General features: G+C 34.5%; 1 protein-coding gene across 2 annotated transcripts; it reads left to right on the forward strand.

Moving 5' to 3' along the window:
• Positions 1–38,430: 38,430 nt before the first annotated feature.
• Positions 38,431–107,537, forward strand: ZFR (zinc finger RNA binding protein). Of its 2 annotated transcripts, XM_051969551.1 has the most exons (20): positions 38,462–38,910; positions 39,238–39,337; positions 55,871–56,153; positions 57,197–57,341; positions 58,671–58,889; positions 67,037–67,284; positions 70,581–70,772; positions 71,656–71,944; positions 72,651–72,838; positions 74,160–74,279; positions 74,860–75,005; positions 78,740–78,902; positions 81,015–81,220; positions 88,139–88,289; positions 90,789–90,930; positions 96,058–96,155; positions 97,008–97,103; positions 102,940–103,051; positions 103,177–103,274; positions 105,963–107,537. In XM_051969551.1, exons 1-20 carry the CDS (start codon positions 38,874–38,876, stop codon positions 106,140–106,142), a joined length of 3,213 nt encoding a protein of 1,070 aa, XP_051825511.1. In that variant the 5' UTR covers positions 38,462–38,873; the 3' UTR covers positions 106,143–107,537. The 2 variants fall into 2 exon arrangements, with proteins under 2 accessions (XP_051825512.1, XP_051825511.1); XM_051969552.1 differs by lacking the exons at positions 96,058–96,155; positions 102,940–103,051; positions 103,177–103,274; positions 105,963–107,537 and having other exon boundaries at positions 38,431–38,910; positions 97,008–97,102.
• The last annotated feature ends 14,359 nt before the right edge of the window (positions 107,538–121,896 follow it).

Genomic DNA, 121,896 nt, shown 5'->3' on the forward strand with positions numbered 1-121,896 from the left:
CTCTCTCCCCAGCCCAACTGCTACCATGATCCCTTCTAAGGTTATTTTCCTTCTATTCTGTATTTATTTTGTGTATTCGGATTTATATGTGTTATTTCTTTCATTAAAATAATTTATAATTAATTTATAGACAACTAGGTAACACAATAGTTAGAAAGGCAAGCCAGGAGTCAAAAAGACTCAATTTCCTAAGTTCAAATCTGGTCTTAATACTTCTTAGCTATGTGACCCTGTAAGAGTCAGTTGGCCCTATTTTCTTCAGTTTCCTTATCTGTAAAATGAGCTGAAGAAGGAAATGACAAATTACTCCATTATCTTAGCTATGAAAACCTCAAAAGACATAATGAAGAGTTGGACATAATTAAAACAATTGGACATCAAACAATTAATTTATAATTTTGTATTTTCAGGTGACTGTAATCTCTATATCCAATAGCTATGATAGAGCCTCACAAAATATTGTGAGAAGTTGAAAAAATTAATTGATTTCAATGACCTTATTTTGTAATTGTTTCCATTCTACATCTTCCCAACACTTTGTATAATTGCCTAAGTCATGTTGCTTGGTCTTTGAATTAAATTGTCTTTCTCCCTGAGTTAAGTTTAAAAATTCAGTTTCCTTATAAACATGATTAAAAGAATCTTGTTATCTCTATACCACTAGCTATCCCTTTACAATGAAAAAAAAAATGTTTTTATATGCCAATAGTCTTTCTTGCAAGTGGACTAAATCAATCAAAATTGCTGCTAGCCCCACATTACTGATTTCTAGCCAATCATATTCTCCCCCATGCCTGTGATTCTTCTGGCTTTATAACCAATTATAATTGTCTCTTTTATGATGTTGCCTTCTTTTTTAAATGCTTCTTTTTTGTCTATAAAAATGATTTCCTTGCCATCATTCATGGTTTTAGCTGGCTGAGGATGCTGAGACCCTGTTTATTGACAAATTCATATTTTGTTAATAAACTGATTATGCTCAGGACTTGTACTTCAGTTTACCTTAATTTCAATTGCAACAACTGTGAATTGTGGGATTGTTCAAAACCGGACTGAATGAATGGCCTGAGATACTTTACATAAGACTTAATTCAGGATGCCTCTGAACTATGTTATAACTTTTTAGTGTAATGCATTCAGAGAGTTTTTTCATAATTATGGAATATGGACAATTTGCCAAAGACTGACAGGTTTGATTTGCTGAGGATAGCAAATATTTGGCTGTAATAAGAGAGTAATGTGGCTAATGCATCCATGTCACTGAGCCTAGCCCCCACCACCACTACATTTAGAGACACACATGATTACCATGGAAAAACTTTGGGATGATATAGCTCCATTTTAATCCCCATAAGGTAAATTAGTTCTGTTTCAATTGATCTTCCTGCCTCAAGACTCTCCTCTCTTACCTATTTTCCATAAAATTACCAAACTTATTCTCTTAAAGTACAAATCTATTTACTTAATTTCCTTTTTAATAAACTCCAGAAGTTCTCTATTGCTTTTAGAACAAAATATAAATGTTTATGTTTAGTATTTATAACTCTTCACAATCTGGCTCCAACCTACCTTTCCAGCTTTATTGCATATTACTCTTCTACATACAATCCAGTCAAATTTGCCTTCTTGCTGTTCTTCACATAGGGCCCTCCATTTCCTGGAGACTTTGCATAGATTATCTGTCTCCCATGCATGGAGCACTTTTCTTCCTCACATATCTCTCAGAATTCCTAGGTTCCTTTGGGCTCAGCTGAAGTGCCTCCTTCTACATGCTGATTTCCACCCTCCCAATCACCCCCCATCTACTAGTGCCTTCCCCCCACATATCAGTTTGTGTCTCTTGTATCTGAATATATATTTGTCGTCTGTTTTCCCTGGTTAGACCAAGAGATCCTTGAAGGCAAAAACTATTTTTCCTTTTGTCTTTGTATTACCAGGATCTAGCACATAATATAAATCTTCTTTCTAGATAAAATACCACACACACTAACTGCCTGACATAGGAACCAAGTGAAAGCACCACTATTGATCCAGCTCTTAAATAACAGTTAAATTGATTTTTTTAGATAAAAATAAAAATATAGAGATTCTAATATTTTCTAGTATATTGATATTGTAGATCACTACTTTATATCATTACCAGACTAATCTTCCCTATGTAAAAATATATGATCATCTCCATTTTCTGATCCCAAAATTTCCATGGTCCAATATTGCTTTCCCAGTAAGGTTCAACATTTTGGCTGACATTCTAGGACTTCCACAATCTTGTGCCAGCCTATCTAGCCAACCTAAAATTATATTACTTCCTTCTATTTACTTTATTCTTAAGCCAAAATAATCTATTTTCATTTCCCTAAGTTTGGCCCACATTTTCATGCCCCTCTATTTTTTTCTCATGCTGGTTGCCTCTTTTTCTTGGTCATTTAAATTCCTTACCCTATTTAAAAATTTTAAATGATCTTATTTTAAAATGGAAGCCAAATTCCATTTCTTTTATGAAATCTTCCCTTACTTTTCCTACTCCTTATCCCTTCCCGGTAAAGACCTTTTTTCCTCAGATCTCACAATATCACATATTTTTATTGATCCATCAACAAGCATTTACTAAACATGGAAGATATGCTAAATACTGTGTTAAACCCTGAGGATACAAAGACAAAAATTAAAAAATTCCCTACTCTCAATTGTTCCTTTAGGTGGAACAATATGTACACATACAAGCATGAATAAACTAAATATGATGTAATGCTACTAGCAGCTTGGACAATCAGGAAAGGTCTCGGGTAGGATGCCTTAGCTGAGCTTTGAAGAAGACTAGGAGGAGGCAGCTAGGTGGCAGCTAGGTGGCGCAGTGGATAGAGCACCAGCCCTGAAATCAGGAGGACCCGAGTTCAAATATGACCTCAGACACATAACATTTCCTAGCTGTGTGACTCTGGGCAAGTCACTTAATACCAATTGCCTCAGAAAAAAAAAAAAAAAAAAAACAACAACAACAACAACTAGGAACAGAGATGGAAGAGGGTATGTCAGATATGTGTGTCAATCCCATAGAATATATATGAGATACAATGAAATTGTTTTCAACCAGATTGTGAATATACTTATCTTTTGTTACTGTGTATTATTACTGCCTCCATATGTGTTAAATATCTCTACTAAACTATAAGCTCCATTAAAGACAGAAAGCCAATCTTTGCTAACTTCTTTATGAATCATGGACTATAGTAGATGCCTAATATTTGTTGTGTTGAATGGAATAATAAATTTAAACTCTGAAGGGAAAATCAATATTTTTCTTAATAAGTTCAGATAGGCATTGTCATTCCCCTGACTTTGTCACAAAATACAGTCTTGCCTAATACCCCTCTCCCTACTTTAACACTATTATTTCAAGCCTTGTGGGAGTGAGATATAAAGCAGTCAGAGCTCAGTGATATGATGATGATCACTCACTGGACCTTTGATGTTAACTATGCTTTCACCTAAATACTTTTTTGTTCATCTTTCTCAATTTCTAAAATAATTTGAAATAAATTATTTCAAAATGTTCAAGTATTCTTTCTTTTTTTTCTATTAGGATATCATCAGACGTGTTCTTAAATTATTGTTGCTTTTTTTTTAACTTTGATTTTATATATATATATATATATATATACCATATGCATGGTAAGGTGGTAAGAGGAGAGAGACAATTTTTTCTTGCCCTCTCTTTATCAGACTATAAGCTCCTGTAATATAGGAAGTCAATCTTCACTAACGTTTGCATCTAGCACAATATCAAATGTTAATGACCAATAAAAAGCCTTAAAAACAGGTAGCATTAGCAGGAAGAATAGGAAAAAGGATAGACAATCTAGAGATAGAGGATTGTCAGTTCTTAAATGATCAAAAAAATTTTAAATACTGCATTTCAAGCTAACTGTATTTCAAAATACATCTCAGCAATATTTCTGACTAGATGATCAATATAGATCATGTAGCTCTAACTGAAAACATCATAGTTTTTCCTAGTTGGGAGCAGGAGAAATTAATTCTCATGGAAGGAATGGAGAAATGGAAAGAAGCAGAGGTTTCCCCATTTAGGAGCAATTTTCGCTTAATAATCTATATTCAGGAACTTTGCGGGGTCTCTAGCCTGACCCCATGCGCCCCCTGGTGGTCTCATGACCTGAAACAACAATTTACTGTGAGAAAAAAAAAAAAAAAATTGTGCATGTGCTTGTACCAATCCATCTATCTTCTCTCCCCAGTAGCTTTTAAAATCACACTAGATTTATATAAAGACAGGCAGAAATCCTTTTGCAACATTTCTGCTATTTAGAAGAAAGGTCACAGAATTCTGACTATGATCACCATGAGTCACATATCAAGGGTTTGGATTTGTGCTCTGACACCTATGAGACATTGAACAAATCATATAACCTTTATGCATTTCACTTTCCCCATCTGTGAAATGGGAGAGGGAAATTCATATGATCTCTGTTTTCCAGTATTTTCCAGTAAATTTATCAGAGCCTCAGGTCACCAAAAACATTCAAAGTCTTTCCAGGGACTCAGAAACCAGAACCAGAATACTGACTACTCTTGCAAAGTATTTTCCTAGTGCTTCTTCTCTCACCACCTTGGAATAAAGATGCAAAGCTGGGAATGAATGTTAGGTCATGTAGCCCAACAAACCCAAGGACAGGACATTTGCTCATCAATTCTCTAGATAATTTCTCTTGAATTTGCCCAATATTGGGGAGTAGAGGCTGACACTCCATACCCACAGGCACACTGACTCACACATCACAAGGCTTTGAAAGGTTCAAGACCCGAGGACTTGGGTCTTCCCCATTGTTAAGGCTGGCAAACTCCTATCTCTGTTCCCCATAACAATATGATTCAGAAACACTATTTCATCTAAAGATGAAAATTCTCTTTTCCCTACTATGTCTCTCTATTCTCGCAGGCCTTTCTATCTTAATCCTACCCCTCCATAGTTCTGCTCCTCCTCTGCCCTCCTTGATTCTGCTCATGGCAATGCCTGATTTTTTTATTGTTGTTTTGAAAGTGTTTTTTTGCTTATTTAAACATAAAAAAATAATAATAATATTATGGGCAGCTATGTAGTGCAGTGGATAGAGCAGCAGCTCTGAAGTCAAGAGTACCTGAGTTCAAATCTGGTCTCAGACACTGAATACTTCCTAGCTGTGTGACCCTGGATAGGTCACTTAACCCCAATTGCCTCAGAAGAAAAAAAAAGAGCACTATCATATACAATATGATATATATATATATATATGTATATATATATATATATAATAAATTTTACACATTATTTTCGAAACTGCCTACTTGTCTATATTTCCTCCTTGATCAAACCTACTTCTCAATTAAAAAGTGAGAAAAAGAAAGAGAAATAAAAACCTTTGTAATGGCTCAACATAGTCAAGCAAAACAGATCTATCCAGTAGTTCTATACAAAGTTGTATATGTTTGTATTATATTTTGTGTAAGATTTGGATTTCATGCTTCATTACAGGGTGATAAATTGTTGGTCAATGCATTCATCAAAGTGATTAAATCTTTCAGAGTTTTGGCTGGTTTGTTTTGGTTTGTTTTCTACATTGTTGTCATCCTTTTATCAATTATTCTTCTGTTCTGTTCACTTTACTCTGCATCAGTTCATACTACCCAGGATTCTCTGAAATAATCTCTTTGTCATTTCTTTTGGTTCAATAATCTTCCATTACTTTTTTTTTGTCATAATTTGTTCTATGAAGCAGTCCAAAGCACCTTCTTAGATTCTCAGTTTTTTTGTTTGTTTGTTTTTGTTTTTTACTTTTTTCCCTCCATTGTCCCTCTCATTTTAGGATTAAGATGTTTTGCTTGTGTTAATTCTCTGCTTTGCCTTATCCTCCCTCTTAACATTTCCCTTCCAGATCTCTACTGGTTTCCCTGTGAAGTTTGATATTTCCACACTGAACTCGGAGTTCTTTTAATCCTTCTATGTTGTTTCAAATAAAAATAAGGTTTATCTGATGCCCATTCCATCCATCCTTTCCTTCTTGTTTACATATAATCTTTCTCTTATACTCCAATTATGAAGAACAGTAAGTTCCACCTCTATTGTCTTTCTTCCCTTCCTTGTACTTGTCTTCATTTAAAACACTCAGAAAAGAAGTAATCTATTGCAAGATCTTTTTTTTTTAACCTCAATATTTTTTGAAGACATTAAGTTTCTAAAGGGACACATTTCTTTTTGCTCCAATAGAATGTTGGCATGACATCATCAAATTGTTCTTTTCAATTGCTGAAATAAATTATGTACCTTTTCAAGTTTCTCTGTCTTTGCATTTTAAAATTCTTGCTTGGTTCTGCTCTTTCCATCAGAAGTTCTGGAAGGTCTTCCATTGTATCAAAAATCTATTTTTCCCCCTTTAGGATGATCTCCAACTTTTCAGAGTAAGTCATTTTGGGTTGTAATCCTGTATCTTCCACCTTTCAGAATATTGTATTCCAAGATCTCTTTCAGTTAGTAGAAGTTAGAAATGACACCTCTTAAATTATCTTAACTGTAATTTCTTGATATTTACCTGCTTCTTTCTAGAAGCTTATTTTATTGTTCCTTTAATGAGAGAGCTCTGGATTTTGTTTGTAATATTTCTAGAGCTTTTCCTTTGGGGGTTCCTTTCAAAACCTTTCTATCTTTACCATCTGGTTCTAAAAGTTATGGATAGTTTTCCTTTATGATTTGTTAAATGATAGCCTCCAGGATTTTTTTTATTGTGGTTTTCAGATAGTCAAATGAATCTTAAATTATTTCTCTTTGACTAAGTCAGTTGCTTTTAATGTTAGATATCTTACATTTTCATATTTTTTTCCATTTTTAAATTTTAGTTTAATATTACTTAATGTCTCATGGAATTAGTGATTTCTGTTTGGTCTATTCTTGTTTTCAGGGAGTCCTTTTCTTGGATAAGGTTATTTTATAAGTCATTTATTCTCCTTCCAAATCTTTCTTCCAGAATTCTAATTTCATTTAAATTTTTTTTATTTTTAATTTATGTAGTGTGCTTTCTAGAGCCCCAAGTTGAGATGCCAAAATGTACCATCCAGACTAGCTTTCTGGAGGTAGTCTGAGGAGGAGTGATGAGGCAGGGACCCATGTGGATGATCAAATATGGATTCCGTTTATTTCAAGTTCTCTCAGAATTAAATACCTTAGTTCAATTACATCACCACAGCACACTACTGAATGTGCTAACTATAAGCACCTTGCTATTATTATGTAAATGCATCTTTACTGCAGTTATCTCTGCTTCAACTACAATACAATTCCTCATGTACCCCTGACTTCTCAGGATGGCTGAAACGCCCCCAAGGGGAGATGAAAGTCAAGCCAGATATTGTCAGCAGGTTCCCTCTGGACTGAAGGGCCTTATACCTCACCCAGAATTCCCCCACTGTCTGTGGCCCTCTACAAATTTATGGAATAAAACAAGCATTGCTCTAACATACTATGATTTAAAAAGATGATTGCACTTGAAACTGCAAACTATTATGCATAATTTGCTTTTTCTTTTAAATATATGATAAATTTATCATGTAAATATTTTTCCTCTTTTCCTCCCTAGAGATGATTACCATTAGATACAATTCTGTGTGTGTATGTGTGTGCATGTAAAATCATTTTATACAGACTTCTATTTATCAGTTCTTTCTCTGCATGCAGCAAGTACCTTCCTTCATATGTCCTTTGTAGCTAATTTGGGTAGTTATAATAGTCAAAATGACTTATTCAATCAAAGTTGTTCTTAGAACAATCATGCTGTTACTGTATACAATATTCTCCTGGTTCTGAATTTTTTTTAATTTCATTTTTTTTAAATCTCATTTCTTTTGGGTATGCTTGTAATCCTTGTGATTTACTGTTTTTGAACTTAAGAGTTACAATTTTTTTTTCTGGTTAGCATTTTCTTTAATTCTATTGATTCATCAGTTTTAGTTCCTAAAATGGGCCTTTGTACCAGGGCCAACCTCTTTTCTTGTTGCAATTGTGAGTGGGGTTATCAGCCATGCTTGGTCTCAATCTAAATCCTTTGGCTTATTAGTTAGGGCAACTTCCACTTTCCAAGAATAAAGTATTCTGGAATTTTTAGCTTCAGCACATTAGATCTACAGGACCTTCTCTATGGTCTCCCAGCATGAATCTGCTCTAGAAATATTACAATATTCTAAGAGAGAATATCAGGGACCTTAAAGCTCCTGGGCTTGCATTGTCCTGGTCTGAGTGCTCTCATAGTTATATTGGTAAGTATCTCATAGATGCCACTCAGTGGAAGATTCTAACTTCCTCTCTCCCTTGCTTTATTCTTGATAATTTCTTGAAAGATGATCTGGCCTCTTTTTTTTATCATGGTTTTCAGGTAGACCAATAATTTTTAGATTATTTCTCTTAGTTCTATTTTCTAGATCAGTTGGTTTTCTAATGAGATATTTCATATTGTTTTCTATTTTTTTGATTTTATTATTTTTTGATTTCTCATAAAGCCATTAGCTTCCATTTGCTCAAGTCTAACTTTTAAGGAATTATTTTCTTCAGTAAGCTTTTGTACCTCCTTTCCCATTTGGCCAATTTTGCTTTTGAAAGCATGCTTTTCCTCATTAGCGCTTTGATTTCCTTTTACATCATTCTCATTTCTCTTTCCAATTTCTTCTCTATCTCTCTTCCTTGATTTTCAAAATCCCTTTTGAGTTTTTCCATGGCCTGAGACCAATTCTTATTTTTCTTGGAGGTTTTGAATGAAGGAGCTTTGACTTTGTCTTTTTCTGTGTGTGTGTTTTGATCTTCCTTGTCACTGTGGTAACTTTCTGTAGTCAGAATCCTTCTTTATTGTTTGCTCATTTCCCTAGCCTATTACTTGGCTTTAACTCTTTGTTAAAGTAGGGCTTTGTTTCTAGATCAAAGACATCAAATTCAAACTTCAGGGGTTTGTGTAGCTCTTTTTTAGAGATCCTTTTGGGGACCTGATGACTAGCAGTTTTTCTGGCTTGGAACTGTGAAGTCTGTCCTTTCTCCACTGTGGCTGTAAGATCTAGTATGCTAAAGTAACAAAGTCCCTTCACTGAGGTCCCAGAAGCTGCCACTGCCACCCCTCACCCCTGGTTTGCTGGCTTCCCAAAGCTCCCTCACCCTAATTGAGACAAACCTTTCCTTCTGACCTTCCAAGTCATCTTTGGTGTCTCTGGGATGGGAGGTCTGGAAACCAACATACTGCCACTGATTCAGAGGCCCAAGGCCTGGTCCTGCTTTGTTGGCCTAGCAGGACTAAGACTGCGCTCTGGACTCTCACCTGGGTACCACAAACCTTTTCTGCTGACCTTCTAAGTTGTCTTTGGTTAGAAAATTGTTCTATTCCATCTTTTTATGGGTTCTGAAGCTCCAAAATTTGTTTAGAGTCATTATTTAAAAGAATTTGAAGGGATAGCTCAGAGTCCCTGTCTTTACTCCACCATCTTGGTTCTGCCCTCATTACCCCATCCTAACTTTTTTATTATTAACAAATTTCCCTTCATTCTGGCCTGAAGTGGCTGGTTTACTATAATAATAGATAAGATAGACAGATTCATGCTGGTAGAACACGGAAAAGATAGAGTTGATGAAACCAGAAATAGAAGTAAGATTGAGGACACAGGCTGACTTGGGACCTTTCTACTTATTGTCATAATACTCCATGAATCAGAGTAATGGGGATTGAAGGTGCAGAATATCTTGCTATCATAGAAAGTGGATATTAAATGATAATCATCTTCTGGTCATTTAACGAAAAACTATTGTAGAATATCCCTCTATAGTTTAGGTAGAGGATAGGTCTCTGTGGAGTGATGTTTAATCATGTTTCATTAGCACAGTGAATTTGGATTTTCTAGAAAGTTGAGGAATCAGTACGAAGGTAGATAGTATGGTCCTTATATGTCCATATCTGGCAAATATTTCTGAGTTTGAAACACTAGCAAAGTATTGGCAAGTAGGGGTTTAATATCTAAATACCCTGACAACCCATACCTTCCTGGCAAAAGCTTCCACTAAGATAGAATAAGCACTGAAAACTCCACTTTGGGGACAAATACAGAAAAGTTCAATTCTTGAAGAACAGAAGGATCATCTGAGGGAGAAATTCAGTTTGTGAGTCTATGGATTTATAACCTTATCATTTCTGTAAAATCTCATGAGTCTTAATACTTCATCTCATCATGATTCTCTGCCTCATTGAATAGAAGGTGGGACTATAAACTTCAAATCTACAACTAAGAAGAAAGCTCAGCTCAAATTTCTCATTTCTTAACTGGCTACATTATTTGGGGGACAGCTAGATGGCAGAGTGACCAGAGTTCTGGCCTTGGAGTGAGGAAGATTTATCTGCCTGAGTGCAAATCTAGCCTCAGACACTAACTGTGTAACTTTGGGCAAATCACTTAACTCTGTTTGCCTCAATTTCCTCATCTGTAAAATGAGCCAGAGAAGGAAATGGCAAACCATTTCAGGATCTTTGCCAATGAAAGCCCAAATAGGGTCACAGAGAGTCAGACACACCTGAAAATGACTGAAAAACATATCACTTGGGAACTTTTGTGATTGACTTCTCTACCACACCTCCCTACTTGGGTATTTTATTATATTTTCTCATCCTAGCTTCTTCCTTTTGTGATTTTTTTCCCTGTTAAACTATAATTTCTTCCCTATTAGACATAATAGATATCTAATAAATGTTGATAGATATTTCTACACGCCTTAGCATGGGGCATAGCATGCTTAGCATAGTTCCCAGAATATAATAGGTTTTTAATAAATGTTTATTGACTATATGGGATGTGTCCAAGTAGCAACATAATCCACCACCATGACATCTGATGATTTCCAGAGCCATCTTGGAAAATTATTCTCAGAATTTAGGGAATTGAGCAAGACATATGCACTAATGTAGAACAAAGAGAGAACAGTTTATACAGTAGCATAAAGGGAAAGAACAATTAAAAACATTAGAGCTTCAATCAATGTAGTAGCCAATTGTGACTCCAGAGGACTATCAGGGAATTATGCCTCTTTTCTCCTCAGAGAAATGATGGAGAAATAGGTGAGGAATAATACATTTGTTGTCAGACATGGAGAATATGGTTATTCTACTTAGTTGTACTTTTTTGTCACAAGAGAGAGTTATACTATGCTCAAAAAGTTATCAAACTGTGCATACCCTTTGATCCAGCTGTGTTACTACTGGTCTCATAAAAAGATCTCTTTAAGATCTCTTCTTAAAAGAGATCTTAAAGAAGAGAAAGGGACCCACGTGTGCAAAAAATGTTTGTGGCAGCTATTTTTGTAGTGGCTAGAAACTGGAAACTGAGTGGATGACCATCAATTGGAGAATGGCTGAGTAAATTATAGTACATGAATGTTATGGAATATTATTGTTCTGTAAGAAATGACCAACAGAATGATTTCAGAGAAGCCTGGAGAGACTTACATGAATTGATGCTGAGTGAAATGAGCAGAACCAGGAGATCATCGTACATGGTAACATCAAGACTATACAAAGATCAATTCTAATGGACGTGGCTCTCTTCAACAATGAGATAATTCAAACCAGTTCTACTTGTTCAATAATGAAGAGCATCACCTACACCCAGAGAGAGAACTATGGGAAATGAGTATGAACCACAACATAGCATTTCCACTCTTTCTATTATTGTTTGCTTTCATTTTTGTTTTCCTTCTCAGGTTTTTTTTTTTTAACCTTCTTTCTAGATCCGATTTTTCTTGTGCAGCAAGATAATATAATATATATGTTTTATATATATATATATATATATATATAGAGAGAGAGAGAGAGAGAGAGAGAGAGAAAGAGAGAGAGAGAGAGAGAGAGTATTTAACATATGCTTTAACATATTTAACATGTATGGGACTACCTGCCATCTAGAGGAGGGGTTGGGGGGAAAGAGAGAAAAAGTTGGAACAGAAGGTTTTTCTAGGGTCAGTATTGAAAAATTACCCATGCATATGTTTTGTAAATAAAAAGTTATAATAAAAAAAAATATTAATAGTATAAAAAAGAGAGAATTACATTGGTTTGAGGGAATAGGAAGAATTATTAGGAAGTGATTGTGATTAAAAAAAAGAGAGAGAGAAAATTTCTCTCAGAGATGAGATAGTTAAAATGTAAATTATCTTCTACCTCGAATTCATTATGGCCTTTTCCTATAGCCAGTTATACTGACAAACAGTAACCCAGTATTATGCTTATAATCCACCTCTATACTTCCATTTACTGGCTGCTAATAAATAATTGCCATCATCATCATCAGTAGATCTAAAGAGATTTGCCAAGATTCAGAGAACTTAACTAGCTCATATTAAAAAAAAAAAAAAAAAAAAAAAAGGAAAAACAACAAAGAACATTCAGGTTAAAAAAAGCGGTAAATGTGCAGCATGTGCTCTGAAGCTACTTACTCCAATTCCTCCTTTGCACTAGAAAGTTAGATCCCTAGTATGTGACTGTCTAAGTCAACTCAGAACATTAAGGATAAGCCTGGGAGTTTGAACTTCTGCAGCCTATAGCTTCAAATCTCCATCAATGCACTTCCCACCTGTCACTCCCAAGATTATTTGTTATCAGTCAGATTTAATTGACTTTTAGTAGTGGGTGTTTACTAAAGTGAAACAGTATGATTGTAATAGGATGTAACTTGTTTTGCTGAGTTTCTTATAAAATCTTGAATCTGCCCTTTCTCATCATAAATGTTCAATTTATCCTATCCGTATTTGTAACTTTAAGACAGACATTGCTACTAGCCATTGCTGTTACAAAGACACTGCTATGATGCCAATGAAAAAAATCTAAATCCTTTGGTGTTCCAACGGTTATAAAATCCTCAGAAGCTCAGCTGGAAGTCCAAGCTATTAGATGTTTCAATCTTCAATTCTAACTGGCATGTTATTTTATCAAACACCTACATAGTATGACCAGACTTCAATCCAAACACACTTTCTATGTATTATCACTCTAGTTCATCCACTGGTCTTTAAAAACACCTAAAAAAATCAAGTATTTTTTCAGGATTTGTCTAAAATCTATGATTGATTTGAAAAATATTGTCATCTGGTTAAGATATAAGAGCATAGAATCTTGTCATTTACCCTGAGTGGGATGGGTTATTATCTATATTGAGCCCCATTCTTGCAAATGCAGAGTAGAGTGGAATTACAAAAGAAAAATTTCAGTAAATGGGAATTGATACGATTCCTAGCAGCTAAGTGGGCGTTGACAGAACCTGAATTATTGTATACAACAATCTGGAAGCTAAATTGCTCTCTGAGGCAAACAGAGAGGAGCACTGATAGGATTATTTTAATTTAAGCAAGCCTTTTGTTCTTTTGTTTCCTGCCCTTACCATGCATTGACAAAATCACTATGCTGAGTTATAATGTTAATCCCCATAAATTAAGGTATCATAATTATGGTATTTTACTTTTCCAAATACATGTAAAGATAGTTTTCAACATTCATTTTGATAAGATTTTGTGTTTAATTTTTTTTTCTCCCTCCCTTACCTCCACCCTCCCCAAGACTGATGATAGTAAGCAAATCTGATGATAGGTTAAACTCATTCCTTTCAATCTGATTTTTAATTCCACCCCTTGATGGAACCTTTACTTACCAAGGTTATGCAAAACTTTTAAATTACCAAATACAATGGTCCTTTCTAAATCTCCATCCTATTTAAAACTCTTTTTCTTTTGACACTATGCCCCATCCTCTCCTCTTGGATACTTTCTCTTCTCTTCTCTCTTTGCTCTTTTGCCTGTGTGGCATCTCTTTTGAAGCATCCTCTTGAAAGACCCTTATCTACCTTCTACTCGTTAAGCATGCGTATACATACCCTAACCAACTGTCCTGGACTGCCTTCTCTCACTTTGCCCCATGACCAGAATGCACTCCCTCCTTACCTCTCTAATAATCCCCAACTTCCTATAGGTTTCAGTTTAAGTGTCAAATCACTTTCTACACCATTGTGCTCCCCTTCCTGAAATTACCTTGTGCTCATGTTATTCCTCCGCAAAATATGAGCTTTTTGAGGCATTCTTTGATTTTTGTTTTACTTTGTTACTAATACTTATTATAATGCCTTACACATAGCAGGAAATCAATATGTATTTGAATAGCATAATATAATAATGAAAATTTACCACAATGATACTGAGTTCTAAAGGGGAAAAAAAAAGTTAAATTTTATTCAGTTTCTTATCTATTAAGACAGAGAAGTATAAAATACCTTTGTAAAAAAGTCCTTCGAAAAACTCTGGCAAGCAATTAGAAAACATTTATTAAGCATCTTTTATTTGCTAAAAAAAAAAAAAAAAAATCTAAGCACTGGAAATACAAAGACAAAAACAAAAACAAAATAGTTCCTGCCCTTAAAGAGTTTCCATTTCATTGGGAGAAATATATACATTAATTGCCTTTAATGTCCCTAATAAGATAAGGTCCCAGGGATATCTCAGGAGATTGGGGGTATCTTTTCTTTAATACAATAAGTTTGAGCCCATTGTATCCCAAAGAGATCTTAAAGGAGGGAAAGGGACCTATATGTGCAAAAATGTTTGTGGCAGCCCTTTTCGTAGTGGCTAGAAACTGGAAACTGAGTGGATGCCCATCAATTGGAGAATGGTTGAGTAAATTGTGGTATCTGAATGTCATCAAATATTATTGTTCTGTAAGAAATGACCAGCACAATGATTTCAGAGAGTCCTGGAGAGACTTACACGCACTGATGCTGAGAGAAATGAGCAGAACCAGGAGATCTTTATACACAGCAACATCAGTATTATTTGATGATCAATTCTGATGGACTTGGCTCTTTTCAACAATGAGATGATGCAGGCCAGTTCCAGTGATCGATCATGTGATGAAGAGAGCCATCTATACCCAGAGAGAGGACTGTGGGAACTGAGTATGGATCACAACATAGCATTTGCATTCTTTTAAATGTTGTTGTTTACTTGCATTTTGTTTTCTTTCTCATTTTTTTCTTTTTTGATCTGATTTTTCTTGTATAGCATGATAATTGTGGAAATATGTATAGAAGAATTGTATGTTTAACATATATTGGATTACTTGCCATCTGTGGGAGGGGGGAGGAAAAGGAAAGGGAAAAAATTTGAAACACAAGGTTTTTCAGGGGTGAAAATTATCTCTGCATGTGTTTTTAAAAAACTTTAACAATAAATAAGATAAAAATAAAAACAAAAGTTTAAAAAAAATTAGCCCAATCCATTGTATTCCCTACATTGTGAGTCACCAATAATTAATTGGGTCTTCTGTTCCATTTAACCACTTTATATGAATTGACTTTAAAGAGATTCTTCAAAGCTATAGCAAAAACAAAAGTGCAAACATTCCCCACCCATCCCCCATATGGGGAGAGAGGGGAGGAAGGATGTCACCCTTTTCCTTGTAGCACCCCAGTCTTTGAAACATAGGCTCAGACTTACCAGTTTTTACATAGCATTCGTCTCACCAAGTTCATATCCAAAGGCAACCTTATTGCTAGAGGAGCCCTTATTTCAATTATTTCTGAATACAGTCCCCAAAATCCTCATTCTTCTGGGCATTGATGCTAAATTGTCTCATCAAGTTACAGAACCAAAAGATAGGGCTTCTTCTAACCAAATTGTTAACAGACTGAATAGAATGGCTATATATGCTCCAAAATCTCTCCAAGGAACTCCATTACTGGTCATCCCAACTTTCCCAGAGGCAGTCTCCCCAGACTCTTCTACATGGAAAATAGAAAGTGCTCCGGGCAAATGTTAATGGACAAAATATATATAATAAGCAAATACAAAGTAATGTTAAGTCAGATGGGGGATTTGGGAGACAAGAGAAAAAAGCTAGAGGGATAGTGAAAAATCTTTTATTGGACGCAGTATCTACCCTGAGCTTTGAAGGGAAGTAGGAATTCTGAGAGGAAGGATTGATGCACATATTGTGCAAAGATATGGAGACAGAAGGAGGAATGTATTGTGTCAGGAAGAGAAAGAAGATCAGAGTGATAGGATTGTAGAGCAGATAAAGTAGAGAGATACAGAGTCACTAGAATAATACATAGAGGTAGTTGTAACCAAGTTGTAAGGATTTTAAAGGCTGAACAAAAGAGTTTGTATTGCATCCTAAAAGCAATAGAAACCCACTGGAACTTCTTGAGTAAGGGAGTAAGTCAAACCTGTGCTTTAGGAATATCATTTTATAAATTCTTTGATATATAGATCTAAGAAGGGAGAGACTTGAGGTAAAGGGGGGTTAATGTGATAGTTAACACATCAGGTAACCAGAACTAGAATAATGGCTGTATAAGTGAAGAGGAGATGAATTAGAGAGACGTTGTAGAAATAGAATTGAAAGAAGTTGACAACTAATTAGATATGAGGGTTGAGGAAAAGTGTGGGATTAAAAATAATGCTATATTGATGACAGGAAAAGATAATGATGAATACTGGAAGAGATGTGGGAAAACTGGGATACTAATGCTTTGTTAGTGGAGTCATGAAATGATCCAACCATTCTGAAGAACAATTTGGAATTATGCCCAAAAGGCTATAAAACTGTGCATATTCTTTGGTCCAGCAGTCTCACTACTGGGTCTGTTTCCCAAAGAAATCTTAAAAAGGGGTAAGGACTCATATGTGCAAAAATATTTCTAGCATCCTTTTTTTAGTGGCAAGGGAACTGGAAATTGAGTGGATGCCCATCACTTGGGGAATGGCTGAATGAGTCATGGTAATAGAATATTATTGTTCTGTAAGAAATGATGAGCAGGCCGATTTCAGAAAAGCCTGGAATGACCTACATGATCTGATGCTGAGTGAAGTTAACAGAACCAGGAGAACATTGTATATACACTAACAGCAAAATTATGTGATGATCAATTGTGATAGGCTGGCTTTTCTCAACAATGCAGTAATTCAAGGCATTTCCAACTGACTTGGAATGGAAAATGCCAAATATATCCAGAGAAAGAGAGAGTTATGGGTAGAATGTGGATCATAACACAGTATTTTCACCTTTTTGTTGTTTTTTTTTCTTTCTCATTTTTTCCCATTTTGGTCTGATTTTTCTTGGACAAGATGACAAATACAGAAATGTGTTTTAAAGAATTGCACATATTTAACCTATGTGCTTGCTATCTTGGGGAGAAGGGAGGTAAGAGAGGAAGGGAGAAAAATTTAGAACATAGAGTCTTACAAAAATGAATGTTGAAAACTATCTTTACATATATTTGGAAAAATAAAATACCTTTGGAAAAAATAATGCCATGTTCGCAAATGTAACCATTTTAGGAATAATGGGCAATGCAATCGTTGAACCATAGGGTAGGACCCAGGCTTTGGGGAAATATTTTAAACACTTTGTGGAGGATGAATTAGAAAGAAGAGAAAATAGAAGCAGGGAGAACACATCCCAGCTTCCCCTAAAGGCTCCTCCAATTTTCCTCCAGTCTCCTGGACAGAGCTTTAAGTTTAGGCAACAGAGAGCCTTCTACTGGAAGGATGTTAAGTGTCTTCCCTAAGTGCCCTTGGCATTTTGAAGAGCCAGATCTGAAGTATCTTGATGTTTCCCTTGCTCACAGCTCTCATTCTCCAAGAATGCATGACTTTTAGAGTCATTTCCTTTCATTAAAAAAAGAAGCACAGAATATTCTCCATAATTGGCTTCACATTGTCGCTGCAAACTGGAGAAATAACTATGCAGTGCAATGAAGAACCTGACTAATCTTTGTCTTTATTTAAAAAAAAAAAAAAAAAACTTCCAGAAAGCCTAGGTACATTGAATGGTATCTAATTGGTACAGATGACTAATGAAATTCACTACTCATAGTACAGTACAGAAGGGCAATACAGAAATAGATAATATTGAGATTGGAGTTTTATAAGATGAAGTCCTTGGCAGATTTAACTTGTCTCTTCTCTTTGGCAAATAAGAACGAAAATGTGTCTTTAGGCTCTTTTATCTCCCTTCCCTCTCCCCCCCCCCCAAAAAAAGTAGGGAGCTACTACACCTAGCTGGGAAGTGGGGAAAGGAGGTGGAGCTGGGGGGGTGGGGGAGGGAGAGAGAATGGAACCAAGTCATTCTCAGTTAGGAAGCCTGGGGGCAAGTCAAGGTTTGGACTTGGTTATTTGGTCCTTGAAAAGATAAATAAGAGGTGTTGTCCCTAAGTGGATATAAACCTGATGTGCCTTTCAAAGGTTTTTATCCTTTCAGGAATCCTGGGACTAAGACAGTAATGAGCTGCAATAAGACCCGATCTGCCAAAAATATAAAAACAGCCTAGATTCTTCTAGCTTCTCTAATCTGAACCCAGTGCCCCTTTATAGGAGAATGAGTGAAAAATGGAGAAGCTCTTTAGAGAAATTATATTATAATCTCCCAGCCTCTTATTCTCTTTCTTCTATAATCCATCTTCAACACAGCTCCCAAAATTGTCTTCTCTAAGTCCAAGTGTGACATGTTATTCCTCTCTTCAAAAACTCCAATGGTTTCCATTGTCTCTTGAATAAAAGCAAAACTCTTCTGTTAAACCTTTATAGGAGTCCGTGATCAAGCCCCAAACGATTTTTCCAGATTGATTTCACATTATTCCCTATTATGCTTGCTACATTCCAACAACAACACATTTCTACACCTTGGACAGTGTCTGGCGCATGATAGATACTTTTTGAATTGAATTATTGTTTCAGTTGGGGTGGGGTACCTTCTTAAACTGCATCATTATTGATTTGTGATCAAGACTTTGATTAAAGTTGAATGGAAAGAAAAAAAGTGAGAAAATATTTCAGTATCTTAAAAACCTTTGAGGGAGCTTTGTAATGTGAGAAAGCAGATATTTCATAGAACTGCCAGTCTTAATCTAGGTGCTCTGAACAATGTCTTTGGATGGTCTGACCCATGATATTAGACTGACACTTCTATCATTTTTATGATTTAATTGAATACATGTTAATTAAACATATCCTTTGTAATGTTCCAAGCACCATAGTGAATATGGGAAAGACAAAGTAGGAAGCTCCTTCCCAGCTAACTACAAACACACTCAAATTTTTCTCATCCCTTAAAAACCTACTTTGGACCCTAAGTCCTTAAGCTACCATCCAGGCTCTTTCCTAATTTTTTTTTTTTTAAACAGGGAACCTCCTAAAAAAAGCTACCTATGCTTATTGCTTTACTTCTTTTCATATTTTTTAAATACTTTATCTGGTTTCCAACCTCCTTACTCAATTGAAATTGCCTTCTCCAAAATCATCAAAGATCTTTAAATGATCTCAATCCTCATCCTTCTGAAATTGTTGACCACTCTCCTACTGGATATTTTCTGGTTCTTCATTCAATATCACATCTTAAAAGAGTAGGTATGTAGGGGCAGCTAGGTGGTGCAGTGGATAGAGCACCAATGCTGAAGTCAGGAGAACCTGACACAACACTTCCTAGCTGTGTGACCCTGGGCAAGTCACTTAAATCCAATTGCTTCAGGGAAAAAACCAAACAATGAGGTATATTTCATATTTTCCTCCTAGGACCTCTTCTCTTCTCTTTTCTTCTTATCTTCTCTTTCTCTTCACTTCTCTTCTTTTCTCTCTGACACTCTCTCTAAGTGAAATCATCAACCTCCATGGGTTCAACTATCATCTCTATGCAAATGAATACCAGATCTATATATATACAGCCTGATTCTTTCTTGAGTTCTAGATATTCTTGAGCTCCTATCTCACATTACCATCTGCCTCTTGGACATTTAACCAAATGTGCTCTCTAAATATTTAAATTGAGCTTTCAAACTCAATAGTCCCAAACTAATCTCATCTTTTTCCTGAACCTTTCCTTCTGAATTTTGTTTCTCTCAAGAGCACCACCCAATCTTTAATATATGGAATCAGTTCTTCAGTTCTCTTCTCTGGCTTACTCCACATATAGCTACACCTTTAACAAATCTCATACCTCTCTCCATAACATTTTTCTCATCTGTACTTGTCTTCCAATTCATACCACCACCATTTTACTTCAAGTTTCCATCACTTCACTTCTGAACAATTACAATATCTTCCCAATTGGTCTTCTTGCCCCAGATCTCTCCTTTCTCAAGTTTGTGAGCTACCAAAACCATCTAAAGTTATTTTCATAAAATGTAGCTCTGATTTTGTCACTTCTTAACTTATTAAACTCAAGAGGCTACCTCTTGAGGCCTCTAGGATAAAATACAAACTCTTCCAGGTATCATTTAAAGCCCTTCACTATCTAGCTCTCACCTATCTTTCCAATCTCTACAAGTCTAGTCAAACTGGCCTTCCTACAGTTCTTCATTTCCTGTCTCTGTCTTTCCTCTGAATGTCACCTATGCCTAAAATATAATCACTTCTCACTACCCTCTACATAAAACCTTTTCTGATCTCTGCAACAACTAGTGCCATCCCTCTCAATATTGTCTTGTATTTTTTTGTTTATATTCTGTACATATTCATATATCTATTGTTTCCTTGAGGCAAGAACTATTTCTTATTTGATATATATATATATATATATATATATATATATATATATTTGTGTAACACACCACTACCCTAAGCCTGGAGTAGTTTTTCTGAATTATAGCCATGTGACTGACAGCAGCTTCATGATGCATACATGACTTCTGATTAGCTGAGAGACACCTGAGCTTGCAACAATAGGAATATACATAAATGGGAAAGGAATTTTACATAGAAAGAAATTGCTGGGATAAGTGGGGAGACAGAGAGAGGACAAAAGGAAGTAAGGAAAAGAGAAAGAGAAAGGTAGGAGGAAGAAAGAAGGAGAGAAAGAGAGAGAGAGAGAGAGAGAAAGGGAGGGAGGAACTGGAAGAAGGAGAGGGAGAGGGCAACAATGGAGAGAGGAAAGGAGGGAGGGGGAGAAAGAGCTTGAGTTGTAAATATGTGGGAAGGCTAGAAACTAAGAGCAGACTTCTAGTGAAGTAGCTCTCTGCCTTTGGAAGCTGATATATTATCTTGATGCAGAAGAATTTAGCTACCCTTTTTTATTCTTATACCTTCTTTAATCTATATAACTTAATCACTTTCTGTTACTGCTTACTTTTGATGTAATATAGCATTTGAGGTCTGATTTTTTTTTTTTGGGGGGGGGGCTTCTGTTCTAACAATAAATCAGCAAATCCTAAATCTTCTGGTTTTGGAATCTGCCTCAGGAAACTCCCATACCCAATCTGTCTGATTCTGAATAGACCACTCCTCAGTTCATGCTGACTGTCAGATAATCTGTTGATCAGTGATAATCAAATTCCAGAGACCACTCCTCTGAGCCATAGAATTAGCATATCAGTGATAGAAAGCAGGATAAAGGGGTCTCCTCTTAGAACTTTGCTAGTTTCTTTTGGAATTCAGCCCACTTATAATTGTATTACAATTACAATAAACTTTGCCCCTTGACTAGAAATGGGTTCAAGACTACAAACTTTTGGAGTCCCTTTCCCAACCTCAACACTTTGACAAGGAGATATATGCTAGCTCTTTGAGACTATTGTGTATGTACCAATGTTTGGAGGAAGAATTAACTTGATGGGAACAAGGAGATCTAACTGTGAAATGACTTTCATGCTAAATCTCTTATATCTCTAGGCTAGATGTGGTGTTTTTCTTCTTTATTATAATAGTTTTCTCTGAGAGAGAGCAGGTTTCTTGGGGAGGTTTTCTGGAGGCAGCCTTAGTTTCAGTTAAGAATAATAATCACCCAAATGCAGCCAGGTGCTAAAAGTTCAAATCTTTCATTGTGTCCTTCAATATAGCCCAGTTAGTTTTCTTAGAGGCCTCTCTCTCTGCTTGGTTCTAAGAGCTCTTGCAGCTTGTCCTTTGCCTCTGCTTTCTTGCCTCCAAGAGAGGGCTTCTGGCTGAACACACTTGTCGCTCCCCTCTCAATCTAATTCAGCTGAACTCTCCGAGAGAGCCTCTGTCTGCTCCTTATATATGATCTCCTCTGAGAGAATGGGATTATGGGTTTCTCTCAGCATGCTCTCTGGCCCTAAGAGCTTCAAGGGAGGTGTGAATTCGGATATCTCATACTAAACCCTGAAATCTCCCAAACGTGTGAACTCCAACGAGTATTTAAATACGTTAGTGAGCTAGAGGATTTGCTAAATACCATGCTAAATTAGCACTTTGTAAGGATTCCAACAGCTAGAGATGTTTGATACAATGCAGATAAGACGCAATTCTAACAAGATCCCCTTTTGGAGACAGGAAATTGCCTCCTAGTCTAGGTTACAGGCAGTACTAGCACATGCTCTTCCTACTCTCCATAAAAGCAGCAATAGTGGCCTGCCTTAGAGAAAAGATAGGATGGATCTATCTATTTATCCCTGCCACAAGCAGACCAGCCATAAATATATTGGGTTATTGTTATTAGTCATTTCAGTCATGTCTGACTCTTCATCACCCCATTTGGGATTTTCTTGGCAAATAAATTAGAGTGATTGGTCATTTCCTTTTCCAGCTCATTTCACAGATGAGGAAACTGAGTCAAAAAGAGTTAAATGACTTCCCCAAGGTCCCATAGCTAAGTATATAATGCTGGATTTTAATTAAGGAAGATATCTTCCTCACTCCAAGCCAGGCACTCTATCTACTATACCACCTAGCTGCTCATATATATTGGATAACTATCACTTATACACATATATTTTATTTGCAAACCCAACAGCTAACAAAAAACTTACACTTAATATTCAATGGATACCCATCCATAATGAAATTGCTAATAAAAGATAATTCTTATATGTCAATCCATCAAAGGCCTTTGGTTTCTTTGGTGTGGGAAATAAACAAAAATCCATCCATAACAAAAGAACCCAACTTTCCTGATGTTCTTTCTATTGTCAGCCATAATACCTCCCGAAGATTTACAGATAAGAAATAATTTAATATAAATAAAAGAATTTGTACTGAGTTCCTACTAGAAATTTCAATTCTTATGGCTTAAAATTTCACTCAATTTTGACTTCTCTCCTGAGATACTGAATCATTATTTTCAACTATCTACTGGATCTCCTCCTTAGATTAACCATGTTTAAAACCAAATTCATCTTTTCTTCTACAAAATCTATTTTTTCAGCCTTCCTTATCTTTCCATGATAACACCCATCTCCCAATCACAAATGCTTATAGCCTTATGGGTTGTTTTTTGTTTTTTTTTTTAATGTTATGTTTGACTATTCCCTCTCCTTTGTCCCACAACAGGCACTAAATATTATTGATTCTACATCAGTGACTAGTGTTGCCTTTAATTCTATCCTTAATTACCCTCATCATTTCTAAACTAAATATTTCAATGGTCTCCTGGCAACAAATTAATTATTTAGTGCTTACTAGTGCCAGTCACTGGGTTAAGTACTTTGTGATTTTTATTATCTCATTTGAGTTTCACAATATTATTAGGTATCACTATTTTACAGGTAAGGAAATTAAGGCAAAACGAGGTTAAGTGAGTTGCCCAAGGCCACATAACTAGTCTCTGAGGCTAGATTCAAATTCAGGTGTTTCTCACCCCAGACTCACTCTATTTACTGTCTCACCTAGTTGCAATTGTATAAATGAATAAAGCATTTACTATGTGTAAAATACACACACACACACACACACACACACACACACACACACCAGTTGTTGGCAATGGAGCTGGCCATAAGATTTGCTTCCCTGGACGATCGTTGCAGAAGCTGGCCATAGGAATACGGATAGTGGTTTGGTGGATGTTGCCACTCCAAAGATTCCTGGGCAAAAAAAAAAAAGTTTGTTATCCAATTTTGTCCATACCAATCCTATAAGAATTTTCAGTTCATTCTATTTCTTCTTTGTTTTTTTTTTTAATAATAATAGCTTTTTATTTTTCAAAATACATGCAAAAATAGTTTTCAAAATTCACCCTTGCAGACTTTGTGTTCCAAACTTTTCTCCCTCCTTCTCCCCCTACCCTACATATCAAGTAATCCAAAATAGGTTAAATATGCGCAATTCTTCTAAACATATTTCCACATTTATCACACTTCACAAGAAAAATTAGATCAAAAAGGGAAAAAATGAAAAAGAAAAAAACAAGCAAGCAAATAACAAGAAAGGAAGGAAGGAAGGAAGGAAGGAAGGAAGGAAGGAAGGAAGGAAGGAAGAAGGAAGGAAGAAGGAAGGAAGAAAGAAAGAAAGAAAGAAAGAAAGAAAGAAAGAAAGAAAGAAAGAAAGAAAGAAAGAAAGAAAGAAAGAAAGAAAGAAAGAAAGAAAGAAAAAAAGAAAGAAAGAAAGAAAGAAAGAAAATACTAAGTTGTAATCTACATTCAGTCCCCATAGTTCTCTCCCTGGATGCAGATGGCTCTCTCCATCACAAGTCTATTGGAATTGCCCTGTAATTCATTCTATTTTTAAGTTTCATTCATGCCTTCTACTTTTATATCACATTCTTTTCCAAATATACTCCCCTACCATCCCCCACCTAGTGAGCCTTCTCTTGTAACAAGATTAAAAATAAAAGTAAAAACAGTTTAGCAAAATCAACCAACACATTGACAATATATGGCAGCATATGCAGCATTCTATCCTTAGAGTCTGTCACTTCAACAAAAGAAGAGAGAGGTGTATTTTTTCATGTTCTCAGAAAGTAAGGTTGTTCCTTATATTTACACAACACATAGCTTTTTACATTTTTTCTGATTTTACATGATATAGTCATCTTGTATTTTGTTTTCTTGGTGTGTTACTTATTTCATCACGTCTTTCCACAAATCTTTAAGTTCCTCATCCTTCTTTTTTTTTCTTATGGTACACCAATATTCTATTACATTCCTATAAAACAATTTTAAGTATGAGCATGAAAGCATTTACTTTCTTCCCAGTTTTCTGCTACCATGAAAAGCATTGCTATGAACATTTTTGTGTATATAGGACTTTTCTTTCTTTGACTTACCAGGAGTATAGAAACCCTTAGTGGTGAGGATATTTGGGTCAAAGAGTATAAACATTTTAATCATTTTCACTCCTTATAAATCCAAGGAGGCAGGATAGTACACCAGAAAAAACAGAGACTCTGAATTCAAATCCCTCTCCTGACACTTATTATCTGTATAATCTTAGGGAAATCATTTAGTTTCTCTTGGTCTCAGTTTTCTCATCTAAGAAATTAAGGAGGGGCAGTTAGTTGGTGTAATGGATAGAGCACCAACCCTAAAGTTAGAAGGGCCTGGATTCAAATCTGAACTCAGACACTTAACACTTCCTAGCTGTATGACCTTGGGTAAGTCACTTAACCCCAATTGCATCAGCAAACAAAAAACAAAAAACAAAAAAAAAGAAATTAAGGGGCTGATCTAGATAACTTCAGATTTCCCTTCTCATTTTAAATCTATGATCTTATGCTATCAACATCAACAATAACAGTACTAAACTGGAACCTGAATGGAAAACTCTATGCCATGAGACCACATTGCTGATGAAAGCACTTTATTCTATTGAATTTAATAAGTGCTAATTAAGTGACTAGTACAGTTGAGACACTGTGTCAAACTTTAGAACCAGATACTAAAATTAATAGTTTTTGTTCTCAAGGAGTTTATATTAGAGTGGCTGGGGGAAGAGCTTGTGCATACAAATAAATGCAAAATTCATGCTAATTGTTCTGGAGGAGGGGGAAGGTAAGGAACACTGTTAAGAGAAATAGATGACAAAATAGTTCTGACCTATGAAATCCTTTTGGAGTCTAGACCCATGGTCATATAGCTACTGATTTGCAATTCCACTCCAATTTTTTTTTTGTTTGGTTTGATTTGATTTTTTTTATTTTTATACTAATAGCTTTTTATTTTCAAAATACATGTAAAGATAGTTTTCAAATATTCACCCTTGCAAAACCTTGTGTTCCAAATGTTTCTTCCTCCCTTCCTGACCCCCCTTCCCAGACAGAAAGTAATCCAATATCTGTTCAAAATGTGCAATTCTTCTATACATATTTCCACATTTATCATGCTGCAAAAGAATAATCAAATCAAAAAGGGAAAAAAATGAAAAAGAAAAAAAAAGCAAGCAAACAACAACAAAAAAGGTGAAAATCCTATGGTGTGATCTATACTCAGTACTCACAGTCCTCTTTCTGGGTGCAGATGGCTCTCTCCTTCACAAGACCATTGAAACTGGCTGAACCACCTCATTGTTGAGAAGAGCCAAGTCCATCACATCCAACACTATTTTGGTCTTTTGTCATCTCCATCATTTTTCTGGGGAGGAACGTCAGAGTTATTTTGATCTTCTTTTCTCTTATTAGTGATTTGGAGTGATCACAATTTGGCTATTAATTGTTGCACTTCTTTTGAAAACTGATTGTTCATATCTTTTTACCCCTAATTCATGCTTCATTTACAGATGTACCTATTATTCCACTACACGGAAAATCCAATAGTTCCCAATTGTCTAACAAAACCCAAACCCCTTAGCTTACATTGACTATCATCTTTATCCCACTCCCAATTTCATAGTTAGGGTACTCTTCTTCTCCCACTTTTATCTATTAAAATTTTAGCCAGATTTCAAGAAACATTATTCCAGTTCTAGTTTCACTTTCTTCCTTCACAGTATTAGGAGTGTGCCAATAAATGGTAAATAGCCAGTTCTCCAAAAAAATAAAAATAAAAATGTACAGACAATACATTTTAAGCTTAATCTACATTACTAACATCTTCATCACTTTCTTAAGTCAATTAACAAAACTATTTCAAGATGATTTGTAGCATTTACCAAGTTCTAAAGTATAAATGCTTACACTGAAAATTTAACAGTTAGTTCTTGAGTGCCAGTTTTGGGTGAGTACAGCACACATCTATAAATTATTGGACTTATTGACTAGTTCATGTCCTACATCTTTGTACCTTTCCCTTTTGTCCATACCTTGCCAGCTCCTTGAAGCCCCACCACTATTTATCTCTTTTACTTCTACTGATTTGCTGTTAAATGTTGGAGGAAATCACTGGGATTGCTAAATCAGTAGTCTGCAAAATGGGGGCTATGGCTTGACTCCAGAGATTATTCAATTAATCAATTGGCAAGAAGGGGATGTGTTATCCCCCTCTTACTCTACTATAGCCAATTGTGAGCTTATCGGTAGCGCAACTCCCTGATGTTTTATTCTCAATGGCTTTCCCTTGGTTCTTTGGGCTGGTTGTAACCAACCTGACCCAAGTACTCATAACTGCTATACAAGTAAAACTATTTACCCCCGACCAACTCCCACACTCTATCCATAATTGTACCTCTACACTTTGAGTAGAGACTAGTAGGAAAGAGTTCCCCATACACATGTTTTTCATTTTGCAGGAGAAAAGGGTGAACAACACAGGATGAGCAGACTCAGGTAAATTTCAATAATAATATCTTTTTTCCCCACATCCACCCTAATCCCTAGTCTAATTTCACTATTTCCATCAAAGTCATTACCATCCATCCTGGCTCTCAAGTTCTTCTCAGACTGTTTCTTGTCCTTGAATTCATTACTCATATAAAACTTTTCTTTTCCAAGTTACTAATGATTTCTCAATGGCCAAATCTGATGGCTATTTCTCAATCCTGTTCTTTTTTGTCTTTGCAACTTTTAAAACTGTTGAACAACCGAAAGGAAACTCTTATACACTCTCTCCTCTCTGGGTAGTCATAATCCCTTTTCTCTCTGTCTCCCTCTGTTTCCCTCTCCCTCTCTCTGTCACTCTCTGTCTCTGTCTGTCTATCTCTATACACACACATGCATATACATATACATATAATCACTCTCTCTTTTTCTCTCTCTCTTTGTCATATAGATTTGACTGGTCCTTTTAAATCTTCTTTGTTAGGTCTGTATCATGACCAATATCTGTAACTTATATCTGTGTGGATATACTCCAAGCCTCTGTCTGAGCCCTTTCTCTCTTTATGCTCTCTATCTTGGTGGCTTTAGCTCTCATGGCTTTAATTATCATTATCATTCCACACCTTCCACATCAGCAACTGACTATTGGACATTTTGAACTAGATGTTACACAGACATTTCAAACTTAACATGTCCAAAAGAGAATTCATTATTTCTCCTCCAAACTCTTCTTCTGATTTCCCTTACTTATTTTGAGCGCAATAACATTCTTCCAATCATCCAAGTTTGCAACCTTGGCATTTTCCTTGACTTTTCACTTTACTCTCAATCCACATAAGCCAATCAGTTACCCAATTTTGTCATTTCTATCTCCACAGCATCTCTTGAATTCATTCACTTTTCTCTATTCACAAAATCACCACCTAGTTCAGGTCCTCATCACTTCTCACCTGGACAATTACAAAAGCCTCCCAATTGTTCTCCCTTACTCAAATACTGTCTCCAATCAATTCTCCACATAGCTGCTAAATTGATATTCCTAAAATACAAGCCATTCCCTCCCCCTCCTCAGGAAAATCCAGTGTCTCCCTGTAGACTCCAAGAACAAAGATTATTTTTAAATTGTTATTGTGTTTTATATCATTCATAATAAATACATGTATATGTACATATTAGAATATGTATATAGTATATAAGAATAAAGACTAAACCAATGATTTCATTAGTATAAGTAACTTCCCAATGAGGAAACACTCTCTACCGTAGCAGTTTCCTACTTTCTCTGCAACATGTAGTCCTGGAGAATTGCCCAGAGATCTTGAAGGTTCGGTGACTTGCTCTGGGCCACATAGGGAGTGAGAATATATAAAAATAGACAAAGAGGGGTTCTGGTTGTGAAGAGTTTTAAAAGATAGAGGATTTTTACATTTGAAAATGTAGTTCTTTGAGTCATTCAGTTGTATCTGACTTTACATGATCTTGGAGACATTGTCCTTGGGGTTTTCATGGTAAAGGTACTAGAATGGTTTGCCATTTCCTTTTCGTTGTGTCCCTGATTGAGTCCTTAGTAGCTCTGTGGGCCATTGGGAGGAGCAGTAACAGGAGAAGGGCTGAATTACCATCCAAACTACTTCCTGAGGCAAGCAGGGAAGAGCACTGACAGGATTATCTCTCCTTAAGAACCTTGTGTTCTTAAGGGGGACATTTGTTCCTTGCTGAATTCCTTGCACTGACAAAATTATCATGATTCCACAGTTAGTGTATTCAATCAGAAGGCCAAGTGGTCATATCTATCCTCAAGGTATTTTTTCCCTTATAAAAGAATCTACTTGTACTCCACTTCTTTGTAGATTCATTAGAAAGTACCCCTTTGTTACAAGTAATTCATTAAGAATTTGCCAGGCTTATATGGAATCTTCCTTCTCCTTTGTTAATTGTCATACTAGCTGTGTGACTATAGGTAAGTCAGTTGACCTCCATTTGCCTCAATTTCCTCAACTGTCAAATGGGGATATTCATAGTCCCTGCCTCCCAAGGTTATTGGATCAAATGAGATAATATTTTAAAATAACTTAGCACAATGTCTAGTATATAATAACCACTTTGTAAATACTAGCTATTATATTGTATAGTATTACATTGCATTGTGTTGTGTTGTGTTTGTTATGTAATGATATGGTATTGTATCATTTTGTATTAGATTGTATGATATATCATATCATAAGTTATTACTCACCCTCTCCTCCCTTGCTCCAACTTCTGGGAAAGCTATGGGCCTTCTCCTTTTGAAGACCAGCTTACTACTGATCCTTGATCTTTTCTCCCTTAGGAGGTTACCCTTTCTTTGCCTATTATTCCAAAAAAAGTTTATTTAATATTGGAATAGATGTTTGGTAGAATTCACTTATAAATTCAACTAGTCCTGATTTAATCAAACAAATAATTATACCCACACACTAGCACTCTATTACATACATTGCTAACCCAACTCAGGCGTGCATAAAAAGGAAAGATTAAAAGGAATAAAAGGAACTCAGCAAACAAAAACCTCGCCTGGTTTACCAAAAACTTCTAGCATTAACTAGTTTGGGGATTTTTTTTCACCTTAAAAAGCTCATTTATGGCCTATTCTTTTTTTTTTTTTTTTCCTAAAATAGGTTTATTTAGATATTCCATTTCTTTTGTTAATCTAGGCAGTTTATATTTTTGTAAATATTCTTCCATTTCACTTAAATTAAATTTATTGGCATATAACTGGGCAAAATAACTCCTAATAATTGTTTTGGTTTCATCCTTATTAGTGGTAATTCATCTTTTTCATTTTTGATTTAGTTTTTTTCTCTTTTTTTAAATTAACCAATGGTTAATCTATTTTAGTAGTTTTCACATAAAACCAACCTCTAGTTTTATTTATTAATTCAATGGTTTTCTTACATATAATTTTATTAATTTCACCTTTACTTGTTAGAATTCTCAATTCGATGCGTAATTGGGGATTTTAAAAATTTGTTCTTTTTCTTGTTTTTTAAATTGCATACCCAATTCATTTATCTACTCTTTCTTTGTCTCTCTTTTTTTAGATTGATGTAAACATTAAGATGTATAAAAGTTCCTTTGATTGCTGCTTTTGCTGCATCCCATAAGTTTTGGTATGCTGTCTCATTATCATTCTTTTAAATAAATAATTTATTTTTTTTATGAATTGTTCCTTAACTCACTTACTCTTTAGATTATTTAAGGAGCAGTTGGGTGGCACAATAGTCGGGAGGATCTGAGTTCAAATATGAGCTCAGATACTTGACACTTATTAGCTGTGAGACCCTGGGCAATTCATTAAACCCCAATTGCCTTGCCAAAAAAAAAAAAAAAGATTATTTAGTCTCTAATTAATTTAGTCTCTAATTAAGCTGAATTTATATGGTCCCTTATTAAATATAATTTTTTAATTATGATCTGAAAAGGATGAATTTAATATTTCTGTTTTTCTACATTTAAATATAAAGTTTTCATACCCTAATGTATGGTCAATTTTTGTAAAGGTACCTCTAATAAAAAGGTATATTCCTTTCTATTCCCATTTAATTCTGTCTGATATCATGGTATTTTGGCCTGTCTTATGTGCTTATATTCTCATTTATATTTGTTTATATGCATGTCTATTAGATTATAAAATCCTTCAGAACTCTCTCTCTCTTTTTCTCTGTCTTTGTATGTGTGAGCAAGAGAGTGATATGTGTATGTGTGTCTGTGTATATGATAATAACACATCTCAAACTCTCAAAGCTGTAAGAAATTTCAGGAGTTATCTAGTCCAATCTAAACAAGAATTCTTAAAATTCCTGACAAGCAGTCATTCAAGTTCCCCTTGAAGATTGGCCATGTAGGGGAACCCACAACTTCCTGAGGCAGATTATTCCAATTTGGGATAGTTTTAATTGTAAAAATTTTCCCCCTTATGTTGAACTGAAATTTAGCTCTTTGTTCTTTCTACTCTTTGCTCTTAATTTTCTAATCTTTGTTCTTAACTTCTACCTTCTGAGATCAAATACTGTAGAGCAAGCCTAATTTCTCTTCCACATGAAAGCCCTCAAATACTTAAAGGTGGTTATCATGAATTTTCTTCACTATCCAAGTCTCTTCAATCAATTTTTGCATGGTATAAGCTTAAAACTTCTTATCATCCTGGCCACCATCCTTTGGACATGTGTCACCGTATCAATAGTCTTTCTAAAATATGACACCCAGAAGTAAATATCATTTTCTAGATATGGTCTAACAAAGACAAATTCAGCAGGACTATCAGCCTCCTCCTTCCAGACACTTTGAATCTATTAATGCATCTTGATTTCATTGGCTTTTTTGGCTACCATTTTTCTCACATGAGTCATTGTTATTAATATGTTACAACTACTTACACCTAGCAGATATTTTTCCACTTTCCATCAAGGAGCATTCTCCTAATTATTCTAAGAACATGATGTCCCATGATTTGTAATCATATAGAATTACTATAAAAATATTGGCATTAAAAATATGAGTTTTTGTGGAGAGAAGCAATTTAGCATCATTGAAAGGATTTCATAATTCCCCACATTCTGTGCTGCCCTCTCTCATAAGCCCAATATATATTATTTATTTGTACTACATATCCTATGTATTGATAGATTAACTCAATGGGGTATTTATCACAATTTGAATAATGTGCATTTTTCAGTCACTTGTAATAATTCTATATACATTAGAACAATTCTTTTAAAAACAAGTCTTATTGTTGGCTTTTATTTTTATTCTGCAGTTATGTATATTCCACCACACACATACATTTAAAACAGAAAAACAACTATGATAGTAACTGTGGTAATGTATAGAACGTTCCACAGCCGTAGGCCTCCACTGCTTTTTCAAAAGGAAGGCCTGGAAAAAAAGCACCATTCCTGGAATTAGGAGGACTTGAGTTCAAAGCTAGCTTTAGACATTCACTAGCTATGTGATCTTGGAGAAGTCACTTAATCCTGATTATCTCAAAAAATATATTTTTTTTCAAAATGATAAAGATTTTTCTCATCTTCTGTTCTCTCCAGGCTTTTTTGTTTGTTTGTTTTGTTTTAAAGGAACCTTGGATCTGATTGAGGGGACCTTGTAGTATGTACAATCACTACAATCAGAAAAATGCTATTCATGGACAGAGGAATCTAAAGAATTTACTACCTTTAGGAATGCCTCTAAATTTAGTCATTTAAGATATCCTATTCAGTTTAGTTCATTTTTGATCAACTTATTTATGTTTTTAATATTCTCTAAAACATCAGTGAATTCTTGTGACTAGCATTGATTTTTCCAAGGATGGTCCATGATTTGCACCAAAAGAAAATGTAATCAAGTTATGTGTCTTTTTTGATATTAATAATTACTGAACAGGATACATCTATCGAGGAATTTTACATGCTTTTAACTTAGATCATTGAAAGGCAGGACAGTATTCATTGCTAGAAGAACTCTAAAATAAGTTATAAGGAGAAACTTGGACTTAATTCTCAGTTCTAACACTTAGTAGTTTTATGATTTGTCTAATATCACTTACCTTTTTTGTTTCCCCTTATGGCATATGGCGACAATTGCTTTGCCAAATCAAGTGATGGTTGTTGTAATCATCCAACAAGGCAGAAAAATCTTGTATTCTCTCAACTTCTCAGTGTGAAGATGTGTTCTGCTGTAGGAAATCATTTGCAAAATCTGCTCATTTTCTTCTCATATTTTCCTCAAGAGTATATGCCTAAGCCATTCCGATGCAGATTTATAGATTACAGTGCAAGCAGTTAGTAGTTGATAATGTTTCCTTTTTGGTAATATTTCCATTGCCAATCTTTTCCTTTTTTTTTTTTTTTAAAGCAATTCTCTCCTTTTTGAGATATCATGAAAATTATTCTCTAAATGTCTAAAAAGGGTTTTTTCTATATATATATATATTTGATTAGATCCAGTTATTCCCTCCAATTTAATCTTAAGCACTATTTCTTCTACTTTATACAGCTTCTCAAATTTTGAAGTGGTGAGGTTGAAATACAGTGTAGAAGATGAAAACAGATCAAGGCAGAGCCCTTGGCAGGTCTGCTCCCTTTAGTGTCTCTTTGTTGTACTCCTGCCACTTTCATTAATAAATGTTTTCAGAACAACTTGATTTAGATAGTTTTGATTTCTCTTCCTCTGACTTGGGCATTGAAGCTATACTGCTCTTAGTTTTATATAGTTTACCTTCTCTGAGATTGGTCCTAGTTCGGTGAGTTGAAAGACTTTATTGAATGAATCCACTATGAAATTATGTGTTATATAAATTCAACTTTGTCCTCATTTCCAAGTGTGACCCCTCTTATTCTTCCTTGCTTAGCTCTGTATGCTGATCTTCAGAGTCCATCCTAAACTTCTCTCCTTATGGCACCAATACCAAGCTTCCATACTCCTCTTAAAAGGGGAATGTGACTCATCCTTTGTTGAAAATATTGAGGCTGGCTGTCGTGAGTTCTCTCTTCTTCCCATTTAATTAACTCAATTTGTCCATGTATCCCTTCTCCCATTTTCTTCTTTTTTGCTCCATTTTCAAAGGAGGAAACTTTTTCTCCTTGAGAACATTAACCATTCTACTTTTGATCTTGATCGCATCCCTTCTCAAAGGTTGTAGAAGGGGAAAGACTCCCATCTTCCAGAGGACTGTCATGTCTCCTGTTCTCTTCTTTTTCTATTAACTCTTTATCTTTCCATCTATTTCTCTCTGACTCTGTCTCTTGCTCTTCAATCTCTATGTGTATGTCAATCTCTCTTTCTTTTCCTATGTCCTCCTTTGCTCTCATAAAGTCAACTGTCATCTCATATTTATCTCCAGATCTATATAACCAGCCCTATTTTCTTTTTCTTTCTTTCTTTCTTTCTTTCTTTCTTTCTTTCTTTCTTTCTTTCTTTCTTTCTTTCTTTCTTTCTTTCTTTCTTTCTTATTATTATAGCTTTTTATTTATGGGTTATATGCACGGGTAATTTTACAGCATTGACAACTGCCAAACCTTTTGTTCCAATTTTTTCCCTCCTTCCCCCCCATCCCCTCCCCCAGATGGCAGGTTGACCAATACATGTTAAATATGTTAAAGTATAAATTAAATACAATATAATTATACATGTCCAAACAGTTATTTTGCTGTACAAAAAGAGTCGGACTTTGAAATGGTGTAGTATTAGCCTGTGAAGGAAGTAAAAAATGCAGGCGGACAAAAATAGAGGGAGTGGGAATTCTATGTAATGGTTCCTAGTCATCTCCCAGAGTTCTTTCCTGGGTGTAGCTGGTTCAGTTTATTCCTGCTCCATTGGAACTGATTTGCTTCATCTCATTGTTGAAGATGGCCAGGTCCATCAGAATTGATCATCATTTAGTATTGTTGTTGAAGTATATAATGATCTCCTGGTTCTGCTCATTTCACTCAGCATCAGTTCATGTATCTTTAGGACTTTATGAAATCATCCCATTGGTCATTTCTTACAGAACAATAATATTCCATAACATTCATATACCACAATTTATTCAGCCATTCTCCAATTGATGGGCATCTATTCAGTTTCCAGTTTGCTAGCCCTATTTTCAAGGGAAACTTGGACTCCCATTACCAAATGTCTATTAGCAATCTCCAACCAGATGTCCCAGAAACATCTAAAATTTAAAATGTTCAAGATAAACTCATTTTCTTTCCCCCAAATATACCCCTCTTCCTCATTTCCCTTCCAGTCACTCAGGTTTATTATCCCGGGCCATTCCCTTGTCTCCCTCCCCCTTCATATTTAATCAGTTACCAAGTCTCCTAGCAACTGCCTCCATAATATATCTCACTTTCTGCTCCATCTTTCCACTAACAAAGTCATGATTTTCATCACTTCCCACCTAAACAATTGAAAGAACCTCTTAGTCTCCCTTCTTCTAATTTCTCTTCTCTTCAATCCATTTTTCAAAGAGTTGCTAAGTCAGTACCCTTAAAACATTGATCTGATCACATTACTTGCCTGTTCAAGAAGCTCTAGTGGCTACCCTCATGCTTCTAGGGTAAAGGGCAAATTGCCTGTTTGTCTTTAAAAATCTTTACAATATAGTTCTTTCCTACAATTCTGTATCATGCACTTTGGTTCCAACCAAAACGTCCCATTTTCTGTTCCCCAACATTCCATCTTCTATGTCTAATTCCATTCCTGGGTACACACTCTTCCCCCTTCCTCCAGAGCCTGATCTCTGCCTCATATAATTCATAACTTCTTTCAAAATTCAATCTGTCCCTTAGCCTAATCTCCCACTCCCCTGCTTTTCTTTTCTTTTTTTTCAGTCCCATCTTTTTTTTTTTTTTTAAATAACTTTTTTATTGACAGAATCCATGCCAGGGTAATTTTTTACAGCATTATCCCTTGCACTCGTTTCTGTTCCAATTTTTCCCCTCCTTCCCTCCACCCCCTCCCCCAGATGGCAAGCAGTCCTTTACATGTTAAATAGGTTACAGCATATTCCCCTGCTTTTCTAATGTCCCTGCTTGGAATTAATCTGTATCTACTTTGTAGAGATTCTACACAGAACATTGTAGACTTTGTGTATTTAATGTTCTTGTACATGTTTTTAAGTTCCTGCTCCAAGTCCCTGCAGGGGTCTGACATGTGAGAGTACAAAATAAATACTTGTTGAATAAATTAATGAGTGAAATGATACTTTTCCTCCATGATGTCTTTCCAATGAGCCTGTTACCTCTTCTCCAAATGATTGGAGGCTGGCTTCTTTGAACTTCTGATTAAACTTCCCATCTAGGCATTCCCCAAAATAAGGAAATCCTAGGTCCTGCCTCTTTTCTAATATGAAGACTTTTCTAAGAGATGGTGATAATCAGAGTCTATGGTTTTGCTTTTATAGTATTTAACATGGCAGAAACTTTCTAGAATACAGAGCATGCCCCTCCCTGGCTTCTACTTCCCTATATGTGTTCTTTCTTTCTGTATTAGAATATAAACTTCTTGAGGGCAGGGACTGGTTTGCCATTGCATTTGTGCTTAGTTCAGTTTTCAGTACATAGTAAATGCTTAATAAGTGATTTTTATTAATTCATCCATTTCTTATTTTTCAGAGTCAACAGCTTAATTAAATAAATCAAGTTGAAGCTGTTCTAATTGTTACCCGAGGACACATTTCTGCCACAAGGAGACAGAGTAGGACTTCCGAACTTAGTATAGTTATCATAGGTTAACTAGAATATTTGATTAATTACAATCTCCTTCTCAGTACATTCTTATGCTATGCTGCATAACAGAACTTATTGTAATGAACAATCTTCATTCCACCCTTTAAATCTCTTTTCAATGATCTTTTAGCTTGTGTTTCACAATTCCACCTATCTGAGTAAACTCCAAATCGAATATGAACTCTTCTAATACAGATTGATTTTTTTTTAAGTATCATTTGGGATGGTCTAAAAAAAAAAAAGCATGGTTGCTTAATAGTAGATATTAATGTGATTTCTTAAAATGAACTTTCAATCAAAGACAAGCAAGGGCACTTCCTATGGAAAATTCATACTTGTATTTTGTAGTGAATCTCCTAGCATTTATCACATCCTAGAGAAGGGACCTAAATGGACAAGCCCCTCCCATATTTTTGCTTTCCTGGTTCACTTGCAAGTTCAGTGAGAGGTGAGTCACATTCACTTTCTAATCCAGTTTTTAACCTCCTAAAACCCACCGGAAGCCAAACATAAAATTGGTGCTACAAGCCTCTATATTAGACAGGTGATTAACAACTGTACAACTGTTTTTTTCCTCCCCTTGCAACTATTTGCAATATCAAACCCCAGTTAGTCTGTGCCTTGAAAACAGATAGCTCATCAAAATTCCGGGCTCATCGAAATTTTCTTAAAAAAAAAAAAAAAAGTACAATTGTAATATCCTGTTGTGGGAGTTATTCTATTTACAGGAACAAAAGAACAACATGCTTTCACTGGAACACCGATAACCTTTGCTTTGGGCAACATTAGTAATCTGGAATACAATGCTATTCATTCTCTAAGAGCACAAAAAAGGAATTAACTTTCTACATTTTATCTTTCTGAAAATGGAAGAAATATCTTTGGAGCACATATTGAGTGGGATGTTATGGACTCTCAGATTTCTACTTTTGAGGGTCATGAGAAGTGGTTTAAAAAAAAAGCAACTGGGACAGTCTTCCTGAACTTGGCATGGGTAGTGAAGATCTTGTGCTATTTTGTTTACAAATAAAGCCCTTAATATCATGGGTAGAGTCTGCTTCACACAACCAACTCAATAGGAAGTTAGGACGAGAGGAAAGGAGGTTAAAGGAGAAGAGCTGGAAGAGGTAAGGAGGGAGATGAATAAATATGAAAGGTTACTAAAAACAGGTATTCAGGAAAGGAGACCACCAGGGGGGGAAGAAGAGAAGTAAACAAGTTAAGGCAGTGGAAATGTTAAAATGGTTAAGAGCAGAGCAAGGGATATGTACGAAGTTTGTGTGATTTCTGGGGGCCGCATGGCTGGGTGGGTGTAGGGGTGGATGGCTGTGGGCGTGATGGTTTGGGAGGGGGGGCGGAAGGCTAAGACGGAACAACGTTTCAGTTATTTTTGGAAGGGTTTTAGTTTCATACCACTTCTCCCACTCTTCTCTTCCTTCAGTCTCTAAAGGGGTTAGAAAAACGTCCAATTCCTAATTCCCCAGTTAAAGAACCGCTGAGACTGAAGCGACAAGGAAGATGCAGAGAGGAAGAGCGAAAAAAAGAGAGGAGTGAAAGAAGATAAGACGAAAGTGAAAATAAGCGAGGATACTTCAAGAGTAGGAAAAGGGGAGGGGGGTAGGGGAGGGGGCGGAAGGAGGGGGAGAAGGGAGCGTAAGCAGAGAAGGGAGAGTAAGGGGAGGAGGAGTAAGGGGTGAAGGAGGAGTAAGGGGAAGGACGAAAGCGGAGGGGGAGTAAAGGGAGGAGAGTAAAGGAGGAAGGAAGAGGAGGAGGAAGAAGAGGAGGAAGGAGGAAAAAGGAGGAGTAAGAGGAGGAGGGTAGAGAAGGGAGAAAAGCCGCAAGGGAAAGAGGAGGAGAAAGGAGGAGAGAAAAAGAGGAATAAGGGGAGGAGGGTAAAGAAGAGAAGCAGGAGGAAGAAGAGAAGGGAGGAAGAGAGAAAAAGAGGAGGAGGGATTGTCAAGAGGAGGAAGAGGAGGAAGAGGAGGAGGAAAACGAAGAGGCAGGGAGAGGAGGTGGAGTGGACTACATCTCCCAGGGTGCCCACGGCCGGTAGCGCCTGCGCAGTGAGAGCAGCGGCGGGTCTGTTCTCCGCCGAGGAGGAGCCGGGTAGAGGAGGGGAGGCAGCGGGTGAGAGTTCAGAGTTCAGCAGCAGCAGCCCGAGCCCATGATTCCCATATGCCCTGTAGTTTCCTTCACCTATGGTGAGTATAATTTACCCCCACCGTGAGCCCCTATCGTCCCTAGCCCTTCTGACGGGGATGGCGAGGTGAGGGGGGGTGGGGAGGCGGGGAGGGGAGGAGGCCTCGGGGTGTGTGTGAGGCGGGAGGAGGGAGGAGGCGGCGGCTGCGGCGGCGGCGGCAGCCTGGGCCCCGCGGGCGAGGGCGGCTTCTCACCCAGCGTGTCTCTCTCTCTCTCTCTCTCTCCCCTCTCCTCTCCGCTCCATCCTCCCTACCCTGTCCGGTGTGTGCGCCCCTTCGTGTCTCCCTCCTCCCGCCATGGGACCCGACTCTCCGCGGCGCCCGCCGCAGTGCCCAGCCGGCTGGGGGAAGATGCCAAAATGGCGACCGGCAACTACTTTGGATTCACCCACAGCGGGGCGGCGGCGGCGGCGGCTGCTGCCCAGTATAGGTAACGGCCCCCTAGTCGTGCTGCGCCCTTGTCCGAGCCTACCCCTCCCGACCCCCATGCCCCGAGCGGCCGAGCCCGAGGAGGAGGGGGAGGAGGAGGAGGGAGAGCGACCGCTGGACCAGGCCTCCATCCGCCGCCCCCACCCCCTCGCCCTCTCAGGGCTCGGGTAGACCCCGGGGTGAAAGAGGCCCCGGGGGAGGCGGAGGACTGAGCCGCGGCTGCAGGCCCACAAACTAAGATGGCCTCCCGCGGCCTGGGCCGGAGTGCGGAGCCGACGAGCGACGGGCGGCCCGGCACCCGGGGAGGAAGCGCCCGCAGACCCCTCCTGTCGCTAGTCTCCTCCTCCGCCTCCTCTCCCAGCTTCCTCCCCTCTCTCCTCCTCTTCCTCTGCATCCTCTCCTCTGCTCCTCCTCTTCTCCTCTCCCTCCTCCTCCTCCTCTTCCCTTTCTCCCCTCCTCCCCCTCTTCTCTTTACCCCTTCCTCTCCATGCCCTCTACTCTTCACCACTTCCTCCCCATTCCTGTTTCTCCATCCCTTCCTCTCTATCCCTTCTTTTCTTCCTCTCTATTCTCTCTTCTCATCATTTCGTCTTCTCCAGCCCTTCTCCTCTTCCTCTCTAGCCCTTCCCTTCACCCTTTCTCTATCTCTTCTCCTCATCATCTCTTCCTTTTTATCCATTCTCTCTCTATTCTCTCTTCTCCTCTTCACCTCTTCTTTTCCATCCCTTCTCTTCACTCCTTCCTCTCTATTCCTTCTCTTCATCCCCTCTTTTTCTCTCACCCCTTCCTTTTCACCCCTTCCTTTCTCTTCGCTTCCTCTCACTCCACCTTCCCTCTCATCCCTCTCTTCTATCTCCTTAATTCCATCTCCTTCACTTTTACTCTTCTCCATCCCCTCCTCACCTCTTTTCTTCACTAGTTCTCTACTCCTTTTCCTTCCTTCCTCCAGTCCTTCTTTTTCCTACTTGCTCTTCCTCCTCTCTCCTTTTCTCCTTTTTCACCTCTTTTCCCATCTCTTCCATTTCCTCCTCTCCCTTTCCTCATTCTTTCTCTTCATTTCTTCTCTATTCCTGATTCTTCTTTCCCCCTACTACCTTCTCTCCATCCCTTCCTCTGTTTTTTCTCTTTTAACCCCTTTATCTTTTCTCCATCCCCTCTTCTTCAAGTGGAGAGAGGACTTTGGGCTAAGGCACCTTGGGAAGTGAGCCAGATCACCTACCAGCCCTTTAAGGAATGGGAAAAGAATAAGACTTTTGAATTTCCCTTAGAACAGTACCTACCTCTCTGCTTTCATCCTCTCCCCATCTTCCCCTTGCCTTGCCATCCTGTTGTGGTGTTGGAGAAGTCAGGGTGGGGGTGAGAATCTGTTGTTTTTCCCTGGTGAATTTTTTTCCCCTTCTTTGGAAACTACTTTGGTGGTCAACTTAATTCTCAGGAATAAAAGATAGTAAGACTGTTAAGTTCTACAACTTGAGACATTTAGGCTTCAATTTATCTGAGACCAAAGAAGTTATCCTAAAAAGTACATAGACCGGAAGTATCAGATCCCACTGAATGCATAAGGTACCTGTATTACAGGAAGTGTGTTTCCAGATAAAATAAGAATCTTCTTTAGTGTTACTGTCTTACCATCTTATTAAACACATGTATAGTGCAAGCATTATAGTACTGAGTCATCGATATATCTGTCATTGTCTATTATTTTAGGAAGATCATTTTAAGGTTTCAGCACCTACAAATAAGGGAATTTTGGTGTGTGCCTCAGGGAGAAAATAGATGCATAGATCTTAATGTAAAGTCACTGAAGGATAGAGATTCAAACTATGGTATCATTGGTATTGGGAACTCTCCTAGGAAAACAAATATTGGTTTCTAAATTTTGTCCTATTCTTTGCATATTTTTTATCTTATCAAAGACCAGCAAAAACCTAAGATTTTCTTCTTTGCCTTTGAAGGAATCTTTTTTAAACTTGTTTTTAAAACATTTTTGAAATCCCATTTGACCACTAAATACAGGAAAAAAAGGCAGTTTTTTCTTTAATTTTTTTTCTATATAAACTCAAAAATAGCCGTTTAAAATATAAACAATTAGACAGCATGGTCTAATTGTTGTAGAGTTGGCCAGGAAGTCAACGATACCTGAGCTTCTAGTGTGACACCTATTACCTGCATAATCCTGAGCAAGTCTCTAAGATTGGCAGTTGCTAGTGTTTATTTGCTTTGATAGAGGAAAGGCCTCGCCAAGAGAGCACTACCAAGATTCAGTTTTTAACACACCTAATAAAATGTAAATACTTGTCAAACATTCTAAATGTCCATAACATTGTGTTAACCTCTTTACCTAATCAGTATCTGAGTAGTGGAAGGAAATTAAAAAAGAAAAAAGAAAAAACTCAAACATGTTACACGATAGCAAATTTTTTTCTTATGTGTCATCTGTTTAAAAACTAGAAAAACTCCATTTGATATAATTGTTGAGAACTGTGATGTTGCTTAGATGGAAATTTTTGAGAGGTATTTGGAACTTCCCTGTTCTTACCTACAAAAGAGGTTTCAGATCAAAATCTGTGGCAGTAAATCAAACTGCCAAGTACTTAGTGTTCTAAAAGAAAAAGAGTATGGCTTTTTTACTGCTTTTATAAAGGAAAAGGCCATTTTTCTGGTGCCTTATCTCATTAGATGCTAATTCTATTGGAATTCTAGTTGTTAATTGATACATTTGATTGGATGAGAGAGCAACTTTTAAAAAAAAGTTTTTCTAAAAAGTTTTGAAGTGGAAATTTGTAGTGTGGGAAGAAAATTCACTTAGGATGTACTTAGCTATTATTTATTTTTGAATATGTTTGCTAGCTTGGAATTCCTAAGATGTTAGGCTAATTCTGTGGAGGACCTTCTATGGAATATGTTTTTATAACCTTGAATAATTAAAAATATGTGACTAAAATTTACCGACCATTTCACATATTAAGTTTATGAGTATCTCACAAAAACAGTACCTTAAATTGTACTTAATATTTGTTCACATTATCAAAATTAGTTAAGACAGCTTGTCTTTTTAATCCTACAATCTGGGAAGCTACAAGATGCAAAGGAAAGTGTGCTAAATTTAGTCAATTTCAAGTTAGTCAATCTCAATTCTGCCACTTATGTGTGTGATCTTGGTCATTTTATTTCTCAAGACTTCAGTTTACTTAATCTGTAAAATAATGGGGATTGAATTAGAGGATCTTTACAGGCCCTTTTTAATTATAAATACACTGATAATGCATAAAAGGAAAATTTCTTGTACTTCACAAGTATTTCTAAATTACACAGTAAATAAAATGCATCTTTATGTAATAATTTCTGGGACAATACCTTAGAAACAAGACAGGAGAATTAATTTGGCTAAGGAAAGAATTATACAAATCACAGTTAATACATTTAGCAATTAAGTCTTCCCTGACATTTATGCCATACTTTCATTAATAGTGATTATGAGACTAAGAAAATAGATGTTCGTACATTCACCCCTTGTCCAACAAGATCAGATCACAGAGGAAAAACTAAACTATTCATATATTCCTTAAGAGTTACATTGCACATTTACATATTTTATGTAGAAACATGGGACATCTATGTATGCTATTATCTTGAAGGATTTTGAATTTAGCAAAATAAAAATATGGAGTTTTAAAATTTTTAGTGCTATTTTAAACTTCTACAGCTTTTGGAACCTCCAGTATAGGTATAACTATACATATACATACATACATACATATATATATACATATGTATGTGTGTATATATATATATGAAGCTTAACCCGCTACTAAGTAATGTTAAATTTTTAAAACTTTGTTCTCATTTTTTCATTCAAAATGTTTACAAATTTTCCTCAATTTCAGGCAAATTGGAGGAGCCTACTCTTACACTTCAGTTTTTTTTTGGCTTAATCTCAGAAGATCTATTGATCAGACATTTACGTTTTTGGATTTAACAATGGGCATAAAAATGCAATCATAAGACAGTAGTTGGTCTAGAGAATTTTCTTTTGGGGGTGAGGGGAACACAATGTAGTCACAGAAAAGTAAAATACAGGGTATATGCAAAATATGTATTTAGTAACAATGGTTGAGGGGAAGGTGATCATTAACAACTAGAAGAATCAAGAAAGGTGTCTTGAAATCAAGAAAGGATATGGCATTTGAACTAGGCCTTGACAAGACCAAGGAGTTGGTTCTAAGGGTGGAGAGTAAGGATGGGGAAAGCATTCCTGGCCTGAGGGACAAAGTTTTCAGGCTTAGAGGTAGAAGATGTAATGTCATACTTGGAAGCAGCAAGTAAAAAAGGAAGCTTGTCTGGCACTTAAGAGTGTGAGGAAGAGAATTATAGGTAAGTAGCCTCCAAAGTTAGGCCAGAACCCGAGTATTAAGAACCTTATCTGCCATACAAAGTGATTGTTATCCTAAACAGTATGGGGAGTCACTGAATAGAGAATTGACTTGGTCATACTTGTGCTTTATAATTAACAGCATGTAATTCTATGGAGAGTAAAGATGTTGGAGGTAGGGGGACCAGTTAAGCTATTGAATAGTTCTGAGGAGAGGCCTAGACTTTTGGTGTTAGTAAAAAAAAAAGTGTGACTATGAGAAATGTTTAGAAAGTAGAATTACCAAGAGTTGGTTACTGATTGGGAGGGGGGTGAATTTGGGTGACATATATTTTCAACATATACTCAAAGGAGTAAAGATTTTGTTTTGAACATATTAATTTTGAGGTGCTTGTGGGATATAAGTGGAAATTTTTAGTATGCAGCTGGACATTATTGGAGAGAGAAAATTTTATTCTATTTGTCACATCTATTTTTAACATTAAAAACAATCCTTGATGTACATAAACACACATATATATGCTTATTCGTGTCCTCTATTTTTGTAATAATTAAACCGATTTGTTAAGCTATGTCACATCCTCACATAATAGAAAAAAATTGTTGCATGTTTTTGCTGATGACATAGTTGCCATCATCAGTCCTATGAAAGAATCATGGAGGACAGGAATAAAAACCAAAGGACTGAAACAGAAAAAAGGGTATAGTCAGAATCTGCAAACTCTACACCAATGAACTTGATTGTGATTCTTGGGAAAATTCTACAATAGATTATTAAAGAAATAGTTGGTAAAAAAAAAACTATAAATGAAGTGTTGATTGCAGAAAATCAGCATGGCTTTATCAAGAACAGGTTATGCTAGACTAACTTTGTTTAATGTTTTAACAGAGTTACTAAATTAGTAGGTGTGAAAATGCTGTGGATATAGGATGTTTTTTTTAGGTTTAAGCAAAGCAAATGTTAAAGTATTCTTATTCTCATGGAAAAAGATGAATCAATGACATAAAATTAGTTTTAGAATTGATTGAATGAACTCAAAAGTAGTCACTATGTTCTATATTAACTTGACAGAAGATTTTCAGTCGAGTGTTTCAGGGACTGTTTTCTGCTCTTTAATATTTTTATTCATAACTTTTTTTTTTTTTTTTTTTTTTTTTTTTTTGCTGAGGCAATTGGGGTAAAGTGATTTGCCCAGGATCACACAGCTAGGAAGTGTTAAGTGTCTACAATTAGATTTGAATTCAAGTCCTCCTGACTTCAGGGCTGGTGTTCTAACCACTGCACAACCTAGCTGCCCTATTCATGACTTAATAAAGGTCTAGATGGCATGCTTATCAAGTTTGTAAGAGACATAGTTCTGAAGAGACATAAGAACACAACAATCAAAATTCAAAAAGATTTTGACAGTCCAGAGGAGCTCTTAACTTCTTTTTGAGTCATATGGACCCGTTCCTAAAGTCTGGTGAAACCTATGGACTCCTTTTCAAAGAAATATTTTAAAATGCATATTAACTACAAAGGAAACCAATTACATTGAAATTCAGTTATCAGTATATTTTAAAAAGCAAAACAAATTCATGTACTTGAGGAAAAAACCCTTGGGCTAGAGCTTTGAGCTAAATCTTATAAGCTGAAATTCAGTAGAATAAGTAAACATCCCAAGTTTAGGTTTGGTAGAAGCCATAGTTAGGTAGTATTTTTAGTGAAAAGGGTCCTACAATTTTTAGTATATCACAGATCCAGTATAAATCAGCTGTTCATGATGGCAGCTTCCAAAGTCAAACCTTGGAGTAGCATTTATAGACTCATACTTTATAGGAATACAAAAGTAATAATATATCCTTTAAGGGAGACCATGATCAGACCATTTTTTTTTCTCAATAGTATTTTATTTTTCTAAATACATGCAAAGATAATTTCCAACATTTGTTTTTGTTGGGCTTTGTTTCAAATTTTTCTCCCTTCCTTAATTTCCCCTTCCCCTAGGTAGCAAGCAGTCTGATATAGGTTAAATATATGCAATCCTTTTAAACCTATTTTCATATTTGTCATGTGGTGGAAGAAAAATCAGACCACAAGGGGAAAAGCCAAAAGAAAGAAAGAGCAGACCAAAAAAAAGGTGAAAATGATATTCTTCGATTCACATTCATTTCCCTAGTTCTCTTTCTGGATGCAGATGACATTTTTCATCCCAAGTAAGATCTCTTCTAAAACATCATATTCAGATCTGAGGACCACAGTTTTAAAAGAACATTGAGAAGCTGAAGAACATCTAGAGGAGTTACAACCAAGACAATTAAATACCTTGAGTACACATCAAGAAAGTGAGCGAGTAGACTGGAGTTGAAAAAGAGAAGACTTCAGGGAAGATAGTATAACTTTCTTCCCAGTAATCAAAGGACTCTGAAAGAGGAATTGAAGCTGGGGTTTTATTGGCTGCAGGAGCAGGAGTGATAGGCAAAAGCTGAAGGCTAATTTGGGCTTGTTAGGAAAAACTTGGCAACCAGAAAATTGAATTGTTCACCTTTGGATTGTAGAGAGAGGTTGTTCCTCCTCATTGAAATTTTTTGGACAGAAGCTGGTTGGCCACATTTATTGAAGCTTCTGTTCAGGTGGAAGTTGAACAAATGACTTATGAGGTCCCATTCAACACTAAAACGCTGTGACTTTCAGTTTATTTTTTCCCCTTTCTAACATTAAAAAACAACTTTTGAGTAGAAATTCCTTTACATTCACATTTGTTATTTTTAAGCCTTTAAAAAATATATAGTGAGGACTAACTGACAAAAATACGAAGAAAACTTGGATGGCAATCTGCTAGAAATTAAATGTAAATCAGTACTTCACATTATACACCAATGCATGTGTGATCAAAATATAAGAGGTCATGGGGAAGAAGATTTCGTTACATTTGATAAAAAAGGAGCACGTAAGAGAAGACAGACAATTTATATAAAATTTAAAAACAAATTTAAAATTTACAAACAAATCTAATTAGTAAAAATGAGAAGGGAGACATATGGGGGGGATCTTTGCAAAAGTATGATAAAAGATATTATATCTAAGATATACAAGGAACTAATTCAAATTTATAAGAATGAATCATTTCACATTAGATACATGATCAAAGAATAAGTAATTTTCAAAGGGAAGAAATTAGATCACTGATAATTATGAAATGCAAATTAAAGCAACTTTGACCTTCTACTTCATGCCTTTTAGATAGACATTCTTTTTTTTTTTTTTTTTTTTTTGCTGAGGCAATTGGGATAAAGTGACTTGCCCAAGATCACATAGCTAGGAAGTGTTAAATGTGTGAGGACAGTTGAATTCAGGTCCTCCTGACTTAAAAGGTAATGCTTTATTCCTGCACCACTTAGCTGCCTGCTAGATTGACATTCAAAAGAGAATAATAATTGTTGAATATATACTTTGGAATATAGAGTAAATAGTGACATAGCTATAAGCATATAACTATAATATATTTTAATTTTCTGGACAGTTCCAGAATGCTTTTCAGAATGACTAAACCAAGTCATAGCATCAATCAATAGTGCATGCAAATATTTATAGCACCTCTTTTCTTTTTTAAATTTTATTTTATTAAAGCTTTTTATTTACAAAACATATGCATGGGTAATTTTTTTAACATTGACCCTTGCAAAGCCTTTTGTTCCAAACTTTCCTCTCCTACTCCCCCTCCCCTTTTTCCCCTGTACTAGCTAGCAGGTAATCCAATACATGTTAAATATGTTAAAATGTATGTTAAATCCAATATATGTATACATATTTATACAGTTATCTTGCTTATAGCACCTCTTTCAAAGCCAAAAATTGGAAAGGAGTTTCCTTTTGGAGAATGTCTGAACAAATTGTGATATACCAATGTAAAATACCATTATTTTGCCATATGAAATTATAAAATGGACAGTTTCAGAGGAAAAAGGGAAGATTTACGAAATGATAAATAGGATTATAATCACATTGAGGAAAAACAACTTTGAAAAACTTTACAATTCATGAACAGTGATAAACTACCCATTGAAAAGAATCAAGATAAAACAATAGCTCACTTGTGTTATGAACTTAACATGCAGAAAGAAAAATATGATTTTAGAATTGGCGAGGCTACTGTGGACATGCACTTTACAGGATTATATAGCTATACATTAAGCCCTTTTTTTTCCTTCCAGTTTTTTAAGAAGGCAATCCTCAATTGAGTTGGGGAAGAAAAGTGAAGAGGATAGAGTAACAAAAATAATTCTTAATTGGAAAAAATAAGCAATTTTTTAAAAATCAAAGAAAGAGAATATATAGAGAAATAAATAGCTTTGAATAGTGGATAGAAAGCTATCCTTGAAAATGGGAAGACCTGCATTCAGATTCCCTCTTTGATATATTGGTTTTTTAAGTGTGGACTAGCAACTTAACTTCTTTCTCAGTTGTCTAAGTCAAGAGTTGTCAGACATGTAGCAAATGTAACTGGGAACACAGCCAAATGGGAGTGTGATTTGAACCAGATTAAAATGTTAATTAGAAAAATATTTAATAAATATTAATAGAATAGAATATAATGTTAATATGTAGTTTTCTATACAGGTCCATAGGATTCCTCATGTATCTGAAGGGAACCCATAATTACTATTTGAGATTGACATGAATAGTTTAGGCAAATCCCTGACACTTAAATTGCCTTAAAGATGCATACTTCATCTGGTTCATAAGAGAGAATTTGCTTAATTCTGATAATCCTTGTGCCATGGAAATAATAGATGTAGTCATTATTCCCATGAAAACATACATCTTTCTAATTGTACAAATATGTTTACATATATTGGATTTAATATATGTTTTATATGTAATCACACATATTTGATTACTTGCCATCTAGGGCAGTGGGTCGGAGGAAGGAGGGGAAAATTTGAACACAAAGATATGTAAGGATCAATGTTGAAAAATCATCTTTTTGTAAGTTTTGAAAATAAATAGCTTTAATAATGAAAAGAAAGAAAAGAAAACATACATCTTTCATAGAGTAGTAGTATTCTTTGTGAATGAATTTATAGTTCTAAGGAACACATCCTGATGTAAAGTGAAAAGCTTTTTTGTTATATAAATAATTTGTTTATAATAATGAGTTTTGGAAAACACTCAAAAGTGTTCTACAAGTTTAGATAACCAGAAGACACAGTCATATATAGAAAAGGATAGTTTTAAGTAGGGGGGGTAAATCAACCTTAATTTGAGTCCTTAGTCAGGACCAGCATTTTACTTTTCACTGACAACATAATGGCCTGAATTCAAATCCTACCTTTTCTCCTCTTCTACTTATTCTTAATAAATCATGAGAGAGTTCATTTGCAATCATTAGCACTCAGTTTCCTTATTTATAAAATTGGAGATTTGGACTAAATGATCTCGAAAGTCTTTTCTAATTTTAACACAAATCCTACTTGTTCTTTTGTCTCACACATATAATTTGGTATGAATAGTATTGTTTTTTTCAAACACATGTTCAAGAAAGTTGTCTTTAAAAATTACCTCTTGGTAGGAATTTTAACGTGTATTTCGTAGAATGTGCTCTCATTGGACCATACTGAAACATATTAGATGATTTTTTACCATAAGCAGATTTTTTTTTTGGTAGTCATCACTTGAAATCCAGTCCAGCCAGTTGAAAATGACATTTCTTGATTCTTAAGATAACTGTAAAGGACAAAATGGGCTTCAGTTTTTCTCTTTGAATTACTAAGATTCAGTGAGTTCAGTTGTGTTGATTAGTGAATGGGCTTTTTTTAAGATGATGTAAGGGTTTTTAACTATAAAGAATAAGAGTAATGTGAGTAAGATAGTTTTGTAAACTTGATCATTAACTTTGAAATTTGACAAAGCCAGATGAACTGGTTTGGGAAATCATGTTGATGGAAATTTACTGGCCTTACAAATGATCTACAAAGTGGAATTCTGAGTAATGCAAGACTTTTAAGAGAGCTTTGTACTTTTGAGAAATGCTAAATATAGTTTCATAAAAACAAAGTTAATAATATGTTAAATATACATTGTTTTGAGATTTAGTTGGTATGATCTATTGCCAATTAAATTTTTTATTTGAAGAAATATTTTCCTTAAGAAGCAGGTAAACCTGTTTCTCAATCTTCACTCAGCCCATTAAGGTAAAAATAGTCATAAGAAACTTCTATTTGTTTTACTAGAGTAGTTGATAAAGTTTCCAGAAGATTTTAGGTGAATTCATGGATGCCAATTATAGCAGGAAATTAGGAACATTTTAATCATCAGTAATGCACCTTCTGTGGTTGTCCCCAAATTGTCCTTTGATACCACAGTTAAGGGAGAAAATAAAGGACTTGATGCATTATATAGTATATGTCTGACTATATTTCTTAGTCTCATGCCACATATGTCACTTTGTACAGACCAAATAAAATTTAAAGAATCATTTCAAATTTAAAGTCTTCTCATATGTCAATTTTGAGAGGGTGAGAATTATTTTAGAGATTAAATAAAGTTACAAGATTATAGTTGATGAAACATTGAACTTTTAAGGATAGGAAGATTAGGAATAACTTTTTAAATTCTAAAATTACTGATCTACATGTTTGATTTAAATAGCTTTCCTGATTCATTTGAGTTTTTGTTTAAATGTAGAAAAGGCCTACTTTAAAATTCTACACTGGTGCTTCATGAAGGTGATTTGAAATTTTCAAAGGCTATATTAGTCTTCTTGATCTTACTAAAGTGGAAAGCTATTGACTACAGTTTGGATGATGGAACTGATATGCTTTTCTTCAGAGGATAATCCTGACTTTGGAGAAGCTCAATTACAAGATGATTTTTATATTACGTTCCAGAGGTATCAACATTATGACCCACAACACTTTTGAGTGTGGTCCAAAGCCAGATAAAAATGCAGCTGGGAAATTAATCAGTATGTGAGTTTCTAAGTCAGTATGAGGACTAGGTATTATGTATAGTTTAGTGGTCCCCAATTCTATTTGAATTTGACACCACTGTTGTAGACTATGAAGAAATAAATTCAATTAATGAGTTTGAGTAAGAAAAAAGTGTTTTTTCTTGAAACACAATAGTGTTATAATGGACCTGAGGTAAATGATGAAAGTCTGATCTTTTTGAGTTTACCTGAGAAAATAATATATTCAGTTCACATTTTGCTGTTTCAGTTTTAAAAGTTGGCCTGTACCATAGAACTGGGTTACAAATAGTTAAAATAGGCTAAAAGCAGTCTTTTTTAAAATATTAATCATTGATTATGTAGTAGAGAAGGGATTAAAAATTTGACATTAAATTAGGAGCTGTACCATAATTGATAGAGTTTAAGACCTGGTTTTAAATATTTAAATATTGTCTCTGAAACATTGGCATTGTGATCCTGAACAAGTTACTTCCTTTTTATTACTTTAGAGCTTAGGGTCTTGGCAGCTTTCTACAACTCTTAAGATGTAAGTTTTAGAGAAGATGGGTAAGCATTTCTCATCTCCGAGTTCCCTATTTCACTAAAATTACAGGCCCAACTTTTAACTCTATGCTTAGCTATATAATTTGCAATTTTCCCGTTATTAAATAATGATTTTAATTCAGTTACAGTTAATTAGCAAGCATTTATCAATCGTGTGCCAAGCATCGTCAGTTGCTGATGATGTGAAGACAAAAATGAAATTATCTTTACCTTCAAGAAGTTCGGAGAAGCAAATTCATGTAGAACAAAAATAGAAGCAAAATCATATGCACTATACATATTATATATTATTTGATTGTAAAGCAAGTGAGAGCCATTGGATCAGGGGAATGACAGCAGACCTGTGCTTTAGGAAATGATTAACACCTATGTAGAATATGATTAGAAAGACAATTAGTTTACAGTTGTAGTAGTTTAAAAGAGAGGTTATGACAGCTTGAATTAGTGGTGGCTATGAGGGGGAAAGAGATAGTGAGGGATAGTGGATAGTCAAAGTAAAAGATGATAAAATTGTGAGCCTTGGATAGTGCAAAGATAGTGCATAGAAATAAAGTTAGGAAGAGGGATGGGATTAAATAGCCTTTGGACTTGTTGAATCTAAGATGATTCTGAGATATACATTTAGATATATCCAATAAGCCATTGATAGTGTAGAATTGGAGTTAAAGAGAATAGAGATGTATTTGTAGATTTTGAGAGTTTCGTGCATAGACAGAATTAAACTCATGGGAGCTAATGAGATCATTGAGAGAACATAGCTTTAACTCAAAAGTAGAGACTGAGTTCAGTTGTTTGATAAACAGAAAAACTTCTGGAGGAAGAGGATGGGTCAGCAGTGTCAAATGTTAACAAAGGATGAATGAGAAAAAGCCATTGGATCTAATTAAAATATTGTTAACTATGGAGAAAAGAGTTTCATTGAGTGGAGTTGAAACTACATTCAAGGAGTTGAGAAATGAGACAAAGTAAGTAATTTTGCTCTTGGGATGAAGACAGTTTTTCTGAGAGTGTATCTGTGAACAAGAAAAGGAGAGATAGATAGGATGTTGGGAGAAGAAATTGGATTAAGTGAATATTTTATAAAGCTAGAGGAGACCTGGATATATTTATAGGCAGCAGGGAATTGGCAAATAAGAAGTTGAAGATGACAAATTAATACAGTTGTAATAATCCAGTGGAAGGTCTGTTCCAGATGGATATAATTAAGACAAAAATAATTGGGGCTTACTATCAAAGAGCTTACATTTTACTTGGGCTTTGAAGTAGGTATTTATGTGTAAAGTCAAAGTACTTCCAGGATGGAGATTGTACTAAAAAGGAGAAGAGAGTATTTAGGAAGGCATTTAGGAAGTTGTTATCTGAGATAACAACTTTGACAAAAGATAAAAGATTTTTAAGCTGAAATGAAATTGTATTACAGGAATAGAAAATAGTTCATATGAATGTTGGAGGTTGGATGTAGAATGTCAGTTCAGAGAATAGGGAGCCCAATTTGTTTGGAATGTGGGTAAAGGGAAGTGATGTGAAATAAGCCTGAAGCTATATTTATTAGTAGACAAACTGTGTTTTGTTAGTTAAAGGATCATTCATGAGCATAAGAAATTAATTATATTCTAAAACTTAGGCAGTTAGAATTCAGCTTATTTCCCATAAAAATAAATAGCTATATTCTCAGACTACAAAACTTGGGATGTTACGGACATATAATGTATTTGTGAGGAAAAATTGAGTGCTTTCCTTCTGCCATTTTAGGAATAAAAAGTCTCTTAGCAACAATAGATACGTATCGTTTCCTGCTGTAGTAGCTGCCTAACTCTCTACAATACACATATATTAGCTTTCCAAAGAAAATTAGTTCATGGGACAGACCAGCAGTATAGGACATTTGTAAGTAAGCTTAGTGGAATATGGACCATAGCCAGAATATACAGGAGGCAAAGAATAGGGCTGAAACTGAGTCCCAGAACTGGGAATGAATTAGATTGACTGAAGCCAGCAGTTAAGATTTAGAGCTAGATTCATAGGTTTGAAAGGAAGTTGTTGATAGGTGTAGAGGTCCCATTCTAGGGTTTTTCCATCTTTACCATTCTTCCTCTTATCTTGGTATTTATAATGATAATTTATTTTGTAATTGGCTGTTAATATCTTAAGTGTAGACTCAAAATTAGCTGATGTTAAAGAGTAAAAGGTAAGGACGACAAAAGTTTTGTGAGAGTTTTTTTAAACTATATTTAGGGAAAAGAAGAGAACTAAGGAACGGTAAGACCCAATCAAGATGAAAGGGTTAAATGAAAGGATAGATAAAAGCTAGCCATGGATAATGTTCTGTCATATCCCAAGATACTGAAAGAACTGGTAGGTGTCTTTGAGCTACTGTTACTGATCTTAAAAAGAATGTGATGAGAGAAAGTGCTGCAGAACTGGCAAATACTTTTTTAATTTTTTTAAAGGGAAGAGTGAATCTGCCAGCAAACTTGGGTTTGATTTCTGGCAAGGTTCTAGAAAATTTTCATTACAGGGATGCAAAATGAATATGTAAAAAAGAGTCTTTGATCATAAAAAGCCAGAATGGTGTGGACATGAAGAGACCATCTGGATTAATCTCATTTTAGACCAGCAAATCAGAGAAATCGTAGGAATAGTTTGCTTAGATTTTAGCAAAGCATATGACAAATCTTTCATACTTATGGGTAAGATAAAGATGTGGCACAAAGGCAGTTTGCTGGTTTTGGCAATGGTGTAACAGCTTGACTCATAAGGGAGTCATTGACTGTTAGATGTCAACTTTGAAGGAGTCTTTAATGGAAACAGCATGGCATTATGCTTGCATTATTATTGCCTTAGGGACAAGTATTAGTTGGCATATTTATCAGATTTGTACATAACACAGTTGAGAGGAATAGCCAACATATTGACATTTTAGATGATGGAATCAGGATCAAAATTATTTCAGTCAAAACCAGGAGATTAATTTAAACAAGGCTAGTTTGTAAAATCTCACATTTGGTTGTCTTTATATTCCTAGTACTTAACAGTGCCTAACATGGTACATCTTCTTCCCCTCCCCCCAGGCAATTGGGATTAAGTGACTTGCCCAGGACCACACAGCTAGGAAGTGTTAAGTGTCTGAGACCTACAACACATGTAGGTTTTAATTGAATTAATTTAGATTCTGGAAAAATCAAATTCAAGTGCAAGATGACAGAGTGGCTAGGTAGTATTTTATAGTATCAAAGACTTAAGAAGATAAAAGTATATAGATAAACTAAAGTATGTCTAGAAGAAAGTAACTAGAATAGCATAAGCACTGATAAAGTACCAGATAAGAATTGATTAAAGTAGCTGGTAATATTTAACTGGAATAAAAAAAAGTTGTTGTGGGAAGGGGATATGATTGGTAGTCAACTCTTTTTAAGTATGTGAAAACCTGTCATGGCTTTCTCTGCTGGGCAGAAGTAAATAAAAGCAATGTGTTGAAGTCTCTTGAGAGGTGGAATCAGCTTTGACATAAGGGAAAAAACTGTTAGAATTGACCAAAAAACTAAAGGCCTTCTGTCAGTAAGAGCATTGTGAATATCATAAGCTTTATTATTTTTTTTAATGGGATTCAAGCTAATTCTATAATCGGTGAAAATGCCCGGTTTTAAATAATTTAGCATAAGACTAGTAATATAGACTGAAGTACATTTTGTTCATTAGACTTAGCAAAAGCTAGTAAAAGTCAGTAATGGATAGATATTTTAAAATGATGGATAAAGATGTTGGGCTCAGTAAAAGAAGTTTGTCATGAGAAATGAGTCCTAAACACTCCACTATTGTAGGTGTCTGGCTGAATTAGTAGTTCCACTCCAATTTAATTATGTTGGAGAAGACTTCAGATTGTTCTTAGACCAGTATAGAGCTGGAGAATCCTATCAAAGCGAGCAGAGGAAAATGTTTTGTTTTGGTTATTTTAGTGTTCTAATGTATTGTAGCTCAAGATACAGTAAAAAGCATCTAATTCTCCAGGCTATCTAGATCATATGAGGCTAGGGCCAGAGACAAAAATATTTTTAAAGAAAATCTGAACCAGAAGCAGCTTGGTTCAAATTGACTATGCCTTAATTCCCACTGTTTTCATTCTGCTTTCTTCTTAACCTCCTTCTTGCTCCAGGACTAATAAACTAATTCCAGCTCAACCTTGCTGTGATATAGATTACAATGAACATTGGAAGGAAAAATGGAAATTTAGAAACAATATCAATAATCTTAATCTATCTGAACCACTATATCATAAACAGTCCAGAAGAAACACTGCTGAAAAACAAAAAAACTACCTAGAATATTAAATATTTTGTTTTAATTTTTATGCCTTTAAGATTAGTAGAGCTTTTATTATATAGCCAAGAAAAGTGTTTTCAACCTCAGATTTCTTCTATATATTGCATTTTTTAATCCTAATTTCTTAGTATAGATTTTCTCACTCCATTATCAGAAGCAGTTGCTTCTTAATATATCATATGAATTGAACTTGGGTTAAAGGTTCTAGAACAATGTGTAGTATTTTATAGTATAATACCACATTTCTACACTTTATATGATTCATGCTACTGTTTTATTTAAATATGTTGAGGTGAAGAATTAATATTAAATGGTATTAAATTTATTTTTTCATTCTGTAACATAGCCAGCAGCCAGCTTCGGGTGTAGCCTACTCTCATCCAACTACAGTTGCTAGCTACACTGTCCATCAGGCTCCAGTAGCTGCTCATACAGTTACTGCTGCCTATGCACCAGCAGCCGCCACAGTTGCAGTTGCCAGGCCTGCTCCAGTAGCTGTTGCAGCTGCTGCAACAGCTGCTGCTTATGGAGGTTACCCCACCGCCCATACAGCAACAGACTATGGTTATACCCAGAGGCAACAAGAAGCTCCCCCTCCACCACCTCCAGCCACTACACAGAATTACCAGGTAAGAAAAATGATGCTTTTGAATATTGGACAAGAAGAATTGAAAAGGTCTTTAATAAGACAACTAATTTAGCTCCAGGGACTATTATTATCTTAAAAATCATTAGAGATATAAACACTGGAAGCCATTGAAGAGGTTTGTAAAAATCTATTCTGCTTTAATTTAAAGACATTGTTCAGTTTTATGTGTACATAAGGAACAGTAAGTGAAAATCTTTTATGTATTTGAAAACAAACACTAGGTTGCCATTTAGCCTTCTATTTAACATAACCAAGCCAAAACCTCTGGAATTTCTTCTGATAAGCTTAATTTTCCATATCTTGGTTAATTTCAATCTCTCATTGAGACCTTTTCTACTTCTTTTTAAAGAATGCTACAAGAAATATGTAAATCATGCATTATATTTGCTATCAAGTATTTGAAAGTATATTGTTAATAACTGATTTTTCATTTCTATGCACAGATTTTATTTTTTACTTTAGGAAGCTGTAGTCTTGATCTGCCCCAATACATAAATTAAGAAAAAAAATCACAAAAGAAACTTTGCCAAAAGTAGCTATAATAAGAATCTCAAAGAATTTTCTACATTCTGAAAAGGAATATTTATTAAATTGATGGGAAGAGGGAGTGAGTGAGCACTGTATATGTTTTAGAAAAATGATTTGTATTTGCATCATTACATAAATAGTAACAACAACAAAACCCTTTAGATTGTTCACAAATTTTCATTATGTTTCTATAGGAGATGATTAAATTGTTAGACCGCAAATCTATATAAGTATTAATTCATGTATACTGGATAGTAAAATTTGACTTGTAGTCATTTTGTTTTTTCTAAGACCAAATCCTCATGGAGAGGTCTAATATTGGTAAATTTAATGCTGAATTCAGTTCCATAGTATTACAATAAGCTTCCTTTTATACTCATTTTCTTTTCTTTCATCAGTATTTTCTTGTAAACTCTGTCCCTTATTTCATCACTACTTTTTTGAGTATTTGCTTATGACAAGATTTTCTTAAATTCATTTTTTACATTTTTAAAGGATTCATACTCATATGTGAGATCTACTGCCCCAGCTGTGGCTTATGACAGTAAGCAGTACTATCAACAACCAACAGCAACTGCCGCTGCTGTAGCTGCTGCTGCTCAGCCTCAGCCTTCTGTTGCTGAATCCTACTACCAGACAGGTGGGTTGTGTTCAGATAACTTATTCAGTGTGTAAAGCATTGTACTCTGTATAATTTGTTGGGAACTCTAACTTTATCTGTGAAAAGGTCTGGTTTTTAATTCCATGAAGCCCACTTGTTTTGAAATGTTATCACAGAAGACATGACTTGAGGGTCCAAATTGGCAACTTCTAATCTGACTTATCTCACTTCTGTAAATATCTAAGATACAGAAAGGAGACAGTGGCTGACTTTTAGCCATGCTCTTTTTCCTTATTGAAAATAAATATATGAGAATAACAACTGAAACATTAGCTGCTACTATGATTATTCATTTAGGGACCCTTTTGGCAATGTTTTGTTAGTTCCTATTTTATGGATCTCATGTTTTAAGTTATTTTTTTCCTTCCCAACACAGATTTACTCAAATTGCAAATATAATTCTAGTGGTTTACATTATTGTCCACAGCAGAAACTGACTTTCTCCAAATGAGTGTGCCTCTCTGGAAACTGGGAAGTAATATTGGTCTAAATGTATAGAAATTTGGTTTCTGGCTTTAAAAACATTTTGGTTAGCTTTTATTTTGCTAAAATGTTCTTTTGCAAAATGATACCGTTTCTAATAAGAATATCTCTGTAGTTGTGGAATTACAATGTGGGTTACTAGAGACTAGCTGTGCTATCTAATCCAACCTGTACTTGGAATAGGAATTCCCAGTAAGTATATCTTAAACTTTTGCTTAGTGATCTTTTTTGAGGCTGAATTCTTTACTTCTGGAGTGAAGCCCATTAAACTTTTGAAATAGCTATAAATGGTTAGAACTTTTTTCCAGAAATAGAACCTAACACTACTTTATGCAACTTCATTCCTTCCCAGTTCTCTTAGAGGCCTGTCAAATCAAATCTTAATTCCCTTTCTACATGATAGCCTTTCAGATACATAGACAAACCTGTAATGTAACCTTTTAAGTTTTTTTCCGAGGTAAATATTGCAGGTGCTTCAACCTACTGTTAACATTGTTATTTGCTTCTTCATTATTCTTGTTACTTTATTCCATACTCAAAGCAATTTGCCAAAGTATTCTTCTTAAAATGTTTCTTGAATAGTACTTATGAGGCAGAGTATATATAGTAGGGCTGTAATTTCCTTTGTTCTGGCCATTTCTCCTAATTCAGCCTAATATTGCATTAGCCTTCTCACTTATTTTTTATTAGTATTTAGATGGTGGATAGAGGAAGACTGCTTCTTGTGGTAATTAACATAAGATCTTTTAATTATTGAGCATGCTCATGTTTTCACAGTTATAGTGATTATAATTATCTAACATCCCCCTTTCTCCTTCTGTTTAGCTCCTAAAGCAGGCTATAGCCAAGGTGCAACTCAGTATACTCAAGCCCAGCAAACTCGGCAAGTGACAGCCATAAAACCAGCCACACCAAGTCCAGCAACGACTACTTTCTCCATATATCCTGTATCATCCACTGTACAACCAGTAGCAGCTGCAGCCACTGTAGTGCCATCCTATACCCAGAGTGCTACTTACAGTACCACTGCAGTTACTTATTCTGGTAAGTATGGTAATACGATCTTTTTTAAATAAAAGATTAAGCAAATCTAAATCTTTTGTTAGATATCACAGATAAATGTGTTCATGAGATAGTGTTCTGCTATAGAAATCAATAGTAAAGGTAATAAATAAAAGGTTTTAGTGATAGTGTTATAAATTGTGATGGAATAAAACTCTGCAGTAAGAGAAGAGTTCAAAGACTGATTATGGTGACTAGATATCAAAAATTGCTTCTTTCATTCTTTCTTTTATTAATGGTAGACAGCTACATAGATCTGGAAAACTATGGGAGGAAAAAAAAACTTAAGCTATTGTGTTGCCAAGGGAGGGGAAGGTATTTGAAAGAATAATAGTTATCATTATGGGGAAAGGAGGTAGAAACTAGGTGGTGAATAGATGAAATAACATAAGAATGTGAAATAATTAGTTTTTTTTTTAACTTTTTATTTTTAAAACATGCATAGATGGTTTTTTTCAACATTCATCTTTGAAAATGTTGTGTTCCAAATTTTTTTCTCCCTCTCTTCCCCTCACACTCTTCCCCTAGATGGCAAATAATCTAATATATGTTAAACATAGTGCACTAGTCTTGTATCTAGATTTTAAACATCTTGCTTTACTGAGTCATTCGTCCTGTTTTATTTTTGCCTAAATTGAGCATCTAGATGGGGCAGTGGATAGAGTGCTGGGCCTGAAGTCAGATCTGATCTTTAATACTTGTTAGCTGTTTGCTAATGGACAAGCTACATAACCTTGTTTGCCTCAGTTTCCTCATCTGTAAAATGAATAGAAGGAAATTGAAAACCATTCTAGTATTTCTTCCAAGAAAACCCCAGATGGGGTCAGAAAGAGTTGGATAAAACTAAAACATCTGAAGAACTACTTTTGGTTAGCATTAGTCTTTGACTTGACATAGTTGGAGGTTTCGTAGTCTAATTTGGATCAAATTAAGAATCTTCTAAAATGATCATTGAGTCTCTCTCTGACTCGAATCCCTCAAATAAGCTTATGAAGCAGCTTCTTCCATTTTTGGATAGTTCTATTTGTTAGGAAGTTTTTTCTTATATTGAGTCTAAATTTGGTGAACTGAAATTTCTACTTATTGTTTCTGGTTCTTCCTTGTTTTGCTAAATACAAGCATAATCTTAATCCCCCTTTCATGACAATTTCACTATTATACACTTGAAAACATTCCCTAAATGTATGTATCCCCTAAATTTTGTTTTTCTCAATCTCATAATATGCCCGCTTCTTTCACTTAGCCAGCATAGAACATGTTTTTTAGTCCTTTCATAATTCTAGGAGTCCTCTTTGGATGTGATTCAGTCTTTGATAAAATGGAGTGAGTAGTACAGAGGGTTTAGCTGTGACCTGCTAAAATGGAGTGAGTAGTACTAGAGGGTTCTGTGACCTGACAAAGTCAAAATATATAAAAAATATTACTCTCTCATTCTGGAAACTATACCTCTCAGTTCATTAGCTTTTTTTGACTGCTATATCAAACTACTGGTTCATATTGATATTGCTATCCACTAAAATTCTCCTTTTCAGAGAGACTATTACCTAGTGATACCACTACAATATTGTAGTTGGGAGGTCAATATTTTTTAACTCAAGTATAGAACTTTGCATTTATTTTTGTTAATTGTTTGATTTGGCTTTTTCTGGTCTATCACTATTTTTTTGGATAGACTCATTCATATCTTGTTTTTTTCCAAATTTCATTATTTGTAAACTTGATAAGTATATCATCTATCTTCAAATCATTCATTGATACATCTATTAAATTGTACAAGGATAAATTCTTGGAAGACTTCACTAGAGACCTCCTTTCAAGTTGATATGGATCCGTCTGGTTATTCAGCCAGCTTTATATATGTCTAACTTTGCTTTATGCTGTTGTATATCATGTGTATCAAGTATACAAATCTATAGCATTCAACCAATATAGTTACCCTCCACCAAAAAAAGAAATAGCTAAATTTGATATAACCCAATCCATAATGGCTTTTAGTGTTTACTACTTCTCTTAAGTGTTCACATGTGAGTTTCATAGTTCTGGAGTTTGGCTATATTTTGGGATCTCTTTCAAGAAATGAGATTGGTAGATTATTTTAAGAGTTTATTTTACCTTCTGATTTTAGGATACCAGGACAGTTTTCTTAGGTAATTTCTTGAAGCATGCTGTCCAGGTCCTTTTTTAAAATCATGACTTTGAGGATTCCAGTAATTCTTAAATTATCTTTTCTGGATCTGCTTTCCTGATCAGTTCTTTTTTCAGCAAGATAGTCTTTATTTTTCTTCTACATACACACACACACACACACACACACACACACACACATATTTTACTGTTGATTTTGATTGATTCTTGATGTCTCATGTAGTCATTTGCTTCTACTTATCCAGTTTTATTTTTTAAGAAGTCATTTTCTTCAGTTAGCTTTTTAATCTCCTGTTCTACTTGACCAGTTCTACTTTTTAAGGAGTTAGGTTTTTTGCAGTAATTCCAATTTTTTTGGTGTTTTCCTTTATCAAAATATTGAGTCTTTTTTCATGATTCTCTTATATCATTCTCATTTCTTTTGTTTTTCTTTTACCTCTTATTTGATTTTTTTCCCCTGAGGCAATTGGGATTAAATGACTTTTCCAGGGTCGTACAGCTAGGAATTAAGAATCTGAAGTCAAACTTGAACTCGGGTCCTTCGGAATTCAGAGCTGGTGCTCTATCCATTGCGCCACCTAGCTGCCTCTCTTATTTGATTTTTAAAATCCTTTTGGAGCTCTTTCAGTAATTTTTTTGGGGTCTGGACTAATCTTTTTACTTGAGGTTTTGAATGTATTTATTTTAGCATCGTTATCCTCTTCTGAGTCTGTGTTTTGATCTTCCCTGTCAGCATGATTACTTTCTATGGTCAAGTTCCTTTTTTTTTTTTTTTTTTTTTGGTTAATTTTTCTAGTCTCTTTTGTTACTTTTAAAGTTGAGTTCTGCGCCTAGGATTGAGGGGGGCACTGACTTAAATCTTCTTGTGTCTGGGACTGAAGGCTTGGCAGTTAATCTGGTGTTGTGCACATGCCACATGAGCCCTGGCTAGTTGGTGCTGCTCTAGGGATCGCAGGGAGGGTAGAGCTGCCCTCTCACTGCTACATTGGAACTTAAGGGCCTCCTTCACTGACCTGCCCCGGAGTTTCTCTCTCTGGGTGTTTCCTACTTTGAATTGTGCTCTCCTTTTCGCCAAGTGAGGCAGAGCTTTCCTTCTGACCTTCCAAGTTGTTTTGAGCTGGAAAATCACCCCATCTTTTTGTTTTCATTTTGAGGTTCTCTATATTACAGTTATTGGTGAATTTGTTAGCATTCAGGCAATGTCTTGCTTAACTCCCCCATCTTGACTCTCAGAAGTCCATCAACAAATTTCAGCAATTTTATCTGCTATTTCTTTCAATACTGTAAGGTATTGCTTGTCTAGACCAACTAATTAGAACTCATTGAGGACAGTTATGTGTTGCCTGAACACTAACCTTATTTGAAATAATTTTTGTGCTGTCTTTCCCAATCAAGAGATTATTATTGGAAGAAACAGTTGAAGTAGACTGACTTTCTCATTACCATCAACCTCAAGGAGTAGTCCCATTCCTTCTTTATTCTTCTTCTTGTCCATAATGTAGATCTTTTTAAAACTACCTTTTTATTGTCCATATAATTTATAAGCTTAGGTAACATAATTTTTAGATGAAGTTTTAGTGGCATTGTGGACAGAGCACTGAGCTTAGAGTCAGAGACCTGTTCTCAAGCCTATGATAATTTCCCTAGCTGTGCAGCCACTTCCAAAATCCCGGTAACCCAATCTCTGTTTGCCTTAGTTTCTTCACCTGTAAAATGTGAATAATAATACCATCGACTTGGGGTCAAATTAGATAATTGTACAGTGTTTATTGCAATACCTGACATATAGTAGGCATTATATAAGTGCCCTTCCCCTTGGAATCAGGAAAACTTCAGTTCAAATTTGATTTCAGACACTTGTTAGCTGTGTGTTTCTGAGTAAGTCACTTATCCTCACTTAACCTACATTTTCTGTCCTGTAAAATGGAAATAATAGATAACCCACTTCCCAGGACTGTTGTGAGGATAAATTGAAAAATATTTGTAAAGTGCTTAGTGTAGTGATTGGTATATCGTAGGTGTTGTAAAATGTTGGCTATCACTATTCATATTTATTAGTATTACTATTACCAGCCTCAGTTAATTTTGGGGATTGGTGTCATTACATTTTTAGTTGCTATCTTCTATTTTTATATAACCTACAATTTCCATTATGTCCTTCTGCTCCTTTCTTCCCAGAGATCTTCTATCACAAAAATGAAAAAGACTTTTTTTTTTTTTTTTTAAACATGAAGTCAAAACTTATATGCTGTATTCAATGCTCTTAGTCCCCTACTTCTACAAAGAGTGGAGGATGGGTATCTTCTCATTTCTTCTTTGGAGTCAGGCTGAGTTATAATGTCACACCATCCAATTGTACTTGGTTTGTTCACATTTATGTTGCAATTATTATGTGTGCTGTTTTCTATTCTATTTTCTTCACTTTTCATCATTTATGTATCTTTCTATGTATATTTCTGTTTTCATATATTTAACACAGTTGGAATACTTTATCCTTTCATATTCATGTAAAATAATTTTTATTTTGACACAGTTTTGCCATGTATTCTTCTGTATTCAATCTAATTTTGGCCTGTGTGTGTGTGTACCTTTTTAAAATTTGAATTAATTTAAAAGTATTTATTTAAACTCCTACCCTAGATGCTACATATAAAATATAAAAAATATTACAGTCCTTTCTCTCAAGAAACTTATATTTTAACTGGGAGACAACAGGCACATATTTAAGTATATACTGTAAACATAGAAGAAACAAATGCAACTCAATGCAAAAAAGGAACGAGAGCTCCTTTATTTGGAAGTGGGGGGATGATTGCAGCAGAGGCTTTATGTAGAAGTAGAGCTTGAACTCAGTCTTGAAAGAAGAGGATTCCTGTATATCTGCTTTAATCTTTAATCTTAAGTTTCTTTGGGGGTAGGAGAGGAATGCTATGAATTCCACATATTACTGTCAAAATTGTGCTTTTTTTTCTGCTCCCCTCTGCATTAAAGTTTCAAAAGCTAAACCCCTTCCATTCTTTTAGTCACCTCTTTCCTCCCCCCTGCCCATTAAAAACTAAGAGAAAGGAAGGGAAATAACCTGGTAATAAAGCATAGTCAAGTAACATGAATCATCACTGTGGTAATATCCAAAAATGCTTGATACTTTCTGAGTCTATCACCTGTCAGGAATTAGCTCCATCCTTCTCTGGAGATACGGTTGATCATTACAGTGATCAATTTTAGGATTTTTCAGAGTTTTTTTTTTTTTAGCCAATATAATAGGTTAGAAGCAGCATGTAAGCTGAACTGTCCCAGTATACTCCTCCTCAATTGAATGCCTCAAATTGAATTCTGGAACAGCATAGCCAACAAAAGACTAGGGTGAGTCATTTTTCTAGCAATGACTTAAAAGATAAGGAGAGATCTGTGACACTGGGATGGGGACTAATCAGGAGCATGGAGGGCAGCACAAATTTAAAACTGTGCACCTTGGAGATAGATGGTAATAGCAGCAGTTTGAGGAGCTCTCATTACCCAGAGCAGTAAGATTGGACAACAAGGTATCTCCCAGCCTGGCACTGGGCACAGAACCAGAAACTGTTTAGCAACCCCACTGCCTATTTACTAGTTCCAAGTCGCATTTCAAGGATGGAGAGGAGTGCTTGCAGTCACGAAGAGATCAGGGATCCTAGTTGTAGTTCTAGAACAAGAGGAAGGATGATGCATTTGCAGGTGTTATCTGGACCCAGCGTACAGATGAGGAAAGAGAAGAGACCACATCTCTCCCTGGATCCCACCATCTTGAAAGCAATGAAAAATTACAGACAATCCATCTTCCCAGCCCAGAATTAACTTTGGAAACAGGGCAAAAAAAAGCCTAATGCTAGAGACAATCTTTTGCCCTTAATATAACTACACCCCTTTAACATAAAATCAACATCAAGAAATAAGCTAGAAAGATATGCAAATAGCAACAACAACAATAAAAAGGGAACAAAAAAAAAAGCTATCATGGTGACAAGGTCAGGGCATAAACTCAGAAGACAATGATACTTTTTTAAAGCAAAACCTCAAAGCAAAATGCAGATTGGACACAGACCTGACAAGAATTCCTGGAAAAGCTAAAGAAAAAAACTATATTTTTTTAAAGATTAGAGTGGTAGAAAAAATTGGGGAAAGGAAAGAACACTACAAGAAAATCATGATTAGAGAAGTAATATCTTTGTAAAACAGGCATAAAACAATAGTAAATAAAATAACAACTAAAAAACCAGAATTGGCCACATGGTAAAAACAGGTACAAAACCTCACTGAGGAAAATACTCTCTTAAAAATTAGAATTGGACAAGTGGAAGCTGAAGACTATGAGACACCAAAAAACAACAAAACAATCAAAACAAAAAGAACAATAGTAAAAGAAAAAAAAATGTGAAGTATCTCATTGGAAAAACAACTCACCTAAAAAATGGATTGAGGAAAATCAACCTGGATATGGAAGTGATTAAGCACAGTGATTTTCATGAAAATGTAATTTTACTTTCTGGGTTAGTAAATAAGGGAATTTATTGGTTATGAGTGTGTGCATACAAAGATTGAGAAAGAGTGAATAATAATAGTTTTCTTTTGGTCAGTTCAGAAAAATATGAAACATAAGTTGGTTGTTTTTATTTTGAGGTTTGTTTGGTTTTGTTTTTTGTTTCTTAGCCTGTGGCATTCATTAGAATAATAATTTTTATTCTTTATCTCAGACCATTTTAAATATCTTTGCTGGGCTCTATTTTTTGTATATTTTTCTTTATGTTTCCTGTTTTCATGTCTTTCATTTCAGCAACATATTCCAAGAAACAAACCCCATTGAGCTTTTCTATATTACTTACCTTCATATCATGTTCCTTTGTTCCCTTTCTAGATTCAACCTTATTTGGCTGTTTTTAAATTCTGCCTATCTCGCCTTTTCTCCCAATTTATTTTTATTTCTTGGTTTGATGGTAGATTTCAAACCTCAAAAAGGCCCACAAGAATAGAATCAGATTTCTGTAAAGTAAAAGGTGTTTCATTCCTCTTTGTTCTAAAAACATTTCTTTCCCTAACATAAATATCTATATATATATACTACGAATTGTCAACTTAGCAATTTTCACTTTCAGAGATTTGAATTTAACAGAATTGATTATGGAGATGAGTGAATTGTTTTGATTTTAAATAGACTTCTGAGTCACAAAGCTCTTTTATCATGTAAAAGAAATTTTAGCTAAAACTATCCTATTTAAAACAAAAACATTCAGAGAGCTAGCAGAATGTCATAGGAATATCATGGAAGCTAAGATTTAGGATAATTATTCTAGAACTCTGCATTGTTGGCCATTTGAAATAGAATTTATAGTGTCTGTTCAACCTACAGGAGAAAGCAGAAAAGCCCATCTCTTGTTCTTTGATAATGCTTTCAAAGCTATTATAACTTGGCTTCAGTCTACCTCGCCAAACTAATTTCCCCACTACTTCCCATTGCAAATAAATCCTTCACTTCAGGCAGGCCATTTCTGAGGCTTTCATGTTTATTCATGCTTAATTGTATGCTTTTCTTCCTAAATCTTACCCCTCCATCCAAACTCAATTCAAAAATGCCAACTCTTGATACTATTCTAATATTATGCCCTTTTAAAAATTCCTATAATATACTTTGCCATTTGAGTATTTTCTTTTTTAAAGTTGTTAATTATGTCAAGTATATGCCCTTAGTTCTTTAGCCCAAATTTCTTTGAGGCTATATCCCAGAACATCTAGCTTATTTCTAAGTGCAATAGGTAAGCGTGATTGCATAGAAAAGGTAAGTATAGTTCCTCTTGTGTTCCATGAAAGTTATACAGTGTTTAAATGATATATTTGAATATTATGCCTATTAATTGAATTTCGGTAATATCACTTGATAACTTAAACTTTATTACTGAATACTTGATTTTAATTATTATGTAAATAATATTTGTTTGATTTTTATTTGTAAGGTACCTCTTATTCAGGTTATGAAGCAGCAGTATATTCAGCTGCATCCTCCTACTACCAACAACAACAGCAGCAACAGAAGCAGGCGGCAGCGGCAGCAGCTGCTGCTGCTGCAACAGCTGCCTGGACAGGGACCACCTTTACTAAAAAAGCACCATTCCAAAATAAACAACTGAAACCAAAACAGCCTCCCAAACCACCCCAGATTCATTATTGTGATGTTTGTAAGATCAGCTGTGCTGGACCACAGGTATCTACATTTTATGTTACTGCAAGTCTTAATGATTATCTTTGATAAGTGTGGACGGCATTCTAAGATTTTTTTTTTCCTGAAAATAGTAGCATTTTAACCAAAACATTTTTCTATGAAAGGAGTTAATTGCTATTAAGTTTTGAAAATAATAATTTACGAGAACAATGATTAATATTAATGTAAAAGAGAAGCAAATATAGCTATATGTTAAAGGGTTTTTTTTTTAAAGCCAAACTTCAATTTTTATGTCTTGTTTTTTGCCTTCTTTCCTTACAAAAATATATATTTTGTAAAGCCTTTGAAGAAAGTCATTTTGGAAAGAAGATATTTTTCTTTTTCTTAATCTCTCTAAAGTTCTGTTTTATTGATGAAAATTTCATAAACTCATAGACTTTAGGAACTAGGAGGAACCTAATTTTAAAGAAGAGGGAACATTGTTTTAATGCAATATTTTTAGGAGATGTAAACAAAGATATGAAATTAACTAGAATTTCTGAAATAATATAAGAACTTTTAGAGAACCACTTTTAGAAGAACTATAGTCCACCCCAATATAAAAATGGATTTTTTTTTTTTTTAACAAGTTGGGACTAAAATGACTAATATGTGTGTGTGGCATGTACAGAATTATCTAGTTGCTTTATAGTCATATCAAAGACTTAAGGATTTTGGCAGCAAGAAAAGTGCAGTGAAAGCTTATTTAGGGTGCTGAATAAATTATCATGAGACCACCTGTTTTTCCTTGCTCTTTTTTGTTGGTAACCAATAGTTCTTCTTGTATATGTGATAGATTATGAGCCTATCCGTGTCAGTATCAAACTATTCATATCTCTTCCCAGGCATAATCTGTTTTCAATGTTTCTAAAGGGATTAAAAATATAGTGAGAATTTAGTTGCTAGAAAGTTTAGGTATATTTCTGGAAAGAAGGCAGATTCTTGTTTCCTATATTGAGTCTTCAAAACTTTAATTAGTTTTAAGCCTATAGGATGAGTTTGATAGGTCTTGTATTGCTTTTAGTTACTGAACCCTTGGGTCATTATGAGAAAAACAACTATAAGCAATGACCAAATTGCAGGCATCCAATTTAAGTATATTTTGTGTATGTGTATGACTGATGACTGATTATATACTACCTTCCATCCTCTATCCCAAGAGAGTGTATCATTGGGGTTGAGTACATGTATATGGCATGTGAAGGGGTGTTGCCATTGAGGATAAATATGCAAGGCCTCTGTCTGGGTATATCATGAGATTGTTTTGGAATATGAGAATACAAGGGTTAATGTGGAACCCTCAGGTGAGTGTAAGATAAAATGATATTTTGAGATTCAGATGTAAGGTTTTTTCAGGATGAGTACCAGAAATACCAGAGTACCCTTTGAGAGAGGGTGATAATGGAATGAGAGAAATACTTTGAAGGTTGGTAACAAGTATATAAGAATTATATGTCCTTTTTAGTGAGTGGATATATGATATATATAGACTAGAGCATTTCATGTGAGAAAATGTTCTTAAAACCGAGTGTATTACTAGGCATGACTATGAAATAGTAGAATATAATGGATATGGAACACAAAAAGGATATGATATTTGTTGATCAGGAATTATTACAAACTGTGAATAGAGGTAGTATAGCGTTCATTTCAGCAAACATTAAGTTGCAAGGCACTTTTAGTCTCTGGGAATAAAGAAACTGGAATAGAATCCCCAAAATAAGACCATTCCACTCTTTAAGAAAGTTTACATTTTTTTGGTTAAGGATATGGAAGGCAGAGCATGCATACTATTAAATAAATAGAAAATTATTTGAGGAGGGAATGGATGCATACCAAGGCAGGGTGAGTGATAAGATAGGGTAGAATATAAAGCATGGCTGAGTCTTGTCTAGATATGTATTGAGCTATCTACTCACTTGAGTTTGCACTTAAGTTTACCAATAAAGACAACATAAAGTTTACCAATAAAGACAACATAGGCCCCGGGACAGAAATTCCAAAACTGAATAGGTTAAGTCCCCCAGGATATGTAGTCTCTGCAGTTAGCTTCGTCTAGGGAACATGGCAAGAACATAGTTGGACTAATGAGAATGTCTGAAGCTGTCTAAGGAAAGAGTACTAACATGGGGGGGACACATGTATAAAGTATTGAACTGACAGTTAAGAAACTTAATATATTAGGCTTGTCTGCCACTCAGAACTGATTTGGAAGTATTTTAACTTGACAAATGTTTATTAATCATCTGCTCTGTGTGTAGCTCCTGTTGAGTCACAAAATAGAAACAAATTTAAATATTAGTACTAGAGACTAAGTTTGACAACTCTTGTTTTTTCATCTATAAAATGAAGGCATTGGATTAGATCTCTAAAGTTCCTATCAGTTCTGAGTCTGTTGTGTGTATGAGTAGTACTAATGAATACTATTCCTTTTTCAGAGAAAAGGCATAAATTTTGAAATCAAATATGATGTGAATAAAGGATCATTGTTAGAGTCCTGGAAAATATTTTAAAGACCCTGACTTGGGCAAGTCACTAAATTTTGTTAGGCCTCAGTTTCCATATCTGTAAAATGAGAGGGTCTGGATAGCTTCTGAGGAAATCACTAGTTCTATTATTTGCCGCCTCATTCTCTAATAATTAAAACTGCTTTTATTTAGGTAGTTCTAACATTGAAGATGTGTTGAAAAATTTTTGCTCTCTTTTTCTTGTTAATGTTAAAATTTTATCAAATTATTTAGGTTATAGATTAAATGAGTTTTTATGAACCAGTTTGTGAACTTTTATTACCATTTGCAATGTTTCTCTGGAAAATTGTATAGTTCCAAACAATTATATGACAAATGGCATTTTGGAACTCAGCCTATTTGTAAGTTGGTATCCTTCTATGTATTAGACTATAGCTAGAGTTTTTGTTACTGTAGAATATTTATTTATGAAATAGCAATGTCTTTTCCCTACTTGCTTTTGAAACTCTTGTTAATGGTATAAATAGATTTACCACCACTGTCTTTTGATTTAAGAAAGAGAAGTATATCCTTTTTGTCTCATCAGTTGTGTTTTTGGTAAAGGACGACTCACATGATTCTGAAAATTACTGCATTTATTAAGAACCATAGTCTATAAAATCTCCAATAAGGTGGACTGAATTTGCGTAGTTTGTAAGGAATTCTGTAATCCATTCTTCCGCTACTTCTGGAAATTAGATATCTTGATTTTTAACTGAGTGTTAAGAGATTTGTAAATTTGATAATACTGAATGGTGTACAAATGAAGGAAAATGTTTTCTTTTAAAACAGACTTATAAAGAACATTTAGAAGGACAGAAACACAAAAAAAAGGAAGCTGCATTGAAAGCTTCTCAAAACACCAGCAGCAGCAGTACCTCCATTCGTGGGACTCAAAATCAACTACGTTGTGAGCTGTGTGATGTGTCTTGTACAGGAGCAGATGCATATGCAGCACACATTCGTGGTGCTAAGCATCAGAAAGTAGGTGCCTTTTCTCACATACAGACACAAACGTATACACACACACATACATATATCTACATATATACATTCCTTATGTGATCATCTTTGGGATAGGAGTTTAAGTGGAAGTAAAGGTTGTTTTTCAAATTTCAGAGAGCTTAATAGTATTGTTTCATAATTCATGTTATAATTAGGGAAAATATTTGTCATCTTTACTTCCTTTCACTAAAATATCAAATGCATATATCAAATGCATTACTGAAATCTAGTTTGTAGAAACTGAATTAAAGAACTCATTTTATTACTTAAAAATTATCAGGTAGAAGCAGTGAGTAGACATATTTGCTTCATAGTCATGTTGTGAAAATAAAAATTCCTTAGAATCAAAGTACTCAAGAAATTTAAAATCTTCTTCAAAGAAAATTAAGTGTCGAAAAGATACAAGTGGATGTACTAGGAATTCTATCAAAGTACTCAAGAAATTTAAAATAAATCTTCTTCAAAGAAAATTAAGTGTCGAAAAGATACAAGTGGATGTACTAGGAATTCTATTATTAGGTTAAAAATTGTTTTTATTATTGAGAAATTTAAAGCAAAAAAAGAATAGTATTTTTTGGAGCTTATCATGGCTCCCTAATTTTACAGGTGAATAAACTGAGGCCTAGAAGTTTAATGAATTGCCTAAGGTTACCCAGTGAGGTGATAGGCAGATATTAATTTATACATGAATTTAACAGGAAGCAAATAATAAGTAAAACTATGTAACACATTATCATATTAAATTGAAAGGGGATAGTTGGACTTGGGTAGTTGGACTTCATTGTTAAGTGTTGTTTATTACTTTAAAAATCTGCATGCTCTACACACTGTTGACTGATACTAATGAAATGTGTTTTTATAGGTGGTAAAGTTACACACAAAACTTGGCAAACCTATTCCTTCAACGGAACCAAATGTTGTTACCCAAGCTACTTCTTCAACAGCTGCGTCTGCTTCTAAATCAACTGCCTCTACTTCTGGTATTGCAGCTAGCAACAGTACTGTGAATTCTTCAGTTGTAACTTCTGCAGTCAAAGTTCTTACACCTGCTACAAACACAGGTCTCAATACAGCATCAAACACTAAAGCATCAACTGTGCCTGCAAGTATGGCTGCAAAGAAAACATCTACACCCAAAATAAATTTTGTTGGCAAGTATAGATGTCCTTTGCTATCAGACTTATATTTGGACAACTCAAAAAATTCACAAGATAGTATTTTATATGAAAAATAATTGGAATTATAAATAATATCATTACTCATTTACACTTATATACTTTTACTTTTGTTTCTTAACCTATTCAGCAGGGTACTCACCACCAGTAGTTTTAAAAAGAATCTTAGTGATTTTTTAAATTCATTTTTACAAAACACTAAGCAAAGTGAGATTAGAGTTCAAGTAATCAGAAATTGATAAAATTTTAAAAGGAATTAGAAAACAAAACAAGACTGTTTTATTCTGTCGGTTCGTTGAAATCAACTTGGACAGCACAAATTTTAAAAATGAAAACTCTACCTAAAAAAGTTGGTGGTATACTTCTAGCTCTATTTGTGAAGTAAATATAAGTATTAAATAATTATATATTATACTTATATTGTGTGTGTGTGTGTGTGTATACACTTATAAGTAATAAAAATAATGAAAGTGAATTGAATATCAATGAAGATATGTATGCTTTCAGGTAACTTGTTATTAAATATCAAAAGTTAAATGTTTTCAGGTCTCAAGTCCTTAAGCTTAAATCCAAATTACTAAATTGTGGTATCATTATAGGAAGATTATAGACATTCCAATTTAATTCAGGTAAAATTTGCTCATGTTTAAAATTTGCAAATTTATATATGCTCTTTTTCTAGGTGGCAATAAGTTGCCGTCAATTAAAACAGAAGATTTGAAAGGTACCGAAAGTATTAAACCTACCCCTGCCACTTCTGCTGTACAGACCCAAGAAGTAAAATCGGACCCATCAGACCCAGTGACGCCCACAACTCTCGCTGCTTTGCAGAGTGATGTGCAGCCAGTAGGCCATGACTATGTTGAGGAGGTATTGAACTGAGAAAATGATTATTCCAAAATTCATACTAGATATGTTATGAAAATGTGTTTCTGGGGAGAGGTCTTACTCATTTACAATTTTTTTTTTAACCCTTGTAACTTCTGTGTTAAATAAGATGATAATTTCAAAAATGTGTTCACTGCAGAGTAACTCCATACTATGGCCTAGAAAGGCTTTTAGTTCCTTTATTTTTCATCTTCTTACGCTGCTTCTAGCAATCCACTTAGTGATATTTAACTTTCCAGAATGGGAAAATAAGCAAAAAAAAAAAAAGCCCTCCATTATTAAAGTTAGCTCCAGACAAATCAGTGACATTTTACTTCATAGAAAAGAAAAATGGAGCTTAACATTTATTATGTGTAAAACTGAAATCTCATTCTAAAAAAATTATTTAATTAGGAAGCCAAAATAGCCTTGAGAATTTGGAAAACAGATTTAGTTTCTTGGTGTACTCACTCATGTGAGAAGAATTGGAAGAGATGGCTTTGGTACTTCCCCTGAATTTGTGATCCTTTGTGAACTTTCCAGATGAAAAGACGAATAGAGTCTTACCTATAGAAGAAAGAATCAAAAAGCAACACAATGAAATAGGGGAAAATGTTATCTAATCACCAGAAACAGGAGCAACTATGCTTGTTAAATAATTATACTTTGTAAAAGCATGGCTCTTTGAAACATCTTCTTATATTAAGACCACTGTCATAAGATAGTCTATTTTAGTAGCCTTCAAAAGCATTGTTGTATTATAACATTGCGTGATAGTTTATATTCTCAATTATGACCCTAAGTCATCAAGAAAATATTATTGTGTTTTTTATCCTCTGTATTTTGAAAAAGGAAAAGTATTAGGGGAAATGACACTATAAATTACTTAATGAAAACCATGCTAGATTTTAAGGGGGTGGTATTATTAAGGTTTCCTGTTCTGAAGGAATTTACTATCTAGTAAAATAAGCTGTCTGCAAGTAACTAAGATTGTATTTCAATTAACTTGAAAATTCACGCATCCAAAATAACATTTTTTATGTTTCTGAATTATTTAAATTATAAAAGAGATCTTACTTTACCAATAGAAACTATTTATAGGCCAGAGTCAAAAAATGAATTCTTACCGAAATTGTTACACAGGTCAAGATCATAGGCAATTCAGATACTTTGTGTTTTCTTTATCTGACTACAACTAGTTGTGATTAATTATTCTTTTTATCATTAGGCTACAGAAATTTGGAAACGAATGAATAAATGATCAGTTCTATCATTATGTAAACACATATCTTTCAATGTTAATGTTTTTCATTTGTTTCTTTAGGTACGAAATGATGAAGGGAAAGTTATTCGGTTCCATTGTAAGCTGTGTGAGTGTAGCTTTAATGATCCCAATGCCAAGGAAATGCACTTAAAAGGAAGAAGGCACAGACTTCAATATAAAGTTAGTGGAGATTGCTATTGTTGTTTTGTATTTGTTTAAGCATTTACTAGAAAACAAAAAATCAAAATGATAGCATTCTTTTCATATGGGAGCTTTTATTATTCCTAGGGTGGTGTAACTCACAAGACATGTCTAATTTCTCTCTTAAGTGTGTGTATTCGGCTTCCTAGTTTTTACATATTTGAAACTATATACCCATGTGTCAGTCACTTCACTTTTGGAGCTTGAGTTTATATTATAAAATTATATTTATGTTGGATTTTTTTTAAGAGCATACTAAAATGATAATTCCATGACTATTGAAGGATGTGAAAATTCATAGGGTCTTGCGTATAATTTATGCATATATATACAGCACTTTGAAAATCTAATTTGAGTTACTATATATATCTGAAAACTATAGTGATTTTACCAACTTTACTGAATTTTTTCTCAATTGTTTTGAATTAGTGAGATAGTACTGTAATGACTTGGCTTCCATGAAAAATTTTGAAGTGCCTAACCAAAATGAATGCATAAAGTATTGAAAACATTGTGTTGAAATGACTGATGAAAAATTTATCTTAAAATGTTTATATAGAAAAAAGTAAATCCAGATTTGCAAGTGGAAGTAAAACCCAGTATTCGAGCAAGAAAGATTCAAGAAGAGAAAATGAGGAAGCAAATGCAGAAGGAAGAATACTGGAGAAGACGTGAAGAGGAAGAACGCTGGAGAATGGAAATGAGGTACTATTTTTCACTCTTAATAAAACAGGAAATTGCTTCATACTTGTTAAATAGTTTAGTGAATGACTGAATGAATAAATTAACGGTAATTGGTGTTTTTAAGCAAGGTAAGTTTGCTTGGTGTACTTTCAGGGAATACCAGCAGCAGTGATCTCACATTGTGGCTCTTTAAATAACATATTAGGAGCTTTTTAAGCAAAATTAAAAGAGTGATGTTAAATTTCGTGTCTTGATAATCATTAGCTGGCCTCAGGTACTAGTAAAGCGCAGAGCTAGGTTTCTGTTTTATCTCTACTGGTACTAGAATTGGCCTCTTCTAAATCACTGCCATCTTTGGATATCACCGCAATCCTAACCCCTCTCCAAAACTTTTCATGTTTCTTTCCTCTTCCTCCTTTTTCTGTGCTTCCTCTCCTTTGGGTCATATTCTTCATACTTTTCAGTATGACAATCTGACAAATTTGTGTTATTGATATAGTTGGGAAAAGCTATTAGAGTTCCCTTTGGGCTTTAAAGTTTCTAGGCCACACACATGCATTACAACAAAGACTTTTTAGAGACAAATAATTTGATCTTTTGGTTCTCGTGTATTAACTATTATAAATTAAATCAGTTAATAAAAATTACAAATTAATGCAGATGAAGCTTTGGTATTAATTGAAAAAATATATCATTAAGATACAACTACTCAAAACATTTTAAGACTTAATTTATATACTGAAAATTATTTTGATAATTATGTAAATTTCCAAATCTTTTTGCTGATAATCAGGTAGATGAAGAAACAATATAACAAAAGTAACTTTACTCTTTGAGGACAGAATAAGAAAGAACAAACTTAATGAATTTATATTAATTAGATTATAATAAATACATGCTGAATGGAAAAGTTGGGAAACATTATTTCCAAGAAAATTGATAATTACATACTCAAAAGAGTATTTAAAAACATTTTCTTAAGGGTTTCAAATTTAGTGATTTACAAAATGCTGAAATTTTGTGACAGCATAGAAGCAGTTTTATTAACTCATTTGGGTCCAGTTGACTAAATTGTTCTTAATTGTAGTTATCTTAAATGATCATAAGCTAACTGCACTCTATATTTGATATACCTATAACACAAGACAGTGTAGTGAAGTCAAAAGTAAACTTGAGTGACTTCACAATCGAGAACCTGGGTTCAGCTTGCTGAGTGTTTTGTCTAGGACAAATCATTAAGTCTTTCAATGTGTTAGGCTTCTCTGAGACTATTAAGTTGCAGAAAAGGTATCTACCTGTGTAGAGGGCCACAGACAGACAAAAGGGGAAACTCTGGGTAAGGCATAAGACCCTTCAGCCCAGAGGGAACCTTCTAACAATGTCTGGTTTTGCTCCCATGTCCCCTAAGGGCTCTTGACCTACCTGAGAAGTCGGGGCGATGACAACCTGTGTTGTGATTGAAGCAGAGGGATACCAGGTGGCAAACTATGTACAATAGCAAGTTGTGGTCCTACATGTGCAATATATACTTGGCACTTATCCAGTGTTGTTTTGGTTACATAAGGGTATGAGGGTATAAAAGGGGGAAAAAACTGGGAGTAAATGGACTCCATATTTCCACCATCCTCGGGAGTCTCGCCACATCACTTCTCCACTAAGATAGTATATTTTAATCATCCTGCATGAGGGCTCTAGAAAGCATAGTACATTTTGTCACCTCAACTTGGGGGCTCTAGAAAGCAGGACACAACATACCTTCACTTTCAGAAAGTTCCTGCTATCAGTGAAATCACACGTCTAGAAACCTGTCCCTGCTCATAACACATATATCCTAGTTTCTCTTCTTTTTTAATACAATTTAATTTGGTGGTCTTATGAGGTTCCATGCATTTTATTATCATCTCTATACTGATCATTCACAACTTCATTCAGCCCCCACCTCTAGTTCAAATCTCCAACTATCTATTAAACATCTTGAACTGGATGTCCCATAGACATCTTAAATTCAGTGTGTTCCAAACTGAATTCATTATCTAAACTTCCTTTTTCCAAATTTCTCTCTTACTTTCAAGGATACCATCTCCCCAATCCCCCAGTCTCAGAAGCTAGATGTCAGCCTCAGCTCCTCATTTTTATTTTGGCTATATCTTACATATATTCCTCATTCTCTCTGTTACTAACATTACCCTTGTGAGGTCCTTATCACCTCATTCCTAGATTCCTACAGTAGCTTGCTGATTTCTCCTGCTTGTCACAAATCTCTCTCAATTCTCATCTGTCCTTCAATCAGCAATTAAATAACTTTCTAAAGCACTTCTATATTCAGTAAGCTCCATTGACTCCCTGTTTTCTCTTGGGCCAAATAGAAAATCATCTCTTTGGTGTTCAGAGCCCTTCATAACTTCTCCCACATCTACCTCTCCTCATCTACATACTCTTGAGATTCATTGACACTGGCTTCCTTGCTACTTTTTGGACAAGATACTCCCATCTCATAACTCCAGGCCTTTTCATTCCCTTCTCATTTCTACTTTCTGACTTCTCTGAATTCCTTCAAGTCAGCTAAAATCTCATCTTCTTACAGAATGTTTTCCTAATCTCTTGTAGTTCTAGCACTTTCTCTGGGTTGAATATTTCTATTTTGTCCTGTATATAATTTGTACAGTTATAAATGTTTTTGTTCCTCTTTAGACTCATAATCTGCTTAATCGTAGGAATTCTGTTTTACTTTGCATTGTAGCCCCAGCACTTAAAATCGTGCCTTTCACATAGTAGGTGCTTAATTAAATACTGAAGTGGTCCCTCCCATATCAATCTGAATACCAGCCACATGTTTCCTGAAAATTTGGTTTGTATGAACCCAGAATCTAGAGCCTTCACTTGCACAGAAATTTAGTTTAAGCTTTATTGATCTCAGCAGCAGTAAGTTGGTGCTATAAAATATTAACATACATATAATACATTATAATTTACAAAGTAGAGTCTCGGTTGACACAGTAAATCTTTGAAATAGATACTACAGCTGGTATTCAAGTTTTACGCAAGACAGAAATCTAAGGCTTAGGTTAAGAGATTTGCACGTGGTTATAGAGCTCTGTTGTCAAAAGAATTTGAATTCATTTTTGAGTACCAAACCCTATTTGTCCTGCAGTGTACTACACTACGTGCATATACATATATACACACACACACGTGTATACATGCACATATATTACACTACATGCATATACATATACACACACGTGTATACATGCAGATACACACACACACAGTCATTCCTACTCGAAGAAGAATCAGTCTGTGTCTTTTTACTCTGAGCCAATTGTCTACATCCCCATTAGCTCTTAGGACTTTCATGGCAAAAAAATTTTCAGTTCTCAATTTCTATTTTGCATGAAAATATCATTAAAACTTTAGCTTAGAGTGAGGAATGGAACAAGAAAGAATAATTGACTGAATCTGAGATGGCCAGGAAGAATTAAAAGGAGGAACTTGGGAGAAATGATACCTTTTCTCCATTCAAGTCCCCAATCATTTTTCCTTTTTTTTTTTTTTTTGCCTGCTACTGCCATTGCTTTCATTATAAAATCAAAAGAGTATGATTAGATAAAATAGAGAAGAATGTGTAACCCATACATTTAGCATGAATCTTCCCCAGTTTTTGTTTTTTGCTCTTCATTAGCATAACCTAATGGCTAATCCAAAATTATTTTATTAGCAATGTATGTTTTTTGTTGTTCATAAACTAATTTTAGACGCTATGAAGAAGATATGTACTGGAGAAGAATGGAGGAAGAACAGCATCACTGGGATGACCGCCGTCGAATGCCTGATGGAGGATATCCACATGGTCCTCCAGGGCCACTAGGCCTCCTTGGGGTCAGACCAGGAATGCCACCTCAGCCTCAGGGACCTGCAGTAAGTTTTTGTTCTGTAAATTTTGAATGAGATTGAGTGAAAACCATCTTGGCATTAGAAGAGGGGGGAAATGTTCTTGAGCATTACTGTTCATGTTTCATCTGATCTACTACCTCGATCCTGGAGCATATGAGAACTTCCTCTAAGAGCCTTGATTCTTCTCCAGAATTCTTTTATTAGTAATTGGTTTTCACTTGTCATCAGCTTGACCAAGATTGTCCTCAAAAATCTTTTCCTTCACATAAAAAGCTACTTAGCTCATGTTGTTCTCGAGCATAAAAGTAGATAGTAGGGGTGCTACACTTTTTACTTTGACCTCAAAGCACATCCCTGCTTTGTTACAAGTGACTCAGATCCTTTTGATTTCCTACTTTCACTGATTATATAAAATTGTTCCTATTAAATATGTGAAGGAAAAAAGTATTAAGATAACTCTACAAGTAGATCTCTCATTTTAAAAAATTAACTTTAATCATGCTTGAAATTTAGCTCTTCTTTTCTCATCAGGAGAGGTCCAAGTCATTCAGGGATCAACAAAAGGAAAACAACACATGAATGTTAGGGCCATGTATAGAGGAAAAAAACCTTAATTCTGGAGTTAGAGGATTAGGGTTCAAATCCTGCCTCTGTTTTGCTACTTCTCTGACCTTGTGTGGTAGGTTACTTAACCTTTCTCAGCCCTCAGCTTCCTCATCTCTAAAATGAAATTTCCCTGGTAGGTATCAGAGGTCTCTTCCAACTCCAGATTTGTATTCTTAAATAAATACATTTCCCAGGGGAGAATATTTGTGCATAGAGAAAGAGAGAAAGCTTTCTTTTCACTTAATCTTTCTCACTTGTGGCTCATGGAAATGTATAAAAGAGGTGTCATTGTGGGAAAACTGGTAACCATTTACAGGAGAAAAAAATATGAAAATGACTGTTTTATAAAAAAAATAACTTTAATTTTATGCAGCTTAGTATAATATTTATAGATTCTCTGTCTCACAAAAATTTTTATTTATTTTAGGAAAAATCCTCAATATAGGTTTTATACATAAATTATCTATGTAAAAACATTGTACATTGTGAATTTGCATTTTTCTTTTTACAGGTATAAAAAAGCATAAGAGTAGATTGTAAAAGTTTTGTGTAGTTATTGCTTATTTAAAAATAGAAGAAGAATTTCTAGAAAAAATTTGTCATTTCAATTTAGGGTTTTTATTTTGCGTTTTTTCCTTACCCACCCACTCCATAAAAAAAATTATTGTAACAAATTAGCATAATGATTAAAATAAATTCCTATATTTTCCATTGCCCACATAGGCTGAATAGCAATTATTGTCCACATTAACCCTACTATAACTATCCTTAACCTTACTATATCAATGTCATAGCCACTCTTACCACATTTCTAACCCTCAACTTCTCAAACATCACCAAAATCAAATCCCTAGGCGGCCTATGAAACAAATCAACACCAACAATCATCATCATCCTTCTTACACTCCTTTCCCTAGGAGGCCTGCCACCTCTCACTGGCTTTATACCTAATGCCCAAAAATATATGTCTCATTCTGCACGTTTAGACCAAATAATAATTCTAATTCTTCTTCTGCTAACTTTATGCAAATTCATAAAAATCTTACTCAGATTTGTCTAAAATTCTCCCTTTTGTCATTTCTTGTGCATAATAATATTCTATTATAATCATGTGCCACAATTTATTCACCCATTCCCCAACTGATGAGCACTCCTTTTAGTGTTAACTTCCTTGTAATTACTAAAAGCTATTCTATTTTTGTCTACCTAAGACATTTATTTCTTTGAAATCTCGGCAGTATAGGCCTAGAAGTGATATAACTGCATCAAATGGTGTCCATAGGCTTGATTCCATATTTCTTCTCTATAATGGCTAGACTGATTCACAATTTCACTAGCTATGCAGCTGTGTCCATGTTTTTCTAATAGTTCCACAAATATTTATCATTTTCTCTCTTTTTAAACCATAGCCAATTTAATTGGTGTAATGTACTTTAATTTGCACTTATTTTGGAAATTAAATATTGTTTAGATAGAAGTAAATTATTTTCTTTATTTAAATGAAGTAATAAAGATTTTTCTTCTACACAGCCTTTACGCCGTCCTGATTCATCTGATGATCGTTATGTAATGACAAAACATGCAGCTATATATCCAACTGAAGAAGAGTTACAGGCAGTTCAGAAAATTGTATCTATCACTGAACGGGCTCTCAAACTTGTTTCAGACAATATGTCTGATCATGAAAAAAGCAAAAGCAAAGAAGGTGATGACAAGAAAGAAGGGGGTAAAGACAGGTATGGGGTTTTTGGTTTGTTTTTTTCTCATTTTCAGTAAACAAAAAAAATTACCTTTTCCCTTTCCTTCCTTTTTTCTCATTGAAAAAAGAAAGGAAGAGGCAGTTAGTTGGTGTAGAGGATAAGAGCACCAGCCCTGAAGTCAGAAGGAATTCAGTTCAAATTGGACCTCAGATACTTAACATTTCTTATCTGTGTGACCTGGTCAAGTCACTTAACCCCAATTGCCTCAGCCAAAAAAAAAGAAAGAACGAGAAATAAACTCTTGTATTGTCAAGTATAACATTGGCCATATTAAAAAAACATGTCTTGGTATGCACCATGGGTTCATCTCTTATCAGGAGCCAGTAGCATGTTTCTTACTTAATGAGTTCTGTGGAATTGATTGGACATTCTATCTATCAGAGATTTTCTGTGTCACAAAAATATAAACTATCCAGATTAATGGAAGAGGAAATAGAATACTTAACCCTGTTTCAGAAAAAGAAGTTGAACAATCTATCAACAAGCTCCCTAAAAAAAAAAATCCTTAGGGCCAGATGGATTCATAAGTGAATTCTACCAAAGATTTAAGTAACCATTCAAAAACCACATAAAGTATTTGAGGAAAAAAAAATAAGAACCTTACCAAATTCCTTTTCTGACACAAATAGGGTTTTGATACCTTAAGCAAGAAAAACAAACAGAAAGAAAAGTATAAACCAATTTCCTTAGTGACTATCAATACAAAAATTTTAAATAAAATACTATCAAAGAGATTATATAGTAAAGGTCATACACTATGACCCAGGTGGGATTTATTCTAGAAATGTCAGGTTAGTTCAGTGTTAAGAAAGCCATCAGCATAATTGACAACATAAGTAACAAAGAACAAAAACCACATGATTATTTCAGTTGATGAAAAAAAGCCTTTGACAAAATATAACAGCCATTCTTATTAAAATCACAAGTATCTACATAAAACTAAAAACAAGCATAATCTGTTAAGTATAATCCTTCCAATAAAACTAGAAATAAAGCACGAATGTCTGTTATCAGCAATGTTATTCAATATTCTATTAGAAATGCTAGCATAGATATATAATAAGAAAAATAAAGGTATAAAAATCGGAACAAAGAAAGTAACATTATCCCTCTGCAGATAATATGATGAAATAGAGAATCAACAGAAAAATTAGTTGAAACAATAACTTTAATAAAATTATAGGATATAAAATAAACCTATTTATAAACTTATCAGTATTTCTATATACTACCAGCAAGACCCAGCTGGAAAAGGTAAATTCCATTTAAAATAATCACAAGCAATATAAAATATTTGAGAATCTTATCTGCCAAGACAAACTCTGAGATTATATGAGCATAATTACAAAGCACTTTTCACAGAAATGAAGACAGATTTTAAACAATTGGAGAAACATGAATTACTCATGGATAATAAAAATGGCAGTTCTACCTATATTGGTAGACTACCAAAACTACCAAAAGAATTATTTTATATTGTAAAAAAAATAGTAGCAAAATTCACATGGAATAATGAAAATATCAACAACATCAAGAGAATTAATGGGGGGGGGGGGGAGGAGAGGAATGTTAAGAAAAGTAGTTTAACAGTTCCAGATTTCATATTTGTTCACAAAGCAGTAATCTTTACAACCATGTGGTACAGGCTAAGAATTAGAATGGGGGATCAGTGGAATAGGTTAGCTACACAGTATATAATAGTAAATGACTAGTGTTTGATACACCCAAAGATCTCAGATATAACCATTTCACAAAAATTGCTAGGAAAATAGGAAAGCAGTTTGATAGAAATTAGGCTGTATACCAAAATGAAGTCAAAATGGATAAATTATTTAGATATAGAGGGTGATATCCTAAACAAATTAGAGGGAAAAAACATACCTATCAGATCTATAGAAAAGGGAAGAATTTATATCTAAATGAAATAATGGGATTATGGGAAGTAAAGTAGATAACTTACATGAAATTATAAAGCTGCTTCCTTGTATAAAGCTTGCTACCACTTGTAGATCTACATCCCAAAGAGCTCTAAGAAAAGGGGAAAGGGCATATTTGTACAAAAATATTTAAAAGAACTCTTTGTGGTGGCACAGATTTGGAAATAGGATGCCCATCTTATAGCACAATACTATTGTGGTAAAAGAGATGAAAAACAGGATGCTTTCAGAAAAAAATTGGGAAGACATAATATATGAACTCTTGCAAAACAAAAAAGTGAGCAGAACTAGAACATTATACACAATAATGGCAGTATTATCAGGATAATTGTGAAAGACTCGATTAATGTGATCAAGACAATTACAAAAGGACTCATGATAAAAAAAAATGCTATCTTATAGAGATAGAACTAATCAACTCAATTCACACTGAAGTATACTTTTTAAAAATTATTTTTATTGCTTTATTTTCTTTTATATTATGGCTGCTATGAAAATGTTTTGCATAATCTTGTGTGTAATCAAAGTCAAATTGCTTACCTTCTCTTTTTTTTTTTTAATTTTTATTTAATAATTACTTTATATTGACAGAATCCATGCCAGGGTAATTTTTTTTTTTTTTTTTTACAACATTATCCTTTGCACTCGTTTCTTTTCCAATTTTTTTCCCCTCCCTCCCTCCACCCTCTCCCCTGGATGGCAAGCAGTCCTTTATTTGTTGGATATGTTGCAGTATATCCTAGATACAATATATGTTTGCAGAACCGAACAGTTCTCTTGTTGCATAGGGAGAATTGGATTCAGAAGGTATAAATAACCCGGGAAGAAAAACAAAAATGCAGATAGTTCACATTCGTTTCCCAGTGTTCTTTCTTTGGGTGTAGCTGCTTTTGTCCGTCATTTATCAATTGAAACTCAGTTAGGTGTCTTTGTCAAAGAAATCCACTTCCATCAAAATATGTCCTCATACAATATCGTTGTCGAAGTGTATAATGATCTCCTGGTTCTGCTCATTTCACTTAGCATCAGTTCATGTAAGTCTCGCCAGTCCTCTCTGTATTCATCCTGCTGGTCATTTCTTACAGAACAATAATATTCCATAACATTCAGATTCCACAATTTACCCAGCCATTCTCCAATTGATGGGCATCCATTCATTTTCCAGTTTCTAGCCACTACAAATAGGGCTGCTACAAACATTTTGGCACATACAGGTCCCTTTCCCTTCTTTAGTATTTCTTTGGGATATAAGCCCAATAGAAACACTGCTGGATCAAAGGGTATGCACAATTTGATAATTTTTGGGCATAATTCCAGATTGCTCTCCAGAATGGTTGGATTCGTTCACAACTCCACCAACAATGCATTAGTGTCCCAGTTTTCCCGCATCCCCTCCAACATTCATCATTATTTTTTCCTGTCATCTTAGCCAATCTGACAGGTGTGTAGTGGTATCTCAGAGTTGTTTTAATTTGCATTTCTCTGATCAATAATGATTTGGAACACTCTTTCATATGAGTGGTAATAGTTTCAATTTCATCCTCTGAAAATTGTCTGTTCATATCCTTTGACCATTTATCAATTGGAGAATGGCTTGATTTCTTCTAAATTTGAGTCAGTTCTCTATATATTTTGGAAATGAGGCCTTTATCAGAACCTTTAACTGTGAAGATGTTTTCCCAGTTTGTTGCTTCCCTTCTAATCTTGTTTGCATTAGTTTTGTTTGTACAAAGGCTTTTTAATTTGATGTAATCAAAATTTTCTATTTTGTGATCTGTAATGGTCTCTAGTTCATCTTTGGTCACAAATTTCTTTCTCCTCCACAAGTCTGAGAGATAAACTATTCTATGTTCCTCTGATTTATTTATAATCTCGTTCTTTATGCGTAGGTCATGGATCCATTTTGATCTTATCTTGGTATATGGTGTTAAGTGTGGGTCCATGCCTAATTTCTGCCATACTAATTTCCAATTATCCCAGCAGTTTTTATCAAATAATGAATTCTTTTCCCAGAAGTTAGGGGCTTTGGGTTTGTCAAACACTAGATTGCTATAGTTGACTATTCTGTCTTGTGAACCTAGCCTTTTCCACTGATCCACTAATCTATTTCTTAGCCAATACGAAATGGTTTTGGTGACTGCTGCTTTATAATATAATTTTAGATCAGGTACAGCTAGGCCACCTTCATTTGATTTTTTTTTCATTAATTCCCTTGAGATTCTCGACTTTTTATTGTTCCATATGAATTTTGTTGTTATTTTTTCTAGATCATTAAAATATTTTCTTGGAAGTCTGATTGGTATAGCACTAAATAAATAGATTAGTTTAGGGAGTATTGTCATCTTTATTATGTTCGCTCGGCCGATCCAAGAGCACTTAATATTTTTCCAATTATTTAAGTCTGACTTTATTTGTGTGGAGACTTTTTTATAATTTTGCTCATATAATTCCTGACTTTCCTTTGGTAGATAGATTCCCAAATATTTTATGGTATCAACAGTTATTCTGAATGGGATTTCTCTTTGTATCTCTTGCTGTTGGGTTTTGTTGGTGATGTATAAAAATGCTGAGGATTTATGGGGATTTATTTTGTAGCCAGCTACTTTGCTAAAATTATGAATTATTTTCATTTTCAATAGCTTTTTAGTAGAATCTCTGGGGTTCTCTAGGTATACCATCATATCATCTGCAAAGAGTGATAGTTTGGTTTCCTCATTGCCTACTCTAATTCCTTTAATATCTTTCTCGACTCTTATTGCCGAGGCTAGTGTTTCTAATACGATATTAAATAATAATGGTGATAGTGGGCAACCTTGCTTCACTCCAGATCTTACTGGGAAAGGTTCCAGTTTTTCCCCATTGCATATGATGCTTACTGATGGTTTTAAATATATGCTCCTGACTATTTTAAGGAAAAGTCCATTTATTCCTATGCTCTCAAGTGTTTTTATTAGGAATGGATGTTGGATTTTATCAAATGCTTTTTCTGCATCTATTGAGATGATCATATGGTTTTTGTTTGTTTGGTTATTGATATAGTCAATTATGCTAATAGTTTTCCTAATATTGAACCAGCCCTGCATTCCTGGTATAAATCCTACTTGGTCATAGTGTATTATCCTGGTGACGATTTTCTGTAATCTTTTTGCTAATATTTTATTTAAGATTTTAGCATCAATATTCATTAGGGAGATTGGTCTATAATTTTCTTTCTCTGTTTTCAGCCTACCTGGTTTAGGTATCAGTACCATGTCTGTATCATAAAAGGAGTTTGGTAGGACTCCTTCAATCCCTATTTTTTCAAATAGTTTATTTAGCATTGGGGTTAATTGTTCTTTAAATGTTTGGTAGAATTCACATGTATTTCCATCTGGTTGCTTACCTTCTCAAAGAAGAGGGAGACCCCACCCCATGAGGCAAGAGAATTTGTAATTGAAAAAAAATTTAATTGTTTAAAAATGTTTACATGTAATTAGGGAATATTTAATGATATATATAAAATTAATTTTACAAAAAGATTTTTCCATTTCCTCCCCACAAAAAAAAAATAAACTCAATTTTTTTTTTCAAAGTTGTTATGTTTTGGGGTTTGTTTTTTTTTTCAAATTTTTATTTTCATTCCCAAATTTTCTCCCTTTTTCAAGTCATTCCCCCACCTGTTGAGATTGCAAACAATATCCACTATATATGTGCGATCATGCAAAACATTTCTATATTAGCCAAATTGGTCCCCTTCTATCTCTGGGGGGGGGGGGGGGAAACAAACAAGAAAAAGAAAGTAAAAAAAGGCACGCTTCAATCTGCACTCAAGAGAGTTCATCAGTTCTCTCTCTGGTGATAGCATTCATCATAGGTCCTTTGATGTTGTGAATCATTGATCAGAATAGCTAATTCTTTCACAGTTGATCATCTTTACAATATTAACATTTACTGTGTACAATGTTCTCTTAGTTATGCTTGTTTCACTTTGTCTCAATTCATATGTCTTCCCAGATTTTTCTGAAACCATCCTGCTTGTTATTTGTTACAGCACGACAGTATTCCATCATAATCATATTCCATAATTTCTTTAGCCATTCCCCAATTGATAGGCATCCTCTCAATTTCCAGTTCTTTGCAACCACAAAAAGAGCTATTTATAAATATTTTTATTCATATGGGTCTTTTCCCTTTTCTTTTGATCATTCTGGGATACCGATCTAGAAATGTATTGTTAGGTTTCTTCTGACACTGCCACCATCCTATGGCAGGCTCTCATCACTTCATACTTGGATGTTGCAATAGCTTTTTAGGTGGTGTCCCTGCCTCATATCTCTCTATTATGGTTAATCTTCTACTCCAAAATTCATTAATTCTCTGTTACCAGCAACACACATATAAGTCCCTCTCATTGGCTTTTAAAACCGTTTAAAAACCTGGCCTCCTCTTATCTTTCCAGTCTTTTTACTCTTCTGTATACTTAGTACAGTGACATTGTTGTCTTTGGAAATGGGAAGGGAATAACAAGCTTGTATTAAATTATCCTATCTTACATTTTTCACTGTTGATCCTTTGTGTTTCTTTGTAGGCCCAATGCCTGCCTTCAGTATTTAGCATATTATCTGGAATAGGGTAACATCCTTTATAAATGGTTATTGACTGACAAGTTGAATTCTAATTTTGATAATATAGACTGCTCATTTTTAGTGGAATCTTTATGTGGCAAATTTTTAGCCTAATTTTATATATTAACTGGTAGGTATTCTTGCTTTTATTTATTTTATATAGAACTTTATTATTTTCTATATATATCTTCTCATTTGATCTTTTTTTTTTTTTTTTTTACCTGAGGCAATTGGGGTTAAGTAACTTGTACAGGGTCACACAACTAGGAAGTGTCAAGTGTCTGAGCCAGTAGATAGATGTTCTTATTGGATAAAAGAATATTACATTGTAATGAAATTTGATTTTATTTCAGAGCTTTGAAAGGAGTCTTGCGAGTAGGAGTATTGGCAAAAGGATTACTTCTCCGTGGAGATAGAAACGTAAACCTTGTTTTACTGTGCTCAGAGAAACCTTCCAAGACATTACTGAGTCGTATTTCAGAGAATCTTCCCAAACAGCTTGCTGTGAGTATTATCTGGAATGTTAATTTTTGCTCCTTGGTTGGGTTTAGAGTTATTGTCAAGACTGATCTTTAATTTATACCTAAAAACTCAGCATTAACTAATGTAAGCTTTCTAGGCAAACTTTTTTTTTTCCAATCATGCATGCTTTCTATCCAAGTTTTTTTTTTTTCTCCCCCCCTCATTCTACAATTTTATATTTTGTAGTGAATGCATTTGGCATCATATAATTTACCAGTTTACTTTTACAAGGTAACACTGAAACATTTTATCTTTAGTCTCCTTTTTTTTTTTTTTTGAGACTTGAATAATGAAGAGGAAAGCCATTTTTAATTGGGACTAAAAAGTAGCTATGTAAGTAAGTATATCTTTTTAGGTTTTAAGCCATTTACCAGTAATCTCTAAGTAAATGTCATCCTGCCTTTCTGATATCTTTTTGCCTTTTGATGATGCCCTCTATAACTTCCCTGTCTGAAAACTTGTAGTGGTTTGGAATGTTTCTAGTGAAGTCTAAGAACTCCAGATATAACTGATAAAGAATACTTTTTGTTCTCTTATTTAAATTTTTTTTAATTTTCTGAAATTTGAGTTCTATTTTTGTTAGTAGAATTGATTATAGTATTAAAAACACTTCTTAAATTCCTCATATAATTTAGATTGTCCTGAAGTTTATGAATTTTTTCCCCTTGGCACTATCTTATGTATAATTTTGGGGTCAAACAAAGGTCATTTAATTGTGTAAGCATTACACACATAATGTGTAAGCATTTGAGACCTCAAATGTTGCAAAACTTAAAAGTGTTGAGACAGCTCCCCTTCTTTTCTACCACGGCACATTCTTTAGTAGCAGTTTTGTTGTGTTGATATTGTTATATTTAGGCCAGTCCCCAAAATATCAGAGTGGAACAAAGCTGATAGTTCTACTACCTATGACCTATGACCTTGAGAAGATGGCTAAGGACAATATCATAGAATGGTTCCAGTGACTTGGCTCATGTAAGAATTGTGGGGCTTTAATAGTCATTAAATCAATGCAATAAAGAATTAAGAAATTTGTCTCAGCCAGTAACTTTATGCATTATCCCCTATTCACTCAATTCTTATGCAGGTGAACAATTAGAGGATTGGAGAGAGAGGTGAAAGGATCATAAACCCTGAGCCAACTGGGACCTGAGGGGCCATCTAATCCGATATCCTTGTTTTAAAGATGTGGAAACAAGGCTAGAAAAAAGTAGTAATTAAAGAGTCAGTAGCTAGTAAAGAATCAGTAAAGAGTCAGAAGAGTAAGATTTGTACTTATGTTCTCTGACCGTCCAAAGAAATTATAGGAATACCCATGAATTAGAAGGGATAGGAGTTTTGTGTTCATAAAGGAAACGAAAAGCCATAAATGTAAATACCAATTGATAATTCTCTTAAAATTATTTAAGTTTATTTTCCAAACAAATGCTTTTCAGTCTTTGTGTCAGATTCCAAAGTCTATTATTATTGATGTATGTTCTATTAATTAATTATTTTAATTTTTATTTACAAAACATATGCTTGGGGAACCCTTCAACACTGACCCTAGCAAAGCTTTCTGTTCCAAATTATCCCTTCCTTTCCCCCACTCCCTCCCCTAGATGGCAGACAGTCCAATACATGTTAAACATGTTAAAATATGTTAAATCTAATATATGTATACATATTTATACAGTTTTCTTGCTGCACAAGACCAAAGAGTCGTTATGACACCTGAGCATCAAGTGACCCTTCTCTTATGACCCAGAAGATTGTACTTTACAAATATTACTCCATGATCTAGCAAGAATTCCTTTTGCTTGAATTCAGGGAGTTTGTAAAAGAAATTGTTTCTGGTTTGTGATGAGGTTACATTTTTTTTTTAAATTAGGAGACAAAGAACTAGTTCTTTGCTGATCATATTTTCCTTGGATGCTTAAAAAATGAAATGGGCAAAAGTAAGATCCCTAAAATAGGGTCATAGAGTTAAGGAAACTGGTTATATTGTTAATGCTGAAGGGATTAAAATTAGGTAATCCTCAGTTATAATATTACCAGGCACAGTATAAAATTCATTGTTCAGGTCCAGAACAGAAACTTCCATTTTGAGGATAAATTTATCTCCTGGCTTCTGAGCCTATTTTAGACTGAGCCACAATGTGGTTATTCTTGCATATTAAAAAATAGCTATAAGTGAGGGATAAGAGTAAAAAAAATTTTTTTTTTCCTTGACAATTTTATGCCAACTTCTCTGCTATTATTCTCTTTTATCCAATTGGGTCAAGGCTGTGTCTCTAATCCTCACAATTGATTGACAGGCATATTTTGGCAAATTTATAAATTTGTGTGTAATAGAAAATTGGAGATTGAAAAGCACTGCTGTAAATATGATTACAGTTAGCACCAAGAAAGCAAATAAAAAATATTCCTTTTATTTGACAATACTAAAGGTGTCAATTGATAGATTTTATTTTATTATTATTTTTTTTTTTTGTCACATAGGTTATAAGTCCTGAGAAGTATGACATAAAATGTGCTTTATCTGAAGCCGCGATAATACTGAATTCCTGTGTGGAACCCAAAATGCAAGTTACTATCACGCTGACATCTCCAGTTATTCGAGAGGAAAACATGAGGGATGGAGGTTGGAAAGTTGTTAAAGATACTACTTTTCCAATAATTGTATCTATTCCGTTTAAGATGGCATTAAGCCCTAGAAGGCAACATGCTGGCATTACATATATATTAGGGAGAATTGACTTAGCAGACATTTCTGTTTGTGACCATTTCCTGAAAAGTTAATATTCTATTTGCTAATATACTTTATTTCTTGATCAAACTTCATAGCATGATTGATTTTGCTTTTTTTTTTTTTATTTTTTTATTTGCTAACCTCAGTTTTCTGGAAAAGTTCAAAATTATTTTTACCTGAGGACTTCAGGTATTTGGAAATTTTAGAAAAGTGGTATTTATAGCAAGGGGACTTTATAGAAGTTTTTTCCCCTGCATTATAATTTTTAAAACTGAAAGCATTTTAGAAACTACTGGATTTTTAACTAGATAAATAATGTTTAATACATTCTTAAGAGGCATTGTTACGTATCTAACATAGCTTTTAAATGTCATTTCCAGTTTTCTGAGGTTGCTCTTTGGTCTGGAGTGCTTTCATAAATACACAGCCTCCTGACATTTATAGGTTTGAGCATTTGACCCAGATACTATACAGGAAATATTTTAATAATAAATGGCATAGTTAGTGAGTTCAAGTCCAAGTCAGAGCTCTTAAAATCAATTTATATTTATAGAATATGAAATCCTGGTGCCAGCAGTGTTGCTTTAGGGACTGTTCTGTAACACTTTCAAAGCTTCCAAAGCTTTTAAGCCAACGAGCATGATCAGTGTCTGCAGTATGTTGGTTCTATCATTTTATGGGTCAGATAAAATTTACTTTGTTTCCTTTTATGTTGTTTCCATACATCTTACTAATTTGTTGAAATTGAGCTTAGTCTAGATCAGTATTATTATTCATAATGTAACCTTTGGGAAAAACCAAACTAATATAAAATACATGCATATAGCAAGACAATTAAGAATTTATATATAAAAAAATGATACCAACAGCTTTTCATTTCCCTTAATGTATGAGGGGTTTTTATCATAGCAGTATAATTTGTGAAGTCAAGAGCTTTGTGATAACAACTGCATTACGCTTTGTTGTCCAAATTCTTTCATGCCCCAGAGAACAAAGTTTCATTTCTTATAATGTGTTCATTGGAAATCTATTGAATTTCATGTGCTTCATTTCGCTTCATTTTAATATCTTTAAAGATAAAATAAATTTTGTGTGAAGAATTTTTTCTGGGGGCTTTTTGTTTTGTTTTGGTGGTTATTTTTTGTTTTTGAGTTTTTTTTGTTTGACACCCCTCCCATTGCCCCTTTCTTTTAAAACAGACCCCAGTCTGGTCTGGTCATGGGTTTTGCCAAGAAAATACTGTTTTTAAATCGGGTCAAATCAAGTCATATGTAATGTGTGACTTTTCATTTAAGATTTGGGAAGAAAATAATTTTGCTATTTTATAGTAGAGCAAAAGTCTTTAGGTTATGAGCTATAGGCATAATAACTTAAAAACTTTAATAACTTACCCCTTCCAAAGGAAACAAAACTATTTTTGTCTGACCCACATTTGAATTAGAATTACTGTTCTGAGTTTCATTTATCTGCTAAGTATTATTCTGAAGGAAACTAGCAAAACCAAAAATTAATAGATTTCACTTCAAGACACTGAGCTGAAAAATGGATATACAAAAATGTCAGATGTTTATACAGTGTTGCTTCACTGCAAATAAGTGCAGTAAATCATGTCTTCAGTTTTATTATGAAGATTGCTTCTTTCTTGCTGCAGAATAACGGTATGTGTGGTTTTTCTCTTACTGCAGCTCCCAATGCTCTGTGTCTTAAAATGGTTTAAAGCCTTTAGCTTGCTTCGGGGAGTTAGTTCAGTTGGTAAGGAAGGCTTTGCCGGAAGAATTCTTGTAAATGAAGACTTTGCATATAGTTTGGAATCCTGCTGATGGCCCCATTTAATTCCCCCTCCAAAAAAAAAAAATAAAATGACTTTAAAAAATCAAATTAAATTATTGAAATAACTGTTAATCGCATAGCAGTCATATCCTTCAGTAGTTTGCGTTTGACAGTTATCCATCGTTTCACAGAATTGACTTTAAATTTGATATGTTCAAAATGCTCTAACCCTTGCTGTGGAATCTTTTCTTCAGCAAGACAAGTATGTGTGTGTGTGTTTTTTTTTCCATCCTTAGCTTATCAGGCCCGGTCCAAAGCCTTCTAGCAGAGGGAATTGATTCCTGTCAGGGGTTGCTGCCAAGACATCGGAAGGATTTTTGACCAAGGTTTTCAAAAGCTCAGTGTCACACCTGCCATATTGAATAAGGAGGGGTTTTGGATGCATAGTTCTAGCATTTTACTGTCCCTTTTGTGTGTTTTTTGTTTTTGTTATTTTTTGTTATTTTTTTTTTTTGTCCTGGTCTCTCTCTTTCATAGAATTAAGCGGTGTTCACACTAGCTTTAAAATGGTTGACTGGATTTTATAACCACATTTACTGAAATTCATTTACCTGTTAACTTTTAATTAGTAAATAGTGTGGACACAGCATGTCTTCTAACTGACGATTAACCCCTTATTCATATATATATATATATATATTTTTAGAATACATTCAGATAGGGTAAGAATTTGCCTTTTGTTTTTGTAAATTAACCTAGTCTCTGTTGTATGTTAACCGGGTGTTAAGCAACAAATGTAATTTTAGTACATACAGTGAACTTTATTAAGGGGTTAATCCATTTGAAATGTAAAATGGGTACAAAAATCCACATATTAAATTTTATTTCAAATTCCCTAAGATATAGCCCTAATTTATCTTGAAATTGCAATAGGTGTCTTGGCATCTTTGGACTTAGATTATTAGGTAAAAATTTCAAGCTTATTTATGCTGTCCATCAGTGATATATGGGATACTTCTGAACCACAATGTAGAATTAAGATTTTCTGCTTGTGGATTGGGCTGGGGGTGGGGGGAGGTTTTGTATAAATTTGGAACAAATTACAAATATAAAATTTTAAATTAATAGGAATTAAAATCTACTTTCAATTCTAAGTTGTTATTTAAAAAAAAAAAAAAGATTGCACAGTATCACCTATTTGCACTCTAGTTTTAACCAAGTAAATATATAAGGGACCTTAAAGGCTTTTGGCACATTATGCCTTTTGTTCTTTTCTGCTTTTTACTACTTTCCTGGCTGTGCTTTCCAGTAGTCCCTTTTCCCTTCTCAAAAAGTGGCACAACTATCATTTTGTTCAGTTTATATTCTGGCTCCCAAAATTTGTCTTTACTACTTTTTCTCTGAATGTCTGTTTACTAATAATTTGCCTGAATATCTTAATTTTCATTACATTTGCTTCATAAAATATTTTTTGTAATAATAAGTTTATCTTCTGTTTTTTATTAAAATACCACAAATTTTCCATTCCTTGTATATCTAGACCTTCAAAAGATTCTGAAATTTCTTTTCATCTCATTATTACCTTTTTTTTAACCTTAATCTGGGTTGTAAGAATTAAAAATATCCCAGATTTTATAATAGAATTGATAAAATGTAACCTCTTACTTGACACTTAAAATATGCCCAGTATCTTTAAATATTTCTGAGAACTTAAAATTATTTAAAACAGTAGTAAATTTTCTAATTGAAAACAGTATTTTAAAAATAAAATACTTTTTTTCCTCAATCCTATTGCAATGTTCTGCGCTTGTTACATTAATGACCTTAGTTTTTCTGTGTTGTTTTCTAAATTCCCATTACATTTAATGGTATTCTGCTTAAGCATTATATGTAATTACTAAGTTATATAATCTAAAGCTTTTCCAAATGTATCATGTCTTTATACTGGGTTCAACAAACAGTTCCTATGACTTAGGCTACATTCTACCTTTTAAGTTTGTCAGCCATGCAATTTTTAACAAGACTTAGGGAGGCAGCATTATATAGGGCAAAATTATGGAACTTAGAAATCTGGGACCTCTGGTCTAATCCTTGCCCTGCTACTTACATTTATGACTTTAGTTAAAGCTGTCAGGTTCTTTTGGCTTCATTTTTATCATTTGTATACGATGAGCTTTGATCTCTGAAGTATCTTTCTACTCTTAACGTGATGAATACTAGTGAGTCACCAGTTAAGATTTATTTCATTACCAACTGGATATTTTTAGATTTATACATTCTTGCATTGAGATATATTAATTGAATATTGAATTGACTACTGTACCATTAAAAAGTACATAATTTTTTTCATTACTTGAAGTAATTTGTTTTACCCTGATCTCTAGATGCTATTGCTAGTTTTCCTCCTAAAGACTTTTGTTTTCCCTCCAGGGTGACAAATACACGATATCATAACGTAGAAATCATTTATTGAATTGAAGTATACAAAATATACTTTCTTAGTAAAACACTGTGCTTATTGCATCCACTTTTTATTCTGCTTTTATCAATAGTACCTGTTTCTCTTTTTCTGCTTTATATACATCCTCTCCAACTCTACCATGATGTGCTTTGAGAACTCTTTAAGAATTTTAAAAGGCATGTCCTAATTCCCTCTGCAGTAAGTCAAAAACTCTCCAGGAAAAATGTTTCTTCAATCTTTTTAGAATTAACTCTTTTCCATTATTTAAAATCTTTCTTTTCCACAAATTTCAAAATCTCTTTCAAACCTTGTTCACAATGATTTCCTTTCTGAAATTAGGTCCAAAATAGCCTGTGACCATTTAAGATGATGCACAAATTCCATAAGTTTGTTGTAAATTCTACTTTATTGAAGTGGATTTTTGTGTTCCCTCTGTCTTGTGTTCTTTGTGCTGGTGCACTGTGTCCAACCATCCTTCCTTTAACATTTAATTTTGGAGGGGATTTGTTTTCCTAGAACATTTATTTTAAATCTAATTACACTGTTGCAATAATTGCAGTGAAATAATAAAGTGACTGAGAGTTAAACTTCATTTTGCTCTCAACCTTCATATTGGGTTAACATTCTATGAATTCAAAAGAATTTTGCTAAATAATAATCATTGGTTTAAAAGTGTTAGTAAAATCTCAAATGGCATGTGTGACATTGAAGCTACTTTAAGGAAGTGTCTTGCTCACCTGGTCAAACACCCATTCCTCACTGCATTTTGCCAATTCAATCCATTTTAGATGTAACCTCGGGTATGGTGAAAGACCCACCGGACGTCTTGGACAGGCAAAAATGCCTTGACGCTCTGGCTGCTCTACGCCACGCTAAGTGGTTCCAGGTTCGGAACATCATTTTACTTTTTTCTTGTAGCCTTATGAGAGAGTAGTTCAGTTACAGTATGTTTAACTGTATATAAACACTCAAAGGTTGCCTATGGCAATGCTACTTTAAATTAAATGAACAGAAAAATGTTTAACATAGTTCAGTACAGATCTGCTTTATGCAGCTATTGCTGATTTGACAAGAAACTTACATTTTGGGGTGTTTGGTTTTTTTTTTGTGTGTGTGTGTGGTCATTGAGAAGGCGATGTTGAAAGCTTGACTCGCTCTGGATCACCATATGCTGTGTATTTATATTATATTCCATAAGGCTGCAGAGTACCTTTGCTTTAAATAATGGAATATGTGTTTAAAGCTTTGTGTTTAGTTTTAAGATTTTTTTCCTGTTTCTCTAAGTTTATAAGTGTAGGGAGTGAAAGGTGAGGAAGCAGCTGTTTGGTTTAGTGACTTTGCAGTCTTGCAAAGGCACAGTAAAGAAACCAAACAGATTCCCTCAACCTTTCAGTCCCTAGACAAAACTTTTTAGCTCCTTACTTTATTCCCTTTATTTCTAATATAGGCAGATTTTTAATTTACTGTTATAAATGAACATAGGTCAAAGTTCACAGGAGATCAAGAAATATTATTCTTGTATAATCTGTGCACTCTGACTTAAAGTACAGCTTAAAGTACTAACCCTGGCGTAAAATACTGCTGTAAATGGCAGCTCATGGAGTGAAATTTTGGAGTGATTTATTTCTGTCATTATAGCTGAGCTTCCATTGAACAGTGGTGTTTTAGCTTTTTTCATCAAGGGCTATTTTCAATAGTTTCTAGGATTAATTAATTTGATTTTTGTATTGCTCTCAAGGCTAGAGCTAATGGTCTGCAGTCCTGTGTGATTATCATACGTATTCTTCGTGACCTCTGTCAGCGAGTTCCAACTTGGTCTGATTTCCCAAGCTGGGTAAGTTGTTTAAAAGTTGTGTGCTGTGAAAAAATGTGTTGGTGATATTACTAATTTTTGAACCTAAAACTAACTTTATTTTAATTTTTATATTTTGTGTCTTAAAAATAGCATACTTTTTCCCCCTATGGAGGAGGGGGCAGAAACCAGGAACTTAAGTTTTTTTTTTGTTTTTTGAAAAAAAAAATATTTCTTCTAAAATAATTTGCCATCTAAATATAAAGTTGCTAGCTAAACGAACTCATTTTTCATATATTCTGTATTATTTCTGAAGAAGGTATTTGACAGGTAATTATAAATTTTGTCTTGAACATGCATGGTGTTAAGGTTCCAATAACTTATTTTGAATGATAACTTCAGTAACAATACCTGCTTCAGAGTCATTTGATTTACTTATGCCAAATAGCTTTCTATATTACCTCAGATTCAACCATTTTGCTTAAGGTACCATGACCCTTTAAGGCTTTAATTATTTTATAGTGGCTATTTAGTGGATAATGCTGAAATATTTTTTTTAATAAAGTTTTTATTTTGAGAATGAAATTGAGAATTTTATTACAATATATAGACTCGAAGGATTGGAAAGACCTTGGAGGTTGTCAATTCCAACCTGTACCTGAAAACAGTCCTCAACAACACTTTAAGTTGTCATCAGACCTTTGCTTGAAAGCTTCTAATTGTGGGGGGAGAGGGGTGACAGCAGTGTCTAATCTCCCTGGGGAAAATCCATTCATGGAAGTTTTTACTTAAGATAATCCTAAAATTAGCTCTTTGTAACTCCAATTCATTGTTGCTGTTTTTGCTCTCTGGAATAAAAGAGAACTGGCCCAATTGCTCTTTTATGTGACTAGACTTCAAAAGTCTAGAGACAATTATTATGTCCTTCTGGAAGTCTTAACTTCTTCAAGCTAAATATCCTCAGTTCCTCTAACAATCCTCACAGACATGAAACTGTAACTAACTCATCCAAATTATCAAAGCCTTCTGAAACAGGTGATTCCCAGGTCCTGAGCACAATCATAGAGTTTCATACATTAGAGAGTAAGGGGCGGGCCCAAGACCTAAACATTCTGCTTCTTTTCATGGCATCCTAAGGTTACATCAACATTTGATATTATCTCTTCAGCTTCTAGACCTATGACATTCCATATTCTTTACCAATGTGCTTCAATCAGGCTGTGAGCTTTCTTCAACTTCTACTTTGAGTTTGACTCAAAAATATAAGACTTTAAATATTTATCCCAGTTAAATTTAATCTTAGATTCAGCACAGTATTTTAGTGTGTCCTGATCTTTTTATCCTAGTACTGTATTACTTAGCTATTAACCTTATCAGCTTTTTGTTTTTTGCCGATTAGGTAAACTGCCATCTATGCTTTGATTCATGTCATTGGGGAAAAAAAGTAAAACAGCAGAGCTCCCATGGATTAAATAACTCCTTGGAATGCATTTGAAATAGTCATAATTGTACTGCTTAAACACAATAGGTACAATTCAGTGCCTACTTGGGTACTTTATATGTAGTAGATATTCAAATAATGTCTTTTGATCTGAATACATTATCAGTGAGTCATCATTTAAGGTAATAGCTTCTTAATTTTCTTGGTGTGTTAAGGACTCCTTTATCAAATTAACAGAAACACTATTTTTAAAATGTTCTTAATAGTTATTTCTAATTTTAAAGTTAGTTCGCCAGGCATAAGTAAAAATAAAGAAGGGTTAGTTTATGGATGTGAGAATTACAAAGAAAACTATGTTAGTTTGGCGATTAATTCCTCTTGGTCGTCTTCTTTTTAGACCAGATGGTTGACACTTGAGTACAGGTGGGCTAATTAATTTAAGCTAGTATGCTTTGCTGATTAATGCAAATGTAAGTCACCAAATAAGTCAACAATCAGCATGAACATATAATTTTCAGAAGAGGGAACAAAAATTGTTATAAATCACTAGTAAAAATGTTCGGTCTCAATCATAATTAGAACTGAAAATAGCAAACCATTTTGAGGTCTCCTTCCATTGCAGCACAACCAACAGATTAGTCAAAATAATAAAAGACATCAAAACAATGCTGACAGGGTTGCAAAGGAAAAGGTATACTTATTCATTAATGCTTAAATTACATACTTGAGAAGAATTTTACTCAGACCTGTAGATTCATTAATTCTATTTTTGGAAATACAACATGAAATTGTAACAGAGAATAATCTGGAGGCAGTCTAAATATCTAGTCATAGAGAAGAATGGTTGAATAAATAGTACATTAATATAGTGCAATACTACATTGCAGCTAAGATCAAGTATAGGAATGCAGTGAAATCTGAAAATACTTTTATAAAATAAAGCAAAATAGAAAAGGCAGCCTATCAAAGCACATTTTAGTTACAACCACATGGAGAAAAAAGAACAATTGAATGAGAATTACTGTATGTAATAGGCTAATTAAAATATAAGTTAATGCCTAATTAAGTTTAGCTGTACCGATGTTCATCTTGTTAATAAAACAGTTAATGTTTTAAAATGAAATCAGAAAGTCCAAAGATAGGAGTACCTCTTCCCTTTTCCTGTTTATTAATGTCACAGTCTTAGATCTTTAATGATTTAGTATGAGATGCTATTTTATAATGTCAGTATTTTATCTATCATCATATTTTACCTATTCTAAACATGTAATTCTTTAATTTTAATTTCATTTCTTATAATCTTTTATATTCCACTTAGGCCAAGTTAACATATACTCGGAGTCTCTAAATTTGTAGTAAATTATTATTGCTGAGTTACACTAAATCCTTTTTAGACACTACCCAAAAAAATATATTTTTGAAAGCTAAAATTTCTTAAATGGGCTTTACAGTGTTGTTTCATAAGCTAGTGACCTGTGAGTCTAGATGGTTGCTTTTAACAGGCATTGTATATACATTTATACCCTTCATGATAAAGAGAAGATCATGGTTTTCCTTTTTCTCCTTATGCCCTCATATATTTTGTTTAAATAGAAAATCCAGAATGCTATCTTAAAGATTAAATCACAAACTAAAACTTTTAAAGCATGGAGTCATTAAGGTTGATTAATTTTTCCTTATGCCAACCTTGAACTCTTTGTTATCATTCTCATATTATCCTTTCCAACAAATGCTATTAACATTGTATAAGAATGCCTTGCTGGAGAATGAGACTTGTTTCAGGAAACTTTTTGGACTTCTAAAATTCAGCTTTTAAGTAACAAAATATTTGGTGGACCATTTTTGATGAAAACCTTTCTAAAATGTATTGTTAGCTACTTTGGCCTCTTTAAACAGTGTACAGCACAATAATTTCACTTTTATTTGATGGTTAGAGTCATTGTTGTGAACATGACATTCAGCAAACATTTACTAAATGTATATTTTTTCTGTCATTGTTCCAAATTGGGGGTGGGGGGGGAGATAGGGGGGAAAGAAGGCAAAAACAGTCCTTGTTCTCAAAGTCTTTACATTCTCAAAGAGAAAATATGTACATAACTAGGTACATAGAAGATGTAAGTATGTGAAAGTTAATATCACAGGTAAAAAGCACTTTAGTAATTGGGAGTTGAAGGAGGAGAAGGCCAAAAAAGTCTCTGGCAGAAGGTGAAATTTTAACTTGAGTCTTGAAGGAAGCTAGGGAAACAAAGTGAGGGAACTCCAAGGATGGAGGGTAAAGGCAGGAAGCAGAACTAGAATATTGTTTTCAAGGAAATAGCCAGAATAGTCAGACCTTGGAATGAAGAAAGACTGGAAAAGTGGGGAAGGGCAAGTTTACGAAGAATTTTAAATGCCAACCAGAGGAAAAGGCAAATGGCAGAGTTGATAGTAGTCAAATTTATTTACTTTTATGTTTTATTGATGTGTTAAATTTTTTCTAATATCACTTTAGTGTTCTGTCAAATGGAATCCTCCCAAGTAAGAAAGAAAGCAATTATACAAAATCAACTAACATAATTATTTCTAATATGGTCTAGCATTCTACATCTGTAGTCCCCAGTTCCTGTGTTTATAGGAGAAACATAATTGGTTCTAAAATAAAAGTTAATAGGTACCAAATCGGGCTTGGGATAGAAATTGGCCCCACCATGTAGGCATTGACCTTTCCTAGTTCTTGTTGTGTTGCAAGCAGTTGAAGTTGCTAGGTAAATGAATTCTGGATAAGTGAGGTGCCATTTAATGTTCATTGTTGCTAAATGATTCATCATGTATGCTTTCAAAGCTAGCACTGATCTGCAAGCTAGAAAATCTCAAGTTCCAATCATATCCAGAATTCAAAATTAATACTTTGTTTTGAAAGTTAAAATGCTTACAAATTTCAAAACACATAAGATAAGGCATAGATTAGTTTGACTTGTATATAATTTGTAATTCTAGCTTTTTAATTAATCAAGTCCACTTGATAATAAAAGTGTATATGATTTTAAAACCCTGTTTTTAATCTGTTACTATTTTCTTGTACAAACATATTTTTACGTAATTGTGGTGACACTGTGAACTTTCCATTTTACTTCTTAGAGTTCTCCAAGGGCAGGCCTTATTTGGTTTTTGTCTTTGTGTTCCAGTGTCTAACAAATAGGAAGTAGATATTTATTAGTAGATTTAATTGAATTAGATATTATGAATTATCATTTGAGAAACTATGATGCAATGCAAAACAACATTAGATTTGGATGTCAAGTACTTGAGAGTTTATTGTTAAATTTGTGCTTTACTTCTTCCTAAATGGGCAAGACAATCTCTTTGTGTAGGGTTATAATTTCATCTATAAAATCAAGGTAGATATAAGCTTTTTCCAGATTTGAAGCTGTTCTCTTTTCTGTATATTATTTTTGTCACTTAAAATGGCAGTGTATTATTATATTAAGAGAACTATAATTGGGACATTTGGATTGTTTCCCATTGTTTGCTGTTATGTATTTCATTTAACTGTTGTTTTGCACATACTTTTTAAAATTTAACTTTTTTTTTTCCATTTTAAATTCTCCTCATTCATTCCTCTACCCAATGAGAAATCAAGGAAAAAAATAGAACTTGTTACAAATATGCATAGATATGCAGAAGAACTTTGCACATCAGTCAAGTGTTCAGGGGAAGAAAGACTTCACATTCTATCCACTGAGCTTCTTCATTTACCTCATTTAGTAGTACTGGTCACTTACTTTTTGGAAAAGTAATTTATTAAAAATTAAGGCATAAAAGATCATTTCTAAGATGGGCATTTATAGTTGCTACTAGGAGAGCAAGATCATAGATCTAGTTGTGCCTCAAATAAAAATTACGGTTTTGTTGTTTATAAACAATAAGGGGGGAAACCTATAATCTTTAACTTAAAAGGATCAGAATATTACATTATGAAAATGTGCTTGAGTCCTTCAAAAGCTACTTAGATGAAATAATTTGAGCCTTTAAAATTTGAAAAATTTCATGTACTTTGACTATACTTAAACTTATGAATGGATCTGTGATCTTCTCATGTGGGTATTTCTTCAACCAACTTAGGTCACAATTCATATCTCATCTTTTTGTCTTTTATTTTTCTATATATTCTCTGTTGAATCTCGAGTTTCACCTCTTGTTTTTGGTAATGTGAATGCTAATTTATTTTATAAATAGTGGCCACAAATGATTTCAAAATTTTATTTACTTTTGTAAATGCAAACTGCAATGAGTTTAGAATATAAGTTGATGCTTATGTTTTCTTTTTACTGGTTTAGTTTCACTCTTCTAGAACCTTTCATTTTTTACTGACAAAATTGTATTCTCACTAGCTTCAGTAAAACAGCATTGCAATTTTTTGAGGGTTCACTATTAAAACAACATTAAAATTTTTTTTAGGCTATGGAGTTACTAGTAGAGAAAGCAATCAGTAGTGCTTCTGGACCTCAGAGTCCTGGGGATGCATTGAGAAGAGTTTTTGAGTGCATTTCTTCAGGAATTATTCTTAAAGGCAAGTTACATTTAATCAATTTTTTTAAAAAATCTTATAGCTGAATATAATCTTACAGCTATAATCTTAGAGGACTGAATAATTTTTAAAAGGTAATGAATATATTTAATGGTAATGTTCTACAGGTGGTCCTGGACTTCTAGATCCCTGTGAAAAGGACCCATTTGATACACTGGCTACAATGACTGACCAACAACGGGAAGATATTACTTCTAGTGCTCAGGTAATATTAATATCTCTTAAAATGGAAGTTTTACAGCTAACTAACTGTAAGGGATCAGGATCACATAGCTTGTAAATATCTGAGCTGGCATTTAGCCTAGGTTTTTTTCACTCCCAAATCCAATTGAAATTGCCTTCTACCCCATGCTATTGTACTATTAGATTATCCTAGGGAATTCTGCTCTTTCACTGGCATTGGGAAGATCATTGGATATTAATCACTTGGATGGAATATAATATAGATCTGTTTTAAGATGTGAAATACCATTAGTAAAATGAAGTGGCATTAAATAGTCTCCTAAAATTCTTCCTGGTTCTGGGTGATCCTAGGTAAGTAACCTTAGGTTGTCCAATTTGAGATTATTTGTCATTTAAAAAAAAAAAAAAAAAGGAGCTTAAATTTTGTATTTTACTTGTTACAGACTCTAGGTTTTTAGAATGAGCTCTTCCCATTACAGTATTCATAAGACTTAAAAGTTTTCTTACACAGGATAAGGGTATATGTTTTGTGCTTAATAGGGAATTTCATATAGTACCTTTTCAATAGATTTTATTCTTAAAATTGGACAGGATTTTCACTCATGTGACAGTTTTATAAAGACACATATTAATAAACCTGTTATTTCAAGTTTAAAGATTAGCTCTAATTTTCTAATCTGCTAAATTTAGCTGGACTGCTGTGATTAAATAAGTGTAGCACAGAGGTGTCAAACTTATTAAGATGCCAAACCATATTAAAATGATATTGAGAAGTGTTTTGTAAACAAATTGAAATATAATAAAATACGTAGTTTTCCAAGTTATTCTAAGATAACAGAAATATCAATATATGAAAGGATATTTACATGCAGTTTATATTCCCTTCTCACTTTTTCTCTTCCCCCCACTTCTCTTCTTTCTGTTTGAATATGATACTACTTGTATAGCATGTAGGAAGAAGAGATAAATCAGCTTACGATTTTAGTTAGAATTTTTGTTCAATGTCAGATTCCTTGCTGCCTTGGGGAAGAAGGGAAAAAAATTTGGAACGCAAAAATCTTTTTTTTTTTTTTTTTAATTTTATAACTTTTTATTGACAGAACCCATGCCAGGGTAATTTTTTTACAACATTATCCCTTGCACTCAATTCTGTTGCGATTTTTCCCCTCTCTCCCTCCATCCCCTCCCCCAGATGGCAAGCAGTCTTATATATATTAAATATGTTGCAGTATATCCTAGATACAATATATGTGTGCAGAACCGAACAGTTCTCTTGTTGCACAGGGAGAATTGGATTCAGAAGGTATAAATAACCCGGGAAGAAAAACAAAAATGCAAATAGTTTACATTCATTTCCTGGTATTCTTTCTTTGGGTGTAGCTGCTTCTGACCATCATTGATCAATTGAAACTCAGTTAGGTCTCTTTGTCAAAGAAATCCACTTCCATCAGAATACATCCTCATACCGTATCGTTGTTGAGGTATATAATGATCTCCTGGTTCTGCTCATTTCACTTAGCATCAGTTCATGTAAGTTTCTCCAAGCCTCTCTGTAGTCATCCTGCTGGTCATTTCTTACAGAACAATAATACTCCATAACATTCATATACCACAATTTACCTAATCATTCTCCAATTGATGGGCATCCATTCAATTTCCAGTTTCTAGCCACTACAAACAGGCACAAAAGTCTTTACAAAAATGAATGTTGACCTTTACATGTATTTGGAAAAATAAAATACTATTGAAAATGATGATTTTTTTAAATTTGAATTTAATTCAATTTTATTTAAATTGCAAATTAGAAAGGAGTGTCACAAATTAGACTGTAAAATCATAATTTTGAAGTAATATCAAGAGAAATTATTTTATCTAGCCTAGTAAAAAGAAGCTAAGCAGGTGCTAAGTGTTTTCCATTGCCTTGAAAAAACGAAGCAAAAATATCTTAAACAATGGCAGGAAAAAACTGATTAGGAAAAACAGATTTGTTCAGAATGAAGGTCGTCAAATATTGGAATGGAAGGCTGTTGAATTTTCAAATATGTTTTTAGTAATAAATGAGATTGGTTTTTATAGTCCAAAATCCAGTTTTAATAGTTTTAATATCCAGTACTAATATTCAACAAAATCATTCGAAACATGTCTATAATGAATTTGACAGTTTAACCTAGGCATGAAGCAGTAGAGCATTGGTTTTATACATAGTTATTTGTTAATGAAACCATGGAAGTATAGTATTGATGGTTTTTTTTTTTAATGAAAAATAAATTTTTTATTTATACATGTAAAGTTAATATATGGGCATTTTTTTTAGTAAATACATTTTTTCTATTTCATTTTTTAATTTTCAGTAGTATTTTATTTTCCAAATACATGTAAATATGAAGTTTTTAACATTCATTTTTGTAAGACTTGCATTCCAAATTTTTCTCCCTTCCCAAGACAGCAAGTAATCTGATATTTTTAAAATATTTCCATAGTAAAGTTAATATTGGGGTTTAACCAAATCTGATTGAATAAATTATTTGGGTGATATTTTTTCTTAAATATATAAATATGCTAGCCTTTGAAACTTGATGGGTTTGGAAGAAGTAGTGGTACTTTGCAGAGGGGGGAGGGGAGGAGTTGGGTTTTTTAGTAATGTTTAGGTTGTTTGTTTGTTTTTTTTCTTTCTTCAACTGCACTCCACAATGGCTCTTTCTCTTAACAGTTTGCTCTGAGACTCCTTGCATTCCGTCAGATACACAAAGTTCTAGGTATGGATCCTTTGCCTCAAATGAACCAGCGCTTCAATATCCACAACAACAGAAAACGAAGAAGGGACAGTGATGGAGTCGATGGATTTGAAGCTGAAGGAAAAAAAGACAAAAAAGATTATGATAACTTTTAAAAAGTTTTTGTAAATCTTCAGTGTTAAAAAAAAAAAAAAAAAAAAAAAACGGTGTGCCCAGTTGTTGGCTGTTTTTCATTCATAATAATGTCTACTTTGAAATGCTTTTCAAAAAGTTAGAGGGTTAATTTTATGGAAAGAACCAGGTGTTTCTGTGAATTTAAAAACTTTTAACGAATGTACAGTGTTAGGTATTTTATGAATGGAAAGACACCAAAAATATTTGTACTCAAAATAAGGGGGAGGGCTGGTAAAATAAGTTTAGTTCAGATTTTTGCCATTATTTTACTCTTACTTTACTAGCTACTTGTTAGAGATTCCCCCCATCTCTGTGTCTTTTATTAACTAATGCATTGTCTTCTTAAATCTTAACTGTATTTAATGCAGCATCCGTGCTTCTGTTGCTACATGTATTTTGATATTTTTATTTAGAGGTTTTGTTTGCTCTTTGACACTAGTTGTAAGTTACTTTGTGTTATAGGTAATATACAGCTCCCCTCTCCCCTTAATATTTTACAGCAGAACTTTTTTTTGTAAAGTGAGACTGCAGAATTTTTTTTTGTTTGTTTGTTTCTTTTGTTGTTGTTCTATATGTGAAGGATTACAACACAAAAAAAGTTACCTGCCATTTAAGTGCTCAGAAATGAATATTTCTGCAGATCTTGTGGCATTTGTCTCTTTAGTGTGATATAAAGGTGTAATTAAGACAGATTTCTGTTATTCTAATCAAGTTTGCTGTTAGTTGTGCATTAGCAGTATAAAAGCTAATATATACCGTATGGTCTTGCAACAGTTTTAAAGCATCTGCATAATTGATAATAAAAGTGCATGACATTTTTGTTTTTAATAGACGGACTTTAAAAACTATCATTTTAGGTTTATTGCGTAGATCTTTGTACAATTGACTTTTGACATAGCAAGGCCAAAAAATAACTTTCTGAACATTTTCTTTTGTGCATGTTGAAAGGGCATTTTCACATTTAAGTGGGCTAACATATTTTCAAAGAACTTTATCAGTGTGGACTAACACCAATAATTAGCCCTTAATTATGATGGAATTTTCTCTTATTGGTGCCTGTGAGGTTATTCTAGCAACTATTTCACTATAACACAGTTCAGTGATTTCCTCCCTCATGCCCCAATACTTTTCAGGCTGTTAAAGTAAGGTTGATAAAATATTTATTGGACAAAAAAAGTAAGATTTTTATCAAAGAAAAACCCAGAAAATTATTTGATATGGCCATCTTATCTGCTTATGTCACCTTCAAAAAGCTAAATATTTTAGCAGTGGTGTAATGAAAGTGACATCGGATTGTTGATGTATGCTCTGGTACACAGGTGTCATTTTGTTGTCACAGCACTACAGTGAAATACGCAAATAAAAACTTAAATTCATTTAATGAGTTAAATTCATTATATGTTAGAACTGACACTTTAGTGGTTCTGTTTGGTCTATACTATCTAGGTCAAGTTATATTAAAACTCAAGAATTGGCATTCACCCAATATTCTATTTCTAGTTCATAGTATTCCTGGAATGTTTTCAAAATTAGATTTCTGGAGATTTCTGAATTTTTGTTTTATTATTTAGGCCTGATTTTGTTATTTGATTTTAGATTTGAGGCTGCCTCAAATTTTTTGAGAGGCTGAACAGTATAACAGGGGAAAAACACTAAACAAGAAGTTGAGAATCAATTTCTAGTTTAGATTCATCCACAAATTAACTGAATAACCATGGATACTTCTTCACCTGTCTGCCTCAGTTTCCTCAATAATACGGTTGGATTCAATCCTCAGCTTATCTGCCCTTTTCCAGCTCTAGAGTTCTATGGGTGAACTTTTCTGTTTTGCCCTTCCTACATCTCTTGAAGGTGCAGACAGGTTCAAATGTATTTTCAGTTCTCTTGTAGAAATTTTGCACTTAATTCAGGTTAATCTGCAGTTGTAAGTGGAATGTCAGGGCTGTAGGTCCTATTTAAAATAGATCCACTATTTGACTCCTTTATAATCTTTTCTTTAAAAATTTTAATGTCCTTATGTGAATAATCATTTGGATTCTTGTGTCTTTGACCAGCTTAAGTAATTATGATTAGCACATGAGAATTAACTAGCCATGGTTTTGTTAGAACACAAAATATGATGAAGGCCGACAATCAGTTTGCTGCATGTGTGGCTTCATAGATGTCTACTTTTAAATTCTATATATGGCAGATAGTACCATATAAGCATACTTATTTGAAAGAAAAACTACTCTAGAAAAGAAGTTGTTGAATTTGTGGTTTTTTTTTTTTTTTTTTAATAGTTCAGTAATACTTGAAGACTACCATGGGAAGTTTTGAATCAAAAGAAGATAGGACATGATATTTAAATACTCTCAGATTAGCTATTTTTAACATGTTTGACAAATGAAATGTTTATCAGTATATAGTCACTTCTCATGTGTCCATGTGAATTCTAATCTAGCTTTTCCTTTGATATTTCAGTATGCTTTTGAGTTTCTGCTCTCCATCTCCCCTTGTTACTGTATGTCCAGTTGTGTACATTAATTTTAATAGCTATAAGGAACTAGTTAGGAAGGTGAATATCATTCCCACCCCCAAATTCTATGATGCAAATCAAAACAAAATGATCTTTTCATATTTGTATTACTTGGCTCATCTCCATAACTTTGAGTAATCAAGTTAATGGTATTTTGCAAAATTCAATGAGGGAGTATTACTTGACTTTTGTATTTAAATAAATGAAGTCATCATTTCAACTCTGAAATATTGGTCATTTTATTCTGGCCAGAAGAAAATTAATTGGCCATAAGGGAAACAAAAGGAACAGCACTTTAAGATAATTTTTTTCTTTGTTTTCAGAGCATGCCCATGGCAACATACTAAATTGTTTGAACATTTTCTGAACTAATGAGCAACAAAAAAATCCCCTCATATTGAGTCACCCGATTTCTAACATACCAAATTTTCTAGTGCTGTATATTTTTTTGAAATTCAATGTATATAGGACTTTAAATGAAAACTTTAATAAATATAATAAATTCCTATTCATACTCTAAAAAAGTCTCAACCATAATTTATTTTGTAATTCTCAGTATTTTGATGGATCCATCATCTCATTGGTGTGAGTACACTCCACTGGTGCAGAAAGATCCAATTATATATGCATATATACACATATTTTGTCAATTTTGCTTTCTAATTTTTTGCAAATTAGAAATCCTAATGTGAATATTCAATTAATCATATGCTCATTCTCTTAACCATTCTGTATTAATGAGTTTATCACAATTTAGTATCTAATTTGCATGTTTTACTTGCTGTAATTTGGGTAACCCCTAAATTATTTTTTTTGTTTGAAGTGATTTCATAGTAATTACAAAATAGTTTTGTATAATTATTACTCTGTGGAAATGCAAAGTTTCTAAGGAGTAGATCAACATAAAAGCTAAAGATTTAATTGCCAACATTTAAATTATTTTCTCTTTAGTCTACCAATAAATTTATCAAAATTTACTATTTTCAAGCTGGAACAAATTATTTCATATGATTAACGATAGTATTAACAGATCCATGACAAGCTTTGCCACAGAACAAAATCTTGCTTCCCTAAGATTTTAATATGGCCCTAATGAAATTATGTAGTTTATGACTCTTATCCAAGATTCAGAGATCTCTCTTCAGAGAGATTTATCAATAGATGATTGGCTGTTCAATGTAAAAAATTTTCATTTGAACCGTCCCATCATGAATTGGAAACTTGAGTTTTATGTACCCAACAAGCTCATAATGATCAAACTTAGTTGTTTGAAGTACAACAAGTAGTTGAATATAGATATATAATGGGCCAGCATTCTCTATATGCCATAACTGGTGAAGTACAAAGAGCACTCAATGTGGGAGTTGGAAGACTAGGATCCAGGCCAAACTGCATGCCTGGGAACAGCTTATCTTCTTTGGGCCTGTTTCCTTCCTCATCTTGAAGTTAAATCATATATGAAGTTGAATGCCTGTTGTAAATCTAACATGTAATTATATATATTGAAATGATCCTTTCTTTCCCCCACAGTCAGAAAAACCATAAAGAAAGTTAATGTGAAGGACACTTGTGATATGTTGTGTGGAACATGAGTTCTTTATTTTATACTCTTTTTTTTTTTTTCCCCTTATTTTCAAAACTCATTTTAAATTTATGATTAGAAGAATTAATTCCAAAAAGACTCTTAATGAAGTACCTTTTTATAATCCATAAATATGCATATTTATTGTTATAGCAGCATCCTACAAGTACTTTTAACTGCTAGAGAAATTTTGTTATAAATAAGCATGTAAGTCCAGCAATTAGTTTTGTTTGCTTATGCTGTCTTCCCCAGTTATTACAATAGAATTGCCTCTTCAACCATAGATGGTCTTGCCAATACTGTTTATTGCCATTGTAAATAATAATGACATGTACATTTCAGCATTGATCAATCCCATTTTTCTAGCTTAATAATCAAACAATAGATTAAATGTAAGTGGATGTGATTTTGACAGAAATAAGTCACTAAGATGTGAAAAAAAAAATTGGGTCCATATTCATCAAAATTCTAAAAGGTGTAATGAAATCATTATGTTGTCAAGAGATCAATGTGTTATTTATTCCTTAGTAAAATTTTAAAACTAATATAATAGTCTAATATAATAAAAATACATCACAGAACTTCAAAAGAAAATAAATGGTTATTCTAGTCTAGAAGCTCCATCTCAGCATCACTACACTATTCGATTTTAAACATATTTTAAGCCTTCTACCTACGTGTACTACTGAGTGTCTTCGTGGCTCAATGGTTAGTCCCAAGTTCTTGAAAATTGTTAGCAGAATTCAGACCTGACACAAACTTGCTGACTTTTTTCCAGCTACCAATGCCATTAGACCAACTAATGGAGAAAATACACACCCCAATAAAATCATAGCACCTGCTAGTGGAGAGCCTTGTTTTGGGAGCAAAGTATCCAATTATAGATCTTCTCCTTTAAACTTGTGTGGGCTGGGGCAGCTAGGTGGCGCAGCAGATAGAGGACCAGCCCTGAAGTCAGGAAGACTCGGACACAACACTCCCTGGCTGTGTGACCCTGTGCAAGTCACTTAACCCCAATTACCTCAGCGGGGAAAAAAAATTTTTTTGTGTGTGGGCTGACTTTTATCAAATAAACCAATCCTTTTGGGCCCCAATTTATCTGAAAGAATGAAGGAACTGATCAAGATAATAGAGTGTAAGACCTCTTTTAAGTTTCAAAGTTGGAAAACACTTTAATATCCATCTAGTACAACTTCATTTTATAGATGAGGAAATTGAGACCTACAGAAATGAGGACATATATATAATAGGAAGGACAGCTAAATTTTGAACAAGATTTTGACTTCAAATCCAGAGTTCATTTAATCTTATTTCTAAACTAGATTGCCTGCATTCTGACTCCTTCCCCATTTTTCAGGGCTCAAATAAGTTTTCACTGAATCTCCTCCAAACAGGGCCTCCATGCTACTACCTTGCTGTCCTCTCTCCCCACTTAGCATTGTTTTCAACTCTAGCTCTCTTTTGTAGTGTTAGCTTCAATTAGAATGTAAGCTTTTTGAGGGTAAGGCCTATTTGGCTTTCTAGCATTTTCATCAGTAGCACTTGTAAGATAATTTCTGGCACATAATAGGTACTTAATAATACTTTGTTTTGTCCAGGCAACTCTTAAGCCTATGATCCTTTGATAATAATAGTTTCAGAGTACCTTGTAACAGCAGGCAAATTTAAATGTCATTTATCAGAAAATTGTATGAGTGCCTCTATCATGCTTTAATAATAACTAAAGATGTATTCTCTTACAGAGTTTTAATTCAATCTTTAAAGAATTATGGGAAACTTATAAAAACCAGATCTTTGTATAAAATGAAAGATTAGAATATATCAAATTAAAACATGAAGGAAAATGGTATTATTTTATTATAGATTAGGTCATAGAAAGAATGGAAAATACCAGTTTATTTCTCCTCTGTTATTGTATGATTAAGTCCTCTAGAAATAGATACGGTTCAAGTTGTCTTAATTGGCAAGTAAAAAGACTGTCTGCCACCTCCTTTGTATGACCTCTCAAGGCTTTAAGTTCCTCACCTGTAAAATAATGGTGGTTTGGATTAAAAATCCCTGTCACTTTCAAATCAGTGGTCCTCTCACTAGATAGGAAGCTTTATTTTTGTCAGTTTTGAGTAGTTATAATATAGGGCTTGATCCAAGAGCTTCCAATAATCAGGAATGTGATTGACAAGCAGAACCTGTACTGGAATCACTGACCTATTAAAAAGTGTATGAAAGACTAAAACAAGTGATAAGGGTGTTTTTCCTCCTGCATAAAATTAGGGTAAGGACCATTTCAACCAGAAGGAGTTTACTTCTACATGTCATACAAGCAGATCCTGAAATATTTTTTGAGTTTAAGGTTATTTCTTGGTTGTCCATTATAATTTAATTAGAAGTACAAGGTGTTGAGAAGAAATGCAGAAAATAACTGCTTATGTACACAAAGGAGTTAAGGGATATAAGGAACTCTGAAATATTGCTAATGATTAGGAATTGTTTTTATCACACTATTAATTAAAAGCAAGGAATTCAAAAAGAGCCAGATGTGGGAATTCATTCTTTCTTGTTCATGTTAGGTTTACTTCTCTCCCTGATCAGAAGCCTGCCATACCTACATATTTTAAGCTGAGATCCAGAGAGGCAAGTCTCTTTTTGAAACACTCCTTTCATAATTATTCAAATCCCAGATGATCCAAAGAGCTTTAAGTTGAAAGTAGGGAGGGGCAAGAGAGGGAATTGCAACACTGTACAAGGTTCTGTGCAAATATTTCATGCTATTCCTGTGAAAATGATGAAACTTGGCTAAAATGATAGTTGAACTAAATGGATTCAGAATTGGTCAAGGGCTAGACTCTAGTCATTAATGGTTAGATATCATCTAGGAAGGTCTCAGAAATCTGAACTGCTAAACTTTTTTTTAATGATCTGAAAAAGCTATATCCTTATCAAATTTGCACATTGACACAAAGAAGTATAAAGATTGAATGATAGACACAGAATTCAAAGAAATAGACTCAAAAAATTAACTTCACCTGTGTATGGTTGTGTAGATCTGGTTAGACAGTTTGAAAAAGATCTGGGGAATTTGTTCAGTAAACTATAAGCTCAGTAGGAGTCAATACTGTGAAGTGGCAACTCCAAAAGCTAATGTAATTTGAGTCTACATTAAGAGAAGCAGAAAAATAGTAATCCTATACTCTCCTGCCCACATTCTAGGAAAGATATTGATAGGCTAAGAGTTTCCAAATAAGGATAACCATAATGGTTAAAACCCTTCCAGTTATTAGAAAGAATAAGACTTTAAAACTAGAAATGACAATAATTCAGAGAATTGTTTTTCCCCAAAGAGCAGAAGTATGAACAATGGGTGGAGAGTGCAAACGGGCAAATTGATCACTAGCAAGCTCTTAAAAAGCACAACTCTGGGGCAACTAGATGGTGCAATGGATAAAGCACCAGTCCTGGAAATCAGGAGGATCTCAGTTCAAATCCAGCCTCAGACACCTAACAATGTCCTGCATGATATTTTTTCCTATGATTTTAGAAGTATCTTCTGTGATCACATGGCACTTAACCCCAGTTGTCTCACAAAAGGAAAAAAAAAAAATAAGCACTTTATGCCAACACATGTGCTAGGTGCAGGGAACACAGACAAACGAAACCATCCTTTCGAAGACCTCATTCTACTAAGAGAGACAAAGGGTACATAAGTGTAGGTGTCCATAAAGTGAGGCAATTTGAGAGGTATTGAGAACATCAGGAAAGGTTTTATGTAGAAAGTGTTTGAGCTGAGATTAGGAGGAAATAAGGGATGCTAAGAAGGGGCAAGGAAATGAAAGTGCCTTCTAACTCATGTTGGATACTAGCATAAAGGTATATAAACAAGATGGAGGGACACGGGTGACAACAATGAAATGGCCAGTTTGACTCTACCAGAGTATGAGAACGGGAATAATGTAAAATAGCTGGAAAGTTAGGTTGGGATCACATTTTGAAGGGCCTTTAAGTGTTAAAGGCACTTATATTTGATCCTAGAATTAATAGGGAGTCACTGAAATTAAGTAGAGGAATGATATGGTCACACCTTTGCTTTAGGAAAATTACGTTTGAGTTAAAGGTATATTGGAAAGGGAGACCTATTAGGAATCTGTTGCAAAAGTTAAGGCAAGAGGCGATAAGAGCTAAATTATGTTGGCATATGTACATAGGGAGAAGGGTATGGATAGAAAAGATTTGCCAACTGATTTTTCACATTAGTGTCTATGAGAGGTGAGGGAAGGTAATTAGATGAAGATAACACTGTGCTTGCATACTGAGGTCACTAAAAGGATAAGGGTGCACATTACTAGAAAAAGAACTCAGAAAAAGAGTTGTGAGAAAAAAATCACAAGTTCTATTTTAGACAGAGGGTTTGATGGAAGGAAAAACTCCAAAACTAGAGTGATTCAAAAATGGAATGGGACTGGTTAAGAAAGTAGTGGACTCCTCTTACTGTCTTCAAGCAAAGGCTAAATTGCTATATTAAACAAGTATTTTTTGCTTTACAAATACTAGTTTATATATGGAATCAAAGCAACTGGAGAAATCTATCAATTTATCATCATGTTAGTATCCACTAGTATTAATCGCAAAATACTGGAGAAACAAGTAAAATATCCATTGCCTTCAAAGAACCATGGGAAAGAACACATAATAGGAGAGTGGTGATCAATGAAGACAATTTTGGTCTGGGAAGTAGAAGTGATGGTGAGTTGATTAGTAAGGCAATCAGCTAACATGCCTTTTCCAGAAAGAACAATAATATTTAACTGATGACTGAACTAAACTAAAAAACTTTTAGCTAAACTAAAAGTAAAGTAAAAAGTCAGATGTAGAGGGCCAGAACTCTGGAGAAGTATACTTGAAACAAGGTGTTAACTCAGTGGAATTGATGAGATAATGGTTCTCTAGTTCACATATATACTCAGTATTTAGCATAGTGATGGAATGGTTCTCCAGTTCATACATACTCAGTGTACTGTAATGATGTAATTACAATAAGGGCTAAGAAGGGCTGGAAGATAGACATTCTATCTTTGACCAGCCTCATGGTGACTCTCATGCTTCCTGCACTAAGATCAAGACTGGGCCAGAATAAAGAATCTAGGCTCTATTCTTGACCATTCTCGTGTTTTTCCTGCTGAGACCAAGTATGGGTGGCATTTTCCATCCCAAGTCTATTGGATTTGTCTTGGATCATTGTATTGCCAAGAAGAGTTAAGTCTGTCATAGTTGATCACAGAATCTTGCTGCTACTAGAAGTCTCCAGAAGGGCCTTGGACTCAGCAGGACAGAGAAGAAGCAGTCAGATAGACAGGAGAGAAGCCAGAAGATATTTCTAAAATCATAGGAAGAAATATCATGCAGGACAGAGTGATCAGCAGTATAAAAGGCTGCATAAAAGTCAAGGAGAATAAATACTGAGAAAGGGGCACTGCATTTAGCAACAGAGATCACTGGTAATGGCGATTTTAGTGGAATGACAGACGTTTGATTTTTTCTTGCACAATATGACAAATACGAACAAATATTTAAAAGGATTGCACATATTTAATCTATGTCAGATTGCTTGGTGCCTTGAGGGAGAAAAATCTAGAACAAAATTTTACAAAAATGAATGTTGAAAACTATCTTTAATGTATTTGGAAAAATAAAATATTATTGAAAAAATTAAAATTTAAAAAAAGATAAGAAAGGAAATTAAAGGACTTATAGTATAGACAAACTTTCTGAGGAGTTAGCTATAAAAGGCAGAAGAGATAAAACAACAGTGGGATGGAAGGATCAAGTCAGGGTTTTTCCAGGATGGGGCAGATATGGACATATTTGTAGATATTAGATTATGAGCCCCTGGGCAGGGAGGGACTGGGTCAAAGAGTGGAGATGACTGAGGGAAAAATCTGTTGAATGATGGGATAATTTTAATAGAAGCATTAGACTTAATAAGAAGTATGATCTCTTCATTATGTGAGATAGGGATGAAAGGATGAAAAGAAAGAAATAATAAGTGGTAAAAAGGCATCTGAAAGATAAACAGCAAGGAAGAGGGGAGAAGAGAGAAGACACGGCAAACGGCCCCAATTTTTCCTGTAAAATAAGGCAAGATTTTCCATTCAGAGAGTAGGGGGAGGGCAAGCCAAGGGCAGTTTGAAGAGGAATGAAAATTTTTTTAACAACAAGAGTGGGATAGGGAATTTATAAGAGAAGTATAATTGGACTGCCCAGCAACAGCAATAAGACCCCACTTGAGATTGTATAATATAAATTTGTAGTAGATCCAATTGGAACAGTGGCATCCCAATGATGACATCTTAGGTCACTAGGTGGGGTTGGCAGAGAAAGTCTGAAGCACTGATAACATTACTATTTGAGGCAAGCATGGATGGGCACTGATGGGAACTAGTTCAGCCTTTCAGCCATACCTCTGTGGAGGTCTTGGGAGACCCCACCTTACTATATCCAATCAGAAAGCTAAGTGATGATGTCAACCCTCCCCCCCCCCCCAGATGAAATTTCCCTTATAATTCTGCCCATGGCCCACACCATCCTTTCTAAAATCCTCTTTGGCCCACTATGTTCTACCTCATGGTCTCTTTTTCTTATAGCTAATTCTTTAAGGATGTTAACCTCCTCTACCGATTTACCTTGTCAGTCAATGGCATAGTCCCTACTCTTGGCGTATTCTTCTTTCTCCTGGTTAATTGTGAGTTCCACTAGGGAACTTGTCTCTTCCCTTGTTAAATGTTAAAATCCTTTTTCTTTGCTAACTATTATGTTCTCCCAAATCTATTTCATATTTACCACTCCTGGTATCTATTTTACCTCTTCACTTTGTCTATAACCGCTTCTCGTAAGTAAAGGTACCTTTTGGCAAAGAGAACATCATTGTGAATTTTTCACATCTGCCTTGCTCCTTGTGCCTAGTATTTTGTACTAGAAATTGCTGCTCCAACCTCATAATTTGGTGACAAATCTTATCATCAAGATCAGACATGTAAAGCCCAAAGGGGTTATAAAAGTCTAATCCAGTGGTCTCCAGACTTTTAAAATCATGAACCCCTCTCCACAGAATAAACTTAAAGTATAATTACCAGTTTATAAATTATATATGTACTACTCCATTTTCCATCAGTATCTCTGCTTGGTTTGCCTACATAGCAAAGTCTACGTTGCCTACAATGCTCTTAAGCCAGATACCTCTTTTTAGCTTCCTTTTTATATGTTGTCTTCCCTCTTTATATTGTAATCTCATTGAGGGCAGGGACATTTCTCTTTTTCTTATTTCTATCTCTAGCACTTAGCATGTGCCTTGCATATAGTAGGTGTTTAATAAATTGAAATTTGAATCACTACTGTACTAATATGTATATGGTAAAACGTACCCACAAACATTTAATGGATAATTTGCCAGCAGAAAATTGAAGGAATTGAAAAACCAGTAAAAATTTCTCATCAAATATCCGTAGCCCATAGTCCAACAATAAATGGGTAATTTTTTTTTGGAGGGGGGAGAAAGAATTTGAAAGCAACCAAATCAAAGGAAATCCACAATGTCTACAGACTTCTCCAGACTAGACAGGGATCTATAGCATAAAAAAGTTAAATTAGCTGTTGGAGTTGTTATTGCAGATAAGAGGCTTAAGATGAAGGAAAGAGAATTTATTGACATAGTCTGGCTCCCCCAAATCAGTCCAGGACATAGAATGAGCCAGCAGTTTTTTAGTCCCTAAAATTTAAAAGTCAAGTGGGTGTTAAGTTAAATGAGATTGTTTCTAGGTTGCTCAGAATTCTTGTCCCCAGAGTAAGCCTTCCATTAGTGCTGATGTACTGGAAAGAGTAGGAGTCAAGGAATCAGAAGACCTAGATTCACAAGTGTGCTGGTAAATGGTTAACAACTGGTTTTCCAGGTATGCTGGCAAATGTTTAACAATTGGCTTTCTAGCAAGGCATTTTGTAATTTAATCTCATTATTGAACATTTTCTTCATTGCTTTCTTAAGTCTAGACAATCAACAGAACAATAAGCCTTGATTTGTATCAGGTTTATGAGGTGTAAATAAATGTTCACATTGAAAATTTAATAATTGGGGGCAGCTAGGTGGATAGAGCACCAGCCCTGTAGGCAGGAGGACCTAAAGTCAAATCTGCTCTCAGACACTTAACAGTTCCTAGCTGTGTGATCTTGGGCAAGTCACTTAATCCCAATTGCATCAGGGAAGAAAAAGAAAAAAGAAAAATTAATAATTGATTCTGGCAAGTCTGTATGAGCTGATTCTAGCATTCTCTCTGCCTTGGTTTTGTTTTTGTTTGTTCTTATTTCTTGAAGAAGGCCATGGCCTCAGGAAGGCTTGCAAGTGAATTGGATTTAAGTGAGGAAGGGCTGTGCAAGGTCACCTGCCTCACTTTCCCCTCCAGAGCCATCTGGATCCAGTGGCCAGCTAGAGATCAGAACAGCTGGAGATGGTCCTGGATGCAGTGGGAGATCTTGGCCTTTTTAAGCTAAGGTCTTCCCCAGGTCTCAGTTTGACTAAGGTCTTACCTATTCAGTGATTAAGTAAGAAATGCAGCAGAGAATGACTTCTTTTACCTCGTTTTAAAAAAAATCAGTCTGGGAAGGGAAGACTCTCCGGATTTTTAACCAAAAATAGTTGTTATTTATATTCTACCTAGCAGGGCCCAAAGAATGAGCAGGTGGGACATTGGCTGGAATCTATTGTTGGGCAATCAGTGAGAACCTGAGGGATCTGAGTTTAAGGCACGTTCCTCAAGAAAGAAATCTAGCCTGTGAACCCCACATTATCAAAGTTATCTTTCAAGATTTCAGTAATCAAAATTTACATCCCTTTGGGCAGAGTACCCACAGGTAAGGGTATGGTTCTGCATGTGCACAGGAGAAAAGAGAAGAGAGGAAAGGAGAAGAGGGCTGGTAAAGGAGGTAAAGAAGGATGAGGGAGTTTTAGTCTTTACAGAAAAATACTACTGTAACATGGAATATTATTTACTTTCCTGGGTCCTCTTAATCTTCATCTATAAAATCAACAGATTACATAAGATAATTCAACCAACATTTATTAAATATCTATTCTATGTCATGAACAGTGGGGGGTGGGGTGGGATGTGGAGGTAGGTATAAAAACTAAACATGGTCCCCTCCTTCTCGGAACTTAAAATTTATGAAATTCTGACTAAGATCCCTTCCTTTCCTGAAATTCCATGTTTCTATGATCATGTTTCTCTTATTTATTAATAATACTGTTCTTTTGTTCTAAAATAATCTTGCTTCCTTCCTTTTTTTGTGAACCAATCTACACTCCCTCTCACTCTGATATTTAGTTCTAAATTACAAGAATTTAAAGGTAAAGCTGGAAAGGAAGTCTGGCAAAGCACAACTGTCTGTGTTGCTGTTGTGTCAGGGAAGGAGGTCAGAAATCCAAGCCAACTCACTCATTGATCTAGAAGCTTAGAAATTGCTTTGTACATAAGAAGGGGAAAGAGAAACCTTTTTTAAAAAACTGATAAAAGTATTTCAAATCCTTTCACTAATCAACCTAACATGTCATTGGCAGGTATTGGCTTAGTACCCATCAGTGCACATTTTCCCATGACCTCTTCTGAAATCACCCTTGGTTCAAGGCACATTACAGGTTAGAACACACTCAGTCCCCATTGAAATGTTTATATCAACTATAAGACACATTAGATCAAAGCAAGAGCTTTTTAGTTACACAACATAGCAGAATATGTGATAAGACATTATCCATCCATACAAGGGCACACTGTCCTACAGGTGTAGAGGAAGTCTGCGTGGGACATATATGATCAGGGAATGCTAGAGCAACTCACACCTCAGATACGGATGCTTGTTCTCCTGCAGAACTGCCAATAGCCTCCTTCTGGAGATATCACACACTTTCCAATTGAGCTTTTTCTCCACAAAATCACTCACTAGTATTTCTGTTGAATTAGTTTCTCCTGCCATCTTCTGGTCATCAGCAGCTATGCAGCTAAAGTTTGCCCACAGTGGACAGTCCCAACAACTGATTAACTCTCTTGTGTTATAGACCCAAATGGAGAAGTCCATAATTTCCTTTATTTGGCTATTGCTCATACTCTCTCAGAATAAACTCTTTGTTACAATAAGTCCAAAATTCCATTGCAACCCTACCACGCTCCTGTTTAGCAAAAATCTCAGGGATTTTGTTTAGCAGAAATCTCAGGGATTTCATTTAACAAAAAAAATGAAAAGGACATGAGTTGAGGGGAGGTGAGAAAAAAATTTTTAACTCTCACGACGACCCCAGCAATGTGCAAATCAACTCAGGAGAAAGACTAAAAAGGGAATTTATGAAACTTTTCACTTTTACTCTATCCAGACCATCATTAACCCCTCCCCAACCACTGCCTACACACTTCTATATCACCCAATGTGCTGCTGTATCGCCCTGAACATCTGGAGGATATAAAAGAGTTTATATCCTATAAAAAAAAATGCAACGTTAATAAAAGAGAGATTGAGGGCTAGATTGCCACTGGGCAATTACAAAGATCTTTTAATGACTTTTCTCTGACACAAAGACTTTATCCTTTTAATGGTTTCATCACATACTGCAAGACATGGAACACAAGTCTCTGAAGAGTTAAAATTGAGAATGCCCCAAAGAACAATGGAGAAGAGGAGAATAAGCCACAACATATGATCAACAAGGAATTGTGTTGAAGTATTATCAAGGATATGATCAAAGAAATCTATAATTAGAAAAAAAACAATAGGCTAGTCATGTTGTGAGAAAGTGAGATGTAACTAGTAAACAGTCTGTGTCCTCCAGTGGTAGCTCGGTAATGTTCAGAGAATGCAAAGAAGGCCTCAGGTAAATGGAGTGGATCCTTTGTGTTGAACTTAAAAGTCACATAGGATTATCAAGTATGAATGGGTTGCTAAATGAATCAGTCAGAACATTTATTAAATTCTTACTCTGTATCAAGCATTGTGCTAAGCCAATCACTTTAGGGACTACCCATGTTGATGAAATAACAGGTCACTCAGAATAACGGTAGATATTAAAGATATTAGATAAGAAGATATTAAATAAATACCTCATTTTTTTATGGCTGTTACCTAAGATGTCAGTCTCACAAGGTGGTCAGAAAAAACAATACAAGGACACTCTCAAGGTCTCTCAACTTTAAAACTGATTATATGACATGGGAGACACTGGTACAGGTCAGTCCAGTATGCTGTGCCCTCATCAGAGAAGGTCCTGTGCTCCATGAGTAAAGCAGAATTGAATTATCTCTAAAGAAATGTGAGATGTGCAAAGTTAGAGGAGCTACCCCAAATGTTCTTAGTATTTGTGTCTGACCTGTGGCAGAATATCCCAAGGTTGCTGATGATCAGTTAAGATAACTGAGCCTTGGGCCTCTAGGGAATGTAAAAAAAGTTAGAAGCAGATAAGTATATTTCAGGGAAGAAGGAACATGGCAAGAATATCTGTGATATGGCTGTGAAGTGGGGAAGATACAATCCTGTTATTATTACTCTGGAGATGTCATTTCAAATACAACGCCAGCTCTTCAGTCCTGTTGTTCAAGGAGCAGACTAGGGAATA

Source organism: Antechinus flavipes, chromosome 1 (assembly GCF_016432865.1).
Source record: "Antechinus flavipes isolate AdamAnt ecotype Samford, QLD, Australia chromosome 1, AdamAnt_v2, whole genome shotgun sequence".
NCBI classification, from domain to species: domain Eukaryota; kingdom Metazoa; phylum Chordata; class Mammalia; order Dasyuromorphia; family Dasyuridae; genus Antechinus; species Antechinus flavipes.

Coding starts and splice junctions, on each gene's coding strand:
- ZFR (XM_051969551.1), top strand. CDS start 38,874: ATGATTCCCATATGCCCTGTAGTTTCCTTCACCTATG. Junction 97,104..102,939: donor GGTCTGATTTCCCAAGCTGG/GTAAGTTGTTTA, acceptor AATTTTTTTTAG/GCTATGGAGTTACTAGTAGA. Junction 103,052..103,176: donor TTCAGGAATTATTCTTAAAG/GCAAGTTACATT, acceptor AATGTTCTACAG/GTGGTCCTGGACTTCTAGAT.